General features: G+C 40.9%; 1 protein-coding gene and 1 pseudogene across 9 annotated transcripts; one reads left to right on the top strand and one right to left on the bottom strand.

Annotated features, from left to right (window-relative positions):
• The first annotated feature begins 44,148 nt into the window (after positions 1–44,148).
• Nfat5 (nuclear factor of activated T cells 5) lies at positions 44,149–136,511 on the top strand. 9 transcript variants are annotated; one of them, XM_052729696.1, is made up of 15 exons: positions 44,149–44,633; positions 46,381–46,434; positions 78,885–79,010; positions 92,470–93,028; positions 98,199–98,391; positions 102,005–102,195; positions 103,487–103,659; positions 107,300–107,434; positions 107,560–107,612; positions 110,102–110,234; positions 114,828–114,908; positions 123,253–123,401; positions 124,309–126,805; positions 127,658–127,901; positions 128,478–136,511. In XM_052729696.1, exons 1-14 carry the CDS (start codon positions 44,561–44,563, stop codon positions 127,891–127,893), a joined length of 4,653 nt encoding a protein of 1,550 aa, XP_052585656.1. In that variant the 5' UTR covers positions 44,149–44,560; the 3' UTR covers positions 127,894–127,901; positions 128,478–136,511. The 9 variants fall into 9 exon arrangements, with proteins under 9 accessions (XP_052585656.1, XP_052585658.1, XP_052585655.1 ...); XM_052729695.1 differs by having other exon boundaries at positions 44,151–44,633; positions 114,825–114,908; XM_052729698.1 differs by lacking the exon at positions 46,381–46,434 and having other exon boundaries at positions 44,150–44,633.
• LOC128104706 (proteasome subunit alpha type-3-like) lies at positions 76,405–77,152 on the bottom strand (annotated as a pseudogene).
• Positions 136,512–144,179: the final 7,668 nt, after the last annotated feature.

Below are 144,179 nucleotides of genomic sequence, written 5' to 3'. Positions count from 1 at the left end.
ACACACACACACACAGAAACTGGAAATATACATAAGAGTGGGGAGACTGGCCAGGCGGTGGCACACCTTTAATCCCAGTACTCAGGAGACAGAGGCAGATGGATCTCTGTGAGTTCCAGGACAGCCTGGTCTACAGAGAAGTTCTGTCTCAAAAAAAAAAAGTGGGGACTGGAGTTGGAGTAGGAATTGGGTAGAAAAAACTTGGTGGGAACTAATTTCCAGTTAGTGTATGTGTATACTGTATGTCACTTTTGACTCATGTGACTGTATTATGTATAGAACATTGTAGTATCAAAAAATAAATCAGCTTTAAAATGAAGGGGGATGTTTCATCCCCAGGTGTGACTCCAGGCTGGTGGCATCTGTGAGGGGGTGGCCCTCTGGGTCAGTCACATCACATGAGCATCTGCTTACTCGCTCCTGGCTCCACCCACTTTCGCTAATAAATGGAAAGCAAGTCTGGGCTCCGGGGGAGAAGGCCAAGAGTGGCTGGTGGCCTGGTTCTGGAGGGAGCAGGAGCGAGGACGCACTTTTCCCCTTAATTGTTTCTCAGTGGTGGAAATTCCTTTTAGCCTGTCACCGTACAGTTGGAAAGACCTCACCTGCAGGCCTCCAAGGAGTTAAGATGGACCTCAATTACACTTTAGTGCAAGTGTCTGGTAGTCTTCCATATGCCAGGCAAATGTTCTGCTGATGAACTACACTCCTAGCCCCAGGCGGAAGTCTCAGAGACTGTCTCAGAAACATATTTTGAGAGAGATCAAGAAGACCAGGTGAGGACCCTGGCCAGATGAATAGAAGGTGGCGGGCACATGGAAGACAGAGTTCATTTCTTCCAATTTGTTCTGAGGCAGACCTGGGTGAGAGCTCCACGAAACACAAAGCAGGCAATACAGTGGTGTCTGAGGCTCAGGCTTTGGAGGCAGGCCTGAATTTAAGTCTCAGCTTCTCCTCCACTGTGAGCTCTGGGCCGAGTGTGTGGCCTCTGGGAGTGTGTTTTCCCCTCTGTGAAAAAGGTTGGCTGATGAACCCCGTGTGGAATGACTAATGGGAGTCTGAAAGTAGACATATGAATAATCTGAGGTGGCACCGTGATCGATGGACTTTACATGATCAGCCCTGAGGAGCCTTTCTCCGTAAAGTGTTCAGGGGCCACCTCAAGGCCACACATGTGGTTCAGGGGAGAAAGGTGACAGAGAGGAGCAGCCACATGGAACAATACCAAGAATGAGAGAGCGCCGGGCGGTGGGGCTGACTCATTAGTGACTCATTTCCTTGCCCAGGGAAGCTCGGAGCCAGAGCTGCTCCTCACATGCCTCACACACACCTTAGGTTCCCTTTCTGTGGAGAACATACCCCTGCCACTCAAGGGGAGGGTGGGGCATCACACTGTGCCCTCCATACCCAGCTTCAAAGGAGAGCTCAGTTAGGTGGAACCTCAAATTTGAATTCAGAAAAGAACAGTCACCTGAGATCCAATTGTTAGAAGAAAGGATAGCTTTTGACTGGGGTAGGGAAGAGATCCTGGAACCCTTTTGCCCTTTTCTAGATTATCACATGGATATCTGTACCTCACAGGACCTTAGGAAGGCACAGAAGAGTGTCAAGAGCTGAAAAACCCACCCATAACTCTCCTATCTAGACTCAATCATACAGCTCGCCTTGGTATTTTTCCACTCAATTTTTTTTCTCATTTGCTTTTCATCTCAGCCAAGTTTATATTATCTGTATAAATACTATTCAAAAGACATAAACTTGAGAAGTAGAGACGGGATGGGAGGGGAAGTGGGAGTTCAAGGTCATTTTTGGATATATAGTGAGTTCAAGGCTAGCCTGGGCTATATGACACACTATATATATATAGAACAAAATAACAGATGTGAGCCACACATGTAATTGGAGGTGTTTCACAACAGCCTCGTTATTAAAGAAAATGAAAACTAGCCAGTCACGGTGGCACACAAGCCAGTCCCAATGTTTGAGAGGCAGAGGCAGGCAGATCTGTGAGTTCAAGGTCAACTTTGAGTTCCAGTCTAGCCAGAGTTACATAATGAGGCCTTGTCTCAAAACAAAACAAAACAACAAAGAGAAGAAAAGCAACGGAAGCACATGAATTGCACTTAGTATATCTTCTTAGGTCAACATATCCCAGAGATTTTCACCTTACCACAATCAATCAGTAAAAAATATCCCTATTCATATATCTCAGGCATAAGACTAGGCACATGTCAAGTGCTCGGTGGTAACATGGGCTGGTGGTAGGCCAGCAGATGGTGCAAGTCATTTCATTTCCTATCTTCCTTTAGCTTTTGCTTGAGTTACACCCTAGGGAATGTGTCATGATGTTCCCTTTGGGGTTGACAGCTTCCAAGGGCAACAGTGGTATCAGATGTGATTGTGTACGCCACTGACTCCAGCCCTGGGGAAGTGGAGGCAGGAGGGACAGGAGGCAGGAGATAAAGGTCATCCTTAGCTCCAGAGTTAGTTCTAGGCCAACCTGGGCTACATGGGATGTTGCTATCCCTGCTGCCCCCCCCCACCCTGAAGAAAAAAGCTCTACAGTAACATGTATATACTCTCTGATTTCAAAAGTAATATATTTGGTTTCTGATGGGTTGTATTTGGGGTATTTCCCTTCTCAAGAACAATAGCATGCTAACCATTTCATGTAATTAGTTTGGACTACTTTCCCAGCAGATACTCATATTGAACAAGAATTGGCCACACATAATACATACTTCTTTATAACTATTCTTTTCATTTCATGGCACATTGTGAACGTACAAACATCAATGATCACGTCAGAGTCAAACTTGAGCCTCTACAGAGAGCTGAGTGTATTTCAAATGCCTGTTCCCCTCTCCGGGACAGAGCAGAGCATTTCCCTCCATTCCCTGTTCCTCAGATGTGGGAATGGAAGCTCTAGGTAAGGAGAAAGACTTTGGATTCTTGGACTAGGGATGTAGTTCAATTGGTAGCCTAGCATGCACAAAGCCCTGGGTTCGATTGCCAGCACTGCATAAAACCAGGTGCGGCCATGCGGGCCTGTAATCTCAGCACTGGGAGGCAGAAGCAGGAGAATCAGAAAATCAAGGTCATCCTGGCTACACAGTGAGTTCGAGGCCAGCCTGGGATACATGAGACCCTGTCTCAAAGGAAAAAAAAAATTAATTCCTGCAAAGCTGGGACTCGGCCCAGATCTGATTTTAGCCCCAGAGTCTTTCATTTTTACCATATGGTCTCCTTCTGTAGGGAGGCAGGGAGAGGAGCCAAGATATGCCAAGGAAACAATTTACAAATTAACTTTTGCAGTAGGAGCCTCAGGAAATTGGGACTTTTCTTTCTCCATAATTTTGCCTAACAACATCCGTAATCATGCAGATAAGCCCTCCCCTCTCTGCAGCATGCTACCTCCGGGCTGCAGCCACCTCCTTAGACATGGTTTCCTTTCCAGGTTGCTTCTTTCAGACTTCCAAGAAAGAGTCCCATGAGTCTAATGGCAAGATTGCTCAGGACCAGCACTCTTAGTATTCAAGCCAGATAATTTCTTGTTGTTCTATGCTTTGGAGGATATTTATCAGCATCCTTGACCTCTATCTACCAGATGCCAATAGCATCTTTGGCATTCAAAACTGCAGGTATTGCCAAATGTTATGCATGGTGAGCACCTCCTCTAGCTGGGAACCACTGTTTTAAGTAGAAGATACCAGGGATGCTTTCTTTTTTTTTTTTTTTTTTTGGATTTTCAAAACAGGATCTCTCTGTGTAACAGCCCTGGCTGTCTTGGAACTCACTCTGTAGACCAGGCTGGCCTCAAACTCACAGAGATTTGCCTGCCTCTGCCTCCTGAGTGCTGGGATTAAAGGAGTGCACCACCACCATCCAGCTATGGGATGCTTTCTTGTATGTTGCTTGAGGTGGGTTTTGCTGTATACCCCTGGCTGGCCAAGTTCTTGATATGTGTGTAGCTCAGGTTGGCCCTGTATTTATAGTAACCTCCTACCTTGGCTTGCTAAATGCTGGGACCTGGTCTTTTCTAAACTAGTTATTTAATGCTAGCCAGGGAAGAGACCAGGCAATCCCTTCCCATACGGAATGCACTGCCCACAGTTAGGAATCCATTCCCTCCACCATCAAGTCTCCAGTGTCTATATACAGTAGGCACTCAGTAAGTGTGGGCACTGGTGATTTTTGTTGTTTAGTTTGCTTCTTTTTCTTTCTTTCTTTCTTTCTTTCTTTCTTTCTTTCTTTCTTTCTTTTTTTTTTTTTTTTTTTTTTTTTTTTTTTTTTTTTGAGGCAAGATATAGCCCAGGCTAGCTTTAAACTTGTTCCATAGCTGGGGCTGGCCTTGAACTCCTGACCCTCTTGCCTCTGCCTCTCAAGTGATAGGATTATAGGCATGTGCTATCACACCTGGTGATTTGGGGTGGGGGTTTTATATTAGGCTTTTCAAGAACGCACCAAATGTGCAGAGCACATGGCTCAAGCAGTGATACTCTCAAAGATCCTTTTCTTGGGCCAACAAGATGCTCACCGGGTGAAAACATCTGCCATGAATGCTGACAGCCTGAATTCCACCTGAACCCACATAGTGAAAGGAGGGAACAGACTCCCAAAAGCTGTCCTCTGATCTCCATACTGTGACATGTGTGTGCCCACGCACATACACACATACAATAAATAAAATGTAGTGAAGTCGCCTGCTTTTCTCTTGGAGTTGATTCCTTTAGCTAATCTATTATTTTCTTACACCAAGCAGAATTAGATAAAGTCTTAGTAACACATTCCTAAGTATTTATTATATTATCTTAGACTGCACATATATTCCCTATGCTAGGTTGACAAATATTTCTGAGGCAAAGGAAAGATAATTTTGAAATTTACATCATATACCATCTATTACTTGTCAAATTTTATGCATTTACATTGTTCCCAACTTACTCACGTTTTTAACATTTGTTTGTTTGTTTTTTAAAAATTTAACCTTTATTTTGATTTTGTGTGTTTGGGTGTTTTGCCTGCATGTATGTCTGTACGTAGATCTCCTGAGCCTGGAGTTACAGCTGCCATGGGGTGCTGGGAATGGAACCTGAGTCCTCTGGAAGAGAAGCCGGTAGTTTGAACCACTGAGCCATCTCTCCAGCCCTGCTGAGTTTTTTGTTTGTTTGTTTTTTTGTTTTGGCACAAGGTCTTTCTGTGAGACCCTGACTGGCCTAGAACTCCCCCAAATCCTCCTGCCTCAGCCTCTTGAGTGCTGGAATTACAGGCATGAGCTATCATGCCTAGCTTTCATTTTAATATCAATACAATGAACATTACTCTCTCTCTCTCTCTCTCTCCTCCTTGGGCTTTTTCTTTCTCCCAGATGAAGATCTATCTTTGGAATCAGAAAGAACAAATTCTTTCTTGCTCAACCCGAAGCCTTTTTAAACTGAATTTTACACCTGGAAACTCCTCGGATTCAGAAAAGAAACCGCCAACATAAACAGAACTGGTCAGATTCCACTGAATTTGGCTTAGGGTGACCTTCTGGAGCGGTGGCTTTGCAGACACTTGTCTCTCATCCCAGTCTTTTAGTCTTCAGTTTCGTCCCCTTTAAATGGGGTGACGACGCTACCGACTTCAAAGAGGAGTTTTGAAGGATTAAGTGAGATTAACCGAGAAGATTCCTGGCACATATTAGAAAACAATAAAAAGATTGAAGCCGGCCTGGAGAGATGGCTCAGCGTATGAAGGTGTGCAGTCCAGAACCCACATCAAGGTGGAAGAGAACTGGCTCTATGAAGTTGTCTTCTGACCTTCAAACACACACTGTGGTGCAAGCCCACCTCCACCACACCACATAAACAATAATAGTAATAAACAAATAATTAAAAAATATTTAAGCAATGCAATAAAGTGTGTGTGTGTGTGTGTGTGTGTGTGTGTGTGTGTGTGTGTGTGTGTGTGTTAGAGGACAATATTTTGCAGTGTGCTCCACATCTGGTTTTGAGGGGTAGGGAACTCAGGATGTCAGGCTTATGCTACAAGGGATTTTACCCACTGAGCCATCTCCTTGGCCCCAGTGTGGTGAATTAGCAGTAGGGGACTCAGAGGGTGGGTGTATGTGAGTTTACCCCACAGAGTTCCTTCATCTTGACTGTGTATGAAATTCTTCATAATCAAACTCTGAGAACAGAAACCTTAAATTTTACTTTAGTTGACATTACAATTTTTACGAAAGAACGAATGGGGCAAATATTTGAGAAGCTTAGTTGTGAATGAAACACATGTTATCAAGCTTAAAATGTGGGCTCTGAGCCAGGTCTGGCCTCTCATAATTGTAATCCCATCTTATCAGAGGTGGAGGCAAGATCAGAAGTTCAAGGACATCCTTGGCTATATAGGCAGTTTGAGGCCAGCCTGGACTACTTGAGACACCGTCTCAACAAACAAGCAAAAAAAACCAAAACACAACCAGAAACCAACACACAAAAAAATGGAAGCTGTACTTGGACATGTCATTTTAGTTCATCCTCTTTGAGCTTAGAAACCTGTGTCCAGAACTAATGTGTATCCTGGGAACGACCTTGATCTGTTTTACCAGCTGGTCTCAGACTATGAACCACTATGTGCATGGATAGCACATGCTATGGAATGGCTTGGTGGAGGTTGGGTTTTTGTTTTGTTTTTTAACATTAAAATAAATGGTTTGTTTGCACAGCTTCTGTAAAGCAGCTGTAAAGTCAAATGCATCGGATCTGAATTGATAATCATTTCTCAACCGGTTTGTGGCATTTGGGTGCAGCAGCCCTCTTTTGGGGGCTCAGTTTCCTGGACTGGAAGATGGGGATGAGCGCATCCCTCAGCAATGTGAAGGTCAAAGAAGAGCACACAGAAGTCGTGATGTAGAGCGCGGCTCCCGCATAGGTTAATAGTGTGGGTTTCCTCTCCTCCACGGGAAAGCACACGTATCCAGGGCACTACTCTACCGGTGGAACTGGAGGCGGGGGTTTTGTTGAGATTTTTTTGTCTGTTTGTTTTTGTCTGGGGCGGGGGAGGGGGCGTAGTTCAGTTGAGAAGGTCACAACGGGGCCCAATATTCTGAACTGCCAACCCGCCGGAGGTGAAAATATTGTTCCCATTTCCTCCTATTCAAAGCCCTATGAGTAGTAACTAGGTTCATGATTCACGTAGCACCCTTCCCCAAAAATTCACTTCCACCGTTTAAGGTGTGAAAATTCCATTCCCGGCAAGTGGGTCACATGGCTTTGAGAAGAGGTCTGAGTGTATTTTATGAATTTTCTATTGGCTGAATTCGGAGGACTCGGTATGTGTGCCCGTCATATGGGCTTGCTATAATATTGGACAAAATACCAGGGACGGAAGGATGGCTCAGCAGGTGAAGGCGCTTGCCACCAAGTCTGATGACTTGAGCCCAATCCCGGGAACCCACGTAATAGAAGGAGAGAACTGACTCCTGCAAGTTGTCCTCTGACCTCTACGTGTGCCGCGCGGCACACCCCTGGGTTTCCTGATATCTACAGAATATATCCCTCCCATCCGATGCCAATGGCAACATAAAACACATGTGGGACAACATTTATTATTTTCTAAGCAATCGTGGTCACTGCCTGCACCGCTTTCCTCTTGGCAGAGAATAGAGGGAAATAGGAAGGCTGATGCTAGTCTGTGGGAGCCTTGTGCCAAGTAAAGGAGCCCCCCATTCCCACTCCCCACCCCAGACACAGCCCTCCGCAAGTATCTAATATGTAGAGCACAGAGAGCACTTGCCAGCCTCTCCTCTCCTGCCTCCTAAGCCTGGGGCATCCTGGGAACAGCGCGGACTTACTGTTTCCTAACTGTGATTTTTGGACTGCTTACTCTCCGGGAAACCTCTCTGAGACTCAGTTTCCACATTTGGTTGTAATGCCGTTTTCATACCATTGTTGGAAGGGTTTAATGAGGCACAATATGCTTTAGATTTTTTTATTATATTTACTTATGTACTTATTTGTGTGTATGTGTGCGGGCATACCTGTGTCATGGCATGTATGGCTCTGAAGGTCAGACAGAGAAGAACTTGCAGGAGTCAGTTCTCTCCTCCCACCCTTGGGTCTCTGGGATCAAACACAGGTCCATCAGACTCGGCAGCAAGCACCTTTCTTTACCTTTACCCACTGAGCCTTCTTGTTGGCCCAAGACACAGTATTTTAAAACTTGGTATGTTTGAATAAACATAGATTCTAGAAAAAGACACACAGCTATTAAATGAGGTTTGAATTTAGGGGCGGAATAGCAAAGCAGAAAGTAGATTTTTTGGGGGGGGGTAAGGTTTATGTATTTGTTTATTTATTTTGTATATATGGGTGTTTTGTCTTCAAGTACAACTGCACACCAGAAGAGGGCATCAGATCCCACTATAGATGGTTGTGAGCCTCCATGCGGATGCTGGGAATCGAACTCAGGACCTCTGGAAGAACAACCAGTGCTCTTAACTGCTAAGCCATCTCTCCACTCACCAGAAAGGAGAGATTTTAACTCCTCTAATTTTTTTTTTAAAATTTAAGCTAGGTATGATGGCACACTCCTTTAATCCCAGCACTGAAGAGGTAGAGGCAGGAGAATCTCTTGAGTTGGAGGCCAGCTTGGTCTACATAGAGAGTTCTAGGCCAGCCAGTGCTATAGAGAGAGAGCTGTCCCAATATATCCTCCCTTTAAAAAAAAAAAAAGTGTGTGTGAGATGTGTGTGTGTGAGATGTGTGTGTGTGTGAGAGAGATGTGTATGTGTGTGTGAGCTGTGTGTGTGTATATGTGTGTGTGAAATGTGTGTGGATGTGTGAGATGTGTACAGGTAAACTTAGAAACCAGAAGAGGGCTGGGCGGTGGTGGCGCACGCCTTTAATCCCAGCACTCGGGAGGCAGAGCCAGGCGGATCTCTGTGAGTTCGAGGCCAGCCTGGGCTACCAAGTGAGTTCCAGGAAAAGGCGCAAAGCTACACAGAGAAACCCTGTCTCGAAAAACCAAAAAAAATAAATAAATAAAATAAACGGGTAAGCCGGGCACAGCGGCTCATGCCTGTATCCTAGTGTTGGAGATGTGGAGGCAGAAGCATTAGAGAATGAAAGTCATGATCTTCTACACGAGACCCTGTCTCAAACAACGAAACAATAACAACCAGTGGCCAGGGCAGGAGGTCTCTCTCACAGCCCGGTCCCACTGTTTTTCAGAGAGGAAAAGGTGAGGACGATAAGCTAGTGTGCAAAGGTGACTTTAAAAACAGAATTCTCAAAATATTAAAATTGATACCATAGCACCAACAAGTCCCCATTGGCCTCATTAAGGAAAGGAACAGCTAAAAATCTAACCACACCTTACAACTGGGAACTCCTGGCTACCGTGGCCACTGGGGATGGAGGTATTTGGGGATCTTGAAGGTCTTTTCCATTCCTCCCTGCTAGCATTTATCTGTGTTACAGGCTTAGAGGGAGGCAGGGGGAGGGTTTTATCCAAATTCTTTAAGAAATGACAAGTGGCAGGTCCTCATTCTTGTCCTCTGTTACTTATGACCTAGAGACCTCTGTGGCAGAAGATAGGATCTGAGGCTGGGTTCTGAGTTTAACTGGCTGTTTTAGTCTGAAGTTCATGGCACCTTGCCCAAGCTGTGCCACTTGAGTGAGCTTTAGATAGCAGGGTCTGAAATGGGTAATTACCCTGCAAAACCCAGTCTACCGTGGTTGGGGCTGCGGCACAGCGAGGTCATGACCTTAGTGTATGTGAGGTCTTGGGTTCAGTCTCCAGCACCAAAACTGCACAAGCAACATCCCCCTCAGCCCACCTTTGTTTCCCAAAAGGAACCTGACATCTGACTTCCTTTCCCCGGGACTGTTGACCTGGACCTGTTTATTCAGAATTCTGTCGGTGGCAGGCAGGTTCTGCCCGGGTTTGGCTAAAAGAGATTATGTTGTCTCATCCTCAGGGAAGCATTCCTCATCTGCCATAGAACAATCATGTGAGGTCCCTGTATGTGTTTTCAAATAACCTTCATGTTTCAATTACAGGGGAGAGTATTTGTCTCTTTTGAAATACTTACTATCATTTCATTAATGTCTGTCATTCCTGGTGGTTCTCAGTGAGGCCAGTTTTGTGCTTCTGGGAATCTCTAGCCCTGTGTGAACACAGTTTTGGGTTGTCACAGTAGAGTGAGGGGGGTGGCGTTGGCACGTAGTGTGTAGAGATCAGAGGTGCTGCTCAAAGGCCTACAGTACACAGGACATTTCACAACAAAGCTGTCCATCCAAAATGTCCATAGTCAGAGCTGGGGAGATGGCTCAGAGCTTAGCATGCACTGCTCCTACAGAGCACCCAGGTTCAGTTCCCAGCACCCATATTTGGTGGCTCACAACCATCTGTAACTACAGCTCCTGGGGATCCTACATCTTTTTCTGTGGGCACCTGTGCTAGTGTACACACACACACATACACACACACACTACAACACACAATTAAAAATAATAGAATAGAGGCTGGGAATTTAGCTCAGCGGTAGAGCACTTGCTAAGGCCCTGGGTTCGGTCCTCAGCTATGAAAAAAGAAAATAATAATAATAATAATAATAATAATAATAATAATAATAAAATAGGCCAGGTGTGGTGGTGCATGCCTCTAATACCAGCATTTAGGAGGCAGAGGCAGGTGAATCTCTGAGTCTGAGACCAGTCTGCTGTACAAAGTAAGTCTCAGGATAGCCAGGGCTGTTATACAGAGAAACCCTGTCTCAAAACACAGAAATAAATAAATAAAATAAAATAAAATAACATCCATAGTTTTGAGTGCTGGAGAGATGGATGGCTCAGTAGATAAAGGCACTAGCAACTAGCAGCCAAACTCATCAATTTGAACTTGATCCCTGGGATCCACATGGTGGAAAAGAAAACTAACTCCCACAGTTGTCCTCTGACCTCAACTCTAGTACTATGGCATGAGCATACTCATGGACACGCACATGCATATCAACATACAATAAATAAATGAATAGTGAGTGCAAAAAAAGGGACACAGAATGTCTACAGTGTGAGAAATTCTGTTGAGGATCTTGAGGCTTATGAGGACAGGTTCAACACTGTCAACACTGACTGCTGGTTTCTCCCAGCATCTGCCATAGGAAAGGCATTTATTTGGAATAGAACTGAGAAATTACACTTGCCCAGTCTGTCCATACACACACACACACACACACACACACACACACACACACACACACAGAGAGAGAGAGAGAGAGAAAGAGAGAGAGTGCAGTTAGCATACTGTAATAGCCAGTGGCTAGTAGTGAGTACATGTAAGAGCAATGTAAACTTTTTAGAAGAATTTTCCATTCAATATCATACCCCATGTACTGACCCATATAAAAACAATACCGGAAGTTTTCATATACATACATAGACTCTGCAACCTGGTTTTCATTTTTGTCTACTATATAGAGGTATTCTGCATGGTTGCTTTCATGCTTTTTTTTTTTTTTTTTTTTTTTTTTGGTTTTTCGAGACAGGGTTTCTCTGTATAGCTTTGTGCCTTTCCTGGGACTCACTTGGTAGCCCAGGCTGGCCTCGAACTCACAGAGATCCGCCTCTCTGCCTCCAGAGTGCTGGGATTAAAGGTGTGCGCCACCACTGCCCAGTTGATTCATGCTTTAATTAACCGTCCTCCTGTGATTATTCCAATGGGCTTTTTGAAACGTTCCTATCAAAAACAATGTCTCGGTGACCACCTCTGCTCTTTAAGCTCCCACCCAGCTTCTCTCAAGAAGATTGCTTGTCATGGCGTACATGTAACTTTAATTTCATCATTTCCTGCTGAAATTGTGCCCTAATCTGTCCACCTGTTAAAGGAGTGAGATCCAGTGATTTCTAAGGTTTCTTCCCACAGTGTTAAAACCCAATGCTTCTGGAACAATAGAGGCTAACTTTAAGCTCTTAGCAATGACCTTGTCTAGGCCACCCTCAGGCACAGCGGAAACGGGGACTCTCCAGAGTCACATGTTCCCTGTTGTTCCCTCTCTGGGTCCTGGGAAGAGAAAACTTCATAAAGCATCAGATCAGATTTTCTTTTAATCCTCTGAGTAACGAAGTGAATCAAGGATTCTGGCCCAGTGGAAAACTCCAGTTATTCAATTTCATTAAAATAAACCTGTCAGCAGCCTTGGAAACCCAAACTTCTCTCACTCAGATGGCTACAAAAGTAGAAAGGTTTCCACGTCACACACACTCATTGTCACTTCCCCCACGTGGCTGATTCGGGGTCGTTTTACCCATTCACACCTGCTCTTGCCCAGCTTGATCAACTCAAGGAATGACACCACAGACTGTAAGGGGACCCCTATCTAATTCCAGGAACTGCCTCATTTTGAATTTTTCGTATGCCAATTGTCTTTGAGCAGGAACTACAACTCGGTACGTAAGACTATGAACACGTGCAGGTAAACATATATTCTATTTCTTGGGATTAAAAGACACAATGGACTTGACATCCTGGCCATGATTCATGGCCACATGATCTGAAGCTCATGAGAGGATTCTAGCTCCTTTGGCAGGGTGGGAGAGTCTCACTAGGGTGACGAGGGCTCTTCCACCATCTATTTAGTACAGGGAATGGTGGCACCTGCCATTAATCTCAGCTCCTGGGAGGCAGAGGCAGGTGGATCTCTGTGAGTTAAGGCTAACCTGGTCTACATCGTGAGTTCCAGGACAGCCAGAGCTACACAGTGAGATGGATGGATAGTGATGGACAGTGGTGCTTAGATGTGTAGTGTTCTGTCACTACCCCACTGCTTTCTACTGGAAGATCGGTCAAGTGTGGTGGCTCACACGAAATGAGAATAGTACGTGTGAATCTCACACACGGGATGAGATTAAGTGAGAGATCACGATGATATGAACACTAGGAACTCTTTCTGTGCCTCCCTCCCTCCCACTGAGACCCTGGGACCGGGTGGTAGGATTCTGGTTCTAACTGCTTATGTGACCTTGAGTCACAAGCCTGGCCCCTTTGAGCCTGCTTTTGTTGTATTTACGATGCAGATCTGTGTGTGTGTGTGTGTGTGTGTGTGTGTGTGTGTGTGTGTGTGTGTGTGTGTTTCTGTATGCCTGTCTGTCTGTCTTTATCTTTCGGTCTCTCTCACTCACTGTGAAAGTGAAGTAAGATAACTAAGTGCCTTTCCTGGGGGGCTGGCATGTTGTAAGCACAAAGAAACTAAGAGCAACTGTGCTGTCATTATGTCCTTAACAATTATTCTTTTATTTGACTTGTTTGATTTTAAAATTAATTAATCAGTTATTGTGCATATGCATGTGGAAGTCAGAGGACAACAGAGTTGTGAACGTCAACTCTCTCCTTCCATCATGTGGGGTTTGAGGACTGATCTCAGGTCATCAGCAATTTTGTGAACTGAGCCATCTTGTCGGTCTTCTTTGTTTCTCAGGTGGTGTAATAGTCAGGGTTCTTACTAATAAGTAAGCAAAAATGCACACACATACACACACACACACACACACACACACACACACACACACACACACACGGGATTCATTAGTGTGGCTTATAGACTGTGGTCTGCGTAGTCCAACGATGGCTGTCTCCTGACGGAAAGGCCAAGGATCTGGTACTTTTTCAGTCCATGAGGCTGGATGTCTCAGCAGTCCCAATCTGGTGCTGGAGTCCTGGTAAGTAAGGTCCTAGAGAGCTGCCAGTTCTCAGTCCATGTTGGAATCAGGAAGAAGGAAGTTCTAGCAGAGCAAAGGATTGACTCAGTAATAGGTTAGATGAACTTGTCAGTGAGAGTGAGGACATGTAGACGGAGAAGCACAGGCTCCCTTCTTCTGCTTCCTTTTATGTAGGCTGCCACCAAAGGTGTGGCCCAGATGTGGGGTGAACCTTCTGACCTCAGATGATCCAGATTTAGAGAGAGTCTCCTACCTCAAATAAGTCAACCAAGAAAAAATATCTCAGAAGTTTGCACAGCTGCTTAGGTTTTAGTTACTTCCAAATGTCATCAAGTTGACAACCAAGAATGGCCATGGCAGACCGAGACTGATGTTGCCCAAGCTGATCTCACAATTGCAATGTAGTCGCAGTTAGACTTAATCCCTGATCTTCCTGCCTCTCCTTTCCAGTGGGATCACAGGCAAGTGACACCATACTCAGCTCTCAATAGATGTCAATAGCTGAACATGAATCAATGGAAAAGCTGTTTAACGGTCAAATGAGTTTGGGGAGCTCCAGTTAACCTTTGACTTACCATGCATAGATGAAATGATCCAGACACAGAAAGACAAATAGCATATGATGTCACCCATTGGTGGGATCTAAAACAATCGATCTCATAGGAGAAGGGAGTAGAATGACATTCACGGGAATCAAAAGAGGAGAGCAGGATGGAGAAGGGAGAGGTTAGCGATGAGGAGGAATAAGTTCCGGTATCGTGCTTCATGGTGGGGTGAGCAGAGTCCGTAATGCTGCACTGTTAAATAGCAGGAAGGGAAGCTTTTTAACTTTTCACTGAATAGATAAATAATAGGGCCTGGGGTGGTCGCTCAATGGGGAAAGTGCTTGGTGCTTGAATACGAGGACCGAGTCCAGATCCCCAGATCCCGTGGGTAAAGTTGGCGCAGCCCTGCACATTTGTGTTCCTGGTGCTGGGAGGCAGAGGCAGGTGGATTCCTGGGGCTTGCTGGGCAGCCAGGGTAGCAATCAGTCAGGGAAGAACCCTTTCTCAAAATAATAGAGCAGGAAGAGGGGAACATTTTTAAGGTGCTCTGTGCACCTCCCAAGAGCATGTGCTGGGTGTGTACCCCCCACATACACACAAAGAAGTTCAAAGTGGGGCTTCGAAGATGGCTCAGTGGTTAAGAGCATTTGTTGCTCTTGCAGAGGACCTAGGTTCAGTTCCCAGCACCCATTTGGAGGATCATAGCCGTTTGTAACTCCGGGTCCAGGGGATCTGATGCCGTCTTCTGACCTTTTGGGGCACCATGCACATAGGTGGTCCTACACACATGCAAGCAAAGCATTCATACACATAAAATAAATAAATCTTAAAAAATTTCAAAGTTATTTTTAGATAAGTATAACCAACCTGGATGTTACCTTGAGCTACATGATTCTTTGCTTCGAAAGAAAGAAAAAGAGAGAGAGAGAGAGAGAGAGAGAGAGAGAGAGAGAGAGAGAGAAGGAAGGAAGGAGGAGGAAGGAAGGAAGGAAGGAAGAAGGAAAGAAAGAAAGAAAGAAAGAAAGAAAGACAGGAAGGAAGGAAGAAAGAAAAAGAAAGAAAGAAAAAGAGGAAGTGGATCTCTGAGTTCATGACCAGCCTGGTCTACAGAGTGAGTTCCAGGACAGCCAGGGCTACACAGAGAAACCCTTATTTTTGAGTTTGCATATACATGTATGTTTATGTTTATGTGTATATATCTATGTAAATATTATATATAATAGAAGTTTAAAAACAAGCAAGACATGCCATACTCTAACTTCAGAATAACAGTTAATATGGGGAATGAAGAAGGAAAAAAGGAAGGTAACCAAGACTTCAATGTCATGTACAAGTATGGGTTCTTTTTAAATTAATTTAATTTAATGTGCATGAGTGTCTGCCTGCATGCATGTCTGCGCACTACATGTGTGCCTGGTGCCAGCAGAGGCCAGAAGAGGACATTGGATCACCTGGAACTGGAATTACAGAAGTTGTGAGCCACCATGTGGATTGAGAATTGAACCTGGATCCTCTGTGAGAGCAGCCAGCACTCCAGTCCAAATGCCTCATTTCTTTCTTTCTTTTTCTTTTTCTTTCTTTTTTTTTTTTTTTTTTTTTTTTTTTTTTTTTTTTCCGAGACAGGCTTTCTCTGGTAGTGTTGGTGTCTGTCCTGGATCTCGCTATGTAGACCAGGCTGGCCTCAAACTCACAGAGATCCACCTGGCTCTGCCTCCCGAGTGCTGGGATTAAAGGCGTGCGCCACCACAGCCTGGCGCCTCATTTCTTTCTAAAAGTGTGAAAAACTGTGGGGCCAGTGAGATGACTCGGTGGGGATAAGTACTTGCTGTCATCATGATGACCTGATTTTGATCTCAGGTATTCACATAATGGATTCTCTCTGTCTGTTTGTCTGTCTGTCTGTCTCTCTCTCTCTCTCTCACTATAGTTAAAAGTAAATAAAAAGCAAAAGTATGAAAATGTGATATTTCTATTAAACCTGGATAGTAGGGAAAATGACATCTCTTTTTGGTAAAATTGAAATATTTCTTCTCTTTAAAAAAAAAAAAAAAAGGAGCTGGGCGGTGGCGGTGCATGGCTTTAATCCCAGCACTCAGGAGGCAGAGCCAGGCGGATCTCTGTGAGTTTGAGGCCAGCCTGGGCTGTAGAGCGAGATCCAGGACAGGTTCTAAAGCTACAGAGAGAAACTCTGTCTCGAAAAACAAAACAAGCAAACAAAAAAAAAAAAAGGAAAAAATTTCACTTAAAGCTGATTAGCATGAGTGTGAGCCTTAGTATGTACATAAAATACTTCTATCTTAAGTATTTGATTTAATTTCTTTCACTTGCCGAGTTGTGTGCTTTGATCCACCAACTTACATGAAATGCTTCGTCCACGGGTCAGAAGTGTTGGATGCTGTGGTTTAATTGGCCTCTAGGGCCTAGAGTACAAACACATAGGCTCGGCTCAATGGCTGTGTCCTTTTCCTTAACAAACAGACAGACAAACTGGGAGGCCTGGGAGCATAGCTTGGTGTAGAGGCCAGCCCAGGTTTTGAAGCCTGGAGCTGAAAAGGAAGAGAGAAAGGAAGGAAGGAAGGGAGGGAAGGAAGGAAAGGAAAGGAAAAAGGAAAGGGAAAGGGAAAGGGGAAGGGGAAGGGGAAGGGAAAGGAAAGGGTGTGGATTTAGATTAATGCGACGATAATGTCTAGATCTAACAGGCCAGACTCAGTAAAGTTACAAATGACAGCAAAATCATCTCAAACAGATTTAAGACATAGTTTTATCTGTATAGGGCTCTGGGCTTCTGGAAAGTAGGTCACGTTTTAGGCACTGTATTAGGGACTTTCCTGTAGCTGTGACTAAGACCTGATGAGAATCGACATAAAGGATGGCTTGTTTGGCCCAGGCTTTGAGGGTACAATCCATCAACGTGGGTTAGCACGCCCTGGGTTCAGTTTGGAGCTGGGCAGCAGGAATATCAGGCTGCTTGTTCACATCTCAGTGGGCTGAGAAGCAGAGTAAAGGGAAACATGGACACTCAGCGCTTTCTTTGCTTCCCCTCTCTAGTCTGTCCGGGCCCCCAAATGGTCAGATGGTGCCTTCTACATTCAGGCTAGTTTTTCCCATTCATCAATCCTCTCTGACAAAGCCTTCACGGATACACCCTAAGGTTGCCTCGTTCATGCCACAGGTGCACTAATTCGATCCATTTGACAATTGCAACAAGGTGCCACAGGTACAAATGGACTCAGGGTCTTAAGTGATGACATCTTGCTCCATTTTCCAGTTTCTAGATTATACATCCTGTGAGTCAAGAAGTGTGTCATCTTGTATGCATGGGTGAGAGTTCCTCAGACCTAGAAACAGACCTGCTAGGTCAAAGGGAGAGGCATTTCCAAATTTCCCAGCTATTTCCAAACTTTTAGGAAAAGATGTTTTCTTTAGTTCTTAGAGACACCATTGGTGTAGTAATCACATGCAAAATTCCCAACTTACAATTCTTCTAGCATCAAGAATGTATGAACCGGGCTGGAGAGTTAGCTCAGCAGTGAAGAACATTTGCTTCTTTTCTAGAGGACCTGAGTTCAGTTTCCAGAACCCACATGGTGGCTCACAACCACATGTAACTCAAGCTCCAGGGAATCTGACACCCTCTTTTGACCTCCTTGGGCCCCAGGCATGCATACTATACACAGACCATACTTGCAGGCGAAATACCCATACACATAAAATAATAAATAAATCTTAAATATGTATATATATATATGAAAGTTTATACTTGATCTCCTTTCCCCGTTATTTTTATTATTGCTTTTTTTGAGACAGGATCATACCATATTCCTGGTTTTCCAGGCTAGTCTTGAACTTGATGGTCCCCCTGTCTCAGACTTCCATGTAGAAGAGATTACACATTCATGACACTATGTGAAGATGTTTGTCCTTTTAAAAAAAGACTAATTTTTTTTATTTATTTGTGTGTGTGTGTGTGTGTGTGTGTGTGTGTGTGTGTGTGTAAGCCACATGTGTGCAGGTGTATTCTGAGGCCTGAAGAGGAAATCAGATTCGCCGGAGCCAGAGTTCAGGTGGCTGTGAGCCATCTTACTTGAGTGCTGGGAATCAAACTTGGGTCCTCTGGAACATCAGGAAATATTCTATGCTAAGCTATGATTATATTATATGCTATTATTATGAAATATTGTATGGTAAGCTGTCTCTGCAGTCCAACTTTTCTTTTTTGAAAAATGATTCTGGATCAGCAAATTGATTCATCTGGTAAAGGCACTCACTGTACAAGTCTGATGCCCAAATATACATATACACACTAAATAAAAACTGTAAAAATAAAAATGATTTGTCTTTTTTTTTTTTTTTGAGACAGGGTTTCTTGGTATAACAGCTCTGGCTGTCCTGGAACTCACTCTATAGACCAGGCTGGCCTTGAGCTCACAGAGATCCACCTGCCTCTGCCTCCTGAGTGCTGCGATCAAAGGTGTGCGCCACCACTGCCAGACTCATTCAAAGTATTTTTCTAAGTTGGATTTCTTTTTATCTACAAGTAAGAAACTAATTCATTTAATGTAATTTAATTTGTTGTTTAAATAGCTAATAGTTTGAGAACCACTGAATTTTTCATCTTTCCCCATTGATTTATAGTGCTGTTTCTGTTTTATGATAAGTTCCCATGCGTATTTAAAGCTCTTTCTGGCCCATCTGCTCCTTGGGCTATTTGTCCCTCAACAAACAGCACATTAAAAGAAATAAGACTATATGATGAGTACATTTATCGGATGGATGAAGTTCCTTTCCCCACCCCACCCTCTCAGAGGTTTTTATGGCTATTTTGGTCAATTCATATGAAATTTAGGATTAGTTATCAAGAGCTATAAAAAGTACCCTTGGGGCCTGAAGAGATGGCTCAGCGGCTAAGAGCACCACCCCTTCTTCCAGAGGACTCCGGGTTCAATTCCAAACATCCATATGGTGGCTCACAACCATCTGTAACTCCATTCCAGGGGATCTAACATCTGCTTTTGGCTTCCACAGGCACCAGGCATGTAGTGCACATACATACATCCAGCAAAACACTAATACTAATTTTTTTTTTTTTTTTTTTATGTTTTTAAGTCCCCTTGGGAGCCGGGTGTGGTGTTAAATGCCTTTAACCTCAGCATTTGGGAGATGAAGGCGAGAAAAATCAAGATGAGTTCAATGCCAACATGGGGACTTCAAGATGGCTTGTCGGGAAAAGGAACTTGTAACAAAGCCTGACCAATTGAGTTTGATCTCCAGGATTCACATGGCAGGAGAGTGACTCTTAAGCTACACACACACACACACACACACACACACACACACACGCACACGCACACGCACACGCACATGCACACAAATGGTCTGGAGAGACAGCGCAGTGATTAAGAGAACTTGCTTTTACACAGTTCACAACCATCCATAACTCTGGTTCAACTATTTCTTGGCTGCTTCCTAGGGCATCAGGCATACACACGGTGCACATATAGACATGCAGGTAAACATATACATAAAATACAAATGAAATAAATCTTTAAATAAATAAATAAAACAAACGAAAAATTCTCAGAATTTTTTTGCGGGGGAGAAAGCACAGAGTCTCACAACACAGCCCTGGCTGGCTTGGCCGCTACTTCTCTGTCTAGATCAGGCTAGCCTTGAATTCAGAGATCTTCCTTCTTCTCTCTCCCAAATGCTGGGATTAAAGGTTGTGCCACCCCACCTGGCTTCTTCTTTGGAAATTTTATTGGTGTGATAGTGAATTTGTAAACTACCTTTGAAATACTAAATCCTATTTATGGACATACTCGAGTCTCCAGGTTGTTTTTATTATTATTATTATTATTATTATTATTATTATTTTATTTTATTTTATTTTATTTTTTGGTTTTTCGAGACAGGGTTTCTCTGTGTAGCTTTGCGCCTTTCCTGGAACTCACTTGGTAGCCCAGGCTGGCCTCGAACTCACAGAGATCCTCCTGGCTCTGCCTCCCAAGTGCTGGGATTAAAGGCGTGCGCCACCACCGCCCGGCTTATTATTATTTTTATTTTATGTGTATGGGTATTTTTGCCTGCGTGCATGTCTGTGCATCACATGCTTGCAGGGTCAGAATCGGGCATTCGGACCTCTGGAACTGGAGTTACAGATGGTGGTTGTCTACATCGAACCCGGATCCTCTGGAAGAGCGGCTAGTGCTCTTAACCACCGAGCTGTCTCTCCAGCCCCTATAGTCTCCACTTTAATCTTTAATCTTTCCAAGTTCTTCAGCAGTGTTTCTCTTTGAAGAACAGATCTCTTTGAAGTCTTCTCTGTCTCCTGCTGTTTGCCATGGGCGCTGCCTAGGTTTTATCAGGCTTCCAGCCCGCGTGATCGCGCTCTTCTCCACCAGCACTGCAGAGTTTGTGGACGTGTTCCTTAACAGCAAGTTGTTGGGTTATTTTAACGCTTTTCTTGGGTTTGCTATGCAAACAAAAATTTCAATTACAAATAACAAGCACGTGTTCTTTCTTTATCCTTCCCAAGGCAGTGAAGATTGAACCCGGAACCTTACACATTCTAAGCAAGTACGCTGTCACTGCGCTGTGTAGCTCTCTTTGGAACCAGTGCTCCCTAGTTTCTCATTTTCAGCCTTCTATTTTTTTTTCCTTATTGTATTTACTAGAACTTCTATGACAATACTTAATGGGTTCCTAGACTGGTCTCAAACTCACTGTGTAGCCAAGGATAACTTTGAACTACTGAACTTCATGCCTCCGCCCCAAGTACTAGAATTATAGGTGTGCAGCACCATACCCAACTTTTTCCTTTTCTTTGTTATCTATTTTGTTTGTGTTTGTTTTGATACAAGGTCTCACTATGTAGCCCTGGCTGTCCTGGAACATGCTATGCAGACCAGTCTGGCCTCAAAGTCACAAAGATCTGCCTGCCTCTGCCTGTCAAGTGCTGGAGGTTTGGGGGTTTTTCCCCCCCACTCTTCAGATAGGGTCTCACGAACGTACCTTAGGTTGGCCTGGAACTCACTGTGTGGCCCCAGCTGGCCTCATACTTAACCATGATCTTACCAAGGCCTTCCATTTGCTGAGATTAAAGATTACAGGTGTGACCCACCATCCTTGGCTTATCTTCTTACTGTAATGAAATCTTTTAAAATGTCTTCTTCTACTCGATGCTTTTGTAGATCTGCTGTAGATTTTTGGTAGGTGGTTGCCTCCTAGCCTCTGTTCTGGTCTCCTTATAGTAAAGTAGAAATCAAGGTTTTAGAAATATTTTATTATTTTTAAATTGTGGAGGCGGGTGGTCTGTGCCCATGAATGCAGTGACTGTAGAAAGCAGAAGACGGTGTCTGATCCCCAAGAGCTGGAGTTAGGAATTAAACTCAGGTCCTCTGGAAGAGCAGTGCATACTCAGTAACCACTGAGCCATCTCTCCAGCCCCGAGAGGTCCAAACTGTTAGCTGATTGTGTGACTGTCCGAAATATCAATCTTGTTCTGCGTCCCTCACGGTGAGTAGGTGTGGCTGCATCTCTAAAGTCTGGGTAAACTGACATAATTGGAAGTCACCCTTGACCTTAAAGAGAAGGAAATCAAGATAGGACAAATCTGGGGTAATGAGGATCTTGGAGCTGCCCTACTTGCTAGAGATGGCTCACATTCACACAAGGAAGGAAATTAAGCTGTTTGCAGCTAACTCTATCTTAATTAAATTTCTATTAGGTTAAGAAATTCTTGTGGGGGCTGGAGAGATGGCTCAGTGGTTAAGAACACTGACTGCTCTTCCAGAGGACCAGGTTCAATTCCCAGCACCCACATGGCAGCTCACAAGTGCCTGTAACTCCAGTTCCAGAGAATCTGACCCCCTCACACAACATACATGCAAGCAAAACACCAAGGCACACAAAATTTTTAATAAATTTTTTAAAAAAAGGGAACTTTTGTTCCTAGTTGCTTAGTTTCAAAACCACAGCTAGTATTATACAGTACTTTTCTTTTTGTACTGGTCGGCATGATTACAAATTTTCTCTCCTCTCTCTCTCCCTCACATGTAACAGTTATCTAACTGGGTAGGGAGGTTGATTTTATGATTCTAAAATACAGATTAGAGCCAGGCACAGTGGCTCATACCTGTAATCCCAGCACTTGGGAGGCAATCGTTTCTGAAAATTTGAGGCCAACTTGGTCTAGAGTTCTAGACCAGCCAGAGCTACATAGTGTGTGGGATGCTAGACATCTGGGACCTGACTTACCAGGCAAATTCTCAGTGATCAGTCAACATCGCCAGGCTTAACAATACTCTTTTTCCCCCCTTTTGAGACAGGGTCTCAAATTTCCCAGGCTGGCCTCGAACTCACCATGTAGCAGAGGATGACTTTGAACTGCTGGTTTTCTTGCTTCTCCCCAGTGCTAGGATTACAAGAGTGCACACCACACCTGGCTAACACTGTTCCCTTTTTTTTTTTTTTCCTAGACAGGATTTCTCTGTGTAGCCCAAGCTGCCCCCAAACTCAGAGATCTGCCTGCCTCTGCTTCCTGAGTGCTGGAATTAAAGGCGTGTGCCACCACACTCAGCTTATTCTTTTCTTTTATTTTTTTAAGAAATACTTTTATTATTTTATTTGTTTATTTATTTTGTGTGCATGTGTGTGTACTCTGTAGAGGCCAGAGAACAACTTGGAGGAGTTAATTCTTTTTTCCCACCGTGTGGTCCTGGGGATGGAACACAGGTTATTAAGCTTGGTAGCTAAGTGCCTTTGCCCACTGAGCTGTATGGCCAGCCCTGACAGAATATACCGTTATTCAGATATCTGCCGCCGCCGCCGCCTCCTCCACCTCCACTACCACCTCTACCTCTTGGGGCCTTGGCATGCTAGGCAAGCATTTTATCACTGAGCTCCATCTTCTGCCCTTGAGTTCCTGAGACAGGGTCTCACTGTACAGCCCAGGCTGGCCTTGAACTCTTGACCTTCCCACTCCTACCTCCTGACAGTTGTTGAAATTTTGTTCATATATCCATTTGCACTTACGATGATAATGTAACACAGTTTTTTGCATTTTTGAAAATTTTCATATTTGGGGTTTAGCAGTGGTGGTGCTCACCTTTAATCCCAGCAGTTGGGAGGCAGAGGTAGGTGGATCTCTGTGAGTTCGAGGTCGGTCTGGTCTACATGATGAGTTCTAGGCCAGCCAAGGCTACATAGTGAGATACTGTCCTTTGGGGAGGGGGGAGAGGGCCAAAAAAAATCCAACCTGACTTATTTTTAAAGTTCAGGACACTTTAAATCTCTGCCAGAGACCTGCTTCAGCAGGGGTTCAAGTCTCAGTCTCAGATCTGCCAGCCAATTTATTGGAAAAAGAATACACCTTTTAAACTCTACAGCTGCACATAGGAGTAAATGGGAGAAAGGAGGCGTGTGAGCTGGGGTGGCTTGAGGTCAGGGTTGAGGAATCTAGCATTGACCTTGACAATGGGCACCATTCATAGGTTAATGGAAGGTCCACAAGTTCTTCTTGCCAGAGACAAGAATTTGTCTCTCTTTTTAGCAAGCAGGAACATTCTTCAAGCCCCTGAGGAAATGGGGACTTGTCTGAAGGCCTGACCTTGGGAAAAGGACTTTCTTGGGGGTGTCAGACATTCCATTATAGAATATTGCAGTTTCTTATATGACTCAGTTTATCCAAATAGCTAAAGCTTAAAGTGAGCAAAGACGAAACTAGACAAATACCACTGTGAACCTCAGTAGACCTTAGAAATTTGTAAATCTTGACTATCAAATATGTGTTACTTCCCTAAATTTTCTAGCAGCTTGGTGTTAACTTGTGTGGGAGTAGGCAGAGTTATCACACTATATGGTTCCACAGTGGCGGGGGTTTTTTCCAAAGAGTTATTTTGTTTAGAGAGGCTACCATTGTACACATTTCATCCTTCACCAAAAACCCACACAAAATTTCCCAAAGGGAAAGACGTAACAGTGAGAATTGTTAACAATGAAAGTAAGCCAGGCGGTGGTGGCGCACGCCTTTAATCCCAGCACTCAGGAAGCAGAGGCAGGTGAATCTCTGTGAGTTCTAGGCCAGCCTGGGCTACAAAGCGAGTTCCAGGACATCCAGTGTCTTGAAAAAACAAAAACAAAACTGAAGGGAAAAGAAAAAAAAGAAAGAAAGTAAAAGGATGCTGGAGAATTGTGACTGGAGAATTGTGACTGGCAAAGTTGAAATGCTGGAACTTCGTCAAGCAGCAATGGCCGTCACGCAGTCCACACCAAGTCTCCACGTATGAAAAGATACTGTATAACACAGAATCTGTTTCCTCTCACCTCAATCCTAGAACAATCTTCTAGAATAATTCAAGCCTTTGTTTCTTTTTTGTTATTTTATCTTTTTTCTTCCCCCTAAGGAGCTGAGGACCGAACCCAGGGCCTTGCGCTTGCTGGGTAAGCACTCTACCACTGAGCTAAATCCCCAACCCCAAGCCTTTGTTTCTATAGGATTGCTATTTGATGGTAGGTTTTTTGTTGTTTGTTTTTTTAAATGCTCTCAGATCACTAAATTCTGTTCTGTTCAGTTTGGTTTTACATTGCTAGCACAAGGGTCTCCCGATAAAGCAGGGGTTCTCAACCTTCTATGCTGTGCCCTTGAACACAGTTCCTCACGCTGTGGTGACCTCCAACCATAAAGTTATTTTCATTGCTGTTTCATAACTGTAATGTTGCTACTCTTATGAACCGTAATGCAAATATCTGTGTTTTCTGGTGGTCTTAGGCCACCCCTGTGAAAGGGTCCTTCGACTCCGTTGCAGTCCATATGTTGAGAACTGTGGCCAGAAGCTTTCACTGGCCTAGACTTGTCACCTGTGCAGATAAGGCTGACCTTAAACTTACACCGGTTCTGTTTCTTCCTTCTGAGTGCTGGAGAAACAGGTGTATACCACCACACCTGGCCTTTGAATCATAAAGTTATTTTTATTATAAAATGTACATATGTCTGATGTCTGTATGAATAGATGCATGCATTCATGTCTATATGTGTGTATGTTTTGAGACAGGGTCCCACGCATCCAAGGCTGCCCTCGAAGCCACCATGTAGTGCGGGATGGCTTTGCCTATACCACCGCCAAGTACTAGCATTATTATTTAAATCACGCCTGATTTTATGTAAGCTAGGGATTGAACCCAGGGCCTTCTGCATGCCAGGCAAGCACTCTACCATCTGAGCCACACTCCCAGCCTCCACATCGTTAAATTCTTCTATTTAGGATTGCAGCTGTGCTTTCCAATCTTTGTGATAATGTGGGTGTGAGGAAAGGCTGGGATTTTCAATACTTCATCAACGGTAGCAGTAACTCCTGGGAACCTCTGTGTCACGGCGGTACACTTTACCAAGTGTTTCCTCACAATGTAGCTCATTTTTCCTTCTTAAGACAGAAAGTGCTCTTATCAAAACCACATCTCAGAGGAGGGGGTTGAATTTCAGAGCGATTGAGTGACTTTGGGTTGGGAGGAGTAACTCAGGGGATGTAGCTGAGTGGTAACATACTTCCAAAGTTTGAGGACAAGGGCGGAGGTTGGTCCTCAGTCCTGAGAGAGGGGAGAGAGAGGCCGGGAGGGAGGGAGGGAGGGAGAGAGAAAGGGAGAGACACAGATGCTTCACCTTTTCCACTTGCGCTCGGGGCTGCTGGTTTTGCTTTGTGAGATGGGGTCTCATTGTGGACCCTACTTGCTGGCTTCGCTCTGGTAGCAGTTTCAAACCAAACAGTACTTGACGGGTCAGACTTTCTTGCTGATGAACTGTGTTCTGCTGACATCCTCTTGGACATCCCGTGCTGGGCTGTGCCAGTCGCTGAGAGGTAGGATCGCATCTAAGTTAGCATGGCGTTCTATGTCCTGTGATTTTTACGTTTTGACATCAGCGTTCCTGCAGCGTTCTGTAGAGAGCTCCAATGTCCAGGTGGCGTGCTATGCTCTGGAAACACAGTTTTAACGCTGAGTTCTGCTGAGTAAGCCTTGGAACCTGCGAGCCTAATGCATTTTAGGTCCCAACAGTGGCAAAGTGCTCTTGTGACCTTGCTTCCCTTCCTGCCACGGCATGTGCTGTCTTACTGAGCTTGGGTCTCCCTGTGTGGCCCTGAATGGCCTAGAACTTGTCTTGTAGATCAGACTGACTTCAAACTTGTACAGACTCTCTTGCCTCTGCCTTTTGATTGCTAGGATTACAGGCAAGTAACATTAAGATTAAGCCTGGCATTCCCATCTCCTTTGTGTATGTGTGTGGTACTGGGATTGAACCCATGGCCCCATACAGGCTGGGTAAGTGCTCTACCATTGGCCTATGTCCTAATCATCATCATCATCGTCGTCATCATCATCATCACTATTACTATTATTACTAAGGTCTCATGTATCCCAGGCTGGCCTCAGATTCACTATGTGTGGGAGAATAGCCTTGAACTAATGATCCTCCTGCCTTCACCTCACAATGCTGGGATTACAAGCCTGGGCCACCATACTTGGGTATATGGTTTCGGGGATCAAGCTTTGTACATGCCAGGCAAACACTACGAACTGAGCTGTATCCCAAGTCCTCTTTTGAATTTTGTTTTGAGATATGGATGTCCTAAGTTGCCCAGTGTGGTGGTTTAAATAAATATGGCCCCCCAAAGGCCATAGGGTATGGACTATTAGGAGGTGTGGCCTTGTTGGAGTAGGCATGGTGGAGAAGTGTGTCACTAGCTTTGAGGTCTCAAGTGCTCAAACCTAGCCAGTGTGTCTCAGTCTCTTCCTGCTGCCTGTAGATCCAGATGTAGAACTCCAGGCTCCTTCTCCAGTACCACGTCTACCTGCATGCCACCAGGTCCCACCATGATGAAAATGGACTGAACCTCTGAACTGTAATGGAGCCACCCCAATTAAATGATTTCCTTTGTAAAAGTTGCTGCAGTCATGTTGTCCCTTCACAGCAATAGAACCCCAACTAAGACACCCAGGCTGGCCTTGAATTTCCAGTCTCCTGCCTCATCATCTTGAGTAGCTGGGATCACAGGTTTATGCCACTGGGCCCAGCTCTCTAGTTTTTCTATTTCATCTGATGTATGTATTAGTCATCAAAGTAAATCTTACTGAGGAGCGTATATAAAGGGAGTGTATATATATATTGCAACAGCAGTGACTTTTTCTATTTGTTTGGTTTTTGAGACAGGGTCTCACTGTGTAGCTCTGGCTGTCCTGGAACTCACTATGTAAACCAGGCTGGCCTCAAACTCACAGAGATCCACCAAGGCAGTGACTTTTAAAAGTCAAATTTAGCCGGGCGGTGGTGGCACGCGCCTTTAATCCCAGCACTCGGGAGGCAGAGCCAGGCGGATCTCTGTGAGTTCGAGGCCAGTCTGGGCTACCAAGTGAGTTCCAGGAAAGGTGCAAAGCTACACAGAGAAACCCTGTCTTGAAAAACCAAAAAAAAAAAAGTCAAATTTAGCTGCAAGGATGTTCATTGCAGTGGTATTGTTAAAGGTGGGTGTTTTTGTTGTCGTGGTTTGTTTGCTTGTTTGTTTGTTTTTGAGACAGAGCTTCTCTGTGTACCTTGGCTGACCTGGAACTCACTAAGTAGACAGGCTGACTTTTATCTAACTGCAGTCTGCCTGCCTCTGCCTCCTAAGTGCTGGGGTTAAAACACCCTGCCTAGCTACCCTTCACTTTTCAATTCTTAAGAATTTATTATTTTAGCCGGGCGGTGGTGGCACACGCCTTTAATCCCAGCACTCGGGAGGCAGAGCCAGGCAGATCTCTGTGAGTTCGAGGCCAGCCTGGGCTACCAAGTGAGTTCCAGGAAAGGCGCAAAGCTACACAGAGAAACCCTGTCTCGAAAAAACAAAACAAAAAAAAAAAGAATTTATTATTTAACAATTTCATACACATATATAATAAATATGGTCACCCCCATTCCTCTCTCTGATCCCCCCTTCCACTCCCTCTGAACCTCCTCTTCCCACCAAGCCTCCCTCCTACTTTCCTAAAGCATTGGTAAACATGTTCCCTGCTGCACTCTGTCAACTGAGGGAGCAAGGAAGAGAAAACGGTTGTGTCCAGAATTTAATTTAGACATAGAAGAACTTCCTGACCGTAAGACTTTTTTAATCCACTAACATGGGAAAGGAAGCGGCCAGGGTGGACTCAGCTGGGCAGTGTGCAAAGTGTAATGGTGGAGAGGATTTGAAGGTGGAAAAGAACAGGTTTTCTGCAGTCAGCTACCTAGGACACAAATTGCCTTGGAACTGACTCCGAGGGCAGTCTGTTAACACACACACATGAAGACAGGGCTCTGAGGGGAGGGAAGAAACAGAAACTCGGATTTCAATCATTCATTCATTCATTATTCACACGTTATCGATTGCTCATTACAAATCCAGCACTGTGCGTGCGGTGTCCGGCTCTGCTCTTGACAATTTACAGCTCAGTCAGGAGAGATGAAACAAGGATATGAAATCACCTCAGAAGCCAAGCAGCTTAGTTCACTCAGAGAAGGAACCAGAATGTCTGGGGTTGATAGGAATAAACTTCCTGAAGATTGGAACTTTAAAATTTAAGAAAGGAGCCCGTGGCCGGGAAGATGGTTTAGCGAGGTAATGGTGCCGCAGTCAAACCTGACAACATGAGTTCGAGACCCATGTGGTGAATGGAGAAAACTGACTACCACAAAATTGTCCTCTGATGTCACTCATCCGCACAGACTCGGTCACACACAAAACAAATGAAAACGTAGTAATCTTTAAAACAGAAAAGGGAGGCCGGGCGGTGGTGGCGCACGCCTTTAATCCCAGCGCTTGGGAGGCAGAAGCAGGCGGATCTCTGTGAGTTTGGGGCCAACCTGGGCTACCAAGTGAATTACAGGACAGCCAGGACTGTTACACAGAGAAACCCTGTCTTGAAAAACCAAAAAAGATTGGGGTTGGGGGTTTAGCTCAGTGGTAGAGCGCTTGCCTAGCAAGCACAAGGCCCTGGGTTCGGTCCTCAGCTCCGGAAAATTAAAATAAAAAGAAAACCAAAAAAAAAAGAAAAGAAAAAGGAGTTGGAGAAATAGCTCAGTGGTTAAGAGCACTGGCTGCTTTTCCAGAGGACCTGAGTTCAATTCTCTGCAGTTCACAACTGTCAGTATATAACTCTAGTTCCAGGAGATCTGACAGGTTCACACAGACATACATGCAGACAAACACCAATACACATAAAATAAAAATAATAAATTATTTTTTAAAAAAGAAAAAGAAAGAATGAAAGGAGACATAACATGTAGGCAAAACAACCATACACATAAAATAATGATAAAAAATTTAGGGGCTGGAGAGATGGCTTAGTGGTTAAGTGCACTTGTTCTTCTAGAGGCCCTGGGATCCAATCATAGTACTCACATGGTGAGTGACTCACAACTATCTGTAACTCCAGTTCCAAGGGATCTGATCCTCTCATCTAACCTCCAAGGGTACCAGGCATGCACATGGTACACATATATACATGTAAGCAACACTTATACACATAAAATAAAATAAATTTTTTTTATTAAGAATAGAAAGGAGACAGGCATGATGGCACTCTTTTAATCCCAGCACTACGGAGACACAAGCAAGAGGATCTCTGTCAGTTCGGGGCCAGCCTGGTCTACATAGTAAGCTCCGATATAGCCAGAACTACATAGAGAGATCTTGTCTCAAAAAGAAAGAAATAGGGCTGGAGAGATGGCTCAGCAGTTAAGAGCACTGGCTGCCCTTCCAGAGGACCCTGGTTAAATTGTTCAATTCCCAGCACCCACATGGCAGCTCACAACTGTCTGTAACTCCAGTTCCAGGGGATCTGGCATCCTCACACAGACATACATCCAGGCAAAACACCAATGCACAATAAATAAATAAACAAACAAACAAATAAAAGAAAGGGGGGAGGGTGCCTGGAGAGATGTCTGAGTGTTAGAGCAGAGCTGCTCTTCCAGAGTGCCTTGCAGCCTTTTCTATAACTCCAGTTCCAGGAGCTCTGATGTCATCTTATAGCTTCTAAGGGCACCACCAAGCACACATGTGACACATAGAAATATGCACTCAAGCCAAATACCCACACACATACATTTTTTTTTTAATTTCAGAAAGAGGTTGGGGTGATGGCTCAGCAGTTAAAATAACCTGCATCGAAAGCAAGAGGACCAGAGTTCAAATCCCCAGAACCTACATAAAGACCAGGTGCACAGGGCAGCTTGCCTGTAATTGCAGTCTAGGAAGGTGGAAACAGAGATCCTCTCTTACCCTTTCCTCTCCCTCCAGCGAGCTAGTTAGTGAAAGTAGTCATGTTTGTAGGCTCTGGATTTAATTGAAAGAACAAGGGGGAAGAGCCATCAAGGAAGATTCCAGATGTCAGTGTTGGGCCACCATAAGTATGTGCACCTGCATCTGCAAACACACACATGTGAGCCTACACATATGCAAACATGCATATACACATGCATGTATATCACACACACATACACATGAAAGGACAAAAAAGATTTTAAGCCAGGCAGGGTGGTGTACACGATTGATCCCAATAGTGAGGGTGAGGGGGACCGAAAGTTAGATCTCTGTGAGTTTGAGGAAGCCTGTTGGGGAGTTAGGAGGTGTAGTTTAATGGTAGAGCACTTGCCTAATATCTGCATGACCTTGGTTCAACTCAGAGAGACAGAGAGAGAGAGAGAGAGAGAGAGAGAGAGAGAGAGAGAGAGAGAGAGAGAGAGAGAGAGAAAATAAAGGAAGGTGCCTTTATTATTATGCAACCTTTGGCTGATATTATAACCATCTATCCAACACCTATTCTCCCCATTTCCTTGCCAACTAACTTCCGGTTTTGTTTAGAGCTTCAGATACAACCCACACACACCCAACCATCCCTTTTTAAATGGAAGGACTCAATCCTGGCCAAAGATACCTAAGTTGAGGCCACCGTGTAGAGCCGTCCCATTTGTCCATTGTCCTTCCTGCTTCCTCTTGTCTAGACTGCAGATGGCAGGGCCTAGAGGCAAGAGCTATCTTCTTGTGAAAAGAAGGCAGTTTCTAATGGTTGGACAGGAGAACACCTATGTCTCTGATGGTGATGGGGCTGTGAGACCAGCCTCAGATAACCTGATTCCAGACTTGGACAAGAAAAAGACAAACCTATGAGCCACTGGTGTTTGTCATTAACAGCCAAACATAGTCCCTGCCCAATAATCTAACCTGCTTATTTCATAGAGGAGAGACTGACACGATCAAGTTCCATAAACCTAAGGGCAGACTGTATGGAGTTAAGATTTTTCTGACCCATCATGGTGAACATACCTGTACCCTCAGCTCTTAGGAAGTAGAGGCAGAAAGATCAACAGTTCAGGTTATGCTTGACTACCTCAGGAGGCTAGCCAGGACTACAGGAGAGCCTGTCTCAACCTTTCCCTGAAAATAAAAACCCTATGAAAACAAAAGTTCCTACTCCATGGGTAAGCACAGGGTCCTCTAGGAAGAGCTGTGTTGTGCATGCTGGGCACCTCAGTTTTATAGCATACTGTAACAGAGAGGGGATGACCCATGAGTTAAGGTATAGAAAAAGAGGGAAATTCCAGAAGTGGTTGGGATTTTCCTGGAACAAAGTTTAATCCTCCTTTCTCTTTTTATATGGGGCTTACCTGATGTGGCATGGTGTCAGGTGCATGATGGGAACAGACAAATTTGCAAGGTTAATGATATATATGGTTTGCCATTACCCTGAAGCAAAGTTAGTATGGGTCACGTTGGCCAACCATGTTAGTCCCAGCCAGTGTGGGATGGTCTTGTGTTTCTTTGGGTCCTATAAATGATTATGTGTTCTAGAACATCTAAAAAAATTAAAACAGTAAGCTTTAGTTTCTGAAACATGAATGTAACAGAAAAAAAATCTGCCTAGAAGGAACTAAAACTGAATAAAGGTGGTCCCAACACCGAAAGCCAAGACTGTTTTGGGATTTAGGGTTGACCTGCTTTTGAAAAAAGATGCAGGTTACATCTTTCTCTTCCTTCTAGAGTGCCAATTCTCAACCTATAGGTCATGACCCCCTTGGAGGTCGAATGACCCTATAAGACCATTGAAAAACACAGATATTTACATTACCATTCATAACAGTAGCACAACTACAGTTATGAAGTAGTGACAAAAATAATTGTATGGTTAGGGTCACCACAACATGAGGAACTGGATCTAAGTGTTTCAGTGTTAGGAAGGTTGAGACACTGTTCTAGAGGGGGCTTACAGGTGTAACTGTCTCCATGGGTCTGTTTTACTTTTTCTCCCTTTCTTTTTTCCTTTGGTCTGAGATTGACTCCAGGCTTCACATACAGTAAGCCTAATCGTTCCCCTCAGAATTCTTTCTTTTTCATATCCCTCTGTATAAAAAAGCTGTCTGGCTGGTAGTGTAGTTCATTCAGCTGGTAGAGTGTTTACTTAGCATCTACAAGGCTGTGGGTTCAGAACACCCACATAAACTGGGTGCCTGTCATTCAAGGACTTGGGAGGTAAAGGCAGGAAGATCTATTCAAGGTCATCCTTGGCTACATAGTGAACTTGAGGCCAGCCTGTGCTACACAAGATTCTGTCTCAAAACAAAAAACAGTGTTAATAGAGACACAGCTCATATAGATGGTCTGTTCATTTCATATGACTTTATTTCAGCTGCTCAGGGCTAAGGTCAGAGTTTCTCCGCTGATTTTATACCTTTTTTCTATATGCACTGCACCTTGGTCCAGGCTTCCAGAGCCAACCCTGGGTTCATTATTACCTAAGTCTTCCCCCAGGGGTTGGCACGCTTATCGATCCTCTCTGAAGCCACCGTAACCCTGCTTTCCTCCTACTGTCCCCACCCCCACTTTTCATAAGAATTATTGGTCTTTGGAATTCCTGAACTTCTTCCCCATTCAGTTATTAAGAAAAACGGGCGTGGAATGGCTTAAACATTAATGCTTGAGCAGGCCTGGGGTGAACACTGGGTATGCATGTCGGCATATATTCTTTCTTATCAACTTATTCTTTTCCTGAGTGAGGTTTACTTGGATTTCCTACTAGTGAGGAGAAGGTCCAAGATCACTAATTTTCTGTTTGGTCTTTATCATCCCAGATAACAGTAGAAAGTCTCTTGAATGATTCACCTTCCCTGTTGTTTGCTCCTCTGCTTTTTTGGGGGATGAGGGGGTGTAGTTGAAGCTAATGGAGTCCATCGAAGAGAACCTTTAGTTTATCAGACTTTCCTCTCTCCCTCACGCTCAGCACGTTGCCAGGTACTATTGATTTTTCTTCCAATGCTGCGTCTATAACGTCTTTTTTTTTTTTTTTTGGTTTTTCGAGACAGGGTTTCTCTGTGTAGCTTTGCGCCTTTTCCTGGAACTCACTTGGTAGCCCAGGCTGGCCTCGAACTCACAGAGATCCGCCTGGCTCTGCCTCCCGAGTGCTGGGATTAAAGGCGTGCGCCACCACCGCCCGGCTTCTATAACGTCTTGTATACAGAATTTCCTGTTCTCATTTTTCCCCTCTCTCCTCTAGGACGCCATTGGCTCATTTCAAGCCTGAAACTACTGGGTCTTTCCTCACACTGTTACCCCTATTACTTTTTAAAAATGTAATTGGGGCGGGGCGGTGGTGGCGCACACCTTTGATCCCAGCACTCCGGAGGCAGAGCCAAGTGGATCTCTGTGAGTTCGAGGCCAGCCTGGTCTACAGAGTGAGTTCCAGGACAGCCATGGCTACATAGAGAAACGCTGTCTCAAAAAAAAAAAAGTGACTGTGGTCAGCCATTGTCCTCTTGAAAAACCTTCAGGCTTCCCAGTGAGTAGTGCTTCTAGGATAAGGAACAAAGTCCTTGGCATTGTGTTCAAGGCCTTCTCCTCAGCATTTTTCTCTCACTTGCCTTCTTCCAGCTGGAAATCTCTTACCCAATAGAAATTCTTTCTCCCCCCCCCCCCCCCCCCCCCAAACAGGGTTCTCATATATCATAGGCTGGCAGGCCGGTCTCAAGTTCAACCAACTCATCATGGAGGACCCCGAACTTCGGATGGGCTTTCAGGCCTGACCACTTTATCCAGTTCTGGGTTGCTGTGGAGAGAGCCTAGGGTTCTGTGGAAACTGGGCCAGCACTCTACCAATTGAGCTATATCCCCCGGCCCCAATATTAAACTCTGACCAAAATGTCAACAGATGGCTACTAGAGGACTTATTTCATTCTCTCTGGGTTCTGAAACCACATGCTCACCATCAATTATAAGCTATTTAAGGAAAGGATTGCCTGTTATTTATTTATTTATTTATTTACGTATTTATGTATGTATGTATGTATGTATGTATGTATGTATTTATGTATTTATTTTTGGTGCTGAGTTGATCCCAGGGCTTCGGATATGCTAGGCACTTCCACTAAGTGGAACTCGTAAGTCTTCCACTAAGCCCCTCTACCCTCCAGACCCATGTTTTATCTATTCTCCCCATCTGAAGGGTGTATGTATGCATGCTGCTATGCTAGCAATTTGAGCACAGTGTTGCAGAAATCCATCAGACAGAATAATTAACATTCTTGGAAGCCAGACCTGGTAGCTCACACCTGTAATTCCAGCATTTTGGAGGCTGAGTCGAGAGAGAGGATTTTGTCAAGTTTGAGGCCAGCCTGGGCTAATAATAAGACTTTTTCTCAAAAAAAAAAAAAAAAAAAAAAGGTGTGTGTGTGTGTGTGTGTGTGTGTGTGTGTGTAGCAAAGGTGCTTGCCACACAAGCCTGACTGCTTGAGTTCAATCTGCAGAAGCCATATGAAGGTCAAAGGAAGAATTGACTACAAAGTTGTTCTCTTGTGCCAGAGCATGTGGGCATGTGCAAGCATGTGGGGGCGAACACACACACACACACACACACACACACACACACACACACACACATATAAATAAATAAAATGGCTGAGTGTGGTGGCACATGTCCTTAATCCTAGTATTTGGGAGGCAGAGGCAGGTGGAGCTCTGTTAAGTTTGAGGCCAGCCTGATCTCTATAATGAGTTCCAGGACAGCCAGGGTTATATAGAGACATCCTGTCTTAAACAAACCAAAGCAAACAAACAAATAAAATGTTTTAAAATGTTGAAGTGTTCAAGATGAATTTACATAGGCCATTTTACCCTAGCTGGACTTTGAGTTCAAAGGGAATTTTTATAGGTGGAGAAAGTGAATGAATAAATAAATATTCCAAGTTTCATGTTTTATAATGAAAATTTAAGACTATTTACAGATCTCTTGTGAATCTCTTCCCATGCTTGGGGCAGTCCCAGTTTTCTAAATTTTTTTTTTTTTTTTTTGGTTTTTCGAGACAGGGTTTCTCTGTGTAGCTTTGCGCCTTTCCTGGTACTCTCTTTGGAGACCAGGCTGGCCTCGAACTCACAGAGATCCGCCTGCCTCTGCCTCCCGAGTGCTGGGATTAAAGGCATGTGCCTCCACCGCCCGGCCGTTTTCTAAATTTTTTATTCAGCTGAAACAAATGCCTCTCTGGCAGAATATGTTATTTCTAAAGTCAGCCTAGTTTATCCAGTAACTTCAACTTAGCCCTTAAGTTGGGGCTTAGTTGTGGATGACCAATTCAACTATTTTATCATTGCATCCTTAACCTGAGCATCTAGCCATAATCCTCGGTAAAGCTGGGGAAAAAAAGACACTTGTTGTTTTTTTGACCATCCACTGACAAAGTCCAGTGAAGCTCAGGTATTTCTTGGAATATTTGCATCAAGACATCATAGCTCTGGTGCATGACATTATCAACATGAGTGTGCTGGGACTTCGCCCTGCACATATCTAGCTTCTTTCAACCTTAGGAAGCTGCTGTTGCACTGAAGAGTGGGAGAAGAAAGAATGTGGTGTGTGGAGACGGCGGCATTCCTTTCTTTATCCCTCTATCAAGTGGACAGAAAAGCAAATAGACCGTTTATTGTAGATGCCACTCAGGATTTCTTGCCTAGTACTTATCACAGTGCACGGGTTTGTTTGCAGGGTAAATGACACGGCTGAGTTCATATCTTAGATCTTTGTTATCTCCCACCCCTCCTAGCGTGGCCCTGACATCCATTTGTGGAACAGAGAGAACGGATTTGCTTCAGGTAGAGGATTTTTTTTTTCATATTTTCTGGATTATATATCTTTCTTGCAGAAAACTTATTAAGGCTAAACTTTTAACCTTTGTTTCCCAAGGGTAGGATACATGTAGGTACTGAATGAAAAGGAAAAAAAAAAAAAGAAATAAAAGGAGACATGACTGCTCTTAGGTATGGCGGAGAACGAGGTGTACTGGAGATAAAAGGGAGAGCATAGCCAGAGGCAGAGACATCTGAGAGAGTCCAGAAGGAACAGAAACCTGAACCCGGCTATTGAGAGCGGGGAAGGGAGAGATAGGAGACCAGGAGATCAAGAGGCCCGGAGGGCAAAGGGTAAAAAGGACCGGTGTAGCCAAAATGGCTGGATTATATAGGGAAGAACCGCTGAGGTAAGAGCAGCCAGCCCCTGGGCTGGAGTTTTCAGGGTAGGGGGCAGGGTATGCCAGCCATACCCTGTACCAGGTAGGGACTGAGGGATGCTGGGAGAACCTGGTGGCAAGGTCTGCTTTGATTTGTTAAATAGGCACCTCAGTTAGCTGTTTGTCCCAGGCTTGCAAAATTTTACATACCAGTTTAGAGAGCTGACAAATGCCTTAAACCAGTGGACCTCTGGGTAAAACTCATGGTATGAAGAGCTAGAGTAATGGGGAATTGTAAATCCTCTACCAGTTCATAAGCTTGGTCACACTAATGTCCCTGCTGAGAGGAGGGTACTAGCTAGATTTGATAAGTAACTAAAGATGGAAAAGGCCTTTTTCAAAGCCACTAGGGAGAAGAACTTGCTTGCAATCTGCATATGTTTGACTGGCCTAGAGTTGGGAGAATTTAAAGACATTATTTCCTTTCTTAGTTTAATGAGCCCATGAGTTTCTGTTTTCTTATTAAAATTTCTCCCTCCTAATCCCTCTTTTGTATTTCTTGAGCATTTGACTTTTTTCTTACTGCTCACTTGTCTTTCAGAGTCAAGCTGATTGAATGGATCTCCAGAATCACAATTTCTCTCCCTTCCAGGCAAGTCTTACCCAAGGTCACAGGGCATCATGAGCAAAGACAGCTGTGAAGACAACTAACACAATTATAAAATTACTTAAAACACTATAAAATATTTTTTGCTTTTTTTTGTAACTAAAGCACATAGGTTTCAAGTGTGAACTTTTAAAAATTATTACTATTTTTTGTTTATTTGTTATATACACAGGGTCTCACTGTATATAGCCTTGGCTTGGTTAGGACTCCCTATGCAGAACAGGCTAGCCTTAAACTCACAGAGACCATCTGCCTCTTGAATGCTGGGAATAAAGACTTGTGCCACCACATCTAGCAAATTTTATTATTATTATGATATTTATGTTTATGTGTGTATGGTATGTTGTGTGTGTGTGGGGGACCCAAAACCGATTGACCACACGGCTGCCATGACAGGCTTAGAGGCCCAGACACAGCTTCTGGCAAGCAACACCTGGACCCAGGAAAAGCCAGAAGCTGACCCCACCCAGTGGGCCTGTATCTAAGAGGAAATACCTGACATTCCAAACATTCCCTATACCCCTAGACAAATGTCAGTCAATCAGGGTCTTGAACCCTGGAAATCCCTTTACCCCAACCTTTGCTATAATAAAAACCCCACCCTGCCTGGGCTCTGGGCTCTCTACTCTCACTGCTGTGTCAGACAGATGGAGAGTCTAAGCTCTGAGCTTGAAAATAAAGGCTGTTTGCTTTTACAAACGGGATTCAGTCTCCATGGTGGTCTTTTGCCTTTGGTGGACATAACAGTATGACAAGGTGTGCTTACATTTGCTTTTGGATACACTTGCTCACCAGGGTGTGTGTGTGTGTGTGTGTGTGTGTGTAGGCCAGAGATTGACATTTGGAGACTTGTGCTGCCCTCCACCTTATTTTTTTGAGACAGGGTCTCTCCTTGATGTTAGAGCTCACCCTTCTTGCTAGACTGGTTGGGCAGTGTGTTCTGCAGATCTTTCTGTCTCTGCCACTCAGCACTTGGGTTACTCATCATAGCGTCCAGTCTTCAGTGAGGGTGGTGAGGATCTGAACTCAAGTCCACATGCTTGTCACAACAAGCATTTTACTCACTCAGTCATCTATTTCCTACCTCTGAACGTTAATGTCATAGATGACAACCTTGTGTCCCAATGTCAAAAGGCTGGACATCCCTGCAAAACCTTGACAGACTTGACTGATGATTGTAAGACTTCAGATCTAAAGTGACTGGGACAATCTCATAACAACATACAGAAGTATTTTATAGAATTAAGTGTCTGGTTATCATAAGATGTAGGCACTTTGGAAGAAAAAGGAATAGTCTATATCTGATGCAAATAGTATACAGTCTAATTTTGCCTTCAGGAATATTTGCTAGAACATGCTTTCAGTGTGGACACTGATATATAAATATAACCAAATATAATTTAATTAGAATTTCAGCACAATGAGGTCATTTATTTCCCACCACTATCAACTCTCTTTTATTATTATAAAGGAGCGCACCCAAGGTGGGGCAAAAATAATCTGTAGTCCAAACTTTCTTTGTTTTATTACCTAAATTGCTCTGGAAAATTTCCTTTCAGGTTTTGCATTTGTTTAGCAGGTTCCTTACAATATATGTGTGACTAAAATCATTTTAACAGCCTTAATTGTATTACAAGGGCAATGATTCTGTAGATCTTGTGACAACACATTCCTCTGTTCTGTATGAGTTTATTTAATTTCTTTTCAGTGGTTGATATTTGAACCTCTTTCATTTACAGTAGATCCAGCTGCACAGTTCACAAAAGTGCCTAAGCAGGTCCAGGAGGGGTTAAAGAATGCACTGCTGATCTAAAAACTGCCACTCTCTTATGCAATCTGTGCAATCTTGTAGTTGAATCTGGGTGTGAAATTATCAAATGACTAGGGAATATGATATACGACTGGGAAGTAATATAAAAGAATTACACATACTACCATATCTGTACATTTTGTTCAATGAACCCATTGTGATTTTTGACAAGAAGCAGCAATTTCCAAGTATTAGATGTTTAAATGATTTAATTTTTGTTGTTCTTGTTTGTCTTCACTATTTTATGAAGAAGTACAGGTTGTGGGTTATGTCTAAAATAGATCATTACATGAATTCCAGATAAAAGGGAACGCAACCGAGACATTAGTGAACACACAGGGAAATACCATGAGAAATATAATTTACGAAGGATACAATGATCAAATTTTTTTTTTGTTTTTGAGATGAGGTCTCACTATGTAGCCTCGGCTGGCCTGGAACTCACAGAGATCTGCCTGTCTTGCCTCTCATGTATAGGGATCAAAGGCATATACCATCACACCCAGCTGCTTTTGATTTTGTTGTTTTGAAATAAGGTTTCATGTGGCTCGGGATGGTCTTGAACTTCTGCTTATCTCCCAAGCACTGGGATGACAGCACACACTTCCACATCTACCTGGTTTTTTGTTTTCTTCTTTTTGATACAGGATCCCATGTACTTCTGATTCCCCTTCTTCAACCTCTTGAATGTTGGGGTCACAGGCATGTATCCCCGCTACAGTTCACTATTTATTTACTTACTTTTTTTGAAGCAGGGTATCCTGTAACGTAGGCTAGGGTCATATTGGGTATATAACCAAGGAGATCTTCAACTTCTGTTCTTCTTGCCTCTACTCGGATCGTAGGTGCACAAGTGCACATCGTCATCACAGTGTATACAGGACAATTGAAACTAGGGCTTCGTCCATTCTAGTCCATTCTAGGCAAACACTTTCCTGAGCTACGGTAGTCTTTTGTCTTTTGTTTAGTTGTTTTGTTTTTGAGTTTTTGAGACAGAGTCTCTCTACGTAGTCAAGCTGGCCTTAAACTCACTACATAGCCCAAGTCAGCTTTGAAAACTTGTCAATATTCTTTTTTTTTTTTTTTTCTGAGACAGGGTTTCTCTGTGTAACAGAGTCCTGTCTGTCCTGGAACTTGCTTTGTAGACCAGGCTAGCCTTGAGATCCTCCTGCCTCTCCCTCCCAAGTGGAATTAATGGCGTGTGTCACCATGTCCGTCCAGAACTTGTCAATATTCTTGCTAAGCATTCCTCAGTGTTAAGATTCAGGCATGAGTCACCGCTATTGGCTCATTTGAATTAAATCACTGAAGTTGAAAAGAATAAAATGAGCCGGGCGGTGGTGGCGCATGCCTTTAATCCCAGCACTCGGGAGGCAGAGGCTGGTGGATCTTTGTGAGTTCGAGGCCAGCCTGGTCTACAGAGTGAGATCCAGGAAAGGCGCAAAGCTACAGAGAAACCCTGTCTTGAAAAACCAAAAAAAAGCCGGGCGGTGGTGGCGCACGCCTTTAATCCCAGCACTCGGGAGGCAGAGGCCGGCGGATCTCTGTGAGTTCGAGGCCAGCCTGGGCTACCAAGTGAGTCCCAGGAAAGGCGCAAAGCTACACAGAGAAACCCTGTCTCGAAAAACCAAAAAAAAAAAAAAAAAAAAAAAAGAAAAGAATAAAATGAAATTCTAGGGGTTTTTTTGTTTTTTGCTTTTGTTGTTGTTTGAGAGAAGGTCTCAAACTGTAGTCCAAATAGAACCCCAGGTTTGTACTGATCCTCTTGCTCCAGCCTGAATCTAGGTTTCTATGTTGCTACAAAGCATCAACACAAAAATTTTCCTACTAAGTAGTTTTTCAGGCTGGTAAGATGCTCAATGATCCTCAGAACTCCATAAAGGTGGAAAGAGAGAACTCACTTCACGAAGTTGTCCTCTGACTCAAAACATGCATCATGGCACACTTGCCCACATACATGCACATACACATACAGTAATAATAAATACATTTTAAAAATTCAATTGATTATCTGTGTATCCTCCATAATGGGAGTTAACAGCTTAGATACAAGATTGTAAAACATCGGCAGCGAACTTCTGCCCTCCGGGGTTCTCCCATTGTGCTGTAAGCCTGTATTTAAGACCTCCTCCCTCCTTCAATAAATGGCATTTGGCATTAAAAAAAAAAAAAATTCAATTGAGCCAGGCAGTGGTGGCACACACCTTCAATCCCTGCATTCGGGAGGCAGAGGCAGGCAGATCTCTATGAGTTCAAGGCCAGCCTGGGCTACAGAACAAGTTCCAGGACAGCCAGAACTACACACAGAGAAACCCTGTTTCAAAAAATTAAAAAAAAAATTCAATTGAAATAGTTTTTTTTTTTTAAGAATGTATCTGCATTCATTTAGTTATAACGAATGCTTGCTGTTCATGGTGGCTCATGCTTATAATCTCAGCACTTGGAGGCTAAGACAGGAGGATCATTGGATGTTTGAGAACAACCTGATCTGCATACTGAATAGCCCGCCCACCTAGGCTACAGAGAGATGCTGTCTCAAAAATTACATATATGTATACACATACACACACACACACACACACACACACACACACACACACACACACACTATTAAGTGCAGGGCCTGCTGGGGTGGTGGGTCCTGGACCTGTGGAATCCCAGTCTAGAGACTTAACTGTCAAAGCCAAGTCACATTTTGGGTATCCCTCTTCATTTTGCTTTTCTCTAATCAGAGGAAATTTGATAAACTAGGGAGCACAATGGAAAAAAGCCAATAAAGGACAGAGAAGAGCTGAAGAAAGGGAAGAGGCCTGGGCACTTCTTGACTTGTTAATTAGGGCCAGAAAGGGGATTTCCTATACCCTAAGTGTGTTTCAGTCTCATAGGTTTGGCGAAAGGAATATGCGCTCAGTGATTCACCCCGCTTTCTCAGTACTGCAGCTCGGCCTGGTGCATTGCAATTTCCTCTTCATATATTATGTAGTGACTAATGGAAGGGCTAGGCCACCAACCAATGCTTTACTCCAACTCAAAGCTATAGGATTTCAACTGGCCTCAGCCTGTTGGGCAATAGGAGGTCTGAATCTTCTTATCAAATGAGTGGTGCTCTCAGAAGTTACAAGGGACTTCCCTTGGGACTTGTTACAACAGAGGGCAGTGGCCATAGAAGTTTGAGGGTAGTTTCCTGTTTGCTCTGCTGTATCTCGGGGTGGCTCTGAAACTCTTTCTTCCCTCTGACAGAGGAAAATGCTCACAGGGTTGATTAATTATCACTAAGAATTCACTGAAGAAAATTGGGCAACCTCTATCAGATGCTGAGATGAAAGGATAGGCAGTTTCTGATGACACAAATGGAAATCCGAGGTCTGTAGGTGACGCTCTGTAAAGGGCCCACTCCAGAGATACCTGCTCTGGGGCCTCCTTTGCTTGGAGAGTCTCCCCCATACCAGCAGCATTCCAAGGCCTGATGAAGTGGCCGAATTCACAGCGGGCAAAGCTTTGTTAAGGATTTACACATTTAAAATCGGCAGGGTTTTAGGATTTGTGACTAGCTTTGTAGACACAGAGACACAAACTGAACCATCTTGAATACCTCAAAAACCTTGCCCATGTGGCTGCTGGCATCAATACTCCACACAAAATTAAAAACTAGTTCCCACGATGTGCACCCTGTGCTCCATTTGATATTTTAATAACTTGATTAAAAATTTCCCAGATGTCTGTTAGAGTCAGGAAACAGTCTGTGGTGTAGGTGAGGATTTGTTTTTGCAACGGAAACTTTTAGCCCCCATGAACAGACTAGCCAAACCCCCTCATTTACATGTTTATCCTCCATCCTCACTTGAATGAACAATGAAGTGAAAGCCTGTTTGGAAAAACGGGCTTTGAGGTTTGCTTCTCTCTCTCTCTCACAGCCAGGTGGACTCACAGGATCCAATTTTCAAACTGTCTTTTATTTTCCACTCTCGAATACATTTGGGCGCTCGCTATCAGAGACATCATTATAAATAAAATTAAAAAGATCAAAGCCGGGGGTCGTGGTACTCTCCGGTGATACAAGCATTCGGAAGGCCGAATCAGGAGGATTGCCCTCAATTTGAGGCCAGTCTAAATCTACATAGTGAGCTCCAGGCCACCTAGACCTACATAGCAATACCATGTATCTAAATAAATAAATGCAGTCGCTATAAATATGGTGTGGGTAACCTGGGGGAATTATTTTAATGAAAATAACGAATAGCTGGACATGGTGGCGTATGCCTGGCAGAGGCAAGCACAGCTCTGTGAGTCTGAGGCCAGCCTGATCTACATAGTGAGCTCCTCCAGGCCAGGGAGGGCCAAAAAAAAAAAAAAAAAAATCAACATGAACAAGAACAAAAAATCCATAAGCAAACGAAAAAACCCTCCAAAAACTCGATAATCTGGGGTGGTGGTGGTGGTTAGAGTACGATCTGCCCTTTCTTAATTAAAAATGAGTCTTATAGTCCTTTGGCCAGCTCACTGCAGAAACTGCTATGAAAAACCCCGAAGGGCTGGGTTGCTGTCCAAGCCATGGAACTCCATTCCCCCGTGCGAGCTCAAGCCTGCCGGCCTGGGTCGCGGCAAGTCGCTGGAGGTCTTTCCCCTGCTTGCAGACATCGAGGTTCCCCAGGGTCGGTGTCCTCCTGCGTACACCACGGGGCAGGGCCGGCCGCCTCAGGCTCGCCGCCACCAGGTCGTGGCAAAAATCTCTTCCCTTCTCGGGGGCCCCAGAAGCCAGGCCGCCTCCCTCCTCCCTCCCTCCCTCCCTCCCTGCCTGCTGGCGGGGCCCTTTCCCAGCCCGGGATCAGCAGCCGCCGCGGGAGCGACGGCAGGAAGCGAGGCCCTTGTTGATGCTGTTCCGCGGCGCGCCCGCCCGCCCTCCGGCGGCCTCTCGGCTCTTCCGGGCTGCCGGCGTCCCCCCCCCCCCTCCGCGCGTGCGCAGTGCCCCACGAGGGGGCGGGGCTCAGATTCCTGTCAGCGGCGGCGGCGGTGGCGGCGGCCGTCAGTGTGCGCTGAGGAGAAGCCCGAAACGGACCCTTTGGCTCTCCCTCTCCCTTTTCGCCGCCCGAAACCGTCTTCTCTCTGGACTCACCGGGAGTCAGGTCTCTACTCCGCAGAGCCGCTCTCCACCACGCCGCCCTTCTCGTCGCTCGGCCGGGTGGGAAGTGACTGCCCTCGAGGAGGAGGAGGAGGAGGAGGAGGAGGAGGCAGCGGCGGCCGCCCTCGCCTCGCCGCCCCCGGTTCGGTGCCCGCGGTCCCGGAGAGGAGGTGCCGCCGCCACCGCCGCTCCCCCCCTCCCGCTGCCCTCGGGCCGGGCTGGGTCGAGCTGCGATGCCCTCGGACTTCATCTCCTTGCTCAGCGCGGACCTAGACCTGGAATCGCCCAAGTCCCTGTACTCGCGAGGTGAGTCAGATGGGGGGGTGGGGGGGGTGGGGCGTGGGGGCGGGGAGCGCGGGCGCGCGGAGTCCCGGGGGGTCCCCGTCGGAACCCCGGCGCAGCCTGGCCTGGCCCTCTCCAGGGTCCCGGGCCGGCCGTGGGGCGCCCCGGCGGGCGGGCCGGGGGTGATTTCGGAGCTGCAGAGGGGCGGCCCCTCCCCGGCGCGGCGCGGGGCGCCCGGGGACTCTGGTTGTGCGCTCCCCCCACCCCCCGAGTCCCCTGCGGGGCCCCCCGAGGTTCGCAACCTGACGGCGGCCGGCCGCTCCCGGCTCCGCCAGCCTGGGCGGGCCGCCGGCCCAGTCCTCCCCCGGCTCGGGAATCACCCCACTGGTCCCCGTGCTGGGGCCGCCAGGGGGTCGGGACGCCGGGGCTCCTGTCTGCCGGACTCTCCTCCCCGGCAAAGTTGCCCCACGCCGGGCTGCGTGGCCCCAAGCGGCTTCCGAGCCCAGGGTCACCATTTTTTCCTCCCTCTTTCGGCTTGTTTGTGCGCGGTCCTCCTATCCTCCCCCCCCCCCCCCCTCGCTCCGGCCTAGTCCACTCCCTCCCCATGTCGGGACGGCCCCCCTCGACCAGGCGTTCTTCCTTTCCTCGTCATCTTCTTGCCTGGAAAAGGCCCGAATTTGCTTTTTTTCTCTCTCTTCATCTCCGTGGCATTCTAATTACTTCTTTTACAAAGATAGGGATGCCCTCTCTGGATTACTTGTGTTCCTCTCCCTGGAGTACCAGGCTCGGGCACAGTCTTGCCCTTTGAGAAATTTCTCTTCTTGGCTGTTCAAGGGCTTCTTGCAGAGAGGAGGCAATGAACAGAGCTTCTCATTTAAAACTATTTTTTTGGCCAAGGCCTTCAGGGGATTCCCAGCATCTAAAACATTAACACTTGAGGTGATCTCTGCTGGGGTTAAATTCCTACACTGGACACCACAAGAATGTGTCAGAACAGGTTCCCTTTGCAACGGGTATTAAACCCAAAATACCCACATTTGCACTCATCACCACTTAATACCAGTGGGAGGGGGCAAAAGTTCTTAACGATTCATTTATATTTTAAAACATATACCACGGTGAACCCTTTTCCCGAGAAATCCAGCATTTTTTCTGTTTTTAGTTTTACAAATCCACTGGATAATTTCACTTCTTGGGGGTAGGGGACAGGAGGGGACTTAAACTTGACATTAGTGCATTCATATTGTTTAATTGAATCAGAGGGATGTGGTTTACCCTGGAAGGTGCTGCTGACTTTAAAGACTATTGAGTTTGTACACAGAGCCCTACTTAGTAACTGTTAGGCCATTGTCTGTTGCTCTGATGACTTTAGTTGGCAGACACTATCCTGTAGGATGGTTCTCAGATATTACCTGAAATAGCTTAGAAATATTGTAGTTTGAAGTGTCAGAAGGAAAAGAAAAGATCAAGAAGTGTTCCTTAGAATAGGGCTGAGGTACAATTGGATGCTAAAAATAGTCAAGACAGTAACACCATTTGGGCAGTAATCGTCAGATAATTTTCCATGAAACAAATGCTTTATCAAAATCTAAGTTTAGCTTAGAGACCAGTGTAGAAGCAACCCAACCTTCCTTTTGCAGGAAATAAACTAAACTAATATGGGCTTAAGCTCTTAAAAATACATAATAGTTATATAAGAGATGTATGCTATCCTTGGCATTTTTTTTCTCATTCAGCATAAAAAGTACTTAATGCTTTTTGTGTTTTTCAGATTCTCTGAAGTTACACCCATCACAGAATTTTCATAGAGCTGGACTATTGGAAGGTCAGCAAAATGCCGTTTTTACAGCATGTTGTGTCAGGATGCAAAGGCTTTCTCTGAGATGGAGTTGAAATGGAAAAGTGGGAAACTTTGCAGACTCACACAATGTAGTTTTTTTGCTAAGGAGCCTGATCCTTCTTTTAGAGCAGCTAAATGTTTCAGTGGATTTCGTTGTTGGACTTGAAGTGCTTGTAGGCCATTGTATCTGCTTTGAGAGGCCTTGGGGAAATCCCTCATAATCATTTAAAATTATGTGTTGGGTGTTCTACTTTAGAATGTCAGTTAATTTTTCTTTTAACACAAACTGAATTTGAAAAGGTTCAAACATAAAGATGATAAATTAATAAATACAGCAGTGACACCAAACACATACTTAGTTTGAAAGTTCCAAATTGAAAACTTTTGGATATTGTGCATTTCAAAATGATATGTAATTTTTTTGTTTGTTTTTGTTTTTTGAGACAGGATTTCTCTGTGTAGTTTTGGAGCCCGTCCTGGATCTCTGTAGACCAGGCTGGCCTTGAACTCATAGAGATCCTCCTGGCTCTGCCTCCCGAGTGCTGGGATTAAAGGCGTGCGCCACCACCACCTGGCACAAAATGTTATATAATTTATTTACCAATTATCGATGTGATTTCTATATCATATCTAAGGATGAAAAAAGCTAAGTAATCAAGATAATTAAACTATGCTTGGAAAAAAAAGCCCATAGAATGTTCTGGAAAAAGTTAATAGGATATGTACCTTAAACAGATGACAATTACTTTACTTTAAAAACCTTTTTTCTTTTCTTTTTTTTTTTTTAAGACTTTACACTTAGCATCTTTGAATTTTAGAGTCTTGTTTTAGATAGCAACGATATTAATTATTTCTCCATTATTTAGAAATGGGAAACAAACTGAAAGTAAGAGACTTGGGCGGGGGGGAAGGTCAACAGCAGCAGAAACAATCCTTTCTGTGTTGTCGTCAGTACTCCTTACCCAAAGCCACGTGCCACTGTGAAATAAATATATGTATCCAGTAACAAGTATTTATGATCTCTTTGAAAAGGGCCTTGGATATTTCTGTTATGTCTTGAATATAGCTTTTTCCTCTCTTAGAGGTAGGTAGTCCTGTAGATACAATGGGGGAAGTGAGTGTTGTAATTGAGCTTAGGTTTAAATACCAGTTTAGCAACTTCTTCAGCTCTGTGACCTGGGGCAAGTGATTTCACTATTCTAAACTTTATTATTCCTTCTATAAAATGTAGGTATCTCCTTAGTTAACTAATGTGTATTAAAGTGTCTAGTTATAGTGTTGGGCTTTATTAATTATTTTATTATTGGACAGTACTGGGGATTTTTTTTTTATTTATTTTTGTTTTTTGGGACAAGTCTTACTATGTAGCTCTTCGTTGTTCTGGAACATCTCCGTATTTAGACCAGACTGGCCTGAAACTTAGTTCTGCCTGCTTCTGATTTGAGTGCTGAAATTAAAGGGTGTGCCACAATGCACAATAGTACTGGGGATTTAACCTGGGTCAAGAGTGAGAGACAAATGTTCTGAGCTATATAGCCCTAGCAGGGAGTATCGTAATTAGAGAGATTATCAGGTAGGAGAAAGACAGGGGAAATGTGTTAATTATTTAAGGATATATTTTATAAATGTTAAGGATTTTCTTTCTTGTTTATTTTTTGTTGTTGTTTGATTATTTTTATGTGTATGGGTGTTTTGCCTGCCTGTATGTCTGTGTAGCATGTGTGTGCCTTCTGCTCACAGAGACCAGAAAAGAGCGTTGGATCTCCAGAGACTGGAGTTACAGATGGTTGCGAACTGTCATGTATGTGCTAGGAATCAAACTTGGGTCCTCTGGAAGAGCAGCCAGTGATTTTCTGAGCCATCTTTCCAATCCCCTAAAAGTTAGTTTTTTAACTTTAGCACCAGCTATATTGTTTTAACAATATAATTTAGAGCATATAAAAGGTTCTCTTACATTGTACCTATAAGAATCGCACAAGTGTGTGTGTATTAGTGTGAAGATGTTTTTTAAACTACAGTCTGAAGAAGAGAGACATTTTTAGAAGGGATGTTTTGTTTTGTTGTGCTTTTTGTTCTTTTGGAGACAGAATTTAACTATGTAGCCCTGGCTGTGCTGGAACTCAATGTGTAGACCAAGCTGGCCTCAAACTCACATCTTCTGTCTCCCAAGTGCTGGATTTAAGTTGTGTAGAAGTGTTTTTTGTTTGTTTGTTTTGCTTTGTTTTGGGTTTTTCGAGACAGAGTTTCTCTGTATAACAGCCCTAAGTGTCTTGGAACTCACTCTGTAGATCAGTCTGGCCTGGAACTCAGAGAGATCCGCCTGCCTCTGCCTCCTGAGTGCTGGGCATAAAGGCGTGTGCCATCAATATATGGCTTTGTGTTAATTTTTTAAATACTCTGTTTTATTCTAAGAAGAGTATATTCTAGTTCATTTCTTTGTTCTCTTGATTTTCCTTTGCCATCTTTGCAAGATGAAGTATATTAGGAGACTAATGCTTCTGGTGTATCAGTATCTTGTAATATGTGTCAAAATTGCAGTCCCAGCAGGTGAGGTTGGGTGAGGCAGGAGGGGTGCAGAGATGGAAACAAAGCTAGTGAGTTCCTGGCTACAGGATGTGAAATTTTACATGCGCACACACAGTGGGAAAAATTGTTGAACATAAATCTCTGCAGAGGGCTGTATGTCAAGAGCTTGCCACTGAATTCTTTAAAAACATGTGCCATAGTACACATGTGGAGGTCTGACGACAGTTTTCAGGAATCAGTTCTTGCTTTCCACCATGTGGTCCTGGGGATCATACTCAAGTTGACAGGCTTGTTGGCAAGTGCCTTTACTTTACCCGCTGAGCTACCTTATAGGCCCCATGATTCACTGAATTATTTTTTTGTGTGTGCATGTATGTGTGTATGCATGTGTGTACCTCCGTGTAGAGCCCAGAGGTTCCTCAGTCTATCCCTGCCTTTCTGTTGAAGTTTCTCACTGAGCCTGGAATTAACTAATTTGGCTAGACTGACTGACCAGCAAGCCCCCAAGGATCCTTCTGTTTGTGCCTCTCTGGTGCTGGGATTACAGGCACAGGTAACTTTTTATATGGGTGCTAGGGCTCTGAATGAACTTAGGTCTTCATGCTCACATAGAAAGCACTTGCCCCACAGAGTCATTTCCCCAGCCACTGAATTCGTTCATGTTCATTCATTTCTCTTTTTAATTGTTTTTTGGGTTGTTGGGTTGTGGGTTTTTTTTTTTTTTTTTTTTTTTTTTTTTGTGTGTGTGTGTGTGTGTGTGTGTGTATGTGTTTCTTTTTTCTTTTTCTTTCTTTTTTTTCTTTTCTTTTTTTTTTTGTTGTTGTTTTTCAAGATAGGGTTTCTCTGTGTAGTTTTGGTACCTGCCCTGGATCTTGCTCTGTAGCCCAGGCTGGCCTCGAACTCACAGAAGTCTGCCTGGCTCTGCCTCCCAAGTGCTGGAATTAAATAAAGGCCTGCGGGTTTTTTTTGAGATGTTTGTCTTATTTTATGTGGATGGGTGTTTTGCCTGCATGTATGTAGTGCACAAGGCAGCCAGAAGAGGGAGTTGTATCCCCTGGAACTGGAGTTACAGATGGTTGTGAGCCACCATATTGTTGCTGGGAATTGAACCCGGGTTCTCTGGAAGAACAGCCAGTGCTCTTAGTTAATCACTGAGCCATCTTCTCCCAGCCTTCTTTCTTTTTTTGAGGCAGGGTCTCATAGCTTGAACTTTTGGTCTTCCTGTCCCATGCTTTGGAGTGCTGGGATTAGAGCTGTTGCTAGCTACTGCATCCTCGTGGATCAGTGGACTCACAGAATTTGTATAACCCTGAGATGTTAAATAGCAATTATCCCACTTTAGAGATGAGGAAATGGAGGCATATGGACTTTTAGTGACTTGCCTAGAGTCACATAATAAGGTATAGAGTCATGCTGTTGCAGCTGCTACTCCTTTTCCTTCTCCCTGTTTCAGACTTTCAGTCCTTCTGCCTCAGCCTCTCAGTGCTTGGATTACAGGTGTTTCCCACCACGTGCAGCCAATTTAAGTTTTTAAGAAAACAAGTTATAAAACCTGAAATTGGGAATTATTAAACTTGATAAATAGATTAAAAGAATACTCTTGCCATTCAGCAGAGTTTGATTTTAGCTTGCCTATTAAGACAGTGATGAGCCTTCTTGCTACCATGATTTTAATTAATATGATGATTGCCTGACACTAGGTACAAGGTCTTAACTAATTAATACAATAATGCACAAGTATTAAAATGACGTCAACTGAAGGAGATCCAGTGCTCTCTTTTGGCCTCAAAGGGTTCCCTCACATAATGGCATATATACACATAAATTTAAAATATATATAAATCTTTTAAAAAATTGTATTTTTGTTTTTAAAGGATTTATTTTATGAATGTCAGTATCTTGCTTACATGCATGTCCACCATGTACATACATACAGTGTCCAGGAGACCATAGGGCGTGTGAGATCTCCTCCTGGAACTGTGGGTGCTGGGAATCAAACCCCTGTCCGATGCAAGAGCCAGAAGTGCTCTTAATTGGTGAATACTAGCATTCTCGTGTGTGTGTGTGTGTGTGTGTGTGTGTGTGTGTGTGTGTGTGTGTGTGTGTGTATGTATGTGAGAGAGAAATGTATATAATATATATGTATTTTATGTTAAGTGAAAAGAAGCAGGAAGTAGCACTACATTAGTACAATCCTGAGTTTACATTAAAGTATGTACAGATAGATACAGTTATCAGTCAAAACCAAAATATGCCTTCCAAAGATCTGTAAGAATGTTACTACTTACAATGTTGATCATCTTAGGTAATAAATTCCAGATAATTAAGAAATATATATATATTAAAAAATAACATGATTTCTAGTTATGTACAAATTCCATTACTAAAGCTGAGAATCATCTGGAGGAAAACGTCACCATTTCTTAGACATTCTCTACTGAAAAACATTTGTTTTGGTTTATTTTGTTTGCCAAACAAAACTAATAGCCAGACCTGGTAGTGGTAGAGGCTGAGGCCAGAGGATGACAAGGCCAGTCTGAGTAACTTCATGAGACATTGTCTCAAAATAAGTCTGACAGATGATCTGGGAATTACAGCGTTAGTACAGTATTTTCAAGATTCTAGGTCCAATGTTCAGTACAAACAGACACCTAAGAAATGAAAGTAAACAGACTAAGAAAAAGGTCTAAGTGTGGTGGTTGCTCATGCCTTTAATCCCAGCATTTAGGCAGAGGCAGGCAGATCTCTAAGTTCGAAGCCAGCTTGGTCTAGAGATTGAGTTCCAGGACAACCAGAGCTATACAGAGAAACCCTATCTTGAAAAAAGAGAGAAAGAGAAAAAAACAAATAAACAACAACAACAAAAAAGAAAACAAAACAAAAAACTATTGGATTCTTTTTTTGTTTTGAATTTTTATTTAGTTTCTATTGATCTGGGTCATACCTAAAGACTGTAAATATCATCATTATGAAAATAATGACGTTAAAACGTGTCAGAAGTCTTGACTAGTTCATGACAGCTTCTTGTTAATCATTCTTCCAATGATTTGCTGTCATGTATTTTGTTGTTACCCATTTGTTTGTAGAGAAAGGTTTTTTGTTTGTTTTTTGTTTTTGTTTTGGTTTTGGTTTTTTTTGGTAGCCAATGCTGGTCTCTTACAGGATGGCTTTGAACTCCCTGTCCTCTTGTTTCTATCTCCCAAGTGCTATAATTATCCAGCGTGGGAATTACAACAATAATATTATTCTTTAGGAAGCATCCATAAGGCAATGAAAGATATTCAACTTGTTACACAATAGAAATCAGTAGAAACATAATATCCTCTTGAAGCAATATTTATTTATTTTGGTTTTTTTGGGGGGGGCGGGGCAGGGTTTCTCTGTATGTAGCCCTGGCTGTCCTGAAACTGATTCTGTAGACTAGGGTAGCTTCAAACCCAGAGATCTGCTTGCCTTTGCCTCCCAAGTGCAGGGATTAAAGGCATGTGCCACTACCTCCTGGCTTATTTTATTTATTGAAAATAATTTTTTTCATACTCAGTGAGACTCCATAGATGATTTTTGTTTTTTTGTGGTTGTCAGTTGAAGATAGCTTCTTGGTTAGGGATAGGAGCTCATGTCCACTTATATTTTAATGTTCACAATTAGCAAATCATTTGTTGTCTTAGGTGAGTGTCTTAGTTAGGGTTTTCTAATGCTGCAGCGAAACACTATGGCCAAAAAGCAAGTTGGAGAGGAAAAGGTTATTAGCATGGCTGTTCATCACTGAAGGAAATCAAGACAGGAACTCAAAGAAGGCAGGATCCTGGAGGCAGGAGGTGATGCAGAGGCCATGGAGAGGAACTGCTTACTGGCTCACTTCCCATGACTTGCTCAGTCTGATTTTTTCTTTTTTCTTTTTTTTTTAATTTTATTTATGTGCATTGGTGTTTTGCCTGCATGAGTGTATACACTATCCTGGAACTGGAGTTACAATTATGAGCTGCTGTGTGGGTGCTGGGAATTGAACTCTGGAAGTTCAAGTCCTCTGGAAGAGCAGCCAGTGCTCTTAACCACTGAGCCATCTCTCCAGCCCCCAGTCTGCTTTCTTATAGAACCCAGAACCACCAGCTCAGGGATGGCACTACCCACCATGGGCTGGGCCCTCCTCCATTGATCACTTAATGAGAAAATGCCGTATAGCTGGATCTCATGGAGACATTTCCTCAACTGATTCTCCTTCCTCTAATAACTCTAGCTTGTGTCAAGTTGACACACAAAACCAGTCAGTACAGAGAGTATCTTTAAGAGGTAGTTGTAGCATATTATAGGTTAAACTCTGTCTTGGCTGATAATAATGCTTAGAAGTGGAAAGAAGGAAAAGAAATAAGCAGAAGCCAAAATTTTCTCTCTCTCAGTTTTAATTTTGTTTATTATTGTCTATGTGTATGAAGTGAGATGTGGATGTTTTGCTCACCATACTTGTGAGATTGGGGGACAACTTTCTGGAGTTGGTTCTTTTTCCACCATGGGTTCCAGAGATGGGACTCACATCATCAAGCTGTTAGTTATTCTTGCTGATCCAGGGCACTTGATTTCTTTGGCAGTACTTTTATGACATCATAGAATCTGTTTCTGCTGCTTCTTATTTCTGCTGGTATGTTTCAGAGACAAAATGAAATTGAGAAGAAATGGGTTACAATAGGAACCTCAGGAATTAGTCTTTATCTTGCTGGGGTTGATTTTGTTTCCTGAACTTCCTGAAAGTTCTGTGTTAGGAATTAGAATATTTCAGTGTGGCCCTGAGAACCTACCTGAGGGAAATCATAGTACTTTTCTTCACTAAAAACACTCAGGGTACTTACTTTGGAGTTACTAAATTGCTTCTTTTCATAAATTTAAAACAGTATGAAGGGGTTTTGTTTGAAACAGGAGTCTTATAGTCCAGAAGGTTTGCCTTGAACTTGTTATGTAGTTGAGGATGACCTTGAACTAATTCTGATTCTCCTGTCTTATCTCCCAAGTACTGGGATTACAGACCTATGCCCCCAAAGCTACTTTTATGTGGTGCTGGGGATCAAACTCAGGGCCTTGTGAAAGCTAGGCGTGCTTTGCACCAACTCCAGCATAGAATGTGAGTTCTTTGGTCCCTTTCAACTGAGTACAGTCTTTTGCCTAACTGTATGTAGAAAATGTTGATTTTGAATAAAATCAAATTTTAGTCAGTATTCTTACATACTAAATTCTACATTACTAGTTAGGATGTTAGATTAAAATGATTTTTTAATATTACGAAAAAACAAGTTTGTTGATAGAGGCTTTATTTATTTTGAGACAGAGTCTCTCTACATAGCTCTTGCTGTTCTGGTTCTTATTGGGCTAGGCTAGCCTTGCTCTCACTAAGATCTAACTGCCTCTGCCTCCCAAGTACTGGGATTAAAGGCATACACTACCATGCCTGACCATAGAGGCTTTATTATACAAGTATGTTTAAAGTTTTCATTACAGTCATCTCTACAAATTAATAAGATAGGACATGTTTATGTGTGTCCTATGACAGTGGCTATAAACCAAATGTAGGCATAAGCTAATAAATGCTGTTCTTCACAATCATGTACATGGGGTAGTGATGAGAAGTCTTGGAATATGTTGTTTCTTTTTTACATTAATTAATTGTGTATGCATGTGGGCTGGCATGTGCCACAGCATACATGTCTGGAAGTAAGAGAGTGACCTGAAGGAACTTACTTGATTTGGTTTTTCAAGACAGAGTTTCTCTGTGTAGCTCTGGATGTCCTGGAACTCGCTCTATAGACCAGGCTGGCCTTGAACTCACTGAGATCTGCCTGTCTCTGACTCCCGAGTGCCTGGATTAAAGGCGTGGGACACCACGACCGCCTTTACTTGGTGTTTTTTGTGTTGCTCCGTATTGAACCAAAGTCCTCATGCTTGCATGTTTGGCATATACTCTACCACTGAGCTGCACCATAGGAATGAATCTTTTAAAAAAAAAAAAAGTCAGGCAAATGAGATAAACATTTATCAGTGCAGAGTGAGTGAAGTCTATATATTAAGGCAGCAAAATCCTTCTTGTTCTAGTAAATGTATCTTTATTTAAGGACACCCTAACTTTAATGCTAGTAAACTATATTTAAGGACATATGCATTTTTTTGTTTTTGTTTTTGTTTTTGTTTTTCGAGACAGGGTTTCTCTGTGTAGCTTTGCGCCTCTCCTGGAACTCACTCTGTAGTCCAGGCTGGCCTCGAACTCACAGAGATCCGCCTGCCTCTGCCTCCCGAGTGCTGGGATTAAAGGTGTGCGCCACCAACGCCCGGCGACATATGCATTTTTAAAAAAAATTCATAAATATTACTAAGCATAACTTTTAGCATAAAAACATACAATAAAATTATATGTCACTTAATAAATACATGTAAGATGTTCATCATTAACATTGGGAAATATAATTAAAATCACCAGAGATTCTTCTCTTACTTGCTAGGATGGCTGTGATCAAAAAGATGAGCCAAACATTGTGGTACATACTTGTAGTCCCAGTTACACAGGAGGCTGAGGTAGGAAGATCCCTTGAGCCCAGGAGTTTGAAACCAGCCTGGGTAACATAGTAAGACCCTGTCTCAAAGAAACAAAAGGACAACAACAACAAAAAGATACTGTTTACGATCATGTGGAGATCAATATACTATACTACTGCTGGGAATGTAAAATCGTGAAAGTTAAAACGTGGGTGCTGGAAAGATGGCTCAATGATTGAGAGCACTGGCTGCTCTTCCAGAAGACATTGGTTCCTTTCCCAGCACCCACATGGCAGTTTACTGCCATCTGCAACTCCAGTTCAGGGCATCTGACACCCTCCTCTGGCCTCCAAGAGCATCAGGCACACATGTGATGCAGATATACATGTAGGCAAAACACTCATACACATTAAATAAAAATGGTCTTTTTTTGTTTGTTTGTTTTTGTTTTGTTTTTTTGAAACAGAGTTTCTCTATGTAGCTTTGAGCCTTTCCTGGAACTCACTTGATAGCCCAGGCTGACCTCGAACTCACAGAGATCTACCTGGCTCTGCCTCCTGAGTGCTGGGATTAAAGGCATACGCCACCACTGGCTGGCATGTTTTACTTTTTAAAGACTTATTCTTGCAGGCGGTGGTGGCGCACGCCTTTAATCCCAGCACTTGGGAGGCAGAGCCAGGGGGATCTCTGTGAGTTTGAGGCCAGCCTGGTCTCCAAAGAGAGTTCCAGGAAAGGCGCAAAGCTACACAGAGAAACCCTGTCTCGAAAAACCAAAAAAAAAAAAAAAAAAAAAAAAGTAAAACACATTCCCTATTATCTAGAAATTGTGGTGTTAGATATGTACCCAAGGGAAATAAATACATATGTCCACACACAAATGTTTATAGCAGCATTACTCATAAATAGCCTAAAATGTATAGAAAAACCCAGATGTCTGTAAATGTGGACTTGAAAACATGTTAATCACAAAAGACTACATATTATATAGTCCCATTGGTAATACTGTACAAAAGTTAGGTAAGTCTAGAGACATGTAGATTAGTGTTTCCTAAGGGTTGGGAGTGAGGAATAGGGGCATAAATAGTTCAGAAAAGATAGGGGAGTCTTTTAGGGGTGATAAAAGTGTTTTATAATTTATAGTAATGGCTATAAAAACTTGGACTATATTAAAAGCCATTATTCACTTTAGGTGACTTTTGTGTAATATATGAATTATATTAGTACACATACAAGAATAACAGATACAGGAAAAGTTGAAATAGTATGATAAAAACAATAGGGTTTATGTATGTGGGTTTTTTTTATTGTAAAAGATTAGATCTAATAATAAAGTATTGATTGTGGAATGTTAAATACATTGACTGAGTGAAATGTAGAATGGTGTAGCTGCTATGTACAACAGGTAGTTCAATAGGTTAAGCATAATAATTCTCACACAATCCATCTATTCCACTCATAGTTAGATATGAAAGCAGTGATTTAGAACAGATACTTGTATGCTAGCAACATTCTTTACAATAGTCAAAAGATGGAAAGGATGGGAATGTAGCTCAGTGCCTGCCAAGCTTACACAAGCCCCTTCTTCATTCACTCACACAGGCCTGGGAAGGTAGCACACACCCGTAATTTCAGCAGGCTAGAAAATTGTGAATTTGAAGCCAACCTGGACTATATATTGAGACTGGCTCAAAATTAAAAAATAAAGATGGAAATAACTAATCTCCATGAATACATGTGACGGCTAAACAAAGTATGTTATGTGTGAGAACAGTGGAGTATTATTCACCCTAAAACTGAAGTGATATTTTGATACTTCCCACATTGTGTAATAATTTTCAAAATATAGAAAGTAAGCCAGTCTTGGAATATGCCTATAAACCCAGCACTTAAAAGGTGGAAGCTGGAGGATCAGAAGTTCAAGGTCAGCCTTGGCTACATAGTGAGTTGGGGCCAGGCTTGGCTGCATGAGACCCTGTCTCAGAAAACCAAAACAAAAAACATACAAAGTGAAATAAGCTAAACAAAAAGAAACAATGTATGGCTAAAAGTTATGCTTGTATATTATTACTAATTACTTACTGCCATTGAATTATGTACTTAAAAATGGCTAAGATGGTATAAATTTGATACATATTTTACCACAAAAATGTTCATAATTTTTAAAATTTAAGTGAGACATACTGATTCTCTATTTCTCTTTGAGACAGACAGGGTTTCAGGTAGCTTCAGGCTGATCTCAAATTCACTGTGTAACTGAGGATGACTTCAAACTTCGATCCTCTTGTCTTTGCCTTCTAATTCCTGGTGTTGCAGGCATGAGCTTTGGCTACTATGCTGTATCCATAATAATCAAAACTAAAATTTGAGAAGCCAGATAGATGACTTCATGAAAAAATGAGTGGGTATATTAGTTTCATTTAGATGGGATGAAATATTTTTCACTATTGCATGGCTGATTCATTTTGTTGATTTGTAGAAAGCAAATGTTTATATTTAATAATAGCAGGAGGATTGCAGTTATTCAGTAAATGTCAGAGAATTGTGGCAGTGAGCCAGAAAGAAAAAAAAATCTACATTAGTCAAGTGAGATATACTTCTGTAGCTATGGAAACTTTAAGCTCTACTGAGTCTCAAAAAGATGTTCTTGTACTTATATTTGTATCATTAATTAGACATGATGGGGTTAATGAAGACCTTGGATAATTGTTATGTTAAATTGATATAATTATTCATTGAAGGGCTTGGTTAAAGGGCACTGTTAGGTGATTTAATGCTTGTTTTATATAAACATTAAAGTAATTTTTGTTTATATGAGATAATTTTATATGAGGGTTTATATGAATTTTTTTTTTTCCGGAGACAGGTCCTCACTTTTTAGCTCAGACTGGCCTCTTACCTCATTGTCCTGCTTTAGCCTCCTGAGTACTAAGATTATAGCATGTGCTACTATGTCTGATATATGTGAAATTTTGTTTGTACATTGTGCTAATACCTATGAATATTTTTTGAAAATCTATTTTGCTCTGAGAATTTTGAAGAAAAGTTGAATCTATTCAGAGGAAATAGAGTCTTTTTGTTTGTTTTAGGATATGTTGTTCTTTGTTTTCAAGACAGGGTTTCTCTGTGTAGCTCTGGCTGTCCTAGAACTTGCCCTATAGAGCAGGCTGGCCTGGGACTCACAAGAGATCTTCCTGCCTCTGCCTCCGAGTGCTGGGATTAAAGGCATGTGCCACCACCACACTTTTTATAATTTATTTGTTTTTATTTTATATGCATTGGTATTTTGCCTACATGTATGGCAGTGTGAGGGTGTCAGGTCCCCAGAACTGAAGTTACAGACAGTTGTAAGCTGCCATGTGGGTGCTGGGAATTGAACCCAGGTCCTCTGGAAGAGCAGCCAGTGCTCTTAACCACTGAGCCACCTCTCTAGACCCGGGTTAATATTTTTTACAGAAAATTCTTTCAAAAATTTGAAGCTTATTTTTCAGGTTTTAACGAATTAAACTTTTAAATGCTGTGTGTGTGCGTGCTTGGAATTGAACCTAGCATCTTAGAGGTGCTAGGCAAGTGCTCTATCTACCATTTAGCTATATTCCCAGTCCTAAAAAGTGTTTCTCTTTTTTTTGGTTGGGGGGGGGCTGGAAGGTTGCTAGGAATTGAACTTGTTTTTGTTTCTTGGTACTGGGGAATGAACCTAGGGCCTTATGCATGCTAAGCAGGCAGTCTGCCACTGAGCTGTATCTCCAGTCTTGTTTTGTTTTTTGAAGCTGCCCTCCTGCTTCAGTTTGAATTAAAATCATAAAGCATAAAATGTAAAAGAGAAAATATGTAATCCTATCACATAGAAATAACTACTGTTAACTCTTTTATCTAAGATAGCTCATTTTATACCTTTCTCTTATTTCTGATCATTAATAGCTATATACTGGTTTTTATTCTTAAATAACTGAATTCTATAAGCTATTTTTTCTTTGTACGTTTGAACATCCTCTAAGTCATAAATGGAGCATAACTTAGCTGTATTTTTTATTCTAAAAGTAAGATTATAAACCTTTATATGTGCTGAGCATGCTGGCATATACCTTTTTTGTTTTGTTTTGCTTTGTTTTTCGAGACAGGGTTTCTCTGTGTAGCTTTGCGCCTTTCCTAGAACTCACTCTGTAGCCCAGGTTGGCCTTGAACTCACAGAGATCCGCCTGCCTCTGCCTCCCGAGTGCTGGGATTAAAGGCGTGCGCCACCACCGCCTGGCTACTGGCATATACCTTTAGTCCTAGCACTTGAGAGACAGAGGCAGGCAGATCTCTGAACTTGAGGCCAGCCTGGTCTACAAAGCAAGTTCTAGGCCAACCAGTGCTGCATAATGAGACCCTGTCTCAATACAAAACAAAACAATCTTTAAACAATATGAAAATTCTAAGAAAAAAAGTAAAAATCTTTTCTCACATATTTTCTGTATATATCTTATATAAGTAGGATTCTTGTTTGTTTGTTTGTTTGTTTGTTTTGGTTTTCCGAGACAGGGTTTTTTTATAGCCTGGCTGTCCTGGAACTCTATAGACCAGGCTGGTCTTGAATTCACAGAATTCCCCCTGCTTCTATCTAGCATTAAAGGCATGTGCCACCACTGACTTCTTGTTTTATATTTTTTGTTGTCCTAGCTGGCTTGTAACTGTGTAGACCAGGTTGACTTTGAACTTGTAGTGATCCTCCTGCCTCTGCCTCCCAAGTGCTGGGATGGCACATAAGCTATGCTGTGTCTAGCTAAATAGGATTTCTTTAAAAAAATAAAAAAAAAAAACAAGAACTTTATTTCATGTGCATTGGCATTTTGCCTGCATGTATATCTGTGTGAGTGTGTTGGATCCCTTAAAACTGGAGTTATAAGCCGGGCGGTGGTGGCGCATGCCTTTAATCCCAGCACTCGGGAGGCAGAGCCAGGTGGATCTCTGTGAGTTCGAGGCCAGCCTGGGCTACCAAGTGAGTTCCAGGAAAGGCGCAAAGCTACACAGGGAAACCCTGTCTCGAAAAAACAAACAAACAAACAAACAAACAAACAAACAAACTGGAGTTATAGACGGTTGTGAGCTGCCATAGGGTGCTGGGAATTGAACCTGGGTCCTCTAGAAGAGAAGCCAGTGCTCTTAACCACTAAGCCATCTTTCTAGCCCCACTAAATAGAATTTTTTAAAGAAGTTTTAGTTTATATTTAATCATTATTTGTGTGGGGGGTGGAGTTTTGTACATGTGTGTGTGGAGGTATATGCATGTTTGTGCAGGTGTCATTGGAGGCCAGAAGATGTCAGATCCCCTGGGGCTGGAGTTACATTGGAACCAGAGTTGATCCCCTGGAAGAGCTGTATGTGGTTCAAGTACTCTTAACCTCTGAGTCATCTTTCCAACTCTAGTTTTTTTGTTTTTAAATGATCTTACACTGTGTATAGCCTGATTCACTAAACAGTATGTTACAGTGTAGACATTTGATGTGGTCCAAATCTCTGTTTCTAACAACTGCATTGTATCATGATGTGTTTGATTATTTATTTATCACTCTTTTTTTGTTTTGTTTTTCTGGGTTTTTGTTTTTCAAGACAAGGTTTCTCTGTGTAGTTTTGGTGCCTTCCTGGATCTTGCTTTGTAGACCAGGCTGACCTCGAACTCACAGAGATCCTCCTGGCTCTGCCTCCCAAGTGCTGGGATTAAAGGCATGTGCCGCCGCCGCCGCCATTTATCACTCTTGCATTGACGGCCTTTACATTTAGGGTGTTTCCAGTTCTACTTTCATAAACAGTGGGGGAGAACAGTTTTACATGTGTACTTAACTGTATTTAATTCTCCTTAATTTAAATTTATAAATGGCTAGATCTGGTGGCATATGTGTATATAGCTACTCAGGAGACTGAAACAGTAGGATTGAAAGTTTAAGGCCAGCTTGGCCTAACAGTGAGTTTCCAGGGAGCCTCAGCTGTCCAGTGAGACCTGTGTCAAAACAAAAAAACAAAAAGGAAAAGAAAATTCCAGGTTTAAATATATATCTTTCTAGTTGTTTTTTTTTTTTCCAAACCAAACTAATTCTTGAGTTTTGATATAATTTGAACATTGTGTGTGGGTGTGCATGCACTTCCTAAATATGAATGCATGGATTAATGAACAGAGGTTAGAATTTTATTTTATTGGTCAACTTTTTAAAAATGTGACCTTTTCCTAGTCCTTTCTTCCCATGTTACAATAAAATATCTGAAGGGGGAGCTGAAATGAAATGACATTTGCCAAATGAATAACTTGAATTCACCACTTGTATTGTGGGCACAGTTCCTGGGAACTGTTGCTAGTGCTTGACCTCTGGCTTAGATGCCACCTTTCCTTTTCTTTTACTTGTTACTTTGAGATAGCCTCACTAAATTGTCCAGGCTCTTCTAGAACTCACTGTGTAACCCAGTCAGGCCTTGAACTTGAGTACTCCTGTTTCTACCCCCAGAGTGTCCAGAAATACAGAGGCCTGTGCCACCAGTAACTCAGAGAATTCAAGTTAAGACTGGTTTGGTCCTAAAACTGGTTGGTATATAGTATGAGAGAAATAAGGAGGAAAGATGGTAAACTGATATAAATTCATTATTGGAAGAAAATACACCATTAAAATAATTATTAGCTGGGTTGGTGGTGATGTACAACTTTAATCCCAGCACTCTGGGAGGCAGAAGCAGGCGGATCTCTTGAGTTTGAAGCCAGCCTGGTTGGTCTACAAAGTGAGTTCCAGGACAGATAGGACTACAGAGAGAAAAACCCTGTCTCGAAAACAACAGATTATTATTAGTAGTAGTAGTACTACTACTACTGCTACTGCTGCTACTGCTACTACTACTAGTAGTACTACTACTACTACATGTATGGTTGTTTTGCCTGCATGTAAGCCTGTGCACCATGTGCATACAGTACGTGCAGAAGCCAGAAGGCTTCAGATCTCTGGAACTGGAGTTACAGATGGTTTATGAGCTGCCATGTAAGTGCTAGGAATTGAACCTACTTCTTCTGGAAGAACAACAAGTGCTCTTAGTTACTGAGCCATCTTTCCAGTCCCCAAAATACTCCATTTTGTACAGTGAAAGAGCATAAGCTTTCCAGGCTTAATGGTGCATGCCTATATTCCCAGCTGGGACAGGAAAACCAAGGGTTCGTTATCGTCAGTTTGAGACCAGTCTGAGTTGTATGAGACCTTGTTATAAACAAAATGCCCTGCCGGGCGGTGGTGGCGCACGCCTTTAATCCCAGCACTCGGGAGGCAGAGCCAGGCGGATCTCTGTGAGTTCAAGGCCAGCCTGGGCTACCAAGTAAGTTCCAGGAAAAGGTGCAAAGCTACACAGAGAAACCCTGTCTCGAAAAACAAAAACAAAAACAAAAACAACAACAACAAAAAATGCCCTGAAAAAGAATACATGCTTACTGGAATTTACTTAATATAGTAGTAGTAGTAGTAGTAGTAGTAGTAGTAGTAGTAGTAGTAGTAGTAGTACTGGAATTTACTTAATATAGTAGTAGTAGTTGTTATTATTTTTTGTGCATAATGTTGGGAGGCACACTGTGGAAGTCAGAGGACAACTTTTTGAAATCAGTTCTTTCCTTCTTTTATGTGACATCTGGGGATCAAACTGAGGTTGTCAGGCTTGCTGGCCCAGAAATTTTTGTTGTAACCTTGTCTCTTATTAGAGCTGTTTTCCCCCTCTTGATGCTGATTTTAGCTATAATTAATGAACTACTGAATTTACTTCAGTCTTCCTAGTGATCTTTAACCTCTTCGTACTTGACTGCTTTAACAAGTTCACAGAAATTTATCACTTGTTAGTAGAAACTGCCAAGAGTTGGAATTATAACTATTTGGTTTCTAGTGTATCTGTCAAATGAGTTGATTTTGTTTTGAGAAGTTACTTTGCATTAACAAGTAGGATTGTTTAGATCAGGACTTATAAAACTTTTCTACTCATAACCTCTTTTCAGGCCTGAGGAGTTTTTTTTTTTTTTTTTACATGACCCCACGTACCATAGGTATATGAAGTTAATACACAGATCTAACATTTACGGTTAATAAATCAGTAAATAGGTTTATTCTAAAATAATTATTTGATATATATGTAAAATTTTACTGTTTATTAAGGACAAAAGCAAATTTGCTTATGAGATGAATGTGATTGTCTTTACATAAAAGTTAAATCTTGGCTAAATGTTTGATAACACAGATGTAGAGCCATATTCAGTGTTTTTCAGAGCTGACTGATATTTTGATTTTGTAAACCTCAGTGCTGAGAATATAGCTTGGCATAAATAAATAGTACAAAATGACAGAAGTGTGTTCAGTGCCATGTCAAAATTGTTGGAAATTGTTTTAATCTCAAGCCAAAAGTCATCTAATGACTTTTTAGATGATACTCAGATCAAATTTGATTCTGGGGAAATATAATTAACAGCTCTGTCTTTTTTCCACTTAAGATTTGATTTTTTTTTTTTTTCTCTTTTGGTTACTTAAGACAGGGTTTCTTTGTATAGCCCTGGCTGTCCTGGAACTCTCCAGGTAGACCTGTCTGTCCTTGAACTCAGAGATCCACCTGCCTCTGCCTCCCTAGTGCTGAGACTAAAGGTGTGTGCTACCATACCCAGCATTTTAAATCTTTTTTTGTTGTTAAAATTTAATTTTTTTAATTTTATTTGTGTCTGGGAATATGTGCACATGTGTGTATGTCTGCAGAGGTCAGAGATGCTGGATCCTCCTGGACCTGGAGTAATAGGTGCTGGGAACCAAATTTCAGTCTTCTGGAAGAGCAATGTGTACCATCTCTCTAACCCCAAAGACACTTTTCTTTTTTGGGGGGAGGGGACTTTGAGACAGGGTTAACCTGTTTAGCTCTGGCTGTCCTGGAACTCACTCTATAGACCAGGCTAGCCTCAAACTCGGAGATCCACCTGCCTCTGCCTCCTAAGTGCTGGGATTAAGGGTGCAGGCCACCACATCCAAGGACACTTTTTTTTAAAGATTTATTATTATTATTATTATTATTATCATTATTATTATCATTATTAATGTCTGTGTATCTGTGTGAGTGTATGTTCACATGTGTGTGCAGGTGCTTTGTAGACCAGGCTGGCCTTGAACTCACAGAGTTCTGCCTACCTCTGTCTCTTGAGTGCTGGGATTAAATATGTTCGCCACCACCGCCCGACCATACAAATATTTTTAAGTTATATTTGGGAAAAAGCATGCCATGGCACAGATGTGGAGGTAGAAGACAACTTGTTTTAAAAAAAAAAAAATCAGTTTTCTCTTTCTACCGTGTGAGTTCTGGGGTTAAAAAAAAATTGTTTTCTCTTTCTACTGTATGCGTTCTGGGGATCAAATTCCAGTCTTCAGGCTGGGTGGCAAACGCCGTTAGCTACCAATACATTTCTGAAAGTAGTAGTAGTACTCTATGTCAGAGGTGAGAAATAAGTCAATTGGGAATTGATTGCAGCATTATGAACAAAAGTCTAGTTAGTTAAGTGATAAATGTGAGAAGAGGAAGTAGTGGCAGATAGTACAGACAACTTAACTGCTAAAGCATTTATGAAGAGTTATGACAAGAAGCCCCTAAGGGAAGGTAGAAAACTGCAATAGCAACATCAGTAGGAATCTTTGGGGTGAAGGAGTTGATGAAAGGAATGAATGACAAAAAGGTGGGGCAGGTCTAGTTGCACAGGACTGTTACAGTCCCAGCTACTCTGGAGTTCAAGGCATGAGGTTCTCAAATTTAAGAGTTACCTAGTCTACAGAATTAGTTCAAGGCCAACCTGGGATAAAGTAAGACTTTGTCAAAAGAAAAAAGAAAGAAAGAAAAAGAGATCTGGGAATGTACCTTGGTGGTAGACCACTTGCCTAGTATGTACAAGATGCTAAATTCAACACTCAGTGCCACAAACAAAGCAAACAGATAAACAAATTGAGAAAGTTTTGGCACCCAAGGGAAAAACAGATTTGGGATTTAAGAGTTGGTGCTTCTCTTGAACTTAAAGGGACAGATAATAGTCGTGCATGTGTATGCTCACCTTTAATCCCACTGAGATAGGTGGATCTCTCTGAGTTTGAGGCAGCCTGGTCTATGAAGTGAGTTAAGGCCAACCAAGGATACACTGAGAATTTCTCTCAAAAATTGCCAGCTAGCTAGATAATAAAGGGAAAGAGATGAAAATAAGGAAGTTTGAAAACGTGACCTGTGGTCTGATTTCTCCATGAGTGACAGACAGGGCTTTCAAAGAACCATTGTAAGGAATTGCTGGGAAAGCTGACAGGATGACAGTACCTTTAATAAAAGGCTTCTAGGATGCTTGGAGGAAGGACATGAATTCATAGAGGTACTAGTCTGTGTAAGCTTTGATTTTTCTGCATCACAACCTTGAAGCTATGGGTTTAGGAATGTTGAAGAGGAGTGGTTAGTTTTTCCAGGATCAGGCATTATTTTTCTTTTTATCTTTTTTTTTTCCAGAGTTGAGGACTGAACTCAGGGCCTTGGACTTGCTAGGCAAGTGCTCTACCACTGAGCTAAATCCCCGACCTCATGGATCGGGCATTATTAACTGGATGAAAAACAGTATGGGCAGAGTATAGGAGTGTTTCAGGACACAAGCTCACATTTTATCTTTTTCTTAGTTATTCCCTTTCTCCCTACCTTTCTCTGCTTTCTTTCCTTCTTTTTGGTGGTGGTGGTGGTGGTAGGACTGGTTCTTGTGTTGCTTTGCTTTTTTGAAACATGATCTCATGACCTTGAATTTATGATCCTTGTTCTTCACCTCCACAATGCTGAGATTAGCCCACCCTTATAATCTCAGTTTATATTTAGCCCAGTTTAGGTTTTTTTTTTTTTGATTGAACCCAGGCTTTGCGCATGATAAACAAACCCTCTCAACTGATCTGCATTTCTAGCCTGCCTTTCCTTTCATCCCCTGTCCCATCCATCCATCCATCCATCCATCCATCCATCCATCCATCCATCCATCCATCCATCCATCCAGGCATGTGCTATCACCACCTGGCTTCCATCTCTTTTTTGACAGTTTTCCCACGTAGGCTAAGGTGGTTTCAGAATCATGGTAGTTCTCTTGCCTCAGCTTGCACATGTTGAGAATAACAAGTATATCTACAGTACCCTCTTACCACTGATTTTGTACTTTTCTCTGATGATGCTGCCTTATGTTTGATCTGTCAGAATTTAAATATGCACATATAAATACATATATATTTGTAAACATACAATATTACACTGTGTTTTAAAATATAGGAAAGTACAAAACAAGAATAAATCAACATGAAATTCTGCTGTAATTGGATAGTGGCCACCATTAATAAGTTCATGATGATTCTTTCATGTATATACCTCTATTCCAATTATATGTTGCCTCATGAATAGAATTCTAGAATACATCGTGTTGTAGCAGCTTACTGCTGCTATTAAATGTAGATCTGTTACAATTTACAATGGCTACAAAGTATTATATTGTTTAAATAACAAGATTTACTCAATTAGCCAATCCTTTCATAATGGACTGTTAATTCATTTTTAATACAACTTATAGATCACTGTAATGAACACAGTGTGGTTATTTTCTGTGAGGAGTAATGCTGCTGATCATACAAGAGTTTGTATATCATGATCACTGTTCCTGAACACTTTTTGTCTTGTGTTTCTAAATTTCTTCTGCTGTTGTATTTCCTAGTGAATGGTGCAGGCTTGTGTCTTTGAGAATAGAGAATAGAATACATAAATAAGATAACTTGTATGTTATTAGGTAAGACCACACCCAGATCATTTTGTAATCTAGTGTTGTAGTTTCATTCTTAGACTTTGTGGAGTCAGAACAAATTTGAATTCAAATTCTTCATCTATACTTTCTTTAGTTGTATAAATCTAAACATCTAACTCTAAGCATGATTCCTATTTCATTGGGAGAGTGTTTATAACTAAGATAGCTGTTTTAAAAAGTTTTGTTGGAGTGGGCTTGATGGCATGCTCCTTTAATTCCAGCACTTGGTAGGCAGAGGCGTGCAGATCCCTGTGAGTTTGAGGCCAGCCTGGTCTACAAAGTGAGTTCCAGGACAGGCTCCAAAGCTACACAGAGAACCCTGTCTCGAAAAACAAACAAACAAAACAAAACAAACAAAAACAAAAAAGTTTGTTGGGCTCGCAAGATAGCTCAGCAGCAGGTAAGGGCATTTTCTAAACAATCCTGGCAGTCTGAATTTGACCTGTGGGGACCCATATAAAGGTGGAAGGAGAGAACTGGCACTACAGAGTTGTCCTCTGACCTCCACATGGGCAATGTGGCTTGTGCACACTCTTGCACACTTCATGTATACACTCATAATGGTAATAATAATAATAATAGTTTCATTTAGCTAATTAAAATTCTTCGCGGTATAGTTGACTTATTTCTCTATCTTAAGGGAATCTTCATTATCATCTTTTGTTTAATAAACCTTCATAGATTAAATACTATGATTATTATTAATGTATTTAATTGGGTATAGTGATACATCTGTAATCCCAGATTACTGAGGCTGAGGCAACAGAGTTTAAGGCCAGTGTGATCTACATATGTAACATACCCTTCCTCAAGCAAAACTAAATAAACATTTGTTCAAAGAATATTTTTTTTTTTTTTTTTTTTTTTTTTTTTTTTTTTTGGTTTTTTCGAGACAGGGTTTCTCTGTGTAGCTTTGCGCCTTTCCTGGAACTCACTTGGTAGCCCAGGCTGGCCTCGAACTCACAGAGATCCGTCTGGCTCTGCCTCCCGAGTGCTGGGATTAAAGGCGTGCGCCACCACCGCCCGGCCTCAAAGAATATTTAATGATAGAAGAAAATGTTCATGATTAAATGTTTAAGGTTTTTTGTTTTTTTCCCCCCCAAGGCAGGGTTTCTCTGTGTAATCGCCCTGGCCATTCTGGAACTCTCTCTGTACATCAGACTGGCCTCAAAATCACAAACGTTCTCCTGCCTCTCTCTGTCTCCCGAGTACTGGGACTAAAGGGGTGCACCACCACCGTCAGGCCTAATGTGTAAGTTTTTATTAGGAAGCTATGAAGCTCATTCTGGGCTTGGGTTGCAGTTCATTTATTTTTAATAATATGTGTGTGGGGGTGGGGTGGGGTGGGATCAGAAAGAAAGACAAAAGATTTCTTTCCTAATGAAACTTTTGATGCTTAAAGACCAGAACAATGAATAGTCTCAATTTTCTTGATTAAACACCTTATGCCACAGGTAAATTTTAAAAGAAACTACCTGTGATAGTCATAAGTACTTCCATCATCTTCAACACAAGAACAAAAATGCTACCTGTTTTTTTAAAAAAAGGAATTAAACTTTCATAGACTTAGCAGGTTCATGAAGAGTTTTGAAGAATTAAATAAAGGCTTTTTTTTTTTTTTTTTTTAATTAAAAAGCAAGTGTGGTGGCTCAGATCCATAATCCCAGAATTTGGGAGGTAGAGGCAGGAGGATCAGTAGTTCAGGGTCATATCTGGCCACATGGACAGTTTCATACTAGATTACGTGACACCCTGTATAAAAATCTTTTTATACTTAAGAATATTAAAATTTGGTATTCAAATTAGCCAGGCCTGGTGACTCAGGCCTAAAATGCCATGTGCTAAGGAGCCCAAACAGGAAGATCACAAGTTCAAGGCCTGCCTAGGCTACAGCATAAATAAATTCAAGGCCAGCCTGGAAAAAATAAGACCCCATCTCAAAAATAGAATGGTTAGGATATAGCTCAGTGTCTCAGTGGTGTAGAGCACTTGGTCTAATAGGTGCTAGGCCCTAGATTCAGTTCCTGGTACTGCTTCCATCTACCCCCAAATATGTGTACACACATGTTCGAAGCTTATGAATAGCAGCATTATTTACAATAGCCAAAAGAGAGGCACTCAAATGCCATCAAAATACAAATGGTAATGTCCACATGATGATGAAACAATTATTCAACTACAAAAAGAAATTAAATACTAAATATATCCTACAACATGAATAGACCTCAAAAACATCATCCTCGACTGAGGGTGTAGATCAGCAGTGGAACACCTGTCTAGCATAATGCTCAAGACCTTGGGTTTAATCCTCAGAACAGATAAATAATAAATACAAAAACAAATAAAATCCCGGTGAAAAGATGTTCAATGTTGAGGGATCAAGGAGGGCTTTCAATATCAACCTCTGACTTACACACACACACTCACACACACACTCACACACACACACACACACACACACACACACACACACACACACACACACACACACACACACACACACACAGCCAGAGAGATGGGCTCAGCAATTAAGAGCACAGACTAGACCCAAGTTAAATTCCCAGCACCCACACTGTGGCTCACAAACAAATATAACTGTAGTTCCATGGAATCCAATGCCCTCTTCTGCTGTGCAGACAAAACACCTATATACATTAAATAAATAAATAAATCTGAAAAAAATAAAGGCCTAGTTAAATTTTTTTTTTCATGAAAATATAAAGTAAAAAAATGGGCCTGGAGTGATGGCTCAGTAGTTAAGAGCACTTGCTGTTCTTTCAAGGACCAGAGTTTGGATCCCAGCACCCTTGTCAGATGGCTCACAGTCTCTTATAACTCCAGCTCTAGGGTATCTGGTGCTCTCTTTTGGCCTCCACAGCATCCACAGGTATACATGCACACATAAGTAAAACTTATTTAAAATAATTTTTTTAAGTATAAGGGGAAAATAAAGTCACTTTGGATTTTAATTTCCAAGGGTTGGGAATTCTAATGTTTTAGTTTGTTATTGTTTAGGTTTTTTTTTTTTTTTTAAGATATGAAAAACAAACTGGAGAGGTGGCTTAGTGGTTAAGATCATTTGCAGCTATTGCAGGGGACTTAGTTTGGTCTCAGCATCAACATGGTAGCTCACAATCATCAAAACTCCAGATCCAGGCTAAATTCAAACTCACAGAGATCCACCTGCCTCTGCCTCCTGAGTGCTGGGATTAAAGGAGTATGCCCCCACACTCAGCTCTTGGTTCTTTATTTTTGTTGTTGTTTGTTTTGTATAGGGGTTTTAGGGCTTTCCCCGCCACCCTTCAAGACAGGGTCTCACTATGTAGTAAGTATGGCTGTCCTGGAACTCACTATGTAGACCAGGCTGGACTTGAACTCACAGAGATCTGCCTGCCCCTACCTCCCAAGTGTTGGAATTAAAGGCATGTGCCACTACACCCCAGCTTGGTTCTATATTCTTTTTTTCTAAATTTATTTATTTTTACTTTATATGCATTGATATTTTGCCTGCATGTATGTCTGTGTGAGGGTGTCAAATCCCCTGGAACAGGAGTTACAGACAATTGTGAGCTGTCATGTGGATACTGGAAATTGAACCCCCAGTCTTCTGGAAGAGCAACCAGTGCTCTTAACCACTGAGCCATCTCTTCAGTCTGGTTCTGTATTCTTTTTTTTTTTTTTTTTTTTTGGTTTTTCGAGACAGGGTTTCTCTGTGTAGCTTTGCGCCTCTCCTGGAACTCACTTGGTAGCCCAAGCTGGCCTCGAACTCACAGAGATCCGCCTGGCTCTGCCTCCCGAGTGCTGGGATTAAAGGCGTGCGCCACCACCGCCCGGCTTTGGTTCTGTATTTTTAAAGTTCCTTTCTCTCTATGATTTTATTCCCCTGTTGCTTTTCCTATTCTCATCTGTTTACATTTTTTTAAAATTTATTTTGTGGTACATGATGTATGCATATGAGTGTGTGTGTGTGCGTGTGCGTGTGCGTGTGCGTGTGCGTGTGCGTGTGTGTGTGTGTGTGCGCGCGCGCGCAACAATGCCAACGTGGAAGCCAGAGGAAAACTGTGGAGTAAGCAATCTTTTCCACCTTTGTGTTGGTTTCAAAGATCAAAATCAGGTCACCAGGCTTGGTGGGCAAGTAGTATATTTACCAGCAGAACCATCTTGAAGCCCTCCTTTTTTTTTTTTAAATGTACTATAACATTCCCCCCCCCCCCCCACCATACAAAATAACAGGAAATTTAAAGTGTAGGGGTTTTTTTTGTTTGGTTTTTTTTTTTTTTGTTTGGTTTTTGGTGGTCTTTTTTTTTTTTTTTGGTTTTTTTTTTTGGTTTTTTCGAGACAGGGTTTCTCTGTGTAGCTTTGCGCCTTTTCCTGGAACTCACTTGGTAGCCCAGGCTGGCCTCGAACTCACAGAGATCCGCCTGCCTCTGCCTCCCAAGTGTTTTGGTGGTCTTGTCTTTTTTGGACATAATTTTCTAGTCCAGGCTGGCTTTGAACTCCCTGTGTAGCCAAGGATGACCTTGAAACTGCTGAATTTCCTGTTTCTACTTCCAGAGTGCTGGAATTACAGGAGTGTGTCACTAGGCCAGGTTTATGCTGCCTTGGGCATTGACTGTACACTAGGCAATTACTCTACCAACTGAGCTACATCCCCTGTCCTAAAATAACAGATAATTAAATAACTGAATACTGTCTATGGAACTCTTTAGTTTCCTTTTTCCCCTAGTTGATATAATGTGTACAGTGAATATTACCTAAATAACTTAAAACACTAATATGTTTGGGGAAAACAATACAGTCTGGAAAATAATTTGAATAAATACGTATTTGATAGCAAATGAGTAAGTTGGCTTACACTTCAAAACAGAAAATATGTTAAAACAGAGGATTGCCTACCAGTTACTCTTGGAACTCCAAAATCTTTCAGAAACAAAATATCCAGTGGACCTGCAACCAGTACATTTTTCCAGCGGAGATGCCAAGCATGATGACTGTCAAGGCTGAAGTGTTTCTGTTTTTTGTTTTTTAAACAAAGAATGCTGTCTCCTCAGTGCAGAACTGAGTTGGCACACTGGAGATGTCAGGATTTCGTTGTAGAGTGTCTGATGTGAAACCTTAGCTTGGGATTTCATGTGCTTATTGAGGCAGTGAACAGAGGAGGGGAAGAATAAGGCAAATATTTCCCAAGCCTTTTTGGAGGGGGTGCATTAAGGAAACTTTCTATGCCATATGGTAGTCATATTTACAAGGCTGTCGGATCTTGTTTTTGTTTTCATATTTAAAACAAGATGAAAGTGTTTACAAGTGGAGTTTTCAGTTTGTGTCTATACCTGATGATTGGGCTTTGGAGATAGCATGGCTATAGACAGTGTCTATACCTGATAATCAAGGGAAATTTTATTACTTGTGTAATAGTACCTGTTTGGGGCATTAATTCACGCCTTTTAAGATTTTTTATGTGTATGGTATTTTGCCTGCCATGTGTGTCTATGCACCACATGTGTCCCTGGTTCTTACAGAGGCCAGAAGAGGGCATTGGATCCCTGGAACTGGAGTTATAGTCTGTTGTGAACTACCATGTGGATTCTGGGAATTGAACCCTGGCCCCTGTAAGAGCAGCCAGAGCTCTTTTACCATTGGAGCCATCTCTCATTGTTGTATTTTTAAAGCATTCTCAACACAAAATGTCATCTTTGCTCAGGATGGTAATGCACACCATTAATTCCAGCACTCTGGAGGCAGAGGCAGATGGATCTCTTGAGTTCAAGGCCAGCCTGAACTACATAGGAGTTCCAGGGTAGCCAGAGCTACACAAGGGTCTCGCTGTGTAGCCCTGGCTGTCCTGAACTTACTATATAGATAAGACTGACACCCAATTCACAGAGCTTTCCCTCCTTTTTCATCCTTTTTTACCACAAGTATTTTTTTTCCATTTTTCTTTATTAAGAAATTTTCTACTCACTCTACATACCACCCACAGATCCCACCACCTTCCTCCTCCCATCTCCCAGCCCTCCCTCCCAAGCCACCCCACATCCCCACATCCCCCAAATCAAGGTCTCCCATGGGGAGTTAGCAGAACCCGGCACACTGAGCCTAGGGAGGTCCAAGCCCCTTCCCACTGTACCAAGGCTGCACAAGACGCCACACCACAGGTCCCGGATTCCCAAAAGCCTGCCCATGCACCAGGGATGGATCCCGATCCCCCTGCCTGGGTGTTCCCCAAACAGTTCGAGCCAAACAACCGTCTTGCATATCCAGAGGGCCTAGTCTAGTCCCATGGGGTCCTCACAGCCACTAGTCTACAGTTCATGGGCCTCCAATAGAGTGGCCGGTCATCTCTGCACATCTTGTCATCATGATCTTGACATTCCCTGCCTGCAGAATCCCTCCTCTCTCTCATCGATTGGATTCCCAGAGCTCAGCCTGGCACCTGGCCATGGATCTCTGCATCTGCCTCCATCAGTCACTGGACAAAGGCTCTATGATGATAGAGTATTTGCTAGACCAGTCACCAGAGTAGACCAGTCCAAGCACCCTCTGGACCACTGCCAGCAGTCCAAGGTGGTGTCATCCTTATGGGTTCTTGAGAGCCTCCCCAGCACCCTGCCTCTTCCTTTTCCCATGATGCCCTCATCTATCAGGGTATCTCCCTCCCTGCCCTCCCATTCTGTCCCTGTTCCAGCTCGACCCTCCCATTTCCCTATGTTCTCATCCCCCACTCCTCGCCCTCTGCCACCACCACCCCCACACCCCAGTCCGCTCATGTAGATCTCATCCCCTTCTCCTTCGCTGGGTCATCCATGTGTCCCTCCTAGGGTCTTTCCCTGTTAGCTAGCCTCTCTGGAGCTGTAGGTTACAGTCTGGCCATCCCTTCCTTCACATCTGGTATCCACTTATGAGTGAGTACATACTATGTTTGTCCTTCTGAGTCTGGGTTACCTCACTCAGGATAATATTTTCTAGTTCCATCCATTTGACTGCAAATTTCTTGATATCATTGTTACCACAAGTATTTTTATTTAGTTACTTGCCTGACAATTAAACAAAAATACTTGTGTGTATGCACATGTACATGTGCATGCCCTCCTGGCCAAGAAATACCACACTGTTGCTCGAGTTTTCCTGCCTGGCCCACAGTCAGGACAAATCTCTCTCACCTGCCAGTCCCACAGCCGCTCAGACCCAACCAAGTAAACACAGAGACTTATATTGCTTACAAACTGTATGGCTGTGGCAGGCTTCTTGCTAACTGTTCTTATAGCTTAAATTAATCCATTTCCATAAATCTATACCTTGCCACGTGGCTCGTGGCTTACCAGCATCTTCACATGCTGTTTGTCATCGTGGCGGCTGGCAGTGTCTCTCTGACTCAGCCTTCCACTTGCCAGCTTTATTCTCCTCCTTGTCCCGCCTATACTTCCTGCCTAGCCACTGGCCAATCAGTGATTTATTTACTGACCAATCAGCAACACACTTGACAAACAGACCATCCCACAGCACCACACAGAAGCTTTTTTTTTTTTTTTTTTTGGTTTTTCAAGACAGGGTTTCTCTGTGTAGCTTTGCGCCTGTCCTGGAACTCACTTGGTAGCCCAGGCTGGCCTCGAACTCACAGAGATCCGCCTGGCTCTGCCTCCCGAGTGCTGGGATTAAAGGCATGCGCCACCACCGCCCGGCTTTTTTTTCTTTTTCATTTCTTCATAGGTATAAGTCAATATTGTGTTTAGCTTGATTACCTGAAAGTAAATCAGAGATTCTTGAGAAATGTTATAAAGGAAATGAACTTTCTGACAATTTTGGTGTTTAGTCTAATTCCAAAGCAATTGAATTTCCGTTCTCAAGTCAATAAAGGTGAAGTGGAGACTAATAATCCAAAAACTAATAATAATAATAATGTAGTTCTTAGGAACAGATGTTCCTATTTTTAAACTACATCTGCTCTGTGAGCTGTGCCCCATTCATTAATACCACCTTTTATTGTGTGTGTTTATTCAGTGACGATCTCCTTAAAAAAATATCTATGAATCCATTGTCTGATCCAGTTTGTTTGTTTGTTTGTTCCTTGTCCTATCTCCAAGTTTCTTATCAGAGGAAAACTCTACTGTCCTAGATTTTTATCACCATTCCCCCTTTGTTTCATCACATATTTTAAAATCTTTCTTTTCTTTTTTCTTTTTTTTTTTGTCTTTTCGAGACAGGGTTTCTCTGTGTAATAGCACTGGTTGTCCTGGAACTAGCTCTGTAGAGCAGGCTGGTCTGGAACTCACAGAGATCTACCTGCTTCTGCCTCCTGAGTGCTGAGGTCATGCGCCACCACCGCCCAGCTGATTTTTTGACATTGTTGTCTTTGTACCTAGAGACATTAATTTGTTTTGAGTACCTAAAAATGCTGATTTCATTCTTTCTCCTTTTCCGATTGGTCTGGGCCCTTACAGCAAATTCTTAGTCTTCTGAATCTTCTCCCCATTCTGCTGATTTTCTTTCTTTGTGCCCTTGTACCAGTTGTCAGACTGTGGGGACCTTTTGTCCTACCTTGATAGGAAGAAACCCGTGTTTTGACAGCAGTGAAGTAGCCACAGGCAGGCCAGTGCAGTAGCATTTGGCGCCCTCTAGTGTTTCAGCTCCTGTGCAGACCTCTGGTAAGATCCTTAGCCCTACAAATTGCTTCTGTAGGCCTAGGAAGTTAGAATGCCTTAGCCCTTGGCAGAAGCTGAGTTCTGGGTATGTCAAGATAGGGAGATTCCTTAGCCCTTGACAGCTGTCATTTTTACAGCTCCAGACCCTGCCTCCTGAGTGCTGGGATTAAATGTGCCACCACCTCCTGCCTCCCTCTTTCTCTCTTTCTTCTCTTCTCTCCCCTCCCCTCCCCTCCCCTCCCCTCCTCTCTCTTTTAAAAATTACTAAGTTAAGCATAACTGTGCATGTAGCATTTTCCTGATCTTGTGGAGAGCCAAAAACAAACAAGCAAAAACAAAACAAAACAAAAAAACTTGTTTGCTTGGCCTTCATAATTTGCTTCTCACAAACAGAAGCCAGTTTTGTCCATGAAGTTTATTAGGAACATTTTTAGGAGCCATACTTGTTCTTACATAATTCTCACTTGTGCTTTTCCACTTTTGTGTATGTGTGTATGAGACAAAAATTTATTGAAAATTGGTCAGTGGGTATATATGGTCCATGGTGCTAGCCATATGGAGCTGTCACAGAAACGTAAAACAGAAGAGATGGTGAAGAAAATGTTACAAATTGTCATCATCTGATTCATCTTCTTCTTTCAAAGATTCCTCAGCCTGTTTCTCTGCTTCCTCCCTTATATCTTTTAGAACAATTTCATGTCTTCCTTTAGTTCATTTCTCCAACCCAGCTGAGCTTTAGTTCAAAAGCTTTATCCTTAAAATATTTTGCAGTTTTTAACTACTCCACAGCAAGTCATTTCTTTCATCTGAAGCTTTTCTGTTTATTTCTTTGCAGCTTTCTGGCTTTAATGGTATAGCCCCAATAAATATATGAAATTACCAGTGGGTCAATACATATAGAGCTGTGCATCATCTTTTACACTGTAAGATCCTAACTTGAAACTGCAGCCAAAAAGTCTTAACAGCACCTTAGAGTCTGTAAGTGTGTACATGGCCACTCTGCAAGATATTTTAAGAGGAGTGTTATAGCCAAAGTTGGATGCTTGTCTTCTTGCTCTGTCTGCTAATGAATGAACTACTGCCAACAGATCTGTGACTGTCATTCTAACATGTCAATCAACAAGAAGTCATTTATTGGAGCCTTCTTCATAAAGTTTAGAAAGGACTAATTTTTTTTACCTCAAACATAACACTGGGGCTGGAGAGATGGCTCAGAGGTTAAGAGCACTGACTGTTCTTCCAGAGGTCCTGAGTCCAATTCCCAGCAACCACATGGTGGCTCACAACCATCTATGATGAGATCTGGTGCCCTCTTCTGGCCTGCAGGCAGAATACTGTGTATATAATAAATCTTAAAAAAACAAAACATAACACTGCCTTTACATTTGATCCCAACAACTGTACTGTTTTCCACAACCTTTGTAGCATATTCATCTTGAAAAACTCTTCCATCAGGAGAGAATTTTACTCTAGATTTTTACTAAAGATTTTACTCTATAGTCCAGGCCAGCCTGGAACTTAACTGTGTAGCTCAAGCTGGCCTAAATATTCCTCCTACCTTGGGCTTCAAAAATACTTAAAATTACTTAAGCATACACATGACATTACTTAAGCCAGGCTCCTTTTCTTTCTGGTTTAATTTTGTTTTGTTTTCGAGACAGCCTCTCAGTGTGTAGCCTTGTCTAGCTGGGAGTTTGATCCATAGACCAGGCTGGCCTCAACTAACAGATCTGCCTGCCTTTGCTTCTGTGTTAAATGTAAAGGTGTGAGCCACCCAGCCTCTAGTTCCCTTTCTAAGCAACACTACTTAATTGCGTGTGTGTGCACGCGCGCGCAAAAGAGCACATTTAAAATAATAAAATTAATAGTTGTTAGTATATTTACAGAATATCATCACCTTAATCTAATTATAGAACATTTTTAGCATCCTGAAAAAAAGCCTCTGACATTCCACACAGTCCCCTATAGTATTGTTATTTTTTTGAGACAGGGTTTCTCTGAGTAGCTTTTGAACCTGTTCTGGAACTCACTCTGTAGATAGACCAGTCTGGCCTCGAACTCACAGAGATCCGCCTGCCTCTGTCTCCCAAGTGCTGGAATTAAAGGCGTGCGCCACCACCGCCCACCTCCCTATAGTGTTTTTACTTCTGTAAAAGAAGTCTTAACGGGTCTAGTGGTAAAGTGCTTGCCCAGCGTGACTGAGGGCCCTGGGTTTGGTCTGCAATATTGGAGGGATCATTTTCTCTCAGAAACACTTTTTTGTTTGTTTTTGTTTTGCAAAACAGGGTTTCTTTGTGTAAGTATCCCTGGCTGTCCTGGAACTTGCTCCGTAGACCAGACTGGCCTCGAACTCAGAGATCCACTTGTCCCTGCCTTCTTAGAATTGGGATTAAAGGTGTGCTTCACTACTGCCCAGCTCAGAAACATTCTTTGAGGGGGGTAGTTTTTGTTTTATTTTTGGAGATAGCATCTTCCTATATAGCCCAGGCTAGTCTAGAACTAACTTTGAGTCAGGTTGGCCTCAAACCTGTGGTCCTGCCTTGACTGCTTGTATTAGGATTGTAGGCGGATTTCACCTTCCTTTTGCATTTAAATTGATGTGTTTGTGTCTGTAAACCTTTGTGAGTTTTTGGATTATGATTTTAGTTTTAGCTAATTTGAAAAATATATTTCTTATTTTTAAATATAAGAGACTGTCTTGAACAAAGAATAAAAGTAAAAACCAAAATCAGAGAACCAATGAAAAATTCATTCTTCAGTTTTTAATAAAATTATATACTAGAAGAACAAATACTTGCTAATAACTGTTCACAACCTTCATGATACAGTTGTTTTTTGTGAATATATAATTCTCAAAAGAGAAAAGATACTTATTTCATATACATGTAATTAGGTAATATTGACTGACCTTCCTTCAATTTTTTTCCTCCCTACAGAATCTGTCTATGATCTTCTCCCAAAGGAGTTACAGTTACCTCCACCTAGAGAAACTTCTGTAGCTTCAATGAGTCAGACAAGTGGTGGTGAGGCAGGCTCGCCTCCTCCAGCTGTAGTTGCTGCTGGTATGCATTTCATTTTACTTCATTAACAAAAACTAGGGTATTATCTGGCCAACATGAACAGTATTGGCAAAGTTCATATCAAAAAGAGTATGATTTGAGGGTTTGTTTTAGAAGAGTTTGAAGACTATACCCTTTAAATGGAAAGGTTTTCAGTGAGGGTTTTTTTTTGTTTTTTTGTTTTTAAATATATATAAAATCTTAAATTTGGCACATTTGAATGCTATCTCCTAAAATGGACCTTGTCTTCAAATATGGGAACCAGTTTAAAATGACTTTGTTGAGTGCACATACAAAGGTTAAATATCAAGCTATGGTTAGAAAATTATATTTGACCTTTTATTTAACAAATATTTTTAAAGACTTGCCCAAAGGGGAAAATGTTATATGGTCTGAAAAAGGACTCAAGTTCTGAAGTCTCTTTTCTGTTTATAAGGATATAACTATAACCTCTTTCCTATACTTAAATATACATATGGTCTGATTTATTTTAAATTTATGGAAAATAATTGCAAAATTGAATACAATCTTTTATTTAAATACATTCTCCTGTACCAGTGAAAAGCATTAAAAATGTTTGAAATTTGTCAAGTTTATTTTTACTCAGCTCTCAAATCATACACTTTGTAACTACAGTTAAATTGGTTCAGACTTCTACTTTGAATTACGATAAAAAATGAGTTAAACTAATAGGAAAAAAGTCTTGATTAGTATAAATTAGTATGAATGATTTCCATATTAGCTTGCCCAACTATAGTACTTTAAAAAGTTGGGATTCTAGGTTGCTAAATGTATTTGCTTTAGAAAAATGAATACATTGTCTTCTTTTCTGAAGTTTTACCTATCCTATAGAGATTTCTTGCCTTGTGATATGTGTCATCTTTTAAAATAGTATTTAAAGTCCATCAAAACATTCACAAGGAGAAATCAAAAGGGAAGGCTGAGTCCAAATGACAGTATTGGTACTGTGTTCTAGCAGCAAGTGTTTAATTTCATATATGCATTAACTTATATACCATTAGCCTTATGTACCAACCTTTCTCAAACCAAACAGTGCAGTATGAAGCCTTCTTGGTTGAGGGAAGGAAAACTTTAAACATGATAAGGAAATATTGGCCCTCCTCACTGTTCATGTGTGGCCAGACATTTTCTAACAGTTTCTGTGGATTTAACTGTGAATTAGTGAGCTTTTTAGTGATTAATTTGGTAAGATGATCTCTCATATCTACCAGATTCTAAAGTGGCTCTGAATATTTTTTTTTTTAAATTTGGAGCTTTAAATCTAGTTTTTAAAGATTGAATCATAAAACAAAATAGAAAATATTTTAAAGAAGTATTGTTTCACTTTAAATCCACATGTAGAAATTGACTAACTGATTTCTTTTGTGTCTTGAAATTGTTTTTATAAGGACATTTTGAATTTGCATAGAACTACAAGTCTGTTTCTTCTGTGCTTTTTAACATCTGTTTTCAGTAGATCCAGTTCCTTTTAAAAGCTGAAAAAAAGATAGCTAAGTTTAGAAAAAGAACACTTTCCTTTAAATAGCCATATGATTTAGAAATTCTTATGAATAAATATTTAAAGCCCTTGATTTGGGGTCACTAATGAAAAATTTCACCTCTTGTATAGTTGAGAAAGTCTTTCCAGGTAAATTAGATTAAAAGCTGTGAGTTGAAACATGAAGATAAAAGATTTGACCAAAGGAAATATTCTAAAGCTATCTGTATATACATATATATGTACATAAATGTATTTATATTTGTGGACCTGGGGATTAAACTCAAGGCCTCATGCATGATAGGCAGGTGCTCTACCACCAAAACATATCTCCATCCCAGTAAATTCTTATTATCTTGGAATCATTGGCATTATAAAAATGGTAAAGAGAATGAAAAGGTAACATTGAAAGTTTTCTTCTCACAGAAAGTTTCTGTGATCTAAGTCCAAGTAATTAATGATCTTTTAATTTACTTTTTTAGTAACCAATATAGTTTATTTTCTGATGTCTTATTAAAAGAAAAGACTCCTTTATTATATACTGTTACAGATAAGAGTTTCAATTACAGAGTAGTAATTGTAGGGACATCAGTATGTATTATATGTGACATCATTGGAGTCACAATTTTATTTATCAGATTGATAGCCTTGATGATACAACTATCAAAGAGAAAAACGGAGAATATATTACCAAGTTACTCAATGTCCTTTTGGCCAGAAGCTTAATAGCTAGGGAAATGCACATTAATTTAAATATCTGATGTTTTTTAAAAACAAAAATCTGTAGCATTTGCTGTTTACATGTGAAATGCATAAAAATGATGACTCTTGATATAGTTAATTCTTCAGAGTTTTGAAGGAGCTGGATTGGCTGCTATCAGGTATGAGGGCCTGGTGGGAACAGACTTCTAGTTCTGCCATAAAGGTTTGTGTTTCACAAATTTTAAATCAGCTTAAATTTTAAAAAATTTTAGAGACCGGGAATATGTGTGTTCATGACATTCTTTATTAATTATTAAAAATGTGTTTCTCAGATTCACCAATGTAGATTTATTTTTCTTTCTCCTCACATATTGCTGAGGGTTTAAATAAATGTGATGCTGCTGATCCAGAATCCAGAATCCTGGGTAAAAGGATGTTTCTCAGCCCCTTTTAAATTGTTAGGATTTGGTCTTTGTACTATTACTCCTTTACATACTCTCATCAGTAGTATCTTTTCGCTTTGTGAGACCCAGGGTTAGGATGCGGGAAGATGAGGACAGGAGGCACAGTTCCTCTCCTATATGAAGACAAGGTCAGAACCTTTCATTAGTTTGAAATTTGTTCACCTGCTTGTTTTTAAGAATTCTCTTGGGAAAGTAGTTAAGAATTTGAAGTTCTATATGTCAATAAAAGATAGATTCAGAAATGAAAACTTGAGACAGTGTTGCAAATTTTATAAAAAAGTAGTTATGACAGAGGCTATTTTCTTTTTTTACAAAAAAGTCAGTGAATTAATAGTATTAGCAAAATGAGTTGACCAAGAGAAATAAAAGTTATAGTAACCGAATATTATTTTTAATTATACATTTAGAGTTTTTAATCCTGAGATTTGTTTATAATAATAAATCTTTCATGGGAATCAATATTAACCTTTATTATCTCAATTTAAGAAACCAGGTAGTAGCTGGAGAGATGGCCCAGTGGTTAAGAGCACTGACTGCTCTTCTAAAGGGCCCGGGTTCAATTCCCAGCACCCACATGGCAGTTCACAACTGTCTATAACTTCAGTTCCAGGGGATTTGACATCTTCATACAGACATATATGCAGGCAAAATCCCAATGCACAATCAATCAATCAATCAATCAAAATAAACAAAATGAAAGAAAAAAGAAACCAGGTAGTATACCTATAATACCAGCATTTGAGAAATGGGGGGAAATCAGTAGTTCAGGGGGAAAAAAAAAGGCAAATTAATTTGTCTATTTTCATTTGGGGGATATTTGATGGGCATTATATTTCTTAGATAATATTTAGAACAGATTGTCTTCAAACTCTGGGGTTCCCCTTGCCTTTACCTCTAGGGTGCTGGGATTATAGGTATGTGCTACTACGTCCAGTGTGCAATTCGTTGTTTAGCTCAAGAATTTGAGTTAAAAATCTTTCTAGAGTCCATACCTGCCTGCAAGGATGGCTGCCAAATTTGAGGCCATCCTGAGCTACTTAGGATGATTGTCTCAAAACCAAAACAAAACAGCAACAAAGAGATACCAAGAATTGATAAAACTATAGGTTTTATAATTCAGTGAAAGAAATTAATAATTAGTGTATAATTCATTAGTTTCATTGTTAGTATTTATTTTGAATCTCCAATTCCTTATATAGACAAGCCTAGCCTGGAAATCCAGATCCTCTTCCACCTGCCTCTATCTTCCAGATTCTGGGGTTGCTAGTTTGCCTTTTTTAGAAGCAGTATAACCTCAGTACACTAATCCACAAGGCAGCTTTTTTTTATTTTATTTTTATTTTTTGCTGAATGCCGTTTATTGAAGGAGGGAAGAGGTCTTAAATACAGGCTTACAGCACAGTGGGAGAACCCCAGAGGGCTACCCATGTTTTACAATCTTGCATCTAAACTGTTAAGGCCCATTATGCAGGATACACAGACAAGGAACTTCCCTTAAGCATTCAGGAGGGTGGAACCTGGCGGGGAATTAGCATAGGGAGGATATCAAGGTCAAGGTCAGCAAGCAAGGCAACAGTTACCCAAAACAGGGGCCAGGGCCCTACAGGTCCCCCTTTTACTAGAAAATGAACTTCTGACTTAGGTTGTGTGAAACATCAGCAGGGGTCACCTTAGCCGTCATAGAGACGCCTGCCCTGTCCACACAGGCACTCTGTCTTAGGTTGGTGAGCGCCCCCTGGTATTACCCGTCTCTGAATACTCATTATCATATAGGCTCAATCGTGTGTGAGCTGCAGAATTAACTGTTGCCAAAGATCTCAAAGTGGTGCTGGGCTTGCAATCTGTGTGTTCGACACAGAAAAGACCAACAGAAGTCCTAAACCCCCCATAGCCAGTAGGCTAAAGGCAACTGAGCCATTCCCTTCCTTAACGAGCCTTATTGCAAATTGGAGTCCTTGTAAGATCGTATCCCAAAAGCAAATGGATCTTGAGTTTATAAATTTAAGTTTTCAAAGCCAATCGAAATGTATATAACTATTGAATTAAATTTATCATGCCCAATAGAATTAAAAATTAATAACTGTGGTAGCTACTTTTGCTGCCAGGGTCTCCAATGTGCTAGCTGTAGTAACCAATTATGAGATGGTAATCCCAGAAACAGTAGCAGTGGTGGCCACCACTGCTATAACAGCAACAACGGCAGCAGTGATGTCAGATTCTCTTCTGGAGTGTGTGGGCATCCACTGGCATGGATACAACTCCAAGAACACGAACTGCACAAGGCAGCTTTTTAAAACATGTATAGGTAGCTACAGTCATAAAGCTTGTACAATAGAATCTCTGTTGAGGCCTAGGGAGATGGTAATAGTGCTTGAAGACCTTAGTTCAGATTTGCAGACTCTATGTAAAACTTGTTGCATTGGTACATTTCTGTAACCTTGACTGGGGTGGGGAGGGGTGTATACAAAGACAGATGGATCTATCTCTCAAAGGCTCCATCCAGCTTAGTCAAAATGGCAAGCTTCAGGTTTAGTTTTTTAAAAAATCAAAACAAAAAAAAAAAACAAGCAAAAATAACCATAAAACAAGTCTCAAAGAAAATAAAGTGGAGAAGTGATTGAGGAAGATTATCCTGGCTGGTCTCCATACACTCCCACATAAGTGAATACACCCCCCCTACACACACACAATACATCATACGTACACAGTCTCTGTTGTATACTTCCATTATTAAATCAGTGTAGGATTTTTATTCTGTTCTACTTTGGTTTGGTTTGGGTTTGTTTATTTTGTTTGGTAATTTTTTTGTTCTATAATATTTATGTATTCCTTTTTTTTTTTTTTCTGAGACAGGGTTTCTCTGTGTAGTTTTGGTACCTATCCTGGATTTCGCTCTGTAGACCAGGCTGGCCTCGAACTCACAGAGATCTGCCTGCCTCTGCCTCCCGAGTGCTGGGATTAAAGGCCTGTGCCACTGCCAGGCTTATTTATTTGTTTATTGAGGAATGCACTTTCTGTGGTGTGCATGTGAAGGTTTGAGGACAATTTTTCAGAGTCAGTTCTTTCATTTTGTATGACCCAGGATCAAACTCAGATCCTTAGGCTTAGCAGCAAGTGCCTTAACCTGTCCAAGCCATCTGATGGCCTAGTGTTTTTATTTATTTGAGAGAAGGTCTCAGATAAACTTGAGCTTTGTAGCAGAGGATGATCTCAAATTCCTGATCCTCTCTGACCCTCCAAGTCCTGGTATTACAGTGTATTGTCAGCGTATCTGGATTCAGGGTATGTAGTCCAGGCTGGCATTTAACTCATAGCAGTCCTCCTTCCTCAGCCTCTAAAATTCTGGCATTATAGGCATGGGCTACCATCCCCAGTTGGTAACTTTTAGAGGATGCTGTAAGAAAGTATGTGGCCGTTTGGTGTGACAAAGAAATTAAAGATAGTTGGTATGTTGTTGTTTTGTTTTGAGATAGGATCTTTGTTATATATAGCCTTAAATGCCTTGTTTAGAATATGTCTCCTCCTATTTCTTCTCCGCTCCACCCCCAAGACAAAGTTTCTCTGTGTAACAGTCTTGGCTATCCTGAAACTCAGTATGTAGACCAGGTTTCGAACTCACAGAGATCCTCCTGCCTCTGCCTCCCAAGAGCTAGGACTAAAGTCGTGCACCACCACTGCCTGGCTCCTTCTACTCCTTAAGAATGTTTGGGTAAAGGCACAGCCTAAAAGTTTAAAACAACCACATAAAAGAGAGCATTCTGGCTTATGGATTAGATTGCATTTATAAACAAAAATAAATTGGTGAATATGAGTTAACCAAAGTTTTGGGTAAAAAGTTTTTCTTTACATGCATTTATCTGATGTTAATTTTTTAAGTTTGTCCTAAAATATTATTATAGCATGTAAACTTACTTTGGGTGGGAAAAGTACATGTGGGAAGCTGAAACTGTTTTAAACATGTAAATTGATCAGTCCTACAATTTTTTGGTTTTTGGGAAGTAATCTGGATTGCTTATTTTATGTGCTGGGATGCTAGTTGTTTTCTATTAATGCACTTAACTTGCATTCTAGCTTCGCCATTCAAAGACAGGCTTCGTGTGGTGGGTTGTGTGACAGTGTCTGTCAGTAGTGAAGACAAATAGTACCAGAGACACTTAACCCATCCAGTCTCACCCAGGGTATAGGTCGGTCTCGTTTTCAGACTTCTTCATAAGTCTTACTTCTTTCATTCTTTCTTCTTTCCTTTTTTTTTTTTTCTAAATAGTGGATTGATACTGATTGAAACTAAATCTGTTTGTAAAGTGTTAAACTTTACATTAATATTATAATAAGAAGAAAAGTAGAAAATGAAGGTTGGCATGTAAGGTGTTGAAAAAGCAGGTTTGCAGCCACTTTGTGTCTTCTGTGTTTCAGTTTATTGGCAACACAAACCTTGTGTCTTTCTTCTTTGATCTGAAAATATATATGTCTTTATATCTGGTGACTTTTATGAGACAAGATGTTTACCAGTAAGACAAATAATGCTCCTCATCAAAAATAACTAAGTTTCATTGGTGTGTAATAGATCAGAAAGTGTGTACCAAGTGCCTGTGTTGGTTTTCAGGAATATTTTTGAGTAGGTAGTAGTTGCCTCCTTCTCTGTTCCATTATTGGCTCACATAGCACACTACAAAAAGTTCATGGCCTTTGTAGGGACATTTTAGAAAATTCAACTAATTTGCATAGATAATTGAAAATGTACAAATATATGTGCATACTTAATTGCTAGGATCAGATCTGAACTCAGGGTCTTAGATATCACTTATGGAATGCATTTTAAATTAGTGAAACATGTTTATTTGTTTTGACAATCTTAAAGAATAGTTCTGGTTTCAGAGCTCTCTGTAAGTATTATTAGATCAGATAAAATATAATAATTTAAGCACTAATATGTTATGGTTGTTAAATAACTTATACCATCTAGAACTGAGTTCTTCATTTTAAAGTGTTTAAGCAAGGGATATATAAAATAACACATAGGTTTCTATATATGATAAAACTTAAAATCTAGTTTTATTTTTCTTAACAAATTAGATATTTGTATATTCTGGCATATTTATCTGACAATCTTTTTATCCCAGGTACTTTGAACATTCATAGTGACCTTTAGTGATGTGTCGACATTCTCTTTGTAATGGGAAGTGAAGCCAGGGCCTCATGAGTGGTAGGCATTGCTCTGCTACTAAGCTGTGCTCTTAACTCCCTCCATCAATTCAAAGAAGCCAAAGAGGGCCAGTGAGATGGGTCAGTGAGTAGAGACACTTGCTACCATACCTGACAACTTGAGTTGGATCCCTGGAACTCACATGGCAGACAAAGAGAACCTGACTCACACAGTTTGTCATCTGACCTCTACATGTGTGCAATACCATGTGAGCACACACACACACACACACACACACACACACACACACACACACACACATGCACACGCAAAATAAGTAAATATAGAAATATAACAATAAGAAAAATGAGCCATATGGACAGTTCAAGTTCATCATCATGGGTGACATTTAATTTGCAAAGAATAGAATAGAATAGAACTTATTGGACACTAGAGACATGATGTTGATGTTTCCTTTTTTTTTTTTTTCTCTGTGTGTAGCTTTGGCACCTGTCCTGGATCTCGCTTTGTAGACCAGGCTGGCCTTGAACTCACAGAGAGCCACCTGGCTCTGCCTCCTGAGTGCTGGGATTAAAGGTGTGTGCCACCACTGCCGGCTGATGTTTCCTTTTTTATTTGGTTTGTTTTTTGTTTTTTTGAGACAGAGTCATTCTGTATAGCCTTGGCTTTCCTTGCTTGGCTGTTCTTATACTTACAGAGGTTTACCTACCTCTGCCTCCCAAGTTCTGGAATTAAAAGCATATGCCACTATGCCCAGGTTCCCTTCATTTTCTTTATTTTTATTTATTTATTTATTTACTTATTTATTTACTTATTTATTTATTTAGTTTTTTTGAGACAGGGTTTCTCTGTGTAACAGCCCTGGCTGTTCTGGAACTGGTTTTGTAGACCAGGCTAGCCTTGAACTCACATAGATTCACCTGCCTCTGCCTGTGCCTCCCAAGTGCTGGAATTAAAGGCATGTGCCCCCACTGCCCGGCTGATTCCCTTCATTTTTAAAATTTAAAATTAATATATTCTTCTGAGGTAATAAATTTTCACTAGTAAGTTGTAGATTGTCAGTTTTTCTCTGGATATTTCCTATTTGTAATGTTCTCTGTGGTCACAGAAAGTTTTGTCGAAAAATAGTTAGCTTATATAAATGAAGCTAAGTTCAAAAACTGTTATTTCACAAAAGAAAATAAAGATGTATTCACATACTACTTAGATGAGTAAATAAGTTTAGGAAAAACTTCCATGGTTATAAAAGATGGGTAAGCAACTCAAGGAACAAATAAAATTGTATAATTAATCATGGAAATACATTATAACTATTTTGCTCTATAAGACAATAAAAGCAGAGTGCTTTTCTGGGGACCAGGGTTTGAGTCCTAAGCACTCACATGGTGGCTCACAACAGTCTATAACTACAATGTGACTCAGCCCAGTGCCCTCTTCTGACCTCTGTGGGCATTGCAAGCACATGATACAATTTCATTCAGACAGGCAAAACACCTGTCTGTACACATAAACCCAACACAGAACAAAAATAAATCATTTTAAAAAGAGATAAAAACATTTATTAAAACTTTTTTGGGGGGTTCTGTATTTTTAATAAGCAGCAATTTAACAAAGACTGAACATTCTAACATAAAAATAGGGTCTTTGTACTGAAAACAGGTCAGGGAAGTAGTTACCGTATTCTGTTCATAGGAACTTACAAATAAAAATGAGTATACAAGGCCAGGATGGTAGTGCACACCTACAATCTCAGCACTCAGGAGGATGCAGCAAGAAGAGTGCTGTGAATACAAGGCCCACGTGGGCTACATAGCAAGACCCTGCCTCAAAAAAAAAAAAAACAGCTGAGCGTGGTGACACATTCCTTTAATCCCAGCACTGAAAAGGCAGGAGCAGGCAGGTCTCTGAGTTCCAGGCCAGCCAGAGATACATAGAAAGACTCTACTTCAAACAAATCATGCCCCCCAAAAATGAAAAAACAAAATGGAAAAAAATATACATATATAAACAAGCAGAATTTTCTTATCACTTCAGTCTATAGAATGCCAATTAAGTTTTTTAATGATTATATCATTGCCTGAAAGGTCTTTAAAGGTAACTTAAGAATATTTATAGTATTCCCAGAAATATTCTGTATTACTGTTCTAGTAATGCTTGAAATTGACAGGTTAGTGTTTAGAAATCTAAAATGTTCTTGTTATCATTGTTTTTATCTTTATATTTTAATGAAATAATATTAAGAATTTTTTCATGGTAAATTTAGTTAACATGTAAATAAGTAATATATAAGTAATTACATTATATTTTTAGGAAAGACTGTTGTTGTACTCTCTAGGTAAAGGGCAAGTAGTTATCTCTAAACTCTCAGTAATTTACCTGTATCAGGTACTGCTCATGTACCTATATAATCTAAGGATTTTACATTTTAAATAACTAAATCCTTTTTAAATCTCCAACCCAACTTGTTTGCCAGTTTAACTTAATATAATTCAGTATTCATCTGACTGCTTATAATTGAACTTTCCATGATCCCCTTTTTGAATTCAATTAATTTTCTAGTACAGCAACTCAAGAGAACTCAGAAAACACATTTTCTAATTCATTATAAAGAGTGTTTTAGGGGGCTGGAGAGATGGCTCAGAGGTTGGGAGCACTGGCTGCTCTTTCAGAGGTCCTGAGTTCGGTTCCCAGCAACCACATGGTGGCTCACAACCATCTATAATGGGATCTGGTGCCCTCTTCAGGCATGCAGGCGTATGTGCAGGCAGAACACTGTATACATAATAAATAAATCTTAAAAAGAGTATTTTAAAGCACAGAAATGAATAGACCAATGAGGTGATGCATAGGACAAGTTATAGAAGCCTCAGTCTCCAGTGGGAATTTGGCTGTGCCTTTCTTGGAACATGGTATGTTCTTGTTCCCTTTCCTGGATACCTGAATTAAGTCTGTTTGAATTTTTATATAGAAAAAATTTTTGAAGAGACTTCATTATATAGATATGATGGATAGATATAAATTTTTGGTGTTGTTTATTTCCCTAATCTCCAGGCTCTGTAAGTGGGAGGATGGGGCTGTGAGCACTAACCCTTTGACTTGAGGACATAATTTATTCTTGTGGCAACCAGCCCCTCCTCCCATCTTGTGTTATTTAGCAACTTCCCCCAAACTACCTTATTAATACAGTCTCAGGCGGTTGAAAGATGCTTGTTATAAATTAAAACCAGAAAACAAGAGAGACACTGTTTAAAAAACAAAACAAAACACCCATCTTTATCATTCTGAAGCAAAAGGCCAAAATTTTAACCACAGATACTTATTGCTCTATTTAACTTAGGAGGTTTCTGGAGCTGTAAGCCAGGAACCTTGGATCAAAAAACAAAACACATATATCAGAATATCAGAATTATATAATTTGCGGTTGACTTCATTATGGCCTTGCACATATACTTTCCCTCTGTCCTTGGCAGGGATCTCTGAGATGCTCATATTCTGCATTCTTGTACGCATGATAGTTAGACTCAGAAAGGAGGGCTGGAGTAAGTGCTTTAGAAAAATACAAGTTCACAGCATTCATGCTACATGCTTTGTGTGATTGATCCACTGCAAATAGTGCATGCTGTTAAAAAATTTCTCTGAAAGTCAAGAATATAGACACACACAAACACAAATTTTAGTTTCATTATAGCCAATAGTTGGAACAGATGAAGGAACATTAGATATATCTTTTCTATTTAGTCCAAAATGAGCACCATAGTATTTTCCAAAGGAAAAAAAAAGGAAAAGAAAAAACTGTATTTAAACCCAAAGTGGCTACAAATCGGCTCCTAAACTGTCATTGACATTAGCATCTAGATTTTGTAGTTTTTACAGATCTTTAAGAATATTTATTTACCAAGAAAACATTGCGTTAATGCATGATACAAAATTGATAAATTTTTCTTTAAATTGGAATGCAGTTTAAAAGTGACTGAATTTTCTAATTTCAGCTACTGCATTTGACAGGATACAAACTAAAAAGTGGAACTGGTATCATCAACTCCTTCAGGTTCTTTGACTTATGGTAGTTGGGAGAAAATTTTTGAGTGTGGCATTATGTAGATCACATTACAGATAGCTAACATGACTGTGCTCTTCATCCTTGACAACAATGAAAAATTCGGGGGTGGTTGTCATTCTTTCAAGTAATTTACGTGTTTTGATACATGCTTTCAATTGGGTTCAATTAATTTAGTAGCACAGCTTTTATCTAAACACTGACTTTCTTACATTTTAGCTCTATAATTGACAATGAGTGAATTCAATAATGGTATATTTAAATAATGGTGCATCACATTTGAATTTTTATTGTGCAGTTTTAAAACTGTGGCATAAATGGTTGTAGACACAAATTAAATTTAGGCACATTACCGATTTTTATTTATGTGTACAATTATATCTTGTACACGATAAATTAGTAATTTGAATTACAGGTAACCTCCAGCCTAAGCAGTGTTAATATGTCTGAGTTTATGCTTTTAAGGGCTAGAGTAGCAGTGTTCTCAGTGCTACTGCTAATTGACGCACAGTCTGTTCTGCAGAGACTTACTTAAATTTTGCAATGCATACTTGATAAATGATTTGAGATATTTTTATAGGAATTCTTGTGTTCTAGAAATTTTCATGCTTAATTTTTTGTTAGGCTTTAGACAGTAAGATTTGCTATTCACTACCATACACAGTTACCAGGCTTTTTTAAAAGAGAGCTAATAGAAAGAAACTAATTTTTGAGCACATTAGACTTTGTAAGAAAAGTCCATCTAGTAGCCACCCTTTTCTGCTTTTTATTCATTTTTGAAGGATGGATGTTTTTTGTTACTCGTGATTTTTGATGTGCTGTTTCCAACTTTGAGATTCTCAGTGACCAACCTGTTTATCTTCTACAACCAAGCATGTTCCCATTAAACCTTTCTCACCTTTATTCTCATGGATTTTACAATAAGTTATGGTGATGGTACCAGTTCCATTTTGCCTCCAGTTCAGTTGATTATCTTTTTTTTCTCTATTTATTTTTCATTTTATAATTGGTATCTGGAATAATCAGCAGCTCTTTTCTCATTTATTTTCTCATATTTTTATTCCAGGATTTGCCTCTGAAGCAGGGAGTGTCTGCATTAAAAATGACCTGTAGTTCTCTGCTTCATAGGTTAGAAACTTATTTTAATATTTTGTGGCTAAGCACAGTCCCACTTTTCAAATTCTATAATGAATTATTTAATTGGCATTGAATGTGGACCACAAACATATATTTCATATTGGGGTTTTCTGTATTACTTTTAAATGATTAAAATTCAACAGAACATTCAGCTGAGGCAATAAAAGCTTTATTCTTGCTTTACAGCTTAAAACACTAAATTAGATTTTAAAAAATTTATCAATTATAACAAAAGTAAAAATGCTATTTGGGCATTTTTGAAAAATTGTATTTCTTAGGCTTTGTATTGCTTAAAGCATTTATATTCTAAAACTTAACCAAATTCCAATTATTTGTTTTGGGGAAAACAATCAGTTCACAAATCACATTTTCATTGGGACTGCTAGCCAGCATAGGTGAAAACATGTATAGTGTATTTACTCTTGGATTGTACACTGCAGATGCTTCTTCAGCTCCCTCCTCTTCCTCCATGGGCGGTGCTTGCAGCTCCTTTACCACCTCTTCCAGCCCTACCATTTATTCTACCTCAGTCACCGACAGCAAGGCTATGCAAGTGGAGAGCTGCTCCTCAGCCGTGGGGGTAAGTAACAGAGGGGTAAGTGAAAAGCAGTTAACCGGTAACACAGTTCAGCAGCATCCATCAACCCCGAAGAGGCACACAGTTTTGTACATCTCACCACCACCTGAGGACTTGCTGGATAACAGTCGGATGTCCTGCCAGGATGAGGGGTGTGGATTGGAATCTGAGCAGAGCTGCAGTATGTGGATGGAGGATTCCCCCTCCAACTTCAGTAACATGAGCACCAGTTCCTACAATGATAACACTGAGGTACCTCGTAAATCACGAAAACGAAATCCAAAGCAGAGGCCGGGGGTCAAACGACGAGATTGTGAAGAATCTAATATGGATATATTTGATGCCGACAGTGCCAAAGCACCTCACTATGTGCTTTCTCAGCTTACCACGGACAACAAAGGCAACTCAAAAGCTGGAAATGGGTTGGTATCCACATTTTTTAAAGTTCTATCACCATTATGCAAAGCAGAAACGTAAATCATTCCCAAATTTTCTTAATTCTCAGTTCAAATTTGCATATAAAGCAAAAATGCTAATTTTATCCTTGAAGTACATGAAATTTTCAACTTAAAATCAAATTTTACTAGAAAAATAATTTTAAAATGGCAAAGTAGATTATAGCAAAGGAATTTTATTATGGGTATGTTTAGTAGTAGGTGTAGTAGAAAAGATAATCTGTTTTGAAATAACTTTTAAACTTCAAATGGACTTATTTTAAAAGGATTTAAAAATATATTTACCTGCAGAAATAAGTAATAGTATGGTAATGCTAGCTAAAACACTTAAATGTTCTCGAGAAGTTAATTTGTTCTTTTAGCAGTTTATTTCATATGGTTCATTCCATTATATTTTTTTAAAGAGTTTTATGTTTTATTTTTGTTTTTCATCTTTACTTGATGAAAACAAGAAAAAAACAAAGATGACTCTATTCTCATATAGGTTCCTTTGTTTGAATTTTTTTTTCCTTTGATACATAGTTCCAGTTTAGGAATTTTTTAAAAAATTGTTATTCTTTTTAATCCCCCCTCCCCGCCCCTCTCTGATTCTGTTTCTTACTTGAAGGATGATGAAACAGGATCATGGGTGCATATTCAAGCTTTCTGTTCCATCTGTGCCCTTGGTACACTACTCACCAAATCCATTTCAATGGTTATGTTACAGAATATTCCATGATATAATACAGATTAACGTGATTTACTTTAGGATTCCTTTAGTATTTTAATTGTAATATTTAGTTGCTGGACTTTTGAAAGTAAATTTTCTACAGTATATTCAGTAAAATTTAACTCATTAGATTTTGAGAATTAGTTTTTAAGGAGGTAGAATATGGTTCTTTAGGTAACCCAGGATCACTTGCAATTCTCACTTGTTGCCCAAAAAAAAGGTTAGATTGGTGTACTCCATGATGACATCTTTGATCTGTTACATTAAAAATCCAACTCAGTAATATATTGGCCATAATAAATATTAAATATGTCCATAAATGATCCCGTGTACATTTTAAAATTAGTAGCAGTCATTTAAGCAAGAATTAGTTAAGTCTATACTCACAAGTTTGAAATGCCATAATGAAACTCATTTCCTTATATTCTAACTTAAAAATTAATTTGAAAAAAATTAGCCTACTTTTTTCCTTTATACTTTTATTTAAATAAATAAATAAATTCTTTTAGAATGATATAGTTAAATAATTTAAATGCTTTACAGTTTCAAAAAGTCTACATTAGGCAATTTCCAAAAGAAAACATGATATACAGCCTTTCCTAATATGTCACAGTTTAATAGTCCAGAAATTGAAAAAGGAATAATTTATTCAACTATAAAATGTAGGTTAAGGCTCTGAAACACAATGAACACCCCAAGTCCTCTAAGGAAGTGTGACTGATAGTACAGATCTGAAAGGTGTGTGGATGTCAATAAATGTGTGCTTTTTGGGCTGCGGTGGAAAAGGTCTTAATAAAGTTTCAGAGAGCCGGGCGGTGGTGGCGCACGCCTTTAATCCCAGCACTCGGGAGGCAGAGGCAGGAGGATCTCTGTGAGTTTGAGGCCAGCCTGGGCTACCAAGTGAGTTCCAGGAAAGGCGCACAACTACAGAGAAACCCTGTCTCGAAAAACCAAAAAAAAAAAAAAAAAAAAAAAAAGTTTCAGAGAAAGATATTTTTCTATTTGTAATGAAATAGTTATTAAAGTTTCCAGTTAAGAACAGTAAAGTTTTGACTTAGGGATAGTCAAAGTCAAACAGTGATTTACTGTTGCTGATTGAAAAGATTTCTTGACCTACATCTTTTCTGCTTCTGCTTTTGTATGATAGATATATCTTAGAAATGATTTGAGGTTACCAGGGAAAGTATAATGACATTGGTCAAGACAAAACTTTCATGAAATAATTCATGAAGCAGAAACTCCATCAAGCAGCAGAAGAAATGCCCATCTTCTTAGGTAATGGAAAATTATTTGACAATAGTATATGGAAATGATGAAGAAGTTTAAAATTTGAATTTATGAGAAATATATTGAGGAAAGGATGAAACCAAATGTAAAATACATGGACAACTATTCTTAATCTGTAGTTCTAGCTAATTGCCTGTTTTTTTTCCAATGATGAGAAAGATGTTAGAAACATGAAATTTTGAAATGTTTTGAGAGATAAGTAATATAGTCTTCAATATGAGGTGACATAATTTGAAGTTTATATAATGCTAAATATTTATTAAATGAACTTTCGAGTGTGTTGCATATAGCAGTTCATTTATCTTCATGATGCCAGAAGTCTTGATAACTGATGGACAGAAAAACAGTTACTTTTACAACTAAAAAGTTAGAACTTATTAAGGAAACATCTTTTTTAAAAAGCTGCTTATATGTAAATATTGCTGACTGTATCATTCTTAAATTCTTCAGCTAATGTCTGGAGACTTAGTAGCCCTGTTTCTTCTAAAGTTCTTTAAGTTTAGATGTGATATCATATGGATATGAAAGTCATATTAGGTCTTTTTGTAGTAAAAATTATTTTGATGACATAGACAACCTGAAGGAATATCTAGCACAGAACCTGAATGTCATTCTAAGTAGAACATGCCACATCACATTGTCTATGGTAGGTTGTCGTTTAGATGTAAGACTCCAGTGATGGAGTCCCTTCCTAAAATGAGGAAAGCCCTGGCTTTGATGCCCAGCCCTGCAAAAATCAATCAACCACTCCCCATGTAATGAATTGCTACTTGCTTTTTCTAAACTGTTTTACCTTAGCAATTTATAAATTGAATTGCTTTTTTTCTAAGAATTAGTTGATGTTTTCATTGTTTTACATGTCTGTAGATGTAAATATACGTTTTCCATTTTTACATTTAAACCTAGGGAATTTTAGTTGTAAGAATAGGCATGGTAGGTGGTAAATTTGTGTAAGCTCAGCACATGGGAGGCTGAGGCCATGGGCTTGTGAGAGGTTGACAAGCCTGGCTTATAGTGAGTTCAAGGCCATTTGGGCTGTGTGATAAGAGCTCTCTCTCAAAAAAATAAAAAAAAGCAGAACTATTTTCAGTTTTTTAGAAATTATTTATTTCTTTGTGATCTTTTTAGTGTGTATATATAAATATATGTTTGATATTTGATACATATATATCATATATGTATCAGATACATATTTTTTAGCATTTATATCAACTCATTCAACAGATGTTCATTCCAAACAAGATACTTGTTTTATAGGAATCATTTTCATTTACTTTCAAAATGCTAGCTTGACTAGTATAAAGATAAAAAGCACACCTGATAAAATTAGTTGTCATATCATTTAAGTTTTTTTAGTACTTGAATCTAAAATTTTTCATTTTCTATTATGACTAATACATATGAACTATAAATATTTGAAAAATACAAGAAAGTAAGTAAATAACCCATAATCTAGTCACTCATGTAAACTGCTATTATCACTATGCTATAATTTATTTTAGTTACTGTGTATGTATGTGTATATATATACATGTATATATATATGAGATATTTTTGCATAGTTTCAATATATCTTTTCCCCCCCCTTTGGTAATAAGATGAATACAAAGAGATCATTATAGAATCTCATGTTTAAGAAATTGTACACTCTTCAAACCAAACATTTGGATTCATTCAGAACTCTAAAAAAACAAACAAACACATTATTTGTCACAAATTGTTCCAGCTTCAGCCTAGTACTTTTGTTCATAGATTCATTTCTCTAGGGCCTTTAAAGTGACTCACACATACAGGTAATCTTTGACTTAATCGTGTCAGACTTAGGTAAATGGCATTAGGGTCTGGTCTTGCCCATTTCCTATTATAGAAGCTCCTTTTCCTCTTTGCTTTCCTTGTCTTTTTTCTCTTCTTCCTGTTTGCCTTCATCAGCAAACATCTCATGTGAACTTTCCCTGTCAGTGCTACTGAATTCTGTGTCAGTGTTACCCTTTCCGCCACACTTCTGGCCCTTTTCTATGGAGTCGTTCTTATTGCGGCAACAGCTTGGTTACATCTGTATTGGTAAAGTTTAGAGCCAGGTTTAAAGCTGTTCTTCTAAAAATCATGATATTCTTCCGGGGATCCAGTTACTTTGTTGTGAGTAAAAAAGCATGATAGGCCTGACTTTTCAAGAACAAAAATGGATAATTTTAAATATATTTCATGTTGTTCAGGGGGTGTGTATGATTTTATTCTGCTTATTTTCATCAGGTATTTGTATTACATTAGCTATTTTATAGAAGTTCTAATCACAATTTTGGATATTATAAACAAATGCTTAAAACATAGTCTTAGAGCCAGGCATGTGCCGAGGTAGGTGGGGTGACACTATAAGGCCATCCTCAGCTAGACAGCAGCTTGAAGACTGCCTGGGGTATATGAGACCCTGTCTCCAAAAACCTCAAAAGCTTCCACAGTTAAAAAAAACTAAGTACAATTACCTTTGCTATAGAGCTCAGATTATAAGATTTTTATTGAGCTTTTTTCATTTAACCAGTCACAGATAAAAATAATCTGGAAAAAAATCACACTTATTATTTAAAGTAAACTTCATTTCCCAGTAAAAATTGAGCCACTGATTTTGTTTTTATTATAAATTTCTTACTTTGAGAAAGAAATCCAAAAGGATATACTACATATACTTCCATTGTTGGATCTTTAGGCCTTTTGTGTGCTGGCTTAGTAAGTAGTTCTTGCCATTCTCTTTTTTTCTTTTGCTTTGCAAGTCTGATTAAAATGTGATCATGGTCTTTTAGCTTCATGTAAGACTCATGTGATTTTTACATTTTATTTTAACTGAATTGCAGTGTGAAAACTTCATAAATTATTGCATTGTTTTCCTTGTTCCACCCAACTATTTTTATTTCTTTTCCCTGTCCAGCTTTCTTTTTCATGGCATATAGTTATACTTGGTTCAAAAATATTTTAAAGGTACTTTGGTTATATAGGATGTTTCTTCCTTTAGGCTGTGTTCTATTTTATCAATAATCTAAGCAGTTATTTTCAGTGTTTTCGTCTTTCTGTTTCTTCCTTTATCGAAGTAGCTTTTGTAGAAAACTGTTTTTGATGTTTTCTTCCCATGTTGTGCTTTGGTTTTCTCAGAACATTGGACAACCAAAAGGGAACTGGAGTAAAGAAGAGCCCTATGTTGTGTGGACAGTATCCGGTTAAAAGTGAGGGGAAGGAACTGAAGATAGTTGTACAGCCTGAAACCCAGCACAGAGCTCGGTACCTGACAGAGGGCAGCCGAGGCTCAGTAAAAGACAGAACACAGCAAGGCTTTCCGACAGTGAAGGTACTCATTTTATTTAGTAATGTGTGAAGACTGACTGATGAGATGGCTTCGTGGGTAAAGGTTTATTCCCAGAACCCAAAGGGAACTGGCTCTACATAGTTGTCCTGACCTCCACACACCCACACCATGGCACACACATGCCCACATACATGCTCCCTACACACAACCATCAAATAATTGTAAAAATAATTCATGTGTATGTGATGAATTTCCTTCAATTTTTATTATTTTAACCTCAGAAAAAATTTCCTGGAATAGAAGGATAGAATTATTAGCTCAGTATAATAGAAAACAAATGTCTCATTGGGCCATAAGCCAAATAGTACTTAGATAATATTTGAATTGTTGTTTGTTTAGCTGGTTGGTTTTGGTTTTTTTGAGATGTTTTATTATAACCCAGGCTAGCCAGGAACTCAATATGTATAATCCAGGCCAGCCTTGAATTCATGGCACGCCTCCTGCCTCAGTCTCCTGAGTGCTTGAATTATAGGCATGAGCCAGCATGCCTGGTTAAATTTTAATTAGAAAGATGAGAGTATGTTCTGAAAAGAAAAAATATCTGCAGCTTTTCAATTGTCTTCCTCCTTTGTTTGGTAGTGGTAGCAGATTCGTCCAGAAAAGTTTTATTCAAGAAGAAATTTTAAAGTGAATGCAAAGAAACGTAGTAGAAATTACTAAGAACTTAACCAGGCATGATAGAACATAATTTTATTTATAGCTTTTTTTTTTTTCCTTAATGTATGAGTGTTCTGTCCACATGTACAAATGCATGCCAGAAGAGGGCATCAGATCCTGTTACTATAGATGGTTGTGAGCCATCATGTCGGTGCTGGAAATTGAACTAAGGACCTGTGGATGAGTAGTAGAGCAGCGAGTACTCTTAACTGTAGTTGGTGGGGTTTTTTGTTTTTGTTTCTTTTTTTAACTCTTTCCCCTTTGGGGGCCCACTACCCAGCTCCCAGATAAATACACTTATGAATGCTCAGCCTTAGATTGGCTTGTTTCTTGTCCGCTTTTCTTAATTTAAATTATCTGTATACCTTTTGCCTCTGGGCTTTTACCTTTCTCAATTCTATATACCTCTCTTTCCTTCTTACTCTGTTGCTGGCAGTGTGGCTAGCCTCTGTTGTCCTCTTCTGTTTTCCTTGTTCCTCTCTCCTCTCTCCTCTCTCCTCTCTTCTGTTTTATTCATTCTCTCTGCCTGCCAACCCCACCTGTCCCTCTCCTGCTTAGCGATTGGCCATTCAGCTCTTTATTAGACCAGTTATGTGTTTTAGACAGGCATAGTAACAAAGCTTCACAGAGTTAAACAAATGCAACATAAAAATGCAGCACATCTTTGCATCATTAAAAAAATTCCACAGCATAAACAAATAGAACACATCTTAAACTAATATTCCACAAAATTAATCTCTGAGCCATCTCTCCAGCCCCTAAGTAGCACATGCTTTTAATTCCAGCATTTAAGAGTCAGAGACAAGCATATCTCCATGAGTTGGAGGTCAGCATGATCTCCATAGAGAGTTCCAGGCCAGCCAGGACTACCTGTCTCAAAAAAAAAAAAGATTTTTTAAAGTTGTCAGAATTACCTTTTAAGAACTTTGACTTAAGTAAAATTTTATCACTTGGTATATTTATTATAAAGAATATTATCGTTGAAAACATGAACTGTCATTCATTTCATATTTGAATGAAATCATGATTAAAGCTCAGGATTGGGAAACTTGTCTATGATCATTTATTTACACCAGTGTTACCGCTCTAATCCATCTGCGACCAATCCCTCAAGTCCAGGATACATAACAGGCAAGAAGGAAATTCAAGTTTTTCTTTGTGTGTGTTTAGCTGGATATTTTAATTGTTTTGTCAGTATTCTTAATCTGATTATCTATCTTTAGGTTCTGCTTGGTCTAAGTACTTGCACAGCTGCATGTGTTATTGCCTCACTATGATAGGGAATGAACTGACTGCCCTAAACAGTTCATTTACTCACTCACTCAACAGACACTCCAAAAACAAACAAAAAACCCAAAAAACTTGACATGTTCTCTGTTCTCTGCTAAATAATTGTATAATCCATCTGTAAAAGGAGATCGGAATGGATACACACTTCCTTATTTCTTAATTATTTCCCTGATAATGATAGTCACTGCCCAGAGATGCTCATATAATGAGATATAAAGATGTGACATTTTTGTAATTTTTTCTTGCATATTTTATCAACAGCTTCAGTGTTTTTACTATAAAGCTTCTATATATGAACTGTCATTTATTTATGAGAGTTTTGCTAGAGGTCTATAGTGACCATATAGCTGACCATAGATGTTCTGGCCCAGAATTTCATGGTCCAGTCTTTGAAAATGAGCTTCATTTTCCTGTCATTTGTGTGGCTGCATTTCAAATAACTGCTTTTCCTTAACTGCTTAAGTAGTAAAAATTTATCATATATATTCTCATTTGGTGATGAAGATGTTGCCATTAACACAATTTAGTGGTAGTAGCAGATCCTGAGTAGTAGATATACTATCTGAGCAATTGTGTATGTATTTCCATTGGCTTATACAAATAGATTATGTGATGGTTTAGCTTAGGCATCTAAAATAATTAAAATGTAGTTATTGTAGAACCACTGCAATATTTTTCTTTATTTTTCCTTTTGAGCCTGGCCTTTATTTCAGCTCCCTCTGCTAGCTTTATTTTTTTGAGACAAGACTGTCTATATAGTCCTGGCTGTCCTGGAACTCACAGAGATCCACCTGTCTCTGCTGTGATTAAAGGTGTGTGCCACCATGCCTGATTCCAGTTCTTTTATAAGAAAATTTTTGGACTGGGTGTGGCTCAGGGGTGAGCACCTGGGTTCAGTCTTCAGTACTCAAAAAGTTTTTACCTATTTTTCTTATTATTTCTTCATCTAGTTTTTTGTTGTTATTTTTCGAGACAGGGTTTCTCTATGTAGCTTTGGAATCTGTTCTTTAGATGAACTCACAGAGATCTGCTTGCCTTTGCCTCCCAAATGCGGTTTCTTCATCTAGTTTTAAATATAGGATTTGATTTTGATTTTTTTTTTTTTTTTTGGTTTTTCGAGACAGGGTTTCTCTGTGTAGCTTTGCGCCTTTCCTGGAACTCACTTGGTAGTCCAGGCTGGCCTGAACTCACAGAGATCCGCCTGGCTCTGCCTCCCGAGTGCTGGGATTAAAGGCGTGCGCCACCACCGCCCGGCGATTTGGTTTTATTTGAGACAGGGTTTCTCTGTGTAGCTTTGCGCCTTTCCTGGAACTCACTCTGTAGCCCAGGCTGGCCTAGAACTCACAGAGATCCGCCTGCCTCTGCCTCCCGAGTGCTGGGATTAAAGGCGTGTGCCACCACCACCTGGCTTGATTTTGATTTTTGAGACAAGGTTTCTCTGTGTAGCCCTAGCTGTCCTGGAACTTACTCTGTAGACCAGACTGGCCTTGAACTCACAAAGATCTGCCAGCCTCTGCCTCTCAAGTGCTGGGGTTATAAAGGCATGCGCCACCAGTGCCCAGGCAGGATTTGATTTTGAATGTTTAGTTTATAATGAACTTATTTGAAATGCTAACTAGTGCTTATTTTGCATGTTATCTGATTCCAGCTGGAAGGTCATAATGAACCAGTGGTGTTGCAGGTGTTTGTGGGCAATGATTCTGGTCGAGTGAAACCACATGGATTTTATCAAGCCTGTAGGGTAACTGGACGAAATACGACTCCCTGCAAAGAAGTGGACATTGAAGGTACCACTGTTATAGAAGTTGGCCTTGATCCTAGCAACAACATGACACTGGCGTAAGTACAAGTACTTTTTTCCTTTTCTTGTGTAAGGTTGTAGTATGTCACACTGACTGGCCTGGAACCCTCTATACAGACCAGGCTGGCCTCAAACTCACAGAAGTCTGCCATGCCACCTGAGTGCTGAGTGCTGTGTGCCACTATGCATGGCAAGTTTTTATATTTTTTTATATTTTTTTGTTTGGTTAGGTTTTTTGTTTTAGTTTTGGTTTTATTCTTTTTGGAGACAGGATCTGTCTACATAGCCCTGGCTGTCCTGGAACTACTGTGTAGTCCAGGTTGGGACTGGCTCTTGGCAGAGTTTTAAAATTATGGATATGTGTGTATGCCTGTGTGAGTTTATGTGCATTATGTGTGTGCAGTTGCCCACAGAGATGAGAAGAGGATGTTGGGTCTCCTGGAATTAGAATGACAGAGAGTTGTGAGCCAACTTACATGGCTCCTGGGAACCAAACCCAAGTCCTCTGTAAGAGTAGCAAGTGCTCTTAACTTAACCTCTGAGCCATCTCTCTAGCTCCTACGAAATTTTTTATTTTATTATATATTATACTTTTATGATAATCAAGAAAATATTTCTAGTTCCAGAAAATAGAAGATTTTGAGGGTCTCTCTTTCTCTTTGGTTTTTCAAGACAGTGTTTCTTTTTGTAGCCCTAGCTGTTCCTGGAACTCACTCTGTAGACCAGGCTGGCCTGGAACTCAGAGCTCCTTCTGCCTCTCTGCCTCTCTGCCTCTCTGCCTCTCTGCCTCTCTGCCTCTCTGCCTCTGCCTCTGCCTCTGGAATGCTGGGACTAAAGGCATGCGCCACCACCGCCTGGCTATATTTCTTAAAAGCACAGAATAAATCTCTTGTAGGCCATTACTTATGTTCACATTTAAAGAATAATTTTATTTTTTTTTACTATTTTTTCCATTTTAAAATGAAGATTGATCAGATTAAGAGCTTTGAATATTTAAAATTTATCCTTTCATATTTTGTGAGTTTGGGGCCTTATGACTATTACATATTCAAAGAATTAGCAAAGAATCAGCCTTTTTAAAAAAGGAAACTTGTTTTATAATGTACTATTGCTGGGCAGTGGTGCCACTCACTTTTAATCCCAGCACTCAGGAGGCAGAGGCAGGAGGATCTCTGAGTTCTGGGCCAGCCTGGTCTACAGACCTAATTCCAGGACAGCCGGGGATACACAGAAAAAATCCTGTCTCAAACTCCCCCCTCCACCCCTTAAAAGTTGTACTATTTAGACAATAACAGTGCCACTTGGTACATTTTTTTCCCCTGTTTTTAGGGTGGACTGCGTAGGAATCTTGAAGCTGAGGAATGCTGATGTTGAAGCCAGAATAGGAATTGCTGGTTCCAAGAAAAAGAGCACTCGTGCCAGATTGGTTTTTCGAGTTAATATCACAAGGAAAGATGGCTCCACTCTGACATTGCAGACACCCTCTTCTCCCATTTTGTGTAGTAAGTAAGAAAATGTGGAGATGCTAGATACATGAAGAGTTCTTAAGTTTTGTCAATTTTTCAGGTATCTGTAAATTTTAATGTTTTATACTTCAGCCCATGAACATGTCAAACTTCAAACATTTTAAAGCTGTAGTCAAGAGAACACAATGGCAAGCACTTATGCTCCTAGCCATTTGGGAAGCTGACACAGGAAGACAGCTTGAACCCAGGAGTTAAAATCTAGACTGGAGGGGCTGGAGAGATGGCTCAGAGGTTAGGACTCCCTGGCTGTTCTTCCAGAGGACCCGGGTTCAATTCCCAGCAAACCACATGGTGGCTCACAACCTCTATAATGAGATCTGGAGTCTTCTGGCATGCATGGATACATGCAGGCAGAACACTGTGTACACAATAAATAAATATTTTTTAAAAATCCAGACTGGAGAAAATAACGTCACTGTCTCTTTGACCAAAAAACAAAAGAAAACCAAAATAACAGTTGTAAGCTGGATATGGCACAAGCTGTAATCCTAGTAACTAGGAGTAGAAGCAAGAAGACTGCCGTGAGTGTAGGCCAGCCTGTTCTGAGAGACACGGTATGTCTCAGATTGCAAGTCATCCTTAGTGAGGTTAAGGACAGCCTGAGCTACTGGAAATCCATTTCAGAATATAAAAATATTAAAATACATTGGAAAGGTACTTAGCTATTTATAGGTTCCTGTTATCATCATATATACTGATCTTAAAAAGGGCTGGAGAGATGGCTCAGAGGCTATGAGGACTGGCTGCTCTTCCAGAGGTTCTGAGTTCAATTCCCAGCAACCATGTGGTGGCTCACAACCATCTCTAGTGGGATCTAATGCCTTTCTGGCATAAAGGCATACATGCAGGTAGGGCACTCATACATAAAATAAATAAATCTTTAAAAAAAATGTAAAAAGGCTGGAGAGATGACTCAGAAGTTAAGAGTGCTGGTTGCTCTTCCAAAAGACCTTGATTTGATTTCTAACACCCACAGGGTAGCTCACAACTGTCTGTAATTCTAGTCCCAGGAATCTGATGCCCCATTCCATCTCCATGGGCAGTGAGTGCATGCATGTGGTACACAGACTTACACGCAGGCAAAACACATAAAATTAAGGTAAATTAAAAAAATATTTTAAGTAATTTGAGGGCTGTCAAGATGGCTCAGTAGGTGAAAGTACTTGTGGTCAAGCCTTGTGATATGAGTCGGGTCCCTGGAATCCACATGGCAAGAGGACTGACTCCCACAAGTTGTGATACACAATAAATGATAATGTAGTTTTTAAAATATTTCCCAGCAATGTCCCCCCTAATAAGTCACTTAAATAGGATGCCAGAAGGCAGTTGCCAACCCCCATGATTTCCAGGCATCTTTACCATGTGTTAGAACATTAAAGTGAAGCAAGCTTTGTAAATAACTTTGTAAATAATGGCAGGTCACATTTCTTGTTACAAGTAGTGGTGGTACAGCACAGTGCTTGTGAATGAGAAATGAAACTCTTACCTCTAACTTTAGTATAGAACGAAAACAAGTGAAGCTGGGTGGTGGTGGTGGTGGTGGTGGTGGTGGTGGTGGTGGTGGTGGTGGTGGTGGTGGTGGTGGTGGTGGTGGTGGTGCACACGCCTTTAATCCCAGCATTTAGGAGGCAGAGACAGGCAGATCTCTGAGTTTGAAACCAGCCTGGTCTACAGAGAGAGTTCCAGGACAGCCAGGGCTACACAGAAAAACCAAAAAAAATAAATAAATAAAACAGAAAACATGTGAAAGTGTGCCTTTAAGTTCAATGATAGTATTATGTGGCTTTTACTATTGTTATAGTTTTAATTATTACACTAATAAATAAATTTCTTCCTTGTTTAATTATTACAGATCAATTTATTTTATATTATGTGCATATGTGTTTTGCCTGCATGTTTGTTTGTACATTATGTGCCTGCCTGGTGCCTGAGGAGGTCAGAAGAGGACATCAGATCCCGTATAACTACAATTACAATTATGAGTCACCATATGGTACTGGGAACCAAACCTGGACCTATGCAAGAGCAGCCAGTGCTTTTAACTGTTTAGCCATCTTTCCAGCTCTGAGAATTTTTAATGTATTATTATTTCTCGAGGTTTTTACTGTGGTTTACTTGGATTATTTTCATTGACTTTTGGGGGATGGGGGTAGGATCTTGATAAGGGGCCTACAATTAAAGGTCATTCATACTGGGTCAATAATCCCGGCACTCGGGAGGCAGAGGCAGGTATATCTCATGAGTTCCAGGCCGACCTGGTCTACAGAGTTCCAGGTTAGCCATGGCTACACAGAGAAACCCTATCTCTGTATGGAGATCATCCAGACTCTGTTTGTTTGTTTGTTTGTTTGTTTGTTTTGTGTATGTGAGTGTGTGTGTTGGTATGGACAAGTGTGGATACAAGAACATGTGCATGTGCACAGCTTGTGTGTGTCTTCCTTAGGCACTCTCCACCTTATTTTGAGACTGGGCCTCTCACAGAACCTGAAGCTCATAGATTTGTCTAGGGCGGCTGGCCAGTGAGTTTCAGGGATCTTCCTTTCTCCACCTTCCAGCATGTGCTGCCACACTGGCTTTTATGTGAGTGGTAGGCACTTTACCGACTGGGCATCTTTCCAGCTTTACCTCAGTCTCTTAAGTGCTGGGATTATAGGCCTGACTTGGCATTGCTTTTTTATAACTCATATTTGACTTCCTGTTAGCTTATTATAGGTATTATGACCTGTTTTCTTTTTGGTTTTTTTGTTTTGTTTTTATTGTACTAGTTTTGTCAAATAATTACCACAACTATTCTTTAACTTAGCAAACACACAAATTTTACATCTATTATTTATTGTGTGTTTGTGTATGTATGTATTATGTGTTTAGATGTATGTTTGCCACAGTGCACACTCAAGGTCAGAAGACTGCTTGTAGGAATGGATTCTCTGCTTCTGCCATGTGGATTCTGGCACTCTAATCAAGTCTTCAGAGCCATGGCACTAACTCAAACACACTAATTTTTTAAAAAATAGATTTTTAGGGACTGGTGAGATGGCTCAGAGGTTAACACTGACTGCTCTTCCAGAGGTTGTGAGTTCAATTCCCAGCAACTGTATGTTGCCTGACAACCATCTATAATGAGATCTGGTGCCCTCTTCTCGCCAGCAGGTATATATGGAGGAGGACCACTATAAATAATACATAAATCTTTTTTAAAAAATAGATTTTTACTTAGTGTGAATGGCTGTTTTTGCCTGCATATCTGTTTACCACATTGTGCCTGATGCCCACAAAGGCCAGAAGAAGATAACAGATCCCCTGGAACTGGAGCCATGTAGGTGCTGGGAATTGAGCCTGACCACTTGAGTTTGATAGTCTGGACCCACATGGCAGAAGTAAAGAACTGACTCCTGTAGGTTGTCCTCAGACCACCCACCCACTGTGGCATGTGTACATGCATGTACAGAGAGAGACACAGGTGAACACACAGTCTAAAATAAATACAATGTAATTAAAAAATTCGTGATCAACAGAAACAGTTAATAAAACTAGATTCATGATATAAGTTGTTTGTAGATAAGAATTAAGTGTTGGTGGCTGTTTTTATGGAGTGTTTATGTGTGTATATCCACAGCTCAGCCAGCAGGAGTTCCTGAAATCTTAAAGAAAAGCTTGCATAGCTGTTCAGTAAAAGGAGAGGAAGAAGTGTTTTTAATTGGGAAGAACTTTCTAAAAGGAACTAAAGTTATTTTTCAGGAAAATGTTTCTGGTAAGTAGGCATATAACTGGTCGATAGTGTTCCATGTTTCACTTGTTATGAAAATACAGTTAAAGCTAAAGCTACAGAGTGAGAAAGTTCAAAAAATTTTAAATCACTGTTATTATTTCCATCAGATGAAAACTCTTGGAAATCAGAAGCTGAAATAGACATGGAATTGTTTCATCAGGTATATAACTTAAACTTTTTAAATATTTTTGTTGTTTATTCTGAGCAATTCATTTTTAGCTTCACTCAGTTATTTGAGGTTCTTTCCAGTTCTGACATTTTATTTCTTCTGTCACATAATCAGGTAACCCCCACTCTCCATGACCAGCAGTAATGTCCTCCAGAGCACTATTGACAGGAACAAGTGGGATCCTTGCCATACCAAGCTTGTAATAGATACCCATGGAAGACTTGTCAGTTCATTTCATTGTCCCTGAAGGAAAAGTGAACTTTGATCTAAAGTCTGCTTTTTCTGAGGGCACTTCAACTCCTCGTTCTAATTTAATTGTTATGTACCTAGTTTTACTAGTAATTGAAGTCTTATTACTCCATAGAATACTTTCTTGTGCTGTGAACATGTTTTGTTTTTCTGTTGTTATTACTAATTTAGACAGGGTCTCACTATGTACGTGTTTTGGGTTTTGACATACTGGTTAGATTAATATAATCTCTATTTTAGTATTCTCTATCCACTTTACCCTCCCTCTCTCCCCTTTTATCATCCTTTCCTCATCCTCTTCTCTCTCATTTGTATCATTTTTCTCTCCTCCTCTTCCATCCATTTGTATATTCTTCCTTCCCTTCTGAGAAATGGGGTGTTATCCACCCACCCACCCTTTTTTTTTCTTATGTAGTCTAGGCTGGTTGTAAACTCGCTATATAGCCGAGGATAACCGTGAACTTTGCTGCCTCTGCTTCCCAAGTGCTGGGATCATAAACATGCCTGGTTTCTACAGTACCGGGGGTGAAACCCAGGGCTTCATGTGTGCTAGGCAAGCACTCTACCAATTGAGCCATGTCCATCCTCAGCCCAATAATTAAATTTACATTTAAAAATATATATGATGTATATGGGAGCATGCATAGCATATAGTGTGTGTGTAAGTCAGGACAGATTTATGGACTTGGCTTTGTCCTTCCATATGATCCAGGTATCAAATCCAGGTTATCAGGTTTGTGTGGCAGGTGGAATGCAGCGGTCTTTAGAGGGTTGTGAATTTATTGTTGTTTTACTATTGTATGGTGGGGGTGTGTGCATGTGGTAGTCAGAGGACAACTCTGTGGAGTCAGTTCTCTCCTTCCACATTTCTGTGGGTTCCAGGATCAAGCTAGGTCATTAGGCTTTTTCAGCAAGCATTTTTACCTGGTAAGCCATCTCCCCGGCCCTGTCTTGGACTTTCTGCAAATGAGTTTATAAACAAACTAAATCATAACAGTGATAGGTCATTGGTTCTGTGGTTTTGCTCATTTTTTTTTTGTTTGTTTGTTTTTTTTTTTTTTTTTGGTTTTTCAAGACAGGGTTTCTCTGTGTAGTTTTGGTGCCTGTCCTGGATCTCGCTCTGTAGCCCAGGCTGGCCTCGAACTCACAGAGATCTGCCTGCCTCTGCCTCCCGAGTGCTGGGATTAAAGGCGCGTGCCACCACCGCCCGGCTTGCTCATTTTTTTAAAAAAAATTTTTCTTTCAGAAAGAGAGAGAGATAAGTGCCTTTCTGGGAAACATTTTCTTAGAATAGAGTAAGATCTGGTATCCTAGAGAATTGACCTAGAACTCGTATTAAATGGAGAACAAAAATGAAGTATTAGAGAGAGGAAGAGGTGTTGAAATAAACAGGACTTTGGAGCTGGCATGGTGGCGCACACACACCTGTAAGACCCAGCATTTAGAGGTTGAGCAGGGAGGAGTGAGACTTACAGGCCAGTCTGGCAAGGTGTTTCAAATGACGTGAGTGCGTTTTGTGTATGGTAGATACTATTATCCTGACAGACTGTGGGCAGAACACCCTAGATCTTTGTGGACCTTCTACTTTTTGTTGTTTGAGATGGTTAAAAAGTACTGTTAGGAAAATAAATGTGATTGGGTTGGGGAAGAATACTGCTTCTAAAGAATGGGCAGGGAAGGGAAGACTTCTGAGGAGGTGGCGTTTGTATGTAAGACCTGAGTATGGGTATGGAACTTGCCATCTGAGAAGATGAAAATGCTACAGTTGGAGAGAACAAGTCTGAGATAAAGCTGAGTTTAATAATTAAAAGGATAGACAACATTTAAGTTTAAAAAAGGTCAATTAGCTATAGTGTATTAAGCCATTGGGAAAGTAGGAATGAAATGAAGTTGATCAAGCGGGGACCTTGTGATGTGTTGTAAAACATTTGGGCTTTACCATGAAAGAAATATTAAGATGAATGACATGGTGCCTATCAACCTTTAAGTCATCATTTTTTGCTTGGTGTAGTGGCCTATACCTGTAGTCCCTGAATGTGGGCTTTGAATGAAGCAGGAAGATCTACAGATTGAGGCAACTTTGAGCTCCATAGCAAAGACCTGGCTGTAAAAATCTAGTGCATTTTTTTCTAATCAAACTTTTAAAAACTGTACAGGTAACAGGTAATATGCTTATTTTTTTCTTTTAAACATTGGCTTCCTTTCTGATTCTTACACTTTTCTTTAATTAGAACCATCTTATTGTGAAAGTTCCCCCATATCATGACCAACATATAACTTTGCCTGTGTCAGTGGGAATATATGTTGTGACCAATGCTGGAAGATCTCATGATGTTCAGCCATTTACTTACACTCCAGACCCAGGTATGTCAAAATGAAAAATTCTAAACTAAAATGAATAATTAATTTTTAGTCCTTTGAAAAAGTTTGAAGTCCAGACAACCAAAAAGAAAAAAAAGGGGCGGGGGGACTATAAGTATGAATTTTTATTAATTTGATTTGGAGATGGGTAGTATTTTCTAAAAATACAGCTATAAGATACTACTGCTACTCTTAGAATCATTTCCACCTATTCTCAATAATAAAAGAGCTGACAGTGCTTGAGCTCAGGTGCTCCAGAGTTAGTCACAACTTGCTTCCTAGTGAAGATCCCTCACTAGTCATTGAGTGCCTTTTAAACGCAGAAGGTGAAACTCACAACTGGAAATTGCTAATACTTTAGTTTGTCTGGATTATGAGGCCTTTTTTTTTCTCCTCCTGATCATACTGGGTTTGATTCCAGGGCCTTAGTATCCTAATCACATGCTTGACCACTAAACTATATACCTCTGGCCCTAGTGTGCATTCTGAGAAGGTGAAAAGGAGAAACTTGGAATGATAATTAACAACACAAAAACTATCAGACTGATGATAAATATTTTGGTGGGGTTTTTTTGTTTGTTTGTTTGGTTGGTTGGTTGGTTTGGTTTGGTTTTTTGAGACAGGGTTTCTATGTGTAACAGCCCTGGCTGTCCTAGAAGTCTATGTAAACCAGGCTGTCTGCCTCTGTCTTCTGAATGTTAGGATTAAAGGCATGAGCCACCACCTCCCGTAATAATGTTTCAGATATAATTTTAAGCACTTCATGGTTTAGAAATCAGGGTGGCATGTGCCTTTAATCCCAGCAGGTGGATCTCTGTGCATTCCAGGATAGCCAGAACAGTTACAGAAACCGAGAATCCCGATCTAGGTGGGGAGAGGGGGGGAAGAAATCAGAGTGTAGGAGACCAACCCCCGCGTTTATTTATCCCAGAGACTCTTGAGCAGTGAGGGATTTTTGAGCAGTGAGGGATAAGAGACTTAGTTAGAAATAAAGAGGGGAGAGAAACTCGGGATAGCCTCAAGTGGGCCTAGATCCTTATCCACCGGCCCAGAGCTTTATTCCAAAGGGCTTTTTATAACAGTGCCAAGGGGAGGGGCAAAGGACCTCCCCCTAGCTAGGTACAGCCAAGTGTAGACCCTCTTACGCTGTCGTGCTGAGTACAGCCACCAGGAAACCTAGAAGGCTCCAACATCAGAGCACAAAAGCAACTGAAATGTTTAAAGTATAGATGATATTTAGCTGAAACATGACTTAAGAGTTATTTGCCTATTTTATTTAGTTACCTGAAGAATTAAAGCCTCTGATAGAAATGGGAAGAGCTTTTTGGAAATGAAAATTACTGGCTTGTTGCATTGCCTGGGGGCTCAGTTTCTGCTATAGTTATTATTGGCTCAGTTTGTTCTAATGAGTACTATTTCAGAATGCAGTTCTGCATCTGCAGTTTATTGACAATGTTATTCCCACATACTTCAGGACCCAGTGAGATAGAAGGTGAGGAAAAGTAATAGAGAAAGAAAGCTCCTGCTCCAAAAAAATCAAGGCAGAGCTGAGGAGATAGTTCAGTCAGTAAAGTGCTTGCCTTGCAAGCATGGGGACCTGAATTGATTCCCAGAACCCATAAAAAGCTGGACACACTCTTGTGATCCCAGCTCTGGGGAGACAAGACAAGTAGATCATTGGAGCTTGCTGGCCTGGGTGTTGGGACCCCTGGAACTAGAGTTACATAGTCAGTTGGGAGCTGCCATGTGGATTCTGGGAACTGACTTTGAGTCCCCTATGAGAGTAGCAAGTGCTCTTAATCAGTGAGCCATCTCTCCAGTCCCCAATTTTGTCTTTTTATTCAGTTAGAAATAACTTTTGATGTTGTTATGAGAAATAATTCATTAAAAGTAAACCAATTCAAATCTCATTTTGGATATGTTTATAAATGTAAAATAAATTAATTGAGAGTCATGACATGCCCACCTCCCCCATACTAATAATAATTTTTTTTTCCACCGAGACAGGGTTTCTCTGTGTAGTTTGGGTGCCTGTCCTGTATCTCACTCTGTAGACCAGGCTGGCCTCGAAATCACAGAGACCCGCCTGCCTTTGCCTCCCAAGTGCTGGGATTCAAGGCATGCGCCACACCACTGCCCGGCACTAATAATAATTTTTTAAAAAATGCTTAAAGCACTGAAAGCCAGGGTATGTGATTCCAGTTTGTAGTCTCAGCACTCAGGAGACTATAATGCATTAAGATTGCCAGTTGAGTCCAACCTGAGCTACATAGGAATACTGTACTTCAAAACCAAACAAACAAGCCTTGACAAATAGAAATTAGAATGTGTTTTAGATAAAAATAACTGGGTCCAGCAAGCTTGCTCAGTGCATAGTGGCCTAGCAGCCCAACTTCAGTCCCTGAGACCCATGTGGTAGAAGAGAACCACTTCCCACAAGTTGTCCTTTGACCTCCACATATGTGCTGTTGTACATGTGTATGCGTGCATATAAACAGTAAATAAATAATTTTTTTAACTTTTGATTTTTTAAGGCAGGATTCTCAGAGATCCACCTGCCTCTGCCTCTGCGTTAAAAACATTTTTAATATGTTTGAGAGTTCAGTCTGTAGTGTTAAAGTGCTTGGGCATGAAACCCTGAGTTTGCTCCCTGCTCCCTGAACACATTTTCCAGCTGTGATGGTGTGACTTTGTAAGTACCAGAGCCAGTGAGTTGGAGATAGGAGAGTCCCTGAGACTTGTTGGCCAGCCAAACTACCCTAATTAGTAAGCTCCAGGCCAATGAGAGACCCTGTCTTAATAGACAAAATCAGTGGTTCCTAGGGACAGATACCTGAGGTTTACCTCTGGCCTCTTACACAAATGGGCACACATGTGCACATGTATCTACACATACTTGAACACACACATCCATATAACAAAGGGAATTAAAAAAAATATGGGCTAGGGAGGTGGTTCAATCAGTGAAGTACTTGCTGCACACAGGTAAGGACCTGAGTTCCATGACCAGGGCCCACACAACAAAAATCTGACTACAGCGGTGCATGCTGGAGAGAGGGGTCAGTAGTTCTTTAGTTAGGGTTTCTATTGCTGCAATAAAACACCATGACCAAAACAGAAGTTGGGGAGGAAAGGGTTTTATTTGGCTTACACTTCAGTATCACTATTCATCACTGAAGGAAGTCAGGACAGGAACTCAAACAGGGCAGAAACCTGGAGGCAGGACCTGATGCAGAGGCCATGGAGGGGTGCTTCTTACTGGCTTGTTTCCCTTGGACTACCAGCCCAGGGATGGAACTACTCACAATGGGCTGGGCCCTCTCCCATCAGCCACTAATTAATAACATGCCTTATAACTGGATGTTATGGAGGCCTCTTCTCAATTGAGGTTCCCTTCTTTCAGATAACTCTAGGTTGTGTGTCAAGTTGACATCAGATTAGGCAGCACAGTGGATATGAGCATTTGTTGCTCTTGCGGAGATCCCAGGTTCAGTTCCCAGCACCCATATGCACTGGGGAGGTGGAGGCAGGACGATCTGTGGGGTGATAGCCAGCCAGTCTAGCTAAATCCATGACCTCCTGGTTTAACTAGGACAGTAGTTCTCAAACTTCCTAATGCTTTGGTCCTTTAATACAGTTCCTCAGGTGGTGGTGACCCCCCCCATAAAATTACTTCTTTGATACTTAATAACTGTAATTTTGCCACTGTTATGGATCATAAATATCTGGAATGCAGGATATCTGATAAGTGACCTCCGTGAGGTCATGACCCACAAGTTGAGAACCACTGGGAAGGCCAGGCAGAGGTGGCACACCCTTTAATCCCAGCACTCAGGAGGCTGAGGCAGGTGGATCTCTGTGAGTTCAAGGCCAGCCTGGTCTACAGAATAAGTTCCAGGCTAGACTCCAAAGCTACAGAGAGAGAAATCCTGTTTGGGAAAACTAAAAGAGACAGGGGTGAGGAAGAGAGAACACACCACTAGGAAAGGAACCCTTGTCTCAAAAAAAGGTGGAGGGGAATCCATGAAACGTAGAATAATGACCATTTGAAGCCAAACCTACTCATTTGCAGTTCAACATTATTATTTAGAAATGACCTTTTTTCTTCAGCGCATTAAATTAAAAGCTGTTACAGAAGATTTAATAGTAGCCTTGGAGTTCTCTGTTAATGCTAGTAACGAGATGTAGTGTGTTCATCTTGCATATTTTAATTTACTTTAAATATTGACAAATGTTTTTTCATATAGGTAAATGATAAATTTTTTTCTTGCTAGTGCTCTAATATAGATGTTAAGTTTTAAATGGCTGATATTTGGTGTCAGTCTTCCATTCATCTCGTGTTACCAACATGTGCAGTGTTAACAGAATTCTTAAATTTTTCTGTTTTGTAAAGTGATCATATGTTCTATCTACTTGGAGATGAGTATATTTTAGAGGGTAGTCTGCTGGCAGTAAAAAGATTACCTCAACCTTGGATTTATAGTAAATAAGTCAGTGATGTGCTGAGAAAATATTCCAGTTAAAGAGTATTAGAATATGTATTTTACCAGGATCAATAAATTGAAATAAATGTATGACTTTTATTTTCAATAGCAGCAGCTGGTGCTTTGAATGTAAATGTGAAAAAGGAGATATCTAGTCCAGCAAGACCTTGCTCCTTTGAAGAAGCCATGAAAGGTACCAAGTTGATATTTCTCAGATACTAATTTGGCCATCCTATGTGTTCACTAGTAAACCTTAGTTAGTGCTTTGTTTTCTCTGATGTATTGCGGTACTTAGCCAGGTGTTTTCCAAATTATAAAATAAATATGTTTAACTTCACGGATGCAGAGACTTATTTTTCAACTTGATGTTTTCCTTCATTTAGCATATTGATATACTTTAAAAACAAAACAAAAACATAATAGACCAAACATGATGGTGCGTGTTTGTAATCCTAACATTTGGGAGGCAAAGGAATCATAAGTTCAAGACCACCATAGGCTATGTAGAAAGACCTTATATCAAATGACAACAAATATGTTAGAGTAGAGGAGTTTGTTTTTAAATTCTTCAGTTTAGAAAAAAACAAAAAACAAAACCTTCAAGGGGGACTGGAGAAATGGTCCAGCCCTTTAGAGCACTGACTCTATTTCCAGAGGACCTGATTCCGTTCCCAGCTCCCACATGGCAGCTCATAACTGTCTAATCCCTGTTCCCAGGGATCAGACTCCCTCACACAGACATACATGTAGGCAAAACACCAATGTACATAAAAAGAAAGAAAAACCCTTAAGGGCCTTCAGGATGCCTCAGTGGATAAAGGCATTTGCCAGTGGGCCAATGACTTGGGTTAAATCCCCCAAGCACACATGGTGAAAGAAGAGAACCAACTCTTAAATGTTGTCCTCTGACCTGCACACGTACTATGGCACTTGGGTACCCATACATACACACAGATAAATACTTAAATAGGAAAAAAAAAAAAAGTCCAAACCCCAAGCCCCTTAAAAGTAATGTGTATAAATCACACAAAAAAGTAAAACAGAAGCCTGCTGGCAGTGGTGTACACCTTTGATCCCAGTATTCAAGGGGTAGAGGCAGGCTGATCTCTGATCTCTGCCTGGTCTGCAGAGCAAGTTCCAGGACAGCCAGAGCTGTTACACAGAGATACCTTGTCTCAAACCCCAGCCCCACCCCCCTGCTCCAAAAAAAAAAAAAAATGTAAAGCAGCAATTTTGAATCTTTCTTCTTAAAGGGATTATATTTGTTACTGATACTGAAATATGAACTGTAGGTATATGAAAAGTTGCCTTGGCTCTAACCATTCTTTCCTCCTGACATGTTTATTTACTGACCTACCAATTTAAGAGGTTTGTTTGTTTGTTTGTTTGTTTTTTGAGATTGTAACAGCCCTGGCTGTCCTGGAACTCAAACTCCAACTCAGAGATCCGCCTGCCTCTGCCTCCTCAGTGCTTGGATTGCCCTCCCAATGTAAAACAAAGAACAACAGAAACAAGTACGATGGCACATGCCCACAGTGCCAGTGCTGGGGTATCTGAGACAGGAATTTCATGATCTCAAGGCCTTTCTAGCCTACATAATAAAACTGTCTCAAAAAACCCAAGGACAAAGGAAACCATGAATATAAAGTGATTTAAGTCAAGTCTGTTACAAAGTGGTAGGGCAGATTACTGCTCCACAATTTATAGTATGTTGTGATGATGCTTTTATGCCTTTACCTATGAAGGTACAGATTGCATTATGGCACAGTTCTGTAATTCTTTTTTTTTTTTCAATTTTCTACCTTTTAATTCATGTGGATTAAGTTATATATAGGGACATAAGGAGCTCGATAAATCTTACCAGTTACAATGAAACTTTTCTGTAGTAAAACTGAGTGTTTACATGTAGAACAGTTCCTTACAGCTTGCTGTTGTAATTGTGACCACGAACATTTTCCAGAGTAGATTAGTAAAAAACTATGCATTTGCAAATAGACTGGGAAGCTTGTCAGACTCAACTAAAGAGATCCATAGGCCTGGCCATTTAACTACTGCTATTGAGCATTTACTTGTAGGATCTGTGTCAGCCATTAAAATAAATTCAGTCAGGCGGTGGTGGCATATACCTTAATCCCAACCCAGCACCCAGAGGCAGGTGAGTCTCTGAGTCTGAGGATAGCCAGGGCTACACAGAGAAACTCTGTCTCAAAAAGAACCAAAGGGAAAAAGAAATTAATTCATTCATGTTTGTTAGATGAATACTCTAATTACTACAGAACATCAGGTATGTTTGTAATCTGTCCTGTTTGTTTTGAGGCAGAATCTCACTCTGTTAACCAGGCTGGCCTGGAACTCCTGGCAGTCTCTTGTCTCAGCCGCCAGCATGTTGGGATTACAGGTGTGAGCCATGGTGCTTAACTTTCATAGAGAGTTCATAGAGAGTCAGGTCCAGTAGATCACAACCCCATCCTATATAGAATATCATATAAAAGGACATGCATTGAATGTTTTAAAAGCCATGGTTTGGTTTTGTCTTTAGTGGTAAAAAATTTAGTCCTTTAAATAAAATCTTACTAGCCAAAAATAAATAAATAAATAAATAGCTGAATATGAAAAGGACAATTCAGACCTTATTTTTGATAAATACCTTATCAATTAAAAGTAGAGTAAAGTAGAGGAGCTGGAGAGATGGCTCAGTGGTTAAGAGCGCTGACTGCTTTTCAGAGGACCTGGTTCAATTCCCAGCACCAACATGGCAGCTCACAACTATCTATAATTCCAGTTCCAGAGAACCAGACACTCATGGCAAAACACCAATACACAAAAAATAAAAATAAATAAGCTTAAAAAAAAGTAGGGTAAAATAATTTTGTGAAGATGTAAACTAAACTGACTTCTAAACTGTCTTATAGATTTAAACTATAAATTTGTTACCATAAAATAAGTAGCAATTCTTGTTCTATATTAAAAGAAAATAATAGCTTCAGAACTAGGACTTTTCCATAACAAATAGCTTATATTTAACGATTCTTTGAAATCAAAGCTTTAGTACTGTGCCAGAATGCTAAGTGGAAATATATTTATTTATTTATTTATTTATGTTTAAAGATTTATTTATATGTATACAGTATTCTGCCCGCACATATCCCTGCAGGCCAGAAGAGGGCACCAGATCTCATTACAGATAGTTGTGAGCCACCATGTGGTTGCTGGGAATTGAACTCAGGACCTTTGAAAGAACAAGCAGTGCTCTTAACCTCTGAGCCATCTCTCCAGCCCGCTAAGTGGAAATTTAATCAGCAATACTTGAATGATACAAATTCCTGTTGCAGCAATAATCCTTTAAGGATCATTCTTAAAAATAGCCATGACTTATGTTTAGATCTTGAGCCTCAAAAATAATACTGTGGCTACATATTGAAAGCTCTCTCTAAAGTAGGCTTCTTCCCCAATCCCCATGTGTGTAGGGGGTGCCCTTGGAGGCCAGAAGGTGTCTGTCTTCTAGGACTGGAGCTGCAGCTTGTTGTTTGTTGTCAGCAGTGTGGATGCTAAGTATCAAATCCACATCCTCTGAAAGAGCCATCAGTGCATTTATCTACCAAGCCTCTCACTAGCTCTTCCTGAGAATATTTCTAGATGTTTTTCAGTACTTTCATTGGTGCAGGTAGATTTGAGTATAAACAGACTGCTCAATGGGTCATGTTTAGGACCTAGGGATAAAGTACTAATGTAATAAATTTTCCATCTCTGCCTTATATCTTTCTGTCATCTTTGTATCACCCTGCTTGTAGTGTGTGGTTAATGTGATGAGTTTAAACAAGAATTGAGAGCATATAATTTTCTTTAACTGGTTGTAATTGTGTAGCAAGATTAAGGCTTGAAAGAACTGTGAAAATAATCTAGTACAACCCCATTTTGTAGGTGAAAGGCTGGAGTTCTAGCCTCAGTGGTAGAGTGCTGGCCTTTCATGTACATGCGGGCCTAGCTTTGATCCCTTTAAACAAAACAAAACAAAAAACTTCTACAGGTATGCTGGCACACACCTTTTTTTTTTCTTTTAATCCCAGCACTTAGGAGGCAGAGGCAGGCAGGTCTCTGAGTTGGAGGCCAGTCTAGTCTACATAGCGAGTTCTCAGACAGCCAGAGATCTGTAGAGAGAGCCTGTCTCAAAAAAGCAATATCATTTATATAAGCAAATAAACCAAGGCTAAGAAAGATTAAGTGAAAATTAGTAAATGACAGCAGTTGAAATTTAAGCAAGATGTTTTGATTTAATTTGAAAAAAAAAAATTTTTTTTTTTTTGAGACAGGGTTTTTCTGTATAACAGTCCTGGCTGTCCTGGAACTTGATTTGTAGACTAGGGTAGCCTCGAACTCACAGAGATTCCCCCTTGCCTCTGCCTCCCAAGTGCTGGGATTAAAGGCATATGCCACCACTGTGTGGCTGGTTTGATTTGAATTTTGAGACAGAGTCTCACATTATAGCTCATGCTGGCCGAAATTGATGACAGACCCCTTGCCTCAGCCTCTTAAATGTAATTACAGGCCTGCGCCTCTATTCAACCACCTCATAATTTTGAGTCTTGCTCTGTAGCCCAAACTAACCTCAAACTTGTGATCTTTCTGCTCCAATCTCCCAGTAGCTTAGATTGCAAGCATATGCCACCACATTCAGTTTTCTTTTAAATCTCCACTCATACTTATTTATTATTTAAATATATACTTATTTATATTTTTTTAGATTTATATGTATGAGTATGTACACCACTTGCATGCCTGGTGCCCATGGAGGCATCAGACTTCTGGAATTGGTTAACTCATACTTCAGATAAAATTTATATTTGATGTGAATTCTACTTGCTGACAACATACTTTTAGAAAAATTATTTTTCTTGATTTTCTAAAGTTATTTCATATAAATGACAATAGCAATGTTCTTCACAAGTTTACCTCATGGGAATAATGAAATATGTCTTTATTATCTACCGTCTAGCTCTTCTGAGTTGTTTTAAAAGATACCTTACTAGCCATTAGCATTAGGTAACACACAGACTTTATGTTTTGAGTTTTTTATTCCTCACTGAAATAAAATTTTCAGGAAATGGAGACATTTTTTATCATCACTGGACCCTCAGAACATAGAATAGTGCCTAGAATATTAAGAACTCAGTACACGCACATTGGAAATGGGGAAAGGAAAAATACTAGTAATAATTCAAGCCTTTTAATTGAAAAAAATTGTGTGTGTGTGTGTGTGAGAGAGAGAGAGAGAGAGAGAGAGAGAGAGAGAGAGAGAGAGAGAGAGAGAGAGATTGGTATCACAGTTACAGAAGGCTTTCTAATCTATCACTGCTGGTGTTGCTAGGGTAAGAATCATCTATGTGGGTTGCCTCTGCTCCATCTGGGTACATGTGACAAACTGGGATGGAACCCCATGTCTGGTTGGCTTTCTGATAGCAAGCTGACATTTTTGTTTTTTTGAGACAGGGTCTCTCTACATAGCCCTGGCTGTCCTAAAACTTACTATGTAGACCAGGCCAGCTTAGAACTCAACAAAGATCCACCTGCCTCTGCCTCCCAAGTGCTGGGATTAATAGCATGGGCCACACCCAGCTCTAGTCAGCTGACACTGACTTTTGTCACTAGGTAGAGGGTTAGAAGATTCCTAGCTTAGATGTTCTACTTGGGTGGAGTGCTAGCGGCCATTGGGGCTTCCTAAGGGTAAGGAAATACTGAGCTTGCATGTATCATCAGTATGGAGAAGACTGACTTGCTCTTGTGTGGCATGGCACAAGGGACGCACTGGGATCCATTGTTGTCATTTCTGGAAGGCAGACTGACTTGCTGCTTCATATGCATAGCTTGGTGTACACTAGCTCTCCTGAGGTCAACTGTGGGCTCAGTGCTGCTGACAGGTGGAGGTACTAGGTTACTGGCCCCTTCAGGTTCTGCTGTTGCTGCAGCATGTGTGGTGGAGGTATTTGGCTCCTGAACTTTCCTAGTGTGCTTGTTGAGCAGATAAGTCATTTCAAAGTCCCTGGTCACTCCAATGACTTCTTTCTTTTTCAAATACTTTTATGATAGGTAACTTATTTATAAGCTATTTAGTAGTATTTAGGAGAGAAGCAGGGAAAACTTAGGTTATACTGTTTTTGACCTAGAACTCATAATTATGCTTTAAAAGGAAAGAAAAGAAAAGAAAAAAGAAAGAAAACATGCAGGAGAAATGCTTTCCTTACTTCTCCAAAGACACCAATAGCCCAGGGAAGCACCTTCCACTAGGTAGACAGCATCACACGAAGATCTGGGTAGAGTTAGGAATGGCCAGACCAGATAACCCAAAATAGAACTAAGTTGTCACTGTTACTTAGGTAAACCAGAACCTGACTGAGCAAGTTAAATCTGCTCAAGTCAATTTAAGGGAGTCAGGTCTCCTAACAAAATCCAAAGTGGCCTTGAAATAATTTTTTAAGTCATTTGTCATATTATGAACCAAGAAAACTCACAACTTAAATTAGAAAAGATAAGTGATGTGAATATTAAGATAAGTATTGGAACTCTCTAACAAAAAGTTAGACCATTAAATTAATACAACAAGTAATTTTGAGTAAAAATAGAAAATTTTAGTAAAGAAAGTGAATTCCAGTACAGCCAGGGCTACACAGGGAAACCCTGTCTCAAAAACAAAAACAAGCCAGGCGGTGGTGGCGCCTTTAATCCCAGCACTTGGGAGGCAGAGGCAGGCGGATCTTTGTGAGTTTGAGCCCAGCCTGGGCTATACCGTGAGTTCCAGGAAAGGCATAAAGCTACACAGAGAAACCCTGTCTCGAATAAACAAAAAAAAAAAACAAAACAAAAAAAGAAGTTCAGATCTTTGGCTTTGAGTTTAAGCCACCCTGGGAAACATGAGACTGTCTCCAAAAAAAAAAAAAAAAGTGCAGGGGACCAGAGAGATGACAACTCTAGTCCCAAGGATCCAGTGCCCTCCTCTGACCTTCAGGAATACATGGTACACATACTCGTAAACAGGCAGAACACTCATACACTTATGTAAAAATAAATATTTTTTAAGAGCAGGCATATCAAAAGGAAATTGAAAAATAAACTGAATAAAAATATAAACAATGACATTTGGAAGTTTGTGAGCTGCTAGGCATAGTGGCATGTGACCTGTAATGCTAGCACCCTGAGGCTGAGAAGGGAAGATGAAATGTTTGAGATCAGCATGAGCTGCATATTAGTAAAACCCATCTTAATAATCAGTATTTCTGCTGGGCTAGTGGTGGCGCACGCTTTAGTACCAGCACCCTTGGAGGCAGAAGCAGTCAGATCTCTGTGAGTTCAAGGCCAGCCAGGGCTACACAGAGAAACCCTGTCTTGAAAAAAACAACAACAACAAAAAAAACTGTATTTCTTTTCCAGAGTCTCAAACTTGTTGATTGGGCTTTAGCTGCATGATCAATTCAGAGACTGCCATTAGCAATAACAGTAGCCTCCATAAAGTACTAATGTCAAACTCAAGTAAAAGTAAAAAGAAAAGAATCAAAGATGGGGGTGGGTTGGGGTGGGAGGGGGTGGTGGTAAAAACAGAGTGGGAAGGTAGTAATTGCCTCTCCTAGCTGTAAATCGATAGCTGTTGGAAGTGGAGGGTGATAGAGGTAAAAAGTAGTTGAGAAATGCATTTAGTAATGTACCACCTTGAATTGTTCAAGTTCCTAAAGCATTGGTTCAGTGAATAAAAATTTATAAATTACTTGATATTTTCTTACATTTTTTGAGAGATACTTCAATAGTCTTAGCCTTTAAAAGGTTGGAACGCTTGGAGATTACCAGTCTGTATGCTAAAATAAGCTAAACGTGATCCTTGTTGCATTGTGTATAACTCAGGACACTTAGATGTGGCTTGTGGGATGCAGCTTAATAGTTGAACCATTTCAGTTTATTATTTATCCTACAATCAGGGGCATTTCTTTAGTGGTGGCGCTCTCTAGCTAACAGGTGTCCCTAGGGTTGATTACCTGGGATGCCTTCTCAGCCCATACCAAGGATCTTCAAGCCAGGTAGGGGTGGGGATGTAGCAGAGGAGGCAAGAGTGCCTACGTATGATGCATTAACCCTGGGCTCAATAATTGGCTTTGCATTTATTAGACATAGTGACCTACACATGCAGTGCCAAGTAAAGGCAGGAGGATCAGAAGTTTGAGGTCATCCTAGACTCCATATCTAGTTTGAGGCCAGCCTGGACTACACAAGAGTCTCTCAAAAATGGGATAAATGTATCATACATTATAGCATCAAAAAATAGACATTTAAGTAAATAAGTAAATATAATAGGCATTTAAGCCAGGTATGGTGATACAGCACACCCATACTTTGAGCTCTTGGGGGCTGAAGCAGGAAGATGACAAATTTGAGGCCAATCTAGACTGTATAGAGATTACTTCAAACGAAAAAAATAGATATAAACAATAGCTTATAGTAAACAGATTGTTTTTATGGTTATTTTGATGATTTACAATTTTTTTTTATGTGTGTAGCAATGAAAACGTCTGGATGTAACCTAGATAAAGTAAACATTCTTCCTAATGCCCTGATCACTCCACTCATGTCAAGCAGTATGATTAAGACTGAAGATGTTACTCCAATGGAAGTAACAGCAGAGAAAAGATCTTCCCCTATTTTTCAGGTGAGTTAGATTAACTAGTGCTCCTTTTTTTTTTTAAAGATTTATTTATTTATTTATTATGTATACAGCATGTATGACTACAGGCCAGAAGAGGGCACCAGATCCCATTACAGATGGTTGTGAGCCACCATGTGGTTGCTGGGAATTGAACTTAGGACCTCTGGAAGAGCAGTCAGTGCTCTTAACCTCTGAGCCATCTCTCCAGCCCAGTGCTCCATATCTTTATCTCACATATGAAAACTGCTATATACACCTTTCTTATTTCGTTGACATTTGTTTCCCATTGGATATACTTAATAAATTCTGCTCTTCAGAGCAAATGCTTTATATGTCAGTAAAATTGTTTGCAAGGTAATTTCCAATACACGTTTTGACAAGAGGAGGAATTAATACCTGTGAGATGAGGGACTTTTATAAAGGTATTGTAAGTTGGTCTTGGGGCTAAGGAACCAAGGCTGTAAGTTCAAGGCCAACCTGGCTACATAGAAAGACCCTGCCCCAAAAATTGATTGATTTTAGCATTTTCAGAGGTAGAAACATTTTGATTTTGGTTTCTTCTCTACTATCTTTTTAATTCCCCCTTTCACTCGTTTTTCCCCATTGCAATGTTACTGATGATCCACAATGTGGAAGTGTTTTAAACTTGATTACACACAAACCATAGGATTAATAGGATCAATGTCCTCTTATTATTCTTAATTTTGTTAAACATACCAAAAACTGATTATGATACTGAATGTCAGACATTAATTATCTCACGGAAAATCAGTCTTAACACCAACTTCTAGTTGATAGTGTAGAGTAGAAAATTTATTCTGTGTGCATTCGTAGAAATAATTTTTGAAGTAATAACTGTGATTACTTAATGTTTATATGTACATATTGTTTGTGACTTTTTCTTTTTTAGACTACAAAGACAGTTGGTTCGACTCAGCAAGCTTTAGAAACTATTCCTAACATAGCAGGAAACGCGTCTTTTTCGTCACCATCATCTTCCCACTTACCTTCTGAAAATGAAAATCAGCAGCAGCTTCAGCCCAAGGCATACAACCCAGAGACCCTGACAACTATCCAAACACAGGATATCTCACAGCCTGGGACTTTTCCAGCAGTTTCTGCTTCTAGTCAGCTGCCCAGCAACGATGCACTACTGCAGCAGGCTACACAGTTTCAGACAAGAGAAGCTCAGTCCAGAGATCCATTACAGTCAGATGGCACAGTGGTTAATTTGTCACAGTTGACTGAGGCATCGCCGCAGCAGCAGCAGTCCCCGCTGCAAGAACAAGCACAGACGTTACAGCAGCAGATCTCATCAAATATTTTTCCACCGCCAAATAGTGTGAGCCAGCTCCAGAGTACCATTCAGCATCTGCAAGCAGGAAGTTTTACAGGGGGCACTGCTGGTGGCAGCAGTGGAAGTGTTGACTTGGTCCAGCAGGTTTTAGAGGCACAACAGCAGTTATCTTCTGTTCTGTTTTCTGCTCCAGATGGTAATGAGAATGTTCAAGAACAGCTTAATGCAGACATTTTCCAAGTCAGTCAAATTCAAAGTAGTGTAAGCCCCGGAATGTTTTCCTCAACAGAGCCTGTAGTTCACACCAGACCAGATAACTTACTACCTGGGAGGGCTGACAGTGTCCATCAACCGACTGAAAACACACTATCTAATCAGCAACAGCAGCAGCAGCAGCAGCAGCAACAGCAAGTGATGGAGTCATCGGCTGCAATGGTGATGGAGATGCAGCAGAGCATTTGCCAAGCAGCTGCCGAACTATTTCCTTCAGCTGCTTCAGCAAATGGAAGCCTTCAGCAGTCTCCAGTTTACCAGCAGCCTTCTCACATGATGAGTGCACTGCCTACCAACGAGGACATGCAAATGCAGTGTGAGTTGTTCTCTTCTTCCCCTGCAGTTTCTGGAAATGAAACTTCCACAACCACCACGCCACAGGTTACAACCCCTGGCTCCACTATGTTTCAGGCGCCAAGTTCGGGAGATGGAGAAGAAACTGGAGCACAGGCAAAACAAATTCAGAACAGTGTCTTTCAGACCATGGTTCAAATGCAGCACAGTGGAGACAGCCAACCTCAAGTAAACCTCTTTTCATCTACAAAAAATATAATGAGTGTTCAGAATAGTGGTACCCAGCAACAAGGGAATAGCTTGTTCCAGCAAGGGAACGAGATGATATCACTTCAGTCTGGAAACTTTTTGCAGCAGTCTTCTCATTCACAGGCTCAACTCTTTCATCCTCAAAATCCTATTGCTGATGCTCAGAACCTTTCCCAGGAAACTCAAGGTTCAATTTTTCACAGTCCAAATCCTATTGTCCACAGTCAGACTTCCACAGCATCCTCTGAACAATTGCAGCCTTCAATGTTTCACTCACAGAATACCATGACTGTATTACAAGGCTCTTCAGTTCCACAAGACCAGCAATCACCCAACATATTTCTTTCCCAAAGTTCTATGAATAATCTACAAACTAATACAGTAGCCCAAGAAGAACAGATTTCATTTTTTGCAGCACAGAACTCAATTTCTCCACTTCAGTCAACATCAAACACTGAGCAGCAAGCTGCTTTTCAACAGCAGCCTCCAATCTCACACATCTCAACCCCTATTCTTTCCCAGGAACAGGCACAATCCACTCAGCAAGGTTTATTTCAGCCTCAGGTGGCCCTGGGCTCCCTTCCGTCTAATCCAATGCCTCAAAGCCAACAAGGAGCAATGTTCCAAACACAGCGATCAATCGTTGGCATGCAGAGTAACTCTCCATCTCAGGAGCAGCAGCAACAGCAGCAGCAGCAGCAGCAGCAACAACAACAACAACAGCAACAGCAGAGCATTTTATTCAGTAATCAGAATGCCATGGCTCCACTGGCATCTCAGAAGCAGCCACCACCAAACATGATATTTAGCCCAAACCAAAACCCAATGGCTAGTCAGGAGCAGCAGAACCAGTCAATTTTTCACCAGCAAAGTAATATGGCCCCAATGAACCAAGAGCAACAGCCCATGCAATTTCAGAATCAGCCTACGGTTTCTTCACTTCAGAACCCAGGTCCTACGCAGTCTGAGTCACCACAGACCTCCTTGTTTCATAGTTCTCCTCAGATCCAGTTGGTACAAGGGTCACCTAGTTCTCAAGAGCAGCAAGTAACACTCTTCCTCTCTCCGGCATCCATGTCGGCACTGCAGACCAGTATAAACCAACAGGACATGCAACAGTCTCCTCTTTATTCTCCTCAGAACAACATACCTGGAATCCAAGGAGCCACTTCTTCACCCCAGTCACAGGCTACTTTATTTCACAACACTACAGGAGGCACAATGAACCAACTACAGAATTCTCCTGGCTCATCTCAACAGACTTCGGGAATGTTCTTATTTGGCATTCAAAATAGTAAGAAACAAATTTCTCAGTACTCAGTTGAGATGTTCAGATTATTATAAGGAAGCACAAAGCACAGTATTTTAAGAGCAGAGTAGAATTCCACCAACTGAAGACTGAGGACTTCATGGGCCTAAATTTCCATATTTTCAAAAGTGATCATTTTAGACTAATCATGATGGTACATGCCTGTAGTCCTAGCCTTTCAGAGGTAGAGGCAGGAAGATCAGTAATTCAAAATCATCTGGCTTGATAGTGTGTTTGAGGGCAGCCTAGGATACATGAGACCTTGTCTCAGAAACAAACCAAAAAAGGCGATAATTTTTTATATCTCACAAAGATATTAGGAGGGGTAAATGTAGTGGTGTATAGAAATACATTTGCCATTTTAAGCTATTTGAAAGGAAAATGAAATAAGGACAGATAATATCTCAGCCAATTAATTTTTTTAAAAGAGGTAGGTAGACACCCGTTTTTCACATTATATCAAGTAATTACATGGGAGTTGGATGATACCTGAGTAGTATTATTTTTATTTATTTAGAATTAGGTTCTTACTATGTAGCTGTGGTTATTCTGGAACTCGCTGTGTAGGCCAGGATGGCCTTGAACCTAAAAGTTTATCTGCTCTGCTTCCTCAATGCTGAGATTAAAGGTGTGCTCCACCACACCCAGCCTAAGTAGTATTTTTATATAAATTAGAGGAATCTCAAGATAAACTCCAGTGTCATCCTGTGAAAACCATTTTCTTAGGCTTAAGTAATGTACTAGATCAGCGTAGGAGTGAATTTCCTCTGTCAACTAAAAGGTATTTTTTCATGAATCTTATGTAATCAGATGTTTCTGATTTCATTGTCTCTACAGATTGCAGTCAGCTTTTAACCTCTGGACCAGGTACCTTGCCAGATCAGCTGATGGCCATAAATCAGCCAGGCCAGACACAAAATGAGGGCCAGGCTTCTGTGACAACACTTCTTTCTCAGCAAATGCCAGAGACTTCCCCACTGGCCTCCTCTGTGAACAGCAGTCAGAGCATGGAGAAGATTGATTTGCTTGTTTCATTGCAAAGCCAAGGGAACAATTTAACTGGCTCCTTTTAATGAGATGCGTAAGTATTACGTTTTGGCTTCTTAGTGAAAAGCATTAATTTGTTCATAACAGATTTGGGTTAATAGCACTGCTTAGACTTTACCCTTTTTTTTATTTTCCTGGAGCTGAGGACCGAACCCAGGGCCTTGCACTTGCTAGGCAAGCGCTCTACCACTGAGCTAACTCCCCAACCCCGAGTTTACCCTTTTAAAATAGGACATTACTTTGAGCAAATCACTCTGAATGATAGCTTAGGTTATGTAGGAAATACTGGGCATTCCTTCTGGCTGGAAGCTTCTTTGCTTTAGAATATCCAGCTAGCACAAGGCCCTAGACTCGATCATAATAGAGAAAAGAGAGGAAGACAGAGGAAATTCTATAGAATAAGAATAAGCTGGGTATATCTAAGTTGGGCACTTGCCTAGCATACTTGAGATCATAGGTTCAATACCCAGCACCACCAAAAGAGTAAGAGAGACTGAAGATGATAGATAAGGTTCCCTGTATACACAGTGTCCTTTGGGGTCATTTAAGGTGACAGACACTTCACAGATGCCTTTCTTCCCTAGTGAAATAGTGATTTTTTTCCCCCCAGAAATTCCATGAAGAAAGTAATGATGATTCCAAGATGTCCTGAGAAATTGTGGTTCTGTGAAGATCATTGAACTGTTGTGAAAACTATATTGGAGTAAATGGGTAGATTTCCTGACTGTGAGAACACACCCATGCTGCCTGTTGCAGTAATGCGCCACCAATGTGCTTTTTGTTTCTAGTAACAGTGATGACTGAGAATCTGTTTGATTTTTCCAGCTGACAGAATTGTTGCTTTTGTCCTAGTTTTTTAAATGCAAGGCTGGGCCTCTCAGTTATTATTGCTATTAGAAAATCATATTTGTCATGTTTACTTACATTCTTATTTTCTTTCCTACATTATTTTAGTCAAGTAATGGCTTAGGACAGAGTAAAGTTTAGTAATGACTAAGGCTGTGATTTTGTTGATGTAAAAAGCATGGATGTTGGCCAAAGTGAAGGAGTTTTTTTCAGTTTTCATGGATAAGCTGAAGGTATAACTTACAAAAAAGCTGTATTGACAACTCTGCAGATAAGAGGACTCCTCATCACACACATGCAGATGACATGCTTTCAAACTGGGTACAGCTGGAATGTTACTGAGGTCATTTTGTAGAGAGTTGTTAGTTCTCTGTATTTCTACTACGGGATTTAGCCATAACTGCATAAAAATATTTTGTTCTATGAAAACGAAGGGAGTAATATATGACATTATGTTCTCATATTCACCTTCAGTAGTTTAAACTGACAGAGTCATTTGAGTCTGTTTTCCTCTTACTCAGCGTTAGGCTAGTGTTCCCACTTTATATGCATCTGTATTGTTTTCCTCTTCAGTTTTAGACAGCTGTTAATATACCCCTGGCTTTATGACCCTGTAGTAGTTTAGAGAAGGCAGCCACATTGATCCAGTGACCTGGCAGTCTGCAGCACTGGGCCAGGAATACTCTTAGGAATTATTGGAAATTGATTCCTGAGAAAAAAACAATTCTCTCTCTCTCTCTCTCTCTCTCTCTCTCTCTCTCTCTCTCTCTCTCTCTCTCTCTCTCTCTCTCTCTCTCTCTCTCTCTCTCTTATTTTTTCTTCCGTGAACAGTGCTGTTCTGAAGTCTTCAAATTTTTCCCTCTAATGAAAAACAGTATAAAATCTCACTTTACAAATGAGGCAAACAAACATTTCTCCAGCTGTTATTTCTCCCTGAGCTGCAGTGACGATAATTCATTTGTCACCTCAGTGCTTTACAGTCGAAGTGGTCACTTAATCGATGGGTCCCACAAGCCTTAGGCTTTACAGGGTCGCATCATTGATGTAAAAGGAAGAGTTAACTTATGTTACATCTACAGAGAGCAAAATTACACACTCCAGAACTTGCATTTGTAGCATTAGTTGTAGAGTTTTGGGTGTTCTTGCCGCCTGTGTGGTGCCTGCTTCTCACTCCCACCTACATCTGGACACATGCTTATATCTCATTTATCTTTGGCATGTGGAAAGTGTCAATGCAGCATGAGGCCAACATGTGTGGCTTCTGTGTGTTGATATGTTTTGGTATCCTGTTTGTTTCTTTTACTTACTTTAAGTGTCTAAAAATTAGCCAGTTTGTAGTTTCTTTTCCTTAGCCTTAGTTTTCTTTCCATTTTTTCTCTCCCTGTCCTACACAATTGTTGAACTGTGTGGAGCTGTGGTGTTGGTTTGTTCATTTGGTCAGATTCCCCTTTTGTGATCTTTCTTTGTTCTTTGACTATTGTTCTTGTCATTTGCTTTCTCTTTGTTCTTCTTCCTCTGCCCTGACCCTTCCTTTCTCTCTCTGAGAGGCATTGGATTACGTTTTCAGTAGTACAGGCTTCTTGCCGATATGAAGGGAACTTTCCAGAAAGAGACCTACTCTGGTCATTTAATTTTGAAAACAGTTTTCAATCGTTCAAGTTTTGGATGGTTTATATCTAATGTGTGTTTCATTTTTTTGGAAAGCTATATTTTATATTTAGGAAATGGTATACTATTTTGCTATTTGTACTGAGTGAGTACATTGGCATAAATATAGAAATTTATATATATATATATATACATATATAAACTATTCTTTTTGCCACACATTTTTGTGGTAAATTTGTGAGTTTGTCTGATGTTCTACCACAACGTGGCGTCTGATAACAGTGAGGGGTTTGTTATGTCTTTATTGAGTATTTAAGTACCTTTTGAAACAAATGGCCTGTTTATCTGTAGCCATTCCATCAGGCAGTTCCTTGATGTTACTAGTGAGCTAAAGGCAACGACTCTGTGTTTGCTGGATCTCCACTCAGCAAGGTGTTAAAGAGCAAGGAATCTTACTGAGGTAGTGTCAAATGGTGTTTGACAAGAATGAGCCACTCTGTCTTTGTTCACTATATATTTAATATTTTATTATTGTTGTTGTTATTAATTGGCTTTCTGTATCCTATGCCTTTTATTTATAAAGACACTAAAAATACCATGTTTGTAATTTTAATAACATTTTCCCATCTTTTAATATCCAGAACTACTTTATAAATTCTCTAAACCGAAAGTATTTTCCTCAATGTCTCCCTTCTCCCCCACTCCCTACAGGGAAGAATCACCCAGCATAGTTCAGGTTACGATAAGAGTCAGCCACACAATTCAGTGCTTCAGCTTTCAGATGTCCAACAGACACTAGCGTGTCTTAGAAGAGACAGGAGTCAGCGTTTAAAACTACATTTATTTCTGAGTTTTCAGAGTTACTTTCTGAGATCATGTAGGAGACTCACCAAGATCAAATTAGAATGTTACTACCGCACCATGGATGAAGTGCAGCAAGAAGTCTGGCTTGTGTGGTGACTTCTGTTTGTTCTGTACTAGAAGCTTATCCTTATAAAATGCTGATTGGCAATGCCAAGTCACTGGGACCAATTTCTGTTTTATAATGTCTGAGTTTAGAACAGAACATCACCTGAACTGTAGTGGTTTGAGTGGATGGAGGCAAAACCCCTCATTTTTAGTCTCATCACTTCTGTGGTTATTTATACAAGGGCTGTGCTGTGCTACCATATTCCTGTTCAATAATGATGGAAGTTTATTTGTTTTCTTACATTGTTAAATGTTCCTTGCCCCTAAAGGTCCGTGTTAAGTACAATGTTCTGAATATATGATTTGGTTACAAGAAGTCTTTGTCTTCTTATTGAAGAGTTAGCTCAGTGGTTGATACTTGTGCTAAGAATGCAGCTTCTCAGTTCCTGTTACAGTTACAACTGCCCGTGGGAAGACTCAGTGAGCCAGTAAAGACCTTGGGAATCAGGATTTATTAAATTTATATCTGGCAGAAGGACCTAAATAAACTGTGAACTACATTTTATTCCTTTGTTACATTCAGTTCTTGCTTTCAGCAACTCATAGAAATGCTTGGAGCTTATCTCTCTCTCTCTCTCTCTCTCTCTCTCTCTCTCTCTCTCTCTCTCTCTCTCTCTCTCTCTTCTGTGGGTGAGCATGCGTGCATGCATGTATGTGTGCTTGTTATTCCTTATTGTCATTCCACACCAGGGAGAAGACAGTTAGATAATTTGTTTGATTTTGTTGTTTTATTTTGTTTCGTTTTGAGGCAGAGTTTCTCTGTGTAGCCCTGGCTGTCCTAGAATTCACTCTGTAGACCAGGCTGGCCTTGAACTCAAGAGATCCGCCTGCCTCTGCCTCCTGAGTGCTGGGATTAAAGGCGTGTGCCACCTCTGCCCAGCTTAGATAATTTGTTTCTAAGATTTGCTATAGGCTTTTCTAATTCTAACATCATGTGATTTGTTATTTAGCCAATTTTGGTATGTCTACCCCGTCTCCTTAGAACAAGTGTTTAAAGGGCTTTATTATCAAAGCAGTATTAATGAGAGGCCTCTTTCCCTCCCTCCCATTCTCCCATCCTTCCTTGCCCCCCACCTTTATATAATATTGTAAGTTATAGTTTAGAATCTCATTATCATAGGTTTATTGCCTACCAAAGTTTTGGCTAATCTACCCAGAAAAAAGTAGAAGGAAGAAATTGTGCACATGTCCATTTAGAATGAAAATAATTCCTTTTGACATTTTTGAATGTTTGTTTTTATTTGTTTTCAGTATTTGTTTTCAATGAGGTTGCACTACGCTGCCCAAGTACTGGGCCTGGAGGGATGAAGCACCTTACCTGGGCCCCTTTGGCCTTTTTAAGCCATTGTAAATGTTTGTTTGCGAAAAATGGAATCTGTCAGCAAATAAGAACCACAGTGAAAAATGACTGACTGATTCTTAAACTCAGCATAGTTGTACATATTCTTGGGGGTTAGCCTGAGAATTTTTCTAGTAAAATTTTCTGTATCCCTGTTTCCTGATTTTTAATTAGTTAAAAGTTATGGGAGACCTTGTAACTTTATTCTGCATCTGGAGCATAGGTTCTATCTCTAATCAAGATTTCCTTTTTATAGATGCGTGCTTTTGGTTATGTGGAGGGACTCAATGAAAAAGAAAAATTAATTCAGCATATGTATTAGAGAAATAACTCAGGTCTTGGGGTGTGGTTCAGGGGTACAGAGTTTACATCTCATGTGCAAGGCCCTGAATTTGATCCCCAGCACCACCAAAAGGGAGAGAAAAAGAACCTGGGTATACACACTAGCAAGAGAATGAGCACTGGTCCATCACACACACTGAGAGCTTTCCCTGTCTAAACTGTGGAGGTGGCATTCATGATGCAGGAAATTGACTCACTACAGTATCATTAGTAAATTGTCCTGGTGCCCTAATTACTTTTGAGCTCTGTTTTCATGCCATGCTAAGCCTTGTATGTTAATAAAATTCTGTTTTTACTGCTCTTGTTCTTTCAGGCAACTTTTTACATTAGTATTTTATATAGAGATTACATGTGTATGGAAAAGTGCCTTTTTACCATGCCAGTGTACCCTTCTTATAATTCCGCCTTCCACTGTTGCCAGAAATATATGAACAACTGGTCTTAACAGGTCCCAACCTAGACTTTTTCATTTGGCCATTCTTTTCTCCATTTCTTGGTCACAATAGAAGAAAACTTTGTCAGTTCCTTTGACTTGAAAATAACAGAGAAAGTTCTTTGGCAAAATTGCTTGGAGAGTAAGTGTATGCTGTTGAGGCTTACATGAATCAACTCTTAATTTTCTCATCCCAACAAATTAGAGCTGGGTCTTCCTAGAACAGTAATGAAAATTTGGCTGTGTGCGAAATTCCATGCACACAAGTGTTTGTTAAATGTTGTGAAGACACTACTCATAGCATCTTCTCTGGCCCTAATTAGCTGGGTGAAAAGCAGTCATTAAAACATAGGTTTTGTAAGTCCTGGGGATAATGTTGATTCTTTTTTTTTTTTAATTAAACATGACAAAGTAGTTTATTATATTTCTTTTCTATCAGAACTTTAGTTAATTGGCCTTGGAAAGCTTAGTATCAGAAAAAAATTAGGAAGAAGTCATTTGAGTCCTGGGAGAGCTAAGGTAATTTCTTTAGTGTTAGATGCAGTTGGATTGAGTGTCCTGGTTTTGCCCATTTTGTTGCTGTTCTAGCTCCGTACCAAATGGTGGTACCTGAAGAAAGGGCCATCAGCCACAAACTAAGGACAGTGGTAACTTAAACACTGGGGTGGAGCTATGTTCCCCGTGGAAGTATTTTTGTGACCGTTGGACGGAAGATGGCAAACTTTTATGCAATATTCTTAATACCCTATTGTGCACTTTAATCATCCCAAATTCAGAGTAGCGCATCCATTTTTATTTTGGATAGCTGGCTTGGTGTGTTTGATGACTGCTTTTTAAAGTAACTCGGAATAAGTGTGAAGTTGCTATTTTCTAAAGGACTTTTAAGACTTGGAAACTTAGTGTAAGGAAATGACTACACTGTAGCAGATTGTTTTAGAATGGTAAAGTGATTGACTGGCTGATGAGTGTATTGGAGAGCTACTTAGAACCATCCCCTTCTTGTGTGTTTTATGTCCTTATAGAAGAACGCTATAATGTTTAGTTTCTATCTGTGTGGTTTATGTAAACCAGTATGGTCCTCCACCCCAGCAGCTAGCATCAGTATGAGCAGGAAACTAGTTAGAGGTGTGCATTCTTGGGCAATAGCCCAGCCTTGCTGAATTAGATCTGAAGTTGGGCCCAGCAGTCTGTCTGACCCAACCCAAGGTGAGTCCGATGCACCTGAGTTTCAGAGCATAGTGAAAGTGAGAGACTTTCCTTCCCCACTCTTAGAGATTCCTTCTTTATGTATATTCAGCCTTACCTAGTAATCTGTGATCATTTATCAACAATGGTAATTTATTCTCAGTACTGCCTAAGAAATGCATATGTCTTATGTATCTATACAGTGTAGTTGCTAATAATTAATTTAACTTAGTTTGGCATTTTCCTACCACTGACTAAAAAGTTTACATTAACTGACTGATTTCAATATATAGGTGCAATGTTCGGTATTTCTTTAATTGGTGTGACATTTACTTAGCTAAAATAATTGATGGGTGCTACAGTTTCCTGTTTATGCATAATATGGGTACATTGTGGGCAGTGTAATACAAGCTTTCTCTTCATTTCCTCTTAACTTTACCAGCAGACCACGGTTTTGCTCTGGCTGGACCAGCTCTCAGAACAGAATTACCATTCCATATCATTTTTCTTGTATCTGAGATAGTAAATCAGATGGCTGGCTAGGCCAACATAACACCTCTTAGTTGATTTCTTCTCTTAGTTGATAAGGATTCTTTTCAAGTAGCTTACTTGGCATTTGAATGCTGCAGTAGAGTGATGGTTCTCTTTGGAACTCATGCTTCAGGTGAAGTACTTAATAACATAAGACAGTGCATTTTATAACTTGGCTATTTTTCCCTCTTCAGTTGTGTGCATCCTAACAAATAAGCAGATTTACTCATATTTTCCTTTATAATTCAGCACTTCCATCATTAATCTTCCTTCCACTGTTTACAAATCACTGATGAGTTAACTCATGAAAGATTCACTTTTCAGAATAAAACTAAATGAATACTTGCTTTCTGAGAATCACTGCTCTCTGTCCCACACTAGCAGTGCTAAGTGGCTTACTCTACAAACTGGTGCTGGAAAGTAAGTAGGCAAACTGTTGGAATGTTCTAGAGACACCCTCTCTAGTACCCCTACCCCACCCCTGCTGGATTACAGCATCTGTGGCTGGACCCAGAGCATTCTCCACAGTTTATTCAAGCCCCAGTTTGTAATCCCTCCTTTAAAAATCCTGCATTCAGCTGTCACCCCTACTTGCTCTTTCATGTCGGTCCTCCCCCAACATAGAACCCACCCCAGGAGTAATGTATGGTTTGTAGGGCTGACCTCAGGACAGCTTATACTCACACATAATCCCAGATGGAGGAGAGTGGGGTTAGAATCAAACTTCTGTGACCAATAAAACCTGTCCTGGCTGGAGTTAGAGCTAGGTAGTTAGAACCCAAGGTGGGTGCAATCCCCAGTACAGAGAGAGACAGAGACAGAGAAAGAAAAGAAAAAAGAACTGTCCTGCACTGAAGTGATCACAATTTCACTCCGTAGAGACCTTCTGCAGCGCAATTGAACTAACTCCTTCTATCTGATGACTGCTCACCTTGTTTCTTCCAAGGATAAGCTCCAAGGGATTGCCGCTTTCCTGGCAACTTGACTGAGTTTCACGCTTTTCTTTTACTTTGTGTTTTAATGAGTAACTTGGACTATTTCATTAACCTGTTCTCAAGTGATTTAGCTGCCATTCTGCCATTTTGAGTTTTTATTTAATTTTATCTGCTTGAGCACACTGATCAACCACTGACTGCCTTCTTGCATTGTCCTGCAATGATGTAAGAGTGACATTTGTGTATATGGCTTCATAGTTGGAATTTCAGAGCACTGACACCAGATATTCTCAGTTTGTTCTCTAGGGGAATTTTCATTTGCATCTATGTTTTTAGCTATCTGTGATAACTTGTTAAATATTAAAAAGATATTTTGCTTCTATTGGAACATTTGTATACTCGCAATTATATTTCTGTAAACAGCTGCAGTCAAAAATAAAACATTGAAAGTTTTCATTTTGCAGTGTGTTGCCATCTTTTTTTCTCAGACTTTGTGTTGTTGGCCTAAATGTATCTGCAGTGGGGAGAAGTGGCTGAGACTTGAGACCATTATGGAGGTGATAGAAAGCAGAGGAACTTTTTGAGTTGTTATTTTGTACCTACCATTTTGCCTGGCAGAATACTCAGTATGTTAGTGTGGCCAGATTTTTCTTTAGTTGTTCATATTGAATACATGTGTAGATAACACAGAGTCTCTCTATTCTGCTAGTTGCTTCTGCTTGTATGAACTGGTGTTTATCACAGTGTGCCAAGTATAGGTCGCTACTGGTAGATCTCTGTGATCTCCCGTGAGATATGCACAGATAGTTCTAAGGGTTCATGTGTGAGGGACTCAGCATGTAGCTTATAAGAGTACTCTCTTAGTGCCGGGCGGTGGTGGCACACGCCTTTAATCCCAGCACTTGGGAGGCAGAGCCAGGCGGATCTCTGTGAGTTCGAGGCCAGCCTGGGCTACCAAGTGAGTTCCAGGAAAGGCGCAAAGCTACACAGAGAAACCCTGTCTCGAAAAAACCAAAAGAAAAAAAAAGAGTACTCTCTTAGCATGTACAGTTCCCTGGTTTCAGTTCATAGCATCTCAAAAAATACTATGTCCACTAACCAGATGATGAGGGAAAGGGTGAATCAAAGAAGAACAATAAATTAGTAATATAGGTGATGCAAGGATATCATGAACATAGTATATAAAGAACAACCTCAGACTGCCTCAGCAGGACATGGTGGTACATGCCTTTAATCCCAGCACAGAGGAGGCAGAAGCAGGCACAAGTCCATGATTTCAAGGCAAGCCAGTAACGTGTATGACAGCAGATGAAGAACTGAATTGATCCTACCACCTGAGAAAAAGCTAGATGTGGTATACATCTAACCCCAGCACTGGAGAGACAGCTCTAGGTGCATCCCTAGAGCTCATTCACCAGCCAACCTATCTGAATCTCTGAGCTCCAGGTTCAGTGGAGAACCTAACGAAGGAATTAAGGTGCAGAGCAATCAAAACGGACACCTGAAGTCAACCTCTGCCCTCCACACACAAACGTGGGTGTGCTTGCGTGTACACATGCCGAGGACCGTGGGAATATACAGCGGGTGACAACTAGTATTCAACAGGTTGACCTACCAGATGAATAACTCTATTGGGAAGCCCCACTAGGCAAAGTCAGAGGGGTCATTGGCTATGGAAACGGGTTGTTTTCTGTCTGTAACTTTCTCATGTGCCACCACAATACCTCCTCCCTAAGAAGAACATCTGTAGGGTTCCTTCCACAGCCCATTGGTAGTGTGTTTTACATCTTTTGGGCACATATAACTATGGATGGTCAGGAAGATGATTTCTGCTTATGCTTATAATTCTAATAATACTAGAATATTTTTCATAACAGACATAGGAAAGTTTCAAAGAACAGCCTTTTTCACATTTAACTAAGACCTTAAGAACAAATTCAAAATAGATGGGCTGCCCCTGCAGAAAATACACAAAGACAAATTCCCAGTGTTTTTTGCTGAATCAAGGTCAGACTTGAAGCAACTTTGGTAGACACAACCCTCTGCAGTAATTGACTTTTTGCACATAATCCCAGCCTCAGTTTGTGTTGTAGGGTTCAGCCAAATAACTGTTATTGTTAAGTCCTGAATGTCACTTTCTGTCTGTCTGGGAAAGAGCTGTGTGCATGGCCAAGCATTACTCACTGGCCAGTCAACATGACCTTCCTAGCCTGAGAGAAACTGTGAATTTATCATGTGTTATGAGAATGGGTCAGACCCTGAAAATGTAGCATATAATTGTCCTGAGTTTGGCGTGGAAAGGGGCCTGTGTAGAGCTGTGTGAAGAGCCACTGTGAAAAGTGTATGTGTACAAGTGTGTATGTGCTGAGTGAAAGATGTAGCAGAATGAGCAGAGAGAAAAGTGTGAGAGATGAAGACGTATAAGAAACGTAAGAAGTATCGTGAGAGTAGTTTGAGAATTATAACTAAGGAGAATTGGAACCAAAGAATTGGAACTAAAGATTTAGAACTACAGAATTAGAACAAGAGAGAAAAAGAGAAATACCCTCAGATCGTGTGTGAATTATTATAGATAAGAAATCTTTCTATTCCCCGCTCTTGAGAAGTCTTTCTCTGAGTAACCCTGGGAGCTGGACTCCCAGACCACTATGTACACATGCACACACAGAGGAACAAACACCGCACATGTACACATAAAATCAGAGAATGTTAATTTGGCATTAATAAGCTTAAAAGAACACTGGAAAGGTATAATAAACAAAAGGAAAAGGCAGCTCAAAGGATGGCTCAGCAGTTAAGAGCATCTGCTGCTTTGCAGAGGGACCTAAATTTGGTTCCCAGCACCCATATCAGGCAGCTCGCAACTGCCAGTGATTCTAAACAGCAAGCTTTTTGTCCTGACTGCCCGGTCCCAAATAGATACACAGAGGCTTGTATATTAATTACAGAATGCTTGGCCAATAGCTCAGGCTCATTACTAACTGGCTCTTACATTTAAATTAACGCATTTCTATTAATCTATGTATTGCCATGTGGCCCATGGCTTTACTGGTTCTCTAGCATCTTGCTTCTTGGGCAGCTCGCTGACATCTCTCCCAACTCTGCCCTTCTTCATCCCAGTCCTCAGTTTGATTGTCCCAGCTAACTTTATCCTGCCTTGCTATAGGCCAAACAGCTTTATTATTAGCCAATGAGAATAATACATTCACAGTGTACGGAAGGATTATCTCAGAGTAAGTGACTCCAACTCCATGAGATCAGACACCCTCTTCTGGCCTCTGCAGGCACCTCCATGCGTATGTTTATACACATGCATATGTACATATAGTTATAAATAAAATTAGTCTTTCAAAAACAAGACTCATTGTCTCATAAGCCTGACAACCCAAGTTCAATCCCCAGAACCCAGAAAAAGATGGAAATTAAGAACTCTGGCTAGGCGGCGGTGGCGGCGGCGGCAGCGCATGCCTTTAATCCCAGCACTGGGGAGGCAGAGCCAGGTGGGTCTCTGTGAGTTTGAGGCCAGCCTGGGCTACAGAGTGAGTTCCAGGAAAGGTGCAAAGCTACACAGAGAAACCCTGTCTCGAAAAACTTAAAAAAAAAAAAAAAAAAAACTATGTCAAGTTGTCCTCTGACCTCCATAAAATCACCATAGCATGAATGCACACAACACAAATCAGTGTAAAAATAAAAATGAGGGCTCTTAAGTTTGGTCCTGTGTGCAGCCTTGACTCCCCATACTTTACTGTACAACCATTCACCAATTTGTTTTTCTGTAAAAGAGACTGTCCCTTTAGGGCTGTCATCCGAGTTAGGCCAGTTAATGTGTATTAGTTAACTTAGTTCCTGGTTCACAGTAAATACACAATATTAACATTACTAGTCCTGATGCCACCCTGTTCTACTGTCTCATATGCTAGGTACCTTTTCCCTTTACTTTATTGAAAGATCCAGTCCAAGACATGATAATCATACTCATGAACTCACAGCAACTAAGATTATTTGCACAAGATTTAGTCAGTTTGCCAGGCGGTAGTGGCGCACGCCTTTAATCCCAGCACTCGGGAGGCAGAGCCAAGCGGATCTCTGGGAGTTCGAGGCCAGCCTGGGCTACCAAGTGAGTTCCAAGAAAAGGCGCAAAAGCTATACAGAGAAACCCTGTCTCGAAAAACCAAAATAAATAAACAAACAAGTTTAAGTCAGCCAAAGTTCTACCAGAGATGAGGGAGGCACTCTCCAGGCTCACCCCTTACTGTGGTGCTATTAGCAGTTGATAGCTGCTGGGGGAGGGAAGGTGTACCCATTGGAATATTTCTCCAGTGGAAGGCCCCACACCCCACACAGATAACAGTAATTGGACACAAAAATAGAAGACGGGAAGTTGTGAGGGAGGCTTGTTGGAGATGGGGTTGGAAGAGGGAGTTGGGGGTGGATATATTTCATCATTATATGTGTGTGAAATCCTCAAGAATAAAATTAACCTTTAAAAAAAGATACAGTCTTTTAATTGTCTTTAGCACCAAGGCTCTCTGTTATCCCATTGGTGTGTAAATTTTTTTTAAATTTAAAAGATTTTAAAGATAAAGAATTCCTGGCCCCAAGTGCAGTCCTCAGGAGCCAGGTTCTGTTTAATCCACACCATGTGTGTTAGTGTTTCTGTTGATGTCATAAAACACCAGACCAAAAGTAACTTGGAGGAGGAAAGGGTTTATTTTGTTCACAGTTCCAGAAGTCAGGGCAAAAACTCAAACAGGACAGGAACCTGGATACAGGAGCTGATGCAGAGACCATGGAGGTGTGCTGCTTACTGGCTTGCTCAGACTGCTTTCTAACACAACCCAGGACCACCAGCCCTGAGGTGACCCCACCCACAATGGGCTGGGTTTGCCACATCAGTTATTAACCAAGAAAATGCACTACAGGCTTTCCTCCTGGCCAGTCTGGTGGAATTTTCTCAGGCTCCCTTTTCCAAAATGATTCCAGCCTGTGGTAAGATGACGTAAGAACTAGCCAGCACAGCCTCCTCTCTGAGTCCTGACCCAGGTGTACCTTTTCCTTCTGCTGTCCTGCCCTCTTCTCCCAGATGCTGGCCAGAGCCTAAGCATACTTTCCCTAATACTCCACCTTCCTTACTCTGCCTCTGAAGTTCCCCTCCCCTTTGCCATGCACTTCATATCATGGCTGACTTCCATGCTTAACTCAAATGGCATGGCTCTCCCTCTCCCCTACCTAGAAATCTATAATCAACATCTCTCTAAAACAAACATAGCCGGGCGGTGGTGGCGCACGCCTTTAATCCCAGCACTCGGGAGGCAGAGCCAGGCGGATCTCTGTGAGTTCGAGGCCAGCCTGGGCTACCAAGTGAGTTCCAGGAAAGGCGCAAAGCTACACAGAGAAACCCTGTCTCGAAAAACAAAAACAAAAAAAAAAAAAAAAAAAAAAAGTAAAACAAACATAAATAATAAAATCCCTTCCCTTGGCAAGATGTCAACAACATCCACCCCTCCTAAGGTCCTGGCATGTATGATTCCACCAGCGTTCACTGGGGCAAAACAATGAATCTGAGGCTTGCTTACGGAGCTGTGGGTGAGTGGTTATGGACAGAAGCATAGGTGACTTTAAAGTAGCCACACTGGAAGGTCTGCCCCGAGTGGGGATGATGGATTTCCCCAGGGCTGCAGAGATGAATGTCCCCTTCTTTCGTCCTTCAGCATCTGTATCCTCTAGCCTCTCTCGAGACCACATGCCTTTATGTTAGAATTGTTTACAACTGTTTGGGAGGAGTGGCTAGATACTCAGGTGAGGGTCCCATAAACCCCCACCGCTGAGACCCTCCTATGAAAGAAGGCAAATAGTCAACAAGCCCAGATGTGAGTCCCTCTTGTAAGCAGGCCCAGCAGAAGTCCTGAAGATGGCGACAGTTTGGTTGGAAGATAGCCTGTTTTCAACATCTGGTGAAGAATTCTCTGGGATCACTTCTCTTCTGGAGTGTGTTCACCTTCTCTCCCATCTCCTTGAACACAGCACGTGTATCATTCCACTCTACTGAAATAGCCATTGTCCAGGTCACAGAGGAGTGGTTTCCATATGGCCAAGCCTGGTGTCCTGTTCTCAGGCCTCGTCTTACTTGGCTTATCTACAGTGTTGGACACACTCCATGAGTCTCTCCTTGGCACTCCTTCTTCAGTTGGCTCTCAGATCGGTACAGTCTGCTCTCCTGCTTCTCCAGTGTGAAGGGAAATTCCTGGAAGAAGCTGTGTCTGCCAAGGCTGTCTGATTATGAAGGATTCAGAAATAGAGAAATATATGACGAGTGGCAGTAGTGCACGCCTTTAATCCCAGCACTCGGGAGGCAGAGGCAGGCAGATCTCTGTGAGTTCGAGGCCAGCCTGGTCTACAGAGTGAGATCTAGGACAGGCCTGTCACGAAAAACCAAAATAAAAAAAATAGAGAAATATAAAATTATAAGCTTAAGAGATAAAAACTGACAGCCATCAGCTTGGCTGGCAAAAGGATTAACCTCTAAATGAGCCCGTCCATGTTTTACAATGGGCAGCTCTGTCAACAACCCAAATGTTAGTTTTCTTTTACTAAAGATTGCCCTTGGCAGCCCTGGGGTTAGCTATTCTTCCATAACCCCTACCACTCACTAGTGAAAGCAAAGTTCACTTTTAGTGAGTTCTACGTGACAACGTGCCTTGCATTGTTTGGTATTCCCCGCCACGGGAGCCCAGCTATGTCAGGGGAAGTTGCAGGTTTGGGCAAACATCAGTTAACTGAGTCAAGGAGGGCTGCAGGGTTATACAAATGTTGTTTAGCCAAAACCCCCTAAAACCTTGTTCATGGAAAACTGTAAAAACCTAAAACAATTTGTCTCTAAAAGTTTAACTTCAAAATTGTAAAAATTCCTTTGTCTATGTTTTGTCCCTTACTATCAAAAGAGGCTCATAGCCCCCTCCAGCTGCCACAGCCTCAGAATTCCAACATTGGCTGTGGTCTCACCTAGCAGATAAGCTTTTGTGCCCTGCCATGTTCTATTTTTTTTAATTATTATTTTTTTATTTTTCGGGAATAAAGTTTGCTTCTGGTGTAATAGACTTTGGTGGTCTGTTCCCCCATTGTTTCGAGACCCCAGACCCAACAATTAAAACTTCAGTGACTGTGGAAAGTTGGGATGCTGCAGGTCCAGAGCCAATTAGTTTCTCTTAGGCTTTCTTCAGCTCCCTAAAAAGCCATTCCTTACCCACCTCTGTGTCAGATCAAAGATCATGACAGCAAATGGCTTGGTTTGCTTTCTATTGCTGTGATAAAGCCCCCTGGAGAGGAAGGACAGCCAGGGCAGGAACTAAAGCAGAGGCCATGGAGGAAAGATGCTTACTGGCTCGCTCAACTAACTTTATTTTTTTTTATTTTTTTGGTTTTTCGAGACAAGGTTTCTCTGTGTAGCTTTGCGCCTTTCCTGGAACTCGCTTTGGAGACCAGGCTGGCCTCGAACTCACAGAGATCCGCCTGGCTCTGCCTCCCGAGTGCTGGGATTAAAGGCGTGCGCCACCACCGCCCGGCTTCAACTAACTTTATTATACAACCCAGGAACACCTGCCCATGGGTGGAATCACCCATAGTGAGCTGGGTCCTCTCCCGCACCAATCATTAATCAAAATGCCCCAGACTTCCCTACAGCTCAATCTGAAGGAGGCAATTCCTCAATTGAGTTCTCTCTTCCCAGATTGTCAGATTGGCAAAAAACAAACAAACAAAAAGTTTGGAATGTATTAATCCTATTCTCTACCAACCCAAGGGCTAAACCAGCATCCCCTCTGCTTGGCTGTAACCCGCCTCTCTGATGTCTCCACCAATGTATTTTTAAGATGCATTGATCTATAACTTTGTAACTTTATGAAAGTGCTTACACATTGGAACAGGGAATTTGGGATAACCTAAATCCATGTTCCCAAGTCATGGCCACTCAGTTCAGCGCTAGGATAATCTTGAGGAGAAAGCTGTGTTTTTGTGCCAGCCCTGGCCACCCCTTTGCAAACTCCTCTTGACCTCAGGTATTGAAGAGCCTCAGAGACCGGTCGGCAGGCCTGCATACCCAGCTCTAGGAGAGTGCCTCCGGTTTCA

This window comes from Peromyscus californicus, unplaced genomic scaffold, assembly GCF_007827085.1.
Source record: "Peromyscus californicus insignis strain IS unplaced genomic scaffold, ASM782708v3 Scaffold_8__1_contigs__length_139910024, whole genome shotgun sequence".
Taxonomy (NCBI): domain Eukaryota; kingdom Metazoa; phylum Chordata; class Mammalia; order Rodentia; family Cricetidae; genus Peromyscus; species Peromyscus californicus.
The sequence above is the reverse complement of the archived record's forward strand: the minus strand, read 5'-3'. Positions and strand labels throughout refer to the sequence as shown.

Coding starts and splice junctions, on each gene's coding strand:
- Nfat5 (XM_052729695.1), top strand. CDS start 44,561: ATGCCCTCGGACTTCATCTCCTTGCTCAGCGCGGACCTAGACCTGGAA. Junction 79,011..92,469: donor TCCAGCTGTAGTTGCTGCTG/GTATGCATTTCA, acceptor TGTACACTGCAG/ATGCTTCTTCAGCTCCCTCC. Junction 102,196..103,486: donor AGCAACAACATGACACTGGC/GTAAGTACAAGT, acceptor CCCTGTTTTTAG/GGTGGACTGCGTAGGAATCT.